Genomic DNA, 144,179 nt, shown 5'->3' with positions numbered 1-144,179 from the left:
AAATAAATTATGCCATAGAACAATACTTGTCATTATTCCCACTCCAATGGGAGATACGGAGCATCTTTAAGTTTATATTCTGGACCAACATTTATTAATAGAGCCTCCTGATGCCTCTATGGGAATACGTCAAATAGCCTCAGTTTATGCAGGTAGAGGAGCTTCAGCTAAAACATAGATCAAATTTTCTTGGTTTACAATGATGTCAGGTGAAAGCTGAGGCTAAAATGTAAATCCCCAAATCTTTTTTCTAACCTTACTTGTTTACTTGGCAACCCAAGTTTCCTTTTCTTTTTTTCTTCTGTTCTTCACCTCATATCCTTCCCTCCTTTCCTGCTGAGAACTGCAATGAACTCACTTACAAAAATAAATGCAAAACTAAAGGAATGTATACCGTAATCTACTGGTTCAAACTGAATGGCCAAGAAAATATGACTTCATTCCTTTAAATAACCAAGAAAAGTATTACCTGTGGAATTTTTCTGTATTTCCTTCCTATGAGAACATAACTGTTTATGAAGGGGTTAAAATAACATAAACTCTGCTTTTAGTTTTAATGTTTTTGTTGTTGTTATTAATGTAATGTTAAACAGATCGAGAAGCAGACTCGATGTTATCTATCACCCAGCCTTAACAATTACCAACTCAAGACCACTTTCCTTCTCTGTGGTAGTTTGAAGTAAATCATAGTCATCGTATTATTTGTTTTTTTTTTTTTGTTTTTTGTTTTGTATTCATAGTGGCAAATGTTGTTTTATAATAAGGGAAAAAGCATCAGGACTGCGCCAGACTCCGTGGACTTCCCTTTGCCAGTTAAAATTCAAGGCTGGATTATTGCATTCTATTACCTGCAAAGCACTCTCCACATAACATTCTGTCATTCTTTGAAACAGCAAATGGAAGTCATTTAAACCAGATGAGCAACAGGATGGGGAATTGGCATACCTACAGCACAGGATGCACGGCACCACGCACCTATTTCAAGGGAATGAAGAGTGGGTGGCCGGAAGAAAGAAACTCTTTTCCCCATTTAACCTGTAATTTGACAACATCTGTGAAGAATTATTCCCAGCGTTGGCATCATAATTGTTGTATCTAACATCAATCACCAGGGAAGGGAGATTACTTGAAATAGATGTTAACAGCGTTATAGTTTAGCAACATGAAAGTCAAAAATGAGAGGAATGAGATCTGTAAGACAGTTGCCCAAATTAATCAAGGGGCTAGAGAGACACTAAATTGTTTAATACAAAGTGAGTACTAAATCTGCTTATATAAGAAGAGTTTAAGTTCTAGGGACCATCATCTATTCTGTATTCTAGGTACTAAAAACCCAAATATTTCTAAACTGTTATATGATCATGACCTGTTGTTGTTGTTGGTTTTTTTTTTTCCTGCACTGTTGCTTCATTGTTAAGAGCAATATTGATATGAATATTTTATGCAGAAATTGAAAAAAACAATGCAAATACTGATCCCCTTTTAAATAAATACTATTGATAATACACTCAGAAATCTTAAAAAAAATTTTTTTTACTTAAATTCAATTTGCCAACGTATAGTATAACACCCAGTGCTCATCCCATCAAGTGTCCTCCTTAGTGCCTGTCACCCAGTCACCCCATCCCCCATCTCCTCCCCTTCCACAACCCTTTGTTTATTTCCCAGAGTTAGGTGCCTCTCATGGTTTGTCTTCATCTCTAATTTTTCCCCACTCAGTTTCCTCCTTTCCCTTATAGCCCTTTCACTATTTCTTATATTCCACATATGAGTGAAACCATATGATGATTGTCGTTCTCCGATTGACTTATTTCACTCAGCATAATACCCTCCAGTTCCATCCACATCAAAGCAAATGGTGGGTATTTGTCCTTTCTGATGGCTGAGTAATGTTCCATTAATATACTCACACTCTTCCAGGAATCTGAACTTTCAACAAGCCAAGAACTGTCTTACTTTGGCGACTATTGACTTCATAACCTGTGCCTAATATATTAAGAAAATATTCATGGGCTTATTGGATTACGGCATTATAGCCAAATATGTCTTTGAAATTACAGTTTAAAGGATATTTTGCATGTTACAGTCTAAAAAATCTTCAAAATGTTTTCTTCACTGTCTTCCAAGACATGACCCTCTCTTGTTTTTTCTCATCTCTCTTGGCCTACTTTTTTAAGTACTATTACCTTTTCAGCTGTATTCCCAGAGCTCTTTCATGTAGTTGTGACCCAAATGTATATTTTCAGTTTGGGCCTGTCCCCTGAATTCCAGGCTCAGGTATTCAGCTTCTATGTGTTACCTCCACTTGGATATCTAAGAGCAATGCCAAAACTGAGTTGCCGGTCTTCTCTCAACACCTACTTCCCCCTTCCACTGTCTTTCCACTCTCAGAAATGGCATTGCCATCTTTCCAGTTACTCAATCCAAAAAAATTGAGCCATCTCTAACTCTTTTTCATGCACAATCTACAAAATATTCTGGTATCTCTACATTCAGAATACAATCAGAATCTGACTACTTTTCAAACATTTCACAGCTACCATCATAGCCCAACCGCCATGATCTCTTGCCTGAATGATTACACTAGACTCCAAACTGATTTTTCCACTTTTGCTTTTGCCTTCCTAAGTCTATTCTCAGCATAGCAATAAGTGTGATCCTTTTAAAACAAAATCAGATCTTGGGGTGCATAGGTGGCTCAGTTAAACTTCCAACTCTTGATTTTGGCTCAAGTTATAATCTCAGGGCCATGGGATTGAACCCCTAGTCAGACTGAGCTCCGTGCGGAGTCTTCCTGTTCCCCTGCTCATTCTCTCTCTCTCTCTCTCAATCTCTTTCTCTAAAATAAAGAAAATCTTTAAAAAAAAAACAAAATCAGATCTTGCTACTCTTCTACTCCAATGTCTTCTCATTTCACAAGAATAAAAGGTGAAGTCTTTATAAATGGCTTAAAACTATTTCCCATACTCACACCATCTCTCTCTTTACTCTTTATTATTCCTTGAACATGCAGGCATGTACCCCCACCTAAGGTCTTTTGCACTTGGTATTCTCTCTTCCCAGGGTACTCTTCATCTTATATCTGCAAGGTCTCCCCCATCATCTCCTTTAGGCCTATACTGAAATGCTACATTCTTTGGGAAGGATCCTTACTATCTATAATTCGATCATTCCAACAGTCTCTATGTCTTTTCTCTACGTAATTTTCTCATTGCAGACTCATCATCAACAATCATCACTATGAAATCATTGTGCAATCATGTCCTACATTCATTCATTTTTATTTTTTAATAAGATCATTTTTTTTTCTTTATTGTCTACTTATTTGAGAGAGAGAGAGAGTGGGGGAGAAGAAAAGAGGGAGAGACAAGCAGACTCCATGCTGAATGTGGAGCCCAACGAGGGACTTGATCTCATCACCTTGAGATCATGACCTGAGCCAAAATTAAAAGTTGGACATTCAACTGACTGAGCCACCCAAGTGCCCCCCAAAAGAACCCTCTTGATAGAATTGGGATGATTTTTACTTCAAAAAGTATGGCATTATTATTACCTTAAATAATATTAGCCAACATTTATTGTTTCCTTATTATATATCAATACCAAGTATATTAATCAATGGCAATGACAGTAAAGAAGGATAGAACTTCAGCAAATACCTGGTCATCTGAGACCATTTTAAGAGAAAACATGGCTCTGACAACAACAAAATAGAACTATGTAGTTTAGAAAATGTACATATACCCCAAGGTCCTATTGAAATAGAATAGCTTTAGAGTAAAACAAATTCAAATTTGATATTATTGATTTAATATCTAAAGTGTGTTTATGCTTAAAAAATATAGCGAATATAAAATTCAGGCTCTATATAAAATCATTTACTTGTAAGCTAATCAATTGCACAAAGGAATACTAAGTCTTAGAATAATAAAATTTCTAACCCAAAATATTAGTTGATCATGTAAAAAGTTTTTGATTATTATCAAGAAAACCAATAGTCCATTCCACCAGCCTACAAAGGAAAGTGAAGAAAAACACTGAAGATCCTCAAAATAAAGATCTAAGGAGCCCTTCTCTGCTAGAATTGGAAGTGAGAAGTGGTTGTGTTGCATAGGTGGTCTCTAGAACAAGTTTTAATTAAATTGAGTAATAAAAGAGCACTGCCCTTTATGGTGAGAAAGAACTCATAAAATTTTTGTACAAATGCCAGGTAATGTTTGCATTAGTGTCCATAAGGGGTTTCGTTTTTTGCTGTTTTCAGCTCTATAAAAGTTCCACCTAAGAAAATAATGAAGATCCTAGTCTTCCTTAAATGCTTTGTGAATCAAAGGTACTTCACAGGTTTGTCCATGGCAACTTTGGTAATCTGTCTATTACATACTAAATATCAAGGTAAAACAAAATGAAAGCAAAACAAAATGGGAGGTAACTTTTAGAAGTTCCTACTATCTTATTTCTTTACTGAATTGAATTTCATTAAAAATTTAGTTGACTAGGGAAATTCTCATCAACTTTCTGTTTTACAAATGATATATTCTTTTTTTTTTTTTTTTTTTTTTTTTTAAAGTCAAGTGTTTTTTTTTTTTTTTTTTTTTTAATTTTTTTTTTTTTATTTATTTATGATAGTCACAGAGATAGAAAGAGAGAGAGGCAGAGACATAGGCAGAGGGAGAAGCAGGCTCCATGCACCGGAAGCCCGATGTGGGATTCGATCCCGGGTCTCCAGGATCGCGCCCTGGGCCAAAGGCAGGCGCCAAACCGCTGCGCCACCCAGGGATCCCACAAATGATATATTCTAAGAAAATTCACACCCTAGAAATGTACTTGTCTTATCTGTCCCTTCAAAAATTCCATCATCTCTCCAGCCAAATTTACCTTCACTAGCTACCCAAGTTATCTCTTGGAAACTCAAATTTGATCTTGTTAGTGTTCCACATAAAATAGTTCCTAGATCCCCATAACTCTAGATTGATATCCAAATTGCTGTTCATCCTTATTGTCTACTTCTCCTCCATGTTCACCACATATTCCTGTCACCTAGAATTATTTATTATTATTATTCTCTATGTGTTCTGCTTTACTCAGCTCATTATTTGCAATATAAAGTACCCACTACAAGGAGTGGTTCTGTTCTGTTATCCATCTGCTATCCTGTTTGTACAGTATGACAGAGAGTCAAGGGCACAGGTTTTGTATTCAGAAAGATGTGGGTTTAGGTCCCAATTTGTTCAAATGTGACCTTGAGGAAATAAAAATATTAATCTATCCTAGTTTTTACTATTTTTACGGATAAATAGTGAAAAAACCTACCTCATATGTTTTTGGTGATTGACAAATACAAATATTTAATACATTAAGATTTCCTGCTGCGTCTTAAACCATAATATGTGCTCAATAAACACTAATTATTATTTTATCATAAAAATGATAGTCCCTTTGTAAATATTTCCTGACTCACCCATACAAATTTAGATACTCCCACTAGCATCTCAAAGTTTCATTAGCACCCTATATAAATTGCTATCCTGGAACTTGTAATATTTATGTTATAACTTTTGCATGCTACTCTCTTCTCTTTGCAGCAACTTTCTGGAATTTACCATTAACTGAAATCTTTATTTCTTTCTGCTTTTGCTCTACCTTTGATATAACTTCATAAATTAAATCATTACAGAATATGATAATTATCTGTTTACATGTTTGCCTCATATGGTTAATGACTTTGAGGGGAAAATTATAGCAAAGGCTAGTGGCTGGTTCCTAAGCCTCTTCCTCTATTCCTTGTCAGAAGTCCCCTGTCTTATTTATAATTAAGTGTGGCTATAGAGTTGCATTCCAGCTAAACTACTGTGAGCTGAATCAATGTGTATTATACACCTAGACCTCATTCAAAATAATGCTGCTCATACATTATCCACTATGCTTTTGTCCTTCCAGCATGCTGCAAATAAGCCCCTACGGCTCCCAGAGACCGGAAACAGAAATGCTCTGAGTCCCTGAATCACTATCTTGAGGAGGGATGCTTATGGGTGGGAACTATGATTTTATTAATAAGAAATAAACTTTGATTACTTTAGACCAAGGACCTGTTGATTTTTTCTATAAAGGGCCAGAGAGTAAATATTTCCAGCTTTGTGGGCCCTATAATCTTTGTTGCAACTCTTCAACTCTGACATTGCAGAGCAAAAGTTGCTGAAGACAATACGTAAATGAATGAGTGTGGCTGTGTTCCATTAAAACTTTATTTATGATATTGAAGCTTGAATTTCATATAGTTTTCATGTTCACGAAACACTATTCTCGTTTCGAGTGTTTTCAACCATTTAGGAAAGAAACCTCCATTCTTAGTTCAATGTCTGTAAAACCCAGGCAGGGCCGCTTGGGCTGCAATGTGCCCATTCCTGTTTGTCCGTTTAAAATTCAGAATTTATTAGTTACAGAAGTAATTGTCAGCTTACAAAAACAAGAGCTGTAATTTATTTATTCATTTTGTATTCCCAGGAACAAACATAGCACGTAGTAGGTAGTCAATGAACTGTGCAATGAATGAATAAATAAATGAAGAAATAAATTGATTTAACTTGACTCTATCTTTGTCATAGGAAATCATTCAGAGAAGACATGTCTAAACAAAACAGCATAAATTCCATAGTTCCTCAATGCCATGTGTCAAATCTGCTGAATATTTTACATAAATATTTGAGAATAATAAAAATATATTTAAATTTCAGCATATTTATGAAAACTGAGACTTAGAAACATAATGGCCAAAATACTGTATGAGTCAACATGAAATACATAATACTAAAAGGATTTTCTTATAATAACTAGTGCACTAAGATAACACTATAACAAAAATCATTATCAGAGTTGATTTTAACATTATCTTAAAATCAAAGGCTTCAGAGAAAGTGAGATAGTCACCATTATGGATTATTTGCTCTCATTCCATTCTGGCGCTTCCTTTGTGGCACTTACCTTGATTGTAAAATACTCATTATTTATTTGTCTTGTTCCTTATTTAATGCATGTTTTCCCAATTGAATTTTAAGCCATGCGGTGGCAGGACTTTGTCTATTGTACTTCTATATCCTCAGCAATTAACCCAGTTGTTGGCACCTGTCAGACATCAAATTCATATTCATGAAGTGATTGGATAAACCGTACCTATGATTCTATTTAATTAAATACAGGAGAATGGTTGGAAACCTATTTATTACGAATCATATGAAAATTTTATAAAAGGCAAGTACATTTTCAAAATGCAGAAATAAAATCTCTAAAGGAAAAAAAATAGATTGTCATTCCGAACAAAAATGATGATCCTTATGTCTCTTCAGCAAGAAGTAATGGGATTCTTTGTGAGAAGCAACTATGTCCTTTCCATTATATACAAGAGGAAGAAAAACAGCTGCTGTTGAAACAGACCCAAGGAAGTCTGGGCCTTATAACAAATGTAGTGGTCACATTTAAGCTTGCTCTATGAGCTAAGCATGCCAGGCCAATAGAAGACATCAGAGGAACTTCAAAAGCCTGAATCACCTAAGCAGGCTGGCAAAGAATGCCATTTTTAATCACCTTAGGTCGATTTATGAGCCTGGAACTCTCTCAAACATCCAGCAATTCCCTGAGCTTAATTCAGGTACATATAGTTCCAAGCTCATAAGATTTTAGCCTTGGTGTCAGAGGATCAGAACAGAAAATGAAAATACTGCCATATAAACAAAGCGTAATGTTTCAGCCACACATCTCCCTTTTAAGAGAGTATATGGGGACGTAGAGAGGGAGAACAATTCTCAGATATATAGCCCACCTAGGTAAAGCACTTTCAAATGTACTTCATTTATTTATTTTAGGCCATTTTTGGCTCGAAATCATGCAAAATTACTGTCTCTAGTTTCATTCTGCTCTTTTGAAATAGTCCAGATTTTGCGCTAAGAGTTTAAAGCCACAGCAAAGAGTGAGGCCAAGAGGGAAAGCTTTTGAAGAGTTCTCACAGCTGTGAAAACACAGGCCTCAGGCTGTGTGTAGAGTTACTTCAAACAGCTGTTTCAGGTGACTAAACACCTTGAGTCTCATTCATCAAGTGTTGTTTATCCTGGCTGACACACCAGACTGGGAGAATTAACTCCGAGAAAAAAGATGTACTACATACCAAGTATGGGAAAGGAACCTAGCTCTTGACATGGGAAGCAAAGGAAAATAATAATGATAATAATAATAGCCCGAGTCTGTTTAAAAGAAAGTAGAACAGAAATCATTTTATTTTAACACTTCTTGTGATACCCTTTGCATCTTTTCCAATCACAGACCAAACAATATTGATCCCACACACACGCAAAAAAAAAATTGAGACGGACAACTCCTACACCCAGAGAGGCACATCGAATAAATGGTAACGAAACTTCTCATCAATTATCAGCACAATACTGAAAAAGGAGGTATAAATAATGCATTTTCATTATTTTTAAAAAGGGGAAAGGGGCTTTCTTGCCCAGAATCACTGCTTTATTGACAACATTGTCTCATCAAGGCTTGGCCATAGGGTTCATCACCCAGTATCAAAAAATTCTTTCATCTAATCTATTCAAAAAGGTGACATGATAATATATTTTAAACCATGTAACTATTTGCATGGATCAAAAGAAGAATGAAATAAAATGGCACGAGTCAGTGTCAGGCGAAGTGTTACTAGTTAAGTAAGCTTTAAATATTGAAAGCCAGTTTTAATATTTCCTTTTAATCTAGAAATATGTCACTCGGTAATTTTTTTCTTTATAACATCGGGGTGGTTGCGAACAACATTTTCCATGGCTTCATTCAGCACTAAGCAGAAAAACTTACCCTACCCTCTCCTTTGTCATGACTGACATCGTCGGCTGTCACTTCTACTAGCAATTAGTTTATCATGTATATTATGGCAAGGCCTAAAGAGTAAGACATTTTTTCAGTCCCCCATTTGCTTAGTTTATGAGTGATATTTAAATACTGTCTCTATTTTTCTGATCTTTTTTTCCAGGCCAAAAATAGCTTTTGATTTTTTTTTTTTAATCAATATGTTTAAAAGAAGTTCTCAAGCACTATAGTACATAGTAATGAAATGAGGATCTTGAGGAAATGCAGATTCTGATTTATCCAGTCTAGGCCCGGCCTGAGGTTCTGCATTTCTAACAAGCTATCAGGTGAATACTCCTGCTAATGATCCAAGGACCATATCTTGAATAGAAAGCATTAAGGAAAGAACGCTAGTCCTGAAGAGGAAAGAGGAAAAGCAGTTGTTTGTTTGTTGTTGTTGTTGTTCTTTAACTTTACAAAATTGTTTTATTTTCCATATACAGAAGAATAGAGACAAACATGAAAATATTTGCTGTCCAATCATTAGGTAAAATAATGATGGAAAACAAAGTCATAGAGTCGGGATGTTCTACTTAAAGTATAGAACTAAAGACTATGTTTTTCTGTACATTCAAGAGCAAGTCATCCAAAAGAGTTCGGAGATGCTAATCCAAATAGAACACAAAAGTGAAAAATTGCTCTTCGTCTTCCAGTAATATAGTTCATGATAATGATGGGTGAGGTGCTTTGAGGGGAAACACACCTGAGAGGGCAATACTTGCCACATCTGGGCAATAGCGCTGGTGTTTAAGTGGAAGGAAACATAAGTTTCATTAGCAAAGAAATAAAAGATGCAAGCAAACAAACCACAAAATCCGGATCTAGGGAGGCAAAAGGGAGTAAGGAAAGTATAAAAAAGGAAAATGTATTGGAAACTTATTCTACAAAAGAAAAAAAAAGAACCCTATGACACAGCCATTGCATCCATTTATCTATTTTATAGATGAGGACAATGAATCTCCATGGGACTCATTTATGTAAATGCAGGTAATAACTGGAGGAGATTCTAACCCAATTCCTTCTGACTTTAAAGTTGTTCTGTCTACCATAGTTCTCTCAAAACTAGGATAGATTTTTAAAAATGACGTAGGAAATATATAAGCACCTAATACCGATAGTGCTTTAAGGAAAATTGAGACCTCGAGCCACGTAAGAGTTTTGAGGAGTGTTACAGAAAGTCTACGTGAGAAGGGTGGTAGTAGAGGAAGGTGACCAGAGAATAAGTGAGGAGTAGTAGGAAATGGGCATGAAATAGTAAATGTTCTGCAAAATGCATTACACACACTGGTTACTGAGAGTTCATTATAGAAAGTTTAGCACTAGCTTTTTAGATCTGGACCATTAGGTACGTTCCCATTTAATCTCAGCTGCTTTATATAAAATATCAGACCAGTCCATTCAAATTATTGAGTAATTACTATCTACCAGTTACTGTATTTTGGACTGAGTTAATGAAACTTTCTAGGGATCATCAAAATGTATTTGTGGGGAAAAAAAACAGCAAAGAGATTCTTGGTGAGACTAAAACATCTTCACAATGAATGTTTAATGATAAAGTAATCGAATCATTCCCTCAGATCAGTTTACGGATGAAAGGTGTTACTGGGTCACAAAAAATATCAATATTTCTCTTGCCGCAGACTTATGTGACGGTGACAAGTTTTATGTACAATACAGAAATATGATTTGGAGAATTAAATTATAGAACGAAAGCAACACAAATTTAAGGACAACCAAGTTATCCTACATGAAATTTGTCTCCAGGGACAAATGTGTCTCATTGCAGATATGAGTAAGGTATAAGCACTACAATAATCAGAGTTGATCAGCACTGATGACTCCACCATAAAGGTGGGCTAACCAGCCAGGATGACTCCACCATGTAAAGGTGAGGTGAGGTATGACACTGAAACTAAACAGATAAACTCCTCATTATGACACTTAAAAAATGTCCCATATATTTTTATTTCTTTGCCAGATGTCAAAAAATAAAAATAAAAACCTGAACTTTTCTGTATCTAATTTATTTCTCTAAAGTTTTCACACACACACACACACACACACACACACACACAATGAAAATGTTTTTACAAAACTGAAGTGTTTTAAAAGTAAAATAGAAAGGTGGAGAAGGAGGACATTTGCAAAAATCCTCCTAGGGACGAATCCCGAAGGGTTAGGCGGGGCTCAGCCATCACCCACTTTACCGTGTTCTTGTTTCAGTTCAACAAGGGCTTTTCTTTCTGCTCTTCTAACCTCTATGTGTGTCAGGAGGCAAATTTTCAGCCTTATATTCTCCTCCTCTGCTATTTAAATTCTTACCTAAAGTTAATTTGCTTTGAGAACTAATACTCCACAAGAGAGTTTGTCTCATAAGGAGCTATTACAATCACCTGCCACTGGAATTTTCAGGAATTAAAGAATAAATAAAACTTAGGGATGAATATTTGTGAGGGCAAGGAGGGGTTATTTCCATGATCCTTCCATCTAAAAAACGATTGCCTTACACTTTATGAAAAGTTGGACGCCAACTTGTTTGCAAACTTTTGCATACTGCATTTGTATTTCTTTCCCTTTCTATTTTTCCCTCTCCCATGTACCTAAAAATACCCCCAGAGTACCACTGAGTAAACCCTCCAAGACTGCTGTATCACTGACTCGCAAGCAGATTGGCAGCCAGTAGCTTACATGTGCTTCTGATTATGTTAATGAATTAGAGGTCAGGCCCTTTGACTCTTCAGTTAAAGCAATCTGAATCCAGTTAAAGGTAAAATTAAACTAGAAAGAGTTTTGGTTACCTCATAATCTCACCAAAAATAGCTCGTTTAATATATAGTGAAATCTGGCATAAATGAGAGTCTCTTCTTTGATCTATGTACAACAAAGCTAGAAAACATAATTTCCTCAACTCTAAGAATGATAATAAAATATATATTTTACTCACTGAAGCAAATGCAATTACTCACATTTTCCACCTAATGCATGGTGGGAAATTCCATTCACAACTTCACAAGGTGAAAATGGTCAAATATGGACAAACTTGGCTCTAAGTTCCAGTCTGCTCCTTTGAAAGCTCAGAAAGACAGCTGCCTAGTATTCTCGCCACCTTGTATTAACACATCACCATAAGGTGTAGGGCAGGGTACTACTCCCTAGAATGGGTTTCTAAGGATAAGTAGGATCTACTTACAGATCAAGAAATCAACACTTTGGGGCTACTGGTGGTTCCCAGACTCAATGGAAATATTATCTATGCAAACAGGCTTAAGTGAACATAACTGAGGAAAGAAAAAGAAAAGAAATGCTTTAAGTAGTTGGTGATATATGCACTGGCCCCTCTCACATTTTTTAAGGGCAAACATACTTTTCCAAATCCATGAGATAAGGGAAGAGAAGAAAATTATGAACACCTTAATTTAGGTCATGGGCATTCAGGTGAAAGCAGATGGCAAAGCCAAGGGCCTTAATAAAATCAGTTCAGGAAGGGATTCCCCCCATAGGAACATAAATGACAAGGTGCAGTATTCATATCCAACACAGTATTTATTTTTGAAGATCAGCCTATCTTTAAAAAGATAAAGGCAGATCAATTTTTCTGATCATGAAGACTTTGAAATAGTATACAACAAATTATAGTTCAAGTAGATTTCCGGTGTAATTATATTAGTCAAGATTTATGAAGCACAGCGGTGATCACAGCACTTTATATGTTTGAAATATTTAATGGCCACATGGGAGGAGGCTGTGGCTATTATTATCCCCATTTCACAGATGAGAAAGCTCAAATAGAGATTGCTTCAGAGCATACAACTGGTAGGAGAAAGAGCAATGGTTTCAACCTAGGCTAATCCCAGAGTCACCATTCCTCACCATTGACCATAATCTGCTTTCTGAACTTAAATAATTCCTTTACAATTTTGGTTTATCTAGTACTACTAAAGGAGAGGAGTGTTAGGCCTTGAAATTATGTCATAGTCTTGTCCTAACATCACTCAGTTTTGCCTGAATGTAGTTCTCAAACAATGTACAGGTGACCAAGAGTAGCCGTAGAAGACTCCGTCGGAGCAGAGGGCTTCCTAAGACTGAGGAGCAAGAATGGTTTGGGAAATGGAACTAGTTAAGCACTTTTCAATTTATATTTTGCCATGAGAAACTTATTGAAATTGTTGATGGTATCTGTACCCTGTGCGGGCTTAGCTAGAACTGCATTTTCCAGAGTTCCTTTTCCTACATGTTGCTGGGTCAATTGGCCACCAGAGAAGTTTGTATGAGATTTGCAAGGCAGCAGTGAAGAAGCAGACACTTCTATGGTCTAAGTCACCCTAGGCTGGGTCCTGTTGTCGCTCACTCATATAATTGCTGATATTCTCACTCATCTTAAGGGTGTAACCAGACTCCCAGGACTTCTTCCTTCAATCGCACAGGACGCTGAGCTATGCACATGTGCACTAGGGATGCTGAGTTCCCCAGTAGATCACCTACATCATTGATACTGGACCCAGTGAGAGACAAGCATGGTGCCAGCCTGCCCCCCCACCCCACCCCAGGTTCCTTTGCTCCTTGATCTCCACCACTGAGAGCTATCCGCCTTTCCCTGCTGATGTCCTTGTTAACATTAGGCTTATCACTAGATACGGGTATGGCAGGTTTACATAGATTTGCTCAATCAGAATTGTATAAGGTTTAATCATTTTACTAAATTCTTTATTCTCTATCTGCTCTTTGATTGAACCTTGACCAGCAAACCATTTGAACCTTGTGGGTTGCTTTTAGGAGCCTTTTCGAATTTGAGGCTACAGATGCTATCTCAGTGACAGCCTATCATGGCAGAAAAGGCAAAGGTGAGAAAATGCATTACTTCCTTACAACTGGAGTGGGGGTAAAGAGTGCAACCAAAGCAAAGAACATGCAATACATGAGCAATTCAATAGAATATATTATTTGGCATTTATAAAGTGGGTTTTACTTCCCCCACACTTTCCTTATTCCACATGTTATATGGTTTCAGGATGCTGTAGTTTTGTTACAGCAACACAGAATTCCTGAAGTGGAAATTGTCTTGCTCATAGAAAAATAGAGATAACTATAAATATCATTTATTCAGTGATTTGAACTTGGCTGGCACACCAGCCTTCTTGTGGGTATGTCTACATATTAAATAAGAGCAGTAAGACATTGAATTTGATGCCATAAAGCTAGCTAAATTCCATCTGCAGGGACCCTCAGGAAAAATTAAATTTTATCTAACACCACCCACCCATAAGGAATGAATAGAGTCTGCCTAAGGCAGTTATGTCCATCCTAGCTGCCAGAATCAAACTATATGTGATGACTAACTAGTTGTGAAGAAAAAACCAAACCAAACCAAACCAAAAATGCTTCAAAGAGTTAAGAAACTTAATGTATTAAGCACTTTCAACTCTGAAAGGAAATCCACAGCAAATTTCAGTACAGCTAGGTTCACCATATGGCCTGGTTTTCCCCAGATACTCAGGTCTATGTTTGCTTTACCAGAGTAAACATTCACAAACCCCTCTTTCATTCTCAAATATGTCCCACTTTTGCAAAATTATCTTTTACCCTAGTAATAAGCCAATCACATGGAATTTGAAGATCAGATGAAACTTTTTTTTTTTAAATAGCTCATTTGTATGAAATACTAGGATATCCAGGCATAGTCCTATGAAATTTAATGTATCACATTATTCACTCCTAGCAAACAGCCTCTCATCATAAGGAAACCATCACTAGCACCCTCTTTGGTAAGGAATCTGAGGGGCCCATGGGAATTTGCAACTTGCTGAAGTCCACAAGGTTATATGTGGCAAAGTAGAGCATTTGCAAAGCAAGGGTCTTAATGGCCATGACAATCTATAACAAGAATCTAAAGATAGTAGACTAAGACCACCCCCTCCTCCTCCCGCCACCTGTACTTCCCCTCCTCCAGTGCTTGCAAAGAGAGCATCATCTCCAGTCTCTGGCCTTCCAAAGTGCTTCAATTTCCCCACACATTAACTAGTTTTCTACACTAAAACATGTGACAGTTAATTTTATGTCAGTTTAGCTAGGCTATGGTGCCCAGTTGTTGGGTGAAATACTACATGGTGCTAGGAAGGTATTTTACAGATGTGATTAACATTTATAATCAATTTTAAGCAAATGAAATTACCCTCCATAATGTGGGTGGGTCTTATCTAATCAGTGGAAAGTCTTTAGAGCAAAACTGAGATTTCTCAGATAAAAAAGAAATCTGCCTCAGGACAGTATCGTAGACATCCTGCCTAGGTTTCCAATTTGCTAGCCTACCCTGTGGATTTGAGGCTCAAGACTATGTCTTTAACTCTTTCCGGAGTTTCCTTCCAGTGAGTCTGCCTTATAGATTTTAAATTTGCCAGCTCCCACAATTACTAAGTCAATTTCTTAAAATAAATCTCTCTCTTGGTCTTATACAGAGAGAGTATATATTATGCTTTTTCCCACTTTACAGATGAGAAAACTGATGTTGTTAAAACTATACAGAGCTACATGGTGGGGGAAATGAAGAATTAATTCAAACCCATCAGACCTCAGAGACTTGGTACTTAGTCACTAGACTAGAATGCAACTCAATGGCACCAAAACCCCAACATCAACACAGTAGGGTAAGAAAAGTCAAAAACTTGATGTCAAGATTCTTAAAACTTCAATCAGGTTTTAAAAGCTACCAAGCTAGCATGCTCTTTGGTAAGGAATGCCCTTGAGCAACTGACTTCCCTCCCTTTTAGTTCCAGATTTTCCATCTATAGAGAAAAGAGCTTTCAATAATCTTTATGTAAAGACAAAAATGTGTCAACATATGATAGTTTAAGGCATCATTTTTATTTTGTTATTTTCCAGATTAGAAGTTACATTGTGGGTTTTCTTCCACTGACCACAAAATGTCCTGGGGTGTTGAACATTAAAATGATTCTTATATCAGAGGAACTTAGCTGTAGTACCCAGTGTCAGCATAAACCTTTTTCATTTATGAATATTAACACGGAGAACTCTGGAACATTTTACCAGTATAGCAGCTTTGGGACAGCACCAATGTTTTTCTTAATCTTTCAGATTAGTTTGTGTTTGTGCTTGTACATGCCCATATAACATAGCTAAAAATTGAGGATCTAAAAAGTTATGGAAAAAATGTAAGGAAAGGAAGAACAGGACCAAATGGGTAAAACAGGTAAATTAAAAAAAAAAAAAAAATCACTGAAACAAAAAACCTTCTAAAAGCTATAAATATTATAAAACTAATCAAATGTGTTTAGTAAAGCAATGAGCTAATTAAAAAACAAAACTATACTATGTCAAACACTGCGATAAAGCTGAGAAATGAGGAATCTTACCAAATTAGGGAACATCAGTCTCCTTAAAGGGAAAATTTACCAAGTACTGTTTCAAAAAACCCTTCACAACCTCGTAGCTGACTGTTCAGAGTATTTTGAGTAGATGTGAAAATATGTGTTCATGATAGGGGGTTTCAATTATTCTTAAGGATGCAATACAGCTTTACCTACATAGCTCTGCCTTTCTCCTTTTCTTTAATTGATCAGCAGTACTGCCTTAAGGTGTGTTTACACTCAGCCAAGGGAAAGGTAAGAATCCAGAAGCAACAACGAGGATAGCAGAAATGAACAAAAAAAAAATATCAAAGGAAAACACAGGGGAAGCCAAAACAAAGAAACAGAGAAGGCAATTTATTTTAGCAATATGGTGAACCATGGGGGAAAGAAAACGACTCGAATATGGCAACTTGCAGGAACAGAGCCAAGTGTGCTTACTAAGTCACTTTGTGTGAAAGTCAGATCATGACTTTAATATAAATTTAAAGCACCGAAGTCCATTTGGCATATCAGCTGTGTATGGCAAATGAAATTGTGTGTTTTGCTTCCATAGGGTCAAGATACTTGGGGAAGAAGATTAGGTAAATGGCCCCAAATGCCAAGGGGGTTGTTAATTTTTTTATTGGTACATTGAGCTAATGCAGTTTAACTATACAGATTCAGACTATAGATTCCTATGTCCCCCCATATCATTGACGTTAATAGGGAAAGAGTACGTAAAAGAGATAGATGGGAGTTGAGCTGGGAAAGAAAATTCAGCTCTGTGTCTTTGTTCTCAGGACAGGATAGAATGATATACTAACTAGTTTCCTCAGCTCATTCTGTAGTAATGTTTTTCAGACCTTAGCTCTTCCCTCCCTTCCCTACTACAAAGAGAGCATATGGCGCCACAGCCTTGCACAAAGAAAAGAAAACATGGTAGTAAATTATCTTAAATACACCTGAACTTATGATATCCAGAGTTGAGCTTTCCCTTGATTTTCTTTTTCACATAATTCTGGATTTATTTTGCCATTTAAAAGTTTATTTTGGCTGGAGTTGAAATTGAATTTGTTCTTCAAAGAAGCATAACAATGGAAACACAAAGAGGAAGCTTTTGTTCACTCCCTGGGAGTTCTGAAAAGTAATAATTATAAAATGATAAGATTCTAAATGAAAATGTCACTTCGAAAGGTTGAGGTTGACAGCAGCACAGACCTATGTGAAGTGAAAAAAGTCACATTATATTCATGAACATAAATATAACCAGATGATGTAATTTTACATCTTTTGATGATTTATTATATAAATGTTACATAAGTTTGAAAAAATAAAATCCTTTCTAAAAATAAATGTTCATTAGAAGTCCTAGAAAATATTACTTCTTTTGACAAATAGTACTTATAAGATAGCATTACTACTAAAGGAGAATTAATAGTAGATTGTTAAAATAGCGTCAACTAAAAATATTGATACACACACATTGAAGCAGAGAACAGCACATTAATGACTTTAGAATTGTCATTTATTTCCAGTCATGTCATTTGATCTGAACTGTACAAGCTGATCTGATCTCAGCCATTGCACTGTGATTCTGTGTGTCCCTTGGAGATACACACACACACACATACACACACATGCACACACACACACACTTGATCCATTCCACGCAGACTTGTGCAACCACCACTATATTAAAATAGGTTTAGCCTTTAAATAAATCCAATTTTTAAGCAGGGTAAATAGAGATAAGGAGTCAGCTTTTACCAAAGAATATGGCCCGCAGGTCTTTTTTTCACTAGGAGTTTCTATGATGATTTCTGCATAGTGAGGTTAAGCAGGGTTCAGAAGACTAATGTGTACACACATTTTTCAGTTTTACTTTTCTAGATTTCCAATTTTTATTTTTTATAGATTTTTTTTTTTTTTTACTTATTTGAGAGAGAGAGAGGGAGAGTATTAGGGGGAAGGAGGTGCTACAGAGGGAGAGAATCTCAAGCAGACTCCCCAGTGAGCACAGAGGCCAATACGGGGCTCCATCTCATGACCCTGAGATCATGACCTGAGCCAAAGCCAAGAATCATAAGCTTAACCAACTGAGCCATCCACCCCTACCTTTCTAGATTTTTAAATCATGTGTCTCTTGAGTCTTGTATGACTGAAAAATAGATGGCACATTCATCTACACAAGCATTCACATGTGTAATGCACACACACACACACACTCAAAGGTCTACGTCTTAGAAACAAAATGTGTCATCTCTCTGCACGTATGAACCTTAACCAAACACCACTGCAGGAGCTCTGCAAATTTCACGGTGCCAATTTGATGTGCAAACAGCAGGAGGGCTGGTTCCCTAATACTGTCACTGTCTTTAAAGCTGTCATTTAACACCTCCCCTTTATATCACTGACACAGGGATGTTTCCTCCAGTCCGATTAGCTGATAGATTTTCGTATGCCACAGAGAGACTCATGTTTCTATATATCTCTGTGGTTTCTCTCACCTGTATACATAGCCTTTGATAAATTAAGATGAATCCCTATATGAAATTCCTCCAATTTGTGGCCCTCGTCATTAGTTGGTTACTATCTATGCCGACAATTCTGCTCAACATTTATTGCAGTTAGCTATAGAGTACGAGAAGCTTTAAGAGGTAATGTGGATGGTGTGGGGGCAAACTTTTTCATGCCCCTCAAAGGAAAAGACCAGTTTACATTATATGAAAAGTGTACTCTCTTGTAGTTGCACAGACTTCCCGGAAGCCTGGGAGCTAAACCAGAGGACTTTTCATTCTGCAAATAATGTCTACATTATTTTAAGGAGGAATTTCATTCTGTAATTTAACCCTGTAGACAATTAGCTGAATTGTTCATGTCATATGATTTTAAAACGTAAACAAATATCTCTGATCATATGTAGAATCCTGTAAGGGTAGAGGAGTACAGGTGTAAAGAACTATTTTTATTAAATATTTACATTATATAATTTTAACATCAGTCCTCATTTTGCTCCCAAATCAATTGTTCAGACCTGTTTTTATGTCAACTTACCAAATAACCAACATCCATAACAGAGCCAGTTAAATTTCAGTTGATGTTCTTCCTTGATATGTAATTATTTCCTTCATATAGACTTTTTTGATCTAATTTTGTTTAGATTGAATTAAGTCTACTTTATTCTGTAGAAATAGGAGAGTGTTTCTTCTTTTTGATAGTTTGGCATCTTAGATATTTAGAACTGAAAGGAGCCTCAGTGGTCACCTCACACTACTGCTTTTTTTTGACTCAGGGAAAAGCTGATTTCAGGAAATTCAAAGTGATTTCTTTATCCTTAGAGCTAATGAATGACAAGACCAAGCCTAGAGCCTCAGTTTCTGTTTCCTCAATTCAAAAGCTCTTTACCTTACTCCACACTTCCTAAGCTCGTTATCTGACACAGATATTAGAAATTAGAAAACTTTCAGAATATGAAGTTGCAGTTAGGTGACTTGTTTAAAAAAAAAAAATCTGGTTTCCAGTCATCTCTCTGTGCATGCTGATTATCGGACACCGCACTTATTTGCTCTTGTAATTCATTTTCTTTTTTCATCTCTAGAACGATTGGAGTAAGGCTTTCACCTCAGTGCCTGGCAAATGGCAAATGCTTAATAAATGTAAGCCATTAGTATAGCTAAGGTGTCGGAAAACTTTTTCTGTAAGAGGCAAGATTGTAGATAGTTTAGACTTTCCAAGCCAATGTAGGGCAAAAGCAACCATAGACAATGAGCAAATGAATGGGCTATGTTTCAATAAGACTTGATTTACAAAAACAAGCAGTGGGGTAGGTTCAATTTGTGGATGATAGTTTGTCAATTTGTAATACAGTCCATAACTAGCAAATCAGTCTTGTTAGAATTAACCAAGTAGTAAAATGGTAAATACTGTACAATTCTTTTGTTTTTTTTCTGCAGAAACCCATATGGAAAAAAAGATGGATACCTTGACAGGATACATACAAAAGGCTACAGTTAAGTCATTACTTCTCAAGGGTGTATTCAATTGTGTTTTATGGTTGCCTATTCAACCTGTCAAGACAAATAAACAAGGAACAGAAGTTCATATATTTAACCAAATACAGATGCAAACGTGGATCTCACTGAAAATTCTATGCATGTGGTTAGCAATAGAGTTAGCATAGATGTTCTGAGGACTGTGTTGTTTTGTCTCTGTTTCTGTTGACAGAAGTGTGGTTCAAATGAGTGATCCTTCAGTGTCATGGTAAAATGAAGGAGCTTCAAAAATCCCCCCTTGAAACTCTAGCCACAATAATAATCAATACTTCCACCATTTATCAAATCATCACATGGATAAAGTACATAAGAAATCTAAGGAGAATTTGTCCAGCATTCATCCTTCTTTGGGTAAAAGACAACACGAAATATCCTTTGGGAAGGTACCCCTTGGGTACTCTTACTACTGTGGTATGGATAGAGTTAGCATATGCCCTGATTGGCTTAAGCCAATCACTGAGGAGCATTCCCCAGCCACAGGCATTGGTTCAAAGATGTGGAGATTCCAAGTCAGCGGGATTGACACAGTGGAGGAGTTTTCTGAGATCCCTGAGAGAGAAGCAGGTGTCTTCCTTCTTGAAAGATGATAGAGGATGGAATTGCTGCCACCCATCATCTCCCCTCCCTCCATATAATGTGGGAATGATGAGGTGAGTAGTTCTCACCCTGTATGCAGGCAATGGGGTATGCATTGTATGTAGAGACTTAAAATTAATACTAAAACCTACTAAAAGAATGTTTGTCATAATCACAATTGGCCAAAAATTTTGAACAATGACAATGATAGAATAATCTTCCCGCTTAGGGGGTAGATGGCTCCACTTGTGCCCCCTCCTGCCATCCCACCTTCTCATACCCACTGCTTCTTCCATACAGAGCCTGAGACCTCCAGACAAAGGCCAAGAATAAAAGAGCTCTAGCCTTGATATCATGAAGCTCTGATTCTGGTCATGCCAAAAATCAGCCTTGCCTCTGGACATTCTGTTGCGTGAGAACCCAAAATTTCCTTTCTGCTTAAGCCAGTTTGGGTCCAGTTTTCAAACACTTGAATCCAGAAGGTTTTTGTTTCTTATTTTAAATTAAAACTTTCAGGTATCAAATTTGTTGATATATTATACAATTTAATGATTGTTAACCACTCATAACCTCATTTTACAGTGTTTATATATAGCAGTTACTAGAAAACTGGCATTTCAGGTATAGAAAACATGATTATGCCTTTCATTAGAAATGTCTTATAGCTATTGCCTGGAACATTGTTCTTATATAATAAAGTTCCTTTAATCTTAAGAAAGTACATAAATAAATAGTTATTTTTAATCCATTTCATCTCATTGGACAGCAAACTGCTCCAAAGCAAACATCAGCAGACACGTTCAACTAGTAATGTTTATACATGTACACACACACACATACATACGTATGTACACATACACACATACATGCAGAGGGTCTGACTTTTGATCAGAATCTATTAACTTTTCTAAGACCACTATAAACTTTCCTCTAGGCTAGACATCATTAAGAATATCCTTCAAATAAAATTATGTTATGTTCTTGTTTTGTCTAGGCATCAAATACAGAAGTGTGTTCCATTTTAATTTTTAACTTAAGTTTTTGTGGATATTATTGGGAAAAAATCTGGTAATAATTCTCTGCAACCTCTAAAGCAGGCTCTTTAGTGACCTACCCTGAGTAGTGAGAGATGGTCTGTTTTTTTTTTTTTTTTTTCCCTCCCCACATTATAGCATCAGTCGTCTGATTGTTATCTTCATCCTGAGGAAGTGTGGTTTTAAATTTCCCTTTAAATCCTGGCTGATGCATGACTATCAGCATATGCCCTTTGCCCAATATTTGACTTTCTCCAAAATATATACATCAACAATTAATAACCCTCTCAAAGTGCTATAAAATTAGTTTTCTGATTATGTGATTTAATTGCTACAGTGGTCAGACCAGGTCATGAACACTGCATCTTCACAGGACAATCTGATAAAATATACTGAAAGAAAGAGTGGGGATAAAAGGGAAAGTGGCAACCTAAACTAGAAAGAGATAATCTGCATTTTTTACAAAGTCTGAAATGAACAAGGTAATTTATTATATATCCTCATATTTCTACTATTTATTAGTAGTATTGAGATTGTACAACAAAGATGGCACAAAAACTGTATATTTATTTAAAATTATAGCGGCAAAGCTTCTCTCCCCATGTGCCAAGAACTATTCTAAGTATTCACAAATATTAACTAAATAACGAACTGAAAGGGAAATACCCTTATTATCATTGCTGCCTTTAAAGAGATAAGAAGACAAGCAGAAAGAGTTCAAATAATCTGTACATGGTCCAAAGCTAATATGTGCTGGAGTTAGCATTTGAACTAAGGCAGTCTGGCTTAGAAACTAATGTACATAAAGATCATTATGTTGTCTCTCAGTAAATATCTAAAGATTATACAGTGATACAATTGTATTAAAGCAGAGTCTATTTGGGTTCTTGTTCTAGGTAAGGTGCTGTACATACCCAAAATATGACATAGACTGGAACTATAAAGCCTGCACAGAATGTATGGAACTACTATTGATAATCCTGCAAAGTAAAGAGTACCAGGAAGATTAGGGGGAAATTGAAATATTAAAGAACTGACAGTGAGTTTACATTTTTTTTTTTTCTTCTGGTATCCCTTAACCTGATCTTAATGCAATCCAAACCTAGAAGTGAACACTAGGCTGTAGACAGCGGGAGGCTCCAGCAGAAGGCTTCTAAGTTCTGGTTTGATAAGTAAGAAAGGGGGTGTCTAAAATTCAGAAGAGTGTAGATATCCCTTGGTTTTGTTTTGTCTTTTCTTTCTTCCATTAAAAAAAAAAAATCATTATTCTATTGTGCACCAGTCCCAAGCAATCCATTGATGACAGTAACAGTGGCAGTGAAGGAGGCCCAGGTGGGCCCACAACTCAGAAGGAGGGGAATCTTCTCTGATTAAGGGGACTTTGATTCCCAAGGAGGTAGTACACCTCTGATGCTTTCAGATTTTCTCTCTCTCTCTCCTCTAGCTGCTTGAACCCAGAAATGGTCACAGCCCTGAATGGGCACAGTAGAACAGTACAATCAAATCCCCAGATTACTGGTCAGAGGACCAAACAAGGGACCCCAGACACCTAGAGAGTATTGAGGAGATCACAATGAGGGAAGAACTCAGAAAAGGAATCCTGTAAAGTTCTTTCTAAACCCCTGGGCTCACCTGCAAGCTGAAAACAAATGAAACTAATTCTAGTAGGCATAAAAACATATGTGTAGTCAATAACAAACCGGAACTCAGGCTCAGATTGGCCAATAGGTGACAGACACTTGAGACAACTCCAAACAGAATTTGAAAAGTTTCTGTTTTTTTTTTTAAGATTTTGTTTTATTATTTATTTGAGACAGAGAGAGAGAGAGTGCACAGAGGGAGGAAAGTGAGAAGCAGATTCCCTGCTGAGAGCCCCACATGGAGATCCATGTGGGGCTTGATCCCAGGACCCTGAGATCATGAAGTGAGCTCAATCCCAGGACCCTGAGATCCTGACCTGAGTGGAAGGCAGATGCTTGACTGACTGAGACACTCAAGTGCCCCACACTTGAAAAGATTAGAAATTTGAAAAGATTAGAAAATTATTCTGAAATTGGAACCACTGCCCATAGAAGGCAGTTTAGAACTTGTAGCCTTAAACTAACCATATCAATTTGCTTAAAAAAAAAAAATCAGTATTCTCTACAGGATTTAAGAAAGTCTCAGAAACTTGTAACATAATAGTTGAAGGTTCCAGGTACAATCCAAAATCATTTGTATGTGGAGAACCAGGACAATCACCACTCATATGGGAAAAGACAATCAGCAGATATCAATGCTGAAATGAAATAAATTTTGGAATCTAGCTACAAAAGTTTTAAAACAGCTACTATAAAAGTACTCCAACAAAGTCCAATTACAAATATCTTAAAGTCAATGGTAAAATAGAAAACCTCAGAAATATATAAATAAATAGAAGATCTAAATATCTGAATGCATTAGAGATGAGCCAGTGAGCTTGATGATGTATCAGTAGAAATCATCTAGTATGAACAAATGAAAAAAATCACAGAAAAAATTGAACAATTTCTGAAAAATCTGATATGCCTGTCATCAGAATTCCAGAAAAGGGAGAGGAAAAGAATGTGATGCTAAAAGATTATTTAAAGAAATAATGATTAAATATTCCAAAGTTTAGTGCAAGATTTAAACCTGCAGATAGGTTTCACGAGGTAATGAAAGCCTAAACAGGAGAAATAAAAAAAGATATATTCCCAGAAATGTAATAAAACTGCTGAAACAGAATAAAAACTTTGAAACAGTCAGAGAAAAATGGCATTATCCATTGGGAAAATAATAATACAGATAATTACAGGCTTCTCATTGGAAAACATGAGGGCCAGAAAGAAGTGAAACAATATTTTTAAAGTGCTAAAAACAAAACACACCTGTCAACTGAGAATTCTATAGCCAGTAAAAATATCATTCATGAAGGAAGATAAAATAAGACCATTCTCAGATAAAGGAAAACTAAACTAATACTAAACCTCTTTAAGTATTCTCAGATAAAGGAAAACTAAACTAATACTAAACCTCTTTAAGTATTGGTAAAGAAGGAAAAAGATAACAGAAGAAAATCTGGAACATAAAAAAGAAAACAAGTATCACAAATAGTAAGGTTATAGATAATATAAAATATTGTTCTTCTCTTAAATTTTTAATAAGACATTTGACCATTGATAGTGTGTATGTATATGTGTGAATATATATATAATATATATATATATATATATATATATATATATAATTATAGCATAAAGGTAAAGGGAAAAAGACACTTATATATTGTGATAAGTTTTCTGTATTCAGTTTGAGGTGAGTGTGAAACTCAACACACACCCACATAGATGCAAATATACAAAGAAACTCAGTAAAAAAAAAAAAAATACATTGCAATCCTATATAATGTTTAAATAACATGCAAAGACACAATAAATGGGGAAAAGTTTCAGAATACAGAAAGAACATTTAGAAAACAAATAAAACGGTAGGTTTAATTTCAAGTAGATTAATAATAAAAGCAAATGTTCTAAACAAACCAATTAAAAGACATAGATTGTTAGAATGGATTAAAAGCCATAGGTTAAATATATGCAATCTACATCAAACTCACTTTAAATATAATGATATAAGTTGGGTAAACATAAAAAGATGGATGAAATTATACCATGCAAATACTAATAAAAAAAAAGTTTGAGGTGGCATCAGTAAAAATGGCAAAATAAAGATCTCTACAAATTATATCTTCGTAATAGCCAGGAAAGTGACAAACCTGTAATAATTAGTTTACAGAATGCTAAAAATTAGCCAAAAGCTGTAGCAATTCAGGGAATATTTATTCAGGAAAAACAGTGGACTCTCATTGAGAACAGCAACTGTTGTGGTATTTTAACTTTCCCTCTTCCCAATCACCTCTCCAGTGTGGCTGTTGTCTTGAGAACTGACAGCTGCAGTCACAATGAAAACCAGCATCCTAGCAAACACCGAGGAGGGAGAAATAGGCTGTAACACCTTCCCCACCTCATTCCCAGAAAATGTCATCATTTGACCTGTCAGATGATACACTGGAAGTCCCCATTTGTGAGTTTGTTTTTATTTGACCTGACTCAGATCTCCTAGTGTGACCAGTCTTTTCTCCAGGGGCATTTGTTGAAAGCAATTAGATGCAATTAATGGAATTCATGGCTGCTTGAGGAAGTGGGATAACAGTTGGAGCACAGGATAGGTAACCCCAAAAAAGCTTTAAAGTAAAAACTGGAGAATGAGATGACCAAAGTGGCTTTGTAGCTCCAACATACACCTAGGAATCTGTAAGACCAGGTGCATGCATAGGAGAACATTCTCAGGTCTAAATGCATCTGCAGAAAAGATCTGAGAAGGCCTGAAGCCCTCACCTCACCTTGAGTTAAACTTGAGGCTCCTCTCAAGCAGGAAGTGAAGAAATATCAAATCAAACTGTTAAAAGACAAAGACAAAGGCAGAATGTTGAAAGCAACAAGAGAGAAGCAATTCAACACTTATACATGACCAGGGTTAATTCACTAAGAAGATATAACAATTCTAAATGTGTATCTTTGTAACAACAGACCTTCAAAATACATGAAACAATGACTTAGAGAACTGAAAGGAAAGATATAAATATCTACAATTATAGTTAAAGACCTCAACGCTTCCTTTTATGATAAAAACTCTAAGTAAATTAGGACTGGAAAAGAATTCTGAATTTGATAAAGGACAAGTACAAAAGCTTACAGGTAATATATTGTTTAAAGATGAATGCTTCCTTACTAAGGTCAGGAACGGGCAAAGATGTTCTCCACTCTGTCTACGCCTATTCAACATCATACTGGAAGTCCCAGCTGGTGTTGAGAGAAATAAAAAGGCCTCATGATTAGAAGGAAAGAGTAAGTTTATTCTTATTTATAGACAACATTATGATGTACACGTCAGATTCCAAGAAAACCACAAAAAATATTCCTAGAAATAATAAATGAATTAGCATCTTTGCAGGATATAAGATCAACAGCAAAAAGAAGTAAATTTCTTTTATTATCATATGTAAAAATTTATAAAATTATGGAAATAAATGAAGTAAAAAGTATAATTGAAACTCAAATTAAATTCTCAATTATAAATACCAAAAAATTGTGATATTAAATTATCAATGTGACAAATATATACAGGATCTGTGGCTGAAAACTATAAAACTTGAAATAAATCAATTAAGAGTCAAATACATTAAGAGATATATAATATTAATGGATTAGAAGAGTCAACATAGTAATAATATCAATTTTCCTCAAGTAATATATAGATTTAATGCAATTTTATTCAGAATCCCCCCAAAATTCAGATACAGTTTGTATAGATAGAGATAACATTGAAATATCTATACATAACATTGTGATATACATATAAAATTGTATGTATATAAAAATTGCTTATTGAATGAAAACATAAATAGACTGGAAGAAAATGTTTACAAATCACATATTCACCAAAGGATTTTTATCCATAATAGTAAAATTCAATTGTAGGGACACAGCTCACTAAAATCTAGGCAAGATACTTCAAGTACTTTAGCATATGCAAATGAAAAAACACATACATAAGATGTTCAATATTATCAATTATTAGGAAAATGCAAATTAAAAATACAATAAGATACAGCTACACATCTATTAGAAATGACTAAGTTAAAAAAAAAAATACTGGTAATATTGAGTGCTAGTAAGGATGCAGAGAAACCAGAACGCATATATTGTTAATGGAAAAGCAAAATGCTTTTCAGGAAATGCCCTGGAAAATGGTTTGGCAGTAAACATTTGCTTATCATATGACCCATCTAATCCCATTGTGATGACTTGCCCTAGAGAAATAAAAATTTATGCAGCTACAAAGAACTGCACACAAATATGTATAGTGGCTCTATTCTTAATCACCCTAAACTGGAAAAGACCAAATATCTATCACCAGGTGAATGGTAAACAAACAATGGTACAGTCATGCAATGAAAAGGAAAAAAACGCTGATACAATAACTAAGGTAACTCCCAAAGTCAGTGTGCTGAGTGAAGGAAGCCAATCTCAAAATGTTCCCATACCATCTGATTCCATTCTTGAAAAGACCAAACTATGGAGATTAGAGAGAAAAGATCAGTGGTGCTAGGAGTTGGGTTGGAATTGGGGGAGAGAGAGGTTGAGTTTGACTCTTACAGAAAGGATGAGGGAGTTTGGAGGAACGGCTAGGACTGCTCTGTCCCCTGATTATTTTGGTGATTAAATACATCTACACACCCATTAAAATTCATAGAACTGTGCACCAATAAAAAATAAATTTTTATGTCTGATAATAAAAGGCATATTAAATAATTAAAAGGGCTATGATCTATTCCCAGAGGAAAGAAGAAGGTTCTGGCACCAAAATGAGACACTACTTAAAAAACAAAATAAATACGTATTCCTTGCAGATTGTTCCATAGGTTTCAGCTCCAGGTGATTAAACAGCTCTTAGGTCACAAACATATTCTATGGCAGTAACACTGAGAAGTCTACTGTTACGTAGAGACCTACACACGTACCTAAGCATGCATGGTCAATCATATAATATCCCATGATTTCTAATGGTGGCTTTCTCATCTGCACTAATTGAAAGAGCCATAAAACTAGTATTATTACTATGGATGCACAGACCTTGCCATCTGTTTTATATACCTTTCAGCTGAATTTCTTCACTCTGCTCTTGCTGTCATAACATCTCAAAGTAATTGGTGGGAGGGATATAACATTTCTCACTTCATAACCTTTTTTTAAAAAGTAAAATTCAGATTTTCAACATCATTTGAAAGGAACTGATAAGGTTTCAAACACAGTTCCTTTGTAGACTTCTGTGAAATCAATGAAGGATCTAGTCCAGTCAGGGTTGCCGGACTTAGCAAATAAAAATCGTGTATTTTAGAGGCACCTGGGTGGCTCAGTGAGTTAAGAGACTGATTCTTGATCTCGGCTCAGGTCATGACCACAGGGTTCTAGGATTGATCCTGGTATCAGGCTCCCCACTCAGTGTGGAGTCTGCTCTAGGATTCTTTCTCTCCCTCTCCCTTTGCCCCCCACCTCACTCACATGTGCGTTCTCTCTCTCTCTGAAATCAATCAATCTTTCAAACAAAAAAATCTTGTATTTTATCTAAGAATGCTAAGTCCAGTGGCTAATTTTACGTGTTAACTTCAGTGGGCAATGAGTAATCAGATTAAATATTTCAGGGTATTCTGTGAGGGATTCTCTGGACAAGATTAGCATTTGATTTGGTGGGTTCAGTAAAGTAGATTGCAGTCTGCTATATGGCCAAACACCATCTAATCTACTGTGGGCTTGAATAGAAAAAGGTGGAACAGGAAAGAAGTCATTTCTTTTCTTCCTGCCTCACCCATTTCACCTCCAAAAACTCTCCTCTGGGATTTGCTTCATCTCTTCCCCTACTTCTCTGGTCATTAGACTGGGGTTGAATTACATCCTTATCTTTCCTGGGTCTCTAGCTTGCAGATGGCAGATCATGGGGTAGCTCAGCCTCCATAGTCACATGACTCAATTCCTCATAATAGGTAAATAAATAAATAAATAAATAAATAAATAAATAAATAATAAATGCCTCCTATTGGTTTTGTTTCCCTGACTAATGCTATGTGTGTGTGTGTGTGTGTGTGTGTGTGTGGTATTTCATTTAATATATAAGAAAAATAAGGTCTAGACATGTTATACAAATTTTCTAAATTAGGCCATCAGTTCAGATTGTCAAATTTAATCACCCTGAGCCAGAATAAAAAATTTAAATCAAATTTTTCCCTTTATTCTATAACATACTCTCACCTATTTTCTATTAAAACTCAGTATTCATCCTCCCTGAAAGATTTCACAGACTTGATTCCTCAGTGTCCAATGGCACGTTTATTTTTTTTAATATTTATTCTTTTTGAATTTATAAATCTGTTACTGAATCATTTGATACTAAATATACCTCATTTTTTCCCCCTCTGGCACATACTATTTTCAGAAGAGATTATAAGCTTCTTGAAGACAGGAATTAAATTATTTGGTTTGGTTATCCCTCTGAATAGAGCATATGGCCTTATGGACATTTTACATCAAAAGCACTCAACAGTGCTTGTCAATTTTAATCTTACTTCTGTAATGATGAAATTTGCATAAAATAAATTCTAGAAAAAGGCACTTCTAAAAAATACATATATGAAAATAAGCCATGTAGGTAATATATTGTTACAATAGTCTTAAAATAAGCCTTAGGCATTCTCCCACACTTTTCTCACCATTATCTCCATCTGTAATAATAAAACATATCTTCTGATTACAGCTATTTCTGTTATCTCAAGGCTGAATCTAATTTATTTGCTATTCAACCTTACTTTGCCTCTGTTACAAGATTTGTTTTTCCTGTAATGCAATCCAAAGTTTTGATTTAAAAGGTAGAAAACATTTTTTTTTTTTTCCCAAAGACATGGTATTTTAAACTGAAAGGAAAAATAAATTTCAAGTAGATTGGGAGTAATTCACAGCAAAAACATCAAACAAATTTTAATTTGAATCCAATAATTTTTATTTAAAGGTGTTTTAGGATAGATGAGTCCTTTGGGGCAACACAGCAATATATACTCTGCCAACAAGTAGAAATCTCAAAAATGCTTTCCTAACAGAACTTTTGAAATACTTATTTACAGAGAGCAAAGAATTTCTTAGAAAGCTTGTGGTATTTCTAAAGTTGCATTGTATTTCCAAAGCTTTGAAATATGATGTTCCTTCTATGACATCGTCATTAAAATTTTAAAGGCTAATTTAGAAACCACAAAACTATCAGGTAGATTTTCTTAGAGACTTGTTCTCTGGATACTGTCATTTTGCTAGTTTACTTATTAGTAGAAACATAAGTTTAATTTGTTATACTCACATACATGCTAATACTACATATGTGGCAATAAATCATGCTGTTTCCCCACGTACATTTTACCCAAAGGGCAATTTCTCAACTTCTACTTTTCCCCCCAATTGTTATACTGCTATTCCTTCTCTACATACAATACAACCTTGATTGCTGGTTTAAATCCCCTGGTGAAATAATCATACTTTGGGGTAGATACACTACACTCTGAAATTTGAACACTAATGACTTTCTTTGCTATTTTCATTTTTACAAAAAGATAGATTAAGTTAATCTCTGAAAAGTTAAATGATGTGTCATTAAGGGCATTTAAAAACACAAGTCAGTGTCCTAAATCAGAGATTTAGGAATTAAATGCATGGCAGAGGTTATTTTTTAATCCTCATGAGAATGATTAATTTGATTCCCAGGCATACACTAGGCATCCAAGTAGGTGATATACTTATTTTGTATTTTGAGAAAAAATTGAATTTGATTCCGTTTTCTTATACTTTTTAAAAAATACATAAATCAGAAACAGCATCATTCAAAAGCTTTGTGGATTTTGTGTGTGTGGGTGGGTGTGTGTGAACCCTTTTACCCCTGCAAAGCTTTTTAACTAAAAAAAAAAAAATTCTTTTGTCATCATGATTCTGTGGCATGTTAAGGGTTCTTTTTGAGAATAATGCTGAATTGCATTTGTTTATCCTAATAAATTGTTAAACCTGCATAGGGAATCAAATCAACAAAATTAGCAAGAAAAGAGATCTTTTTCTCCTAAATTACCGAGTGATCTATCTAAACTGTTTTCCCTGGAGAGAGTGGGGTTGAACTTTTACCTTAAATAACTGTTCTCAAACCTCAGTACAGTCACTTAAAATAACTCCGAATTAGGAAAATAGCCAAAGGCACAAGAAAGTACTTCTTAGACTTAGAGAATTAATCTCATTTACAAAAAAAAAAAAAAAAAAAAAAGGCAAATCGAACAACAAGAAAAGACTAAAGCATTCACATATAGCCTGCATTTTCACTAGAATTCTCCCTTTTGTGTCCCATAAATTTGGAAAACAAGCAACGGCTTATTTTTGCTATGTTCATTCTTCTCTCTTCTTCCATTTTCTTCTGAATTATTTGACTCAGAATGATCTTTTTTCTGTCACTATTCACTTCTTACCATTTGGAATTTAAGTATTTCCCTATACTGTTCTTATTCCGTGCTCTCTGAGACAAGATAGCCCTTTTCTATCCTTAAAGTTACCATAAATCCTCTCTCTGGAGAGTTTCCTGTTAAAAAGGAATTGTGATGTAACACTAGAAAATCCCTTCAGAATGTAGGAGTCTATTTACTACCTCCCTGCAAGCATGTGTTTTCTGTGGCTGGATATCTTTTCTGGAGATGGGAAAGTAATGTTCATATATTGAGCTACCAATCTCAAGGACATAATTTAAAATCCTGGCATCATATATTCCAACATCATCTTTTCAATGTCAGAAGAACAAAAGCCTTCTCAGTAAGGACAACTACAGTCTGTTGGTACTCAGTGACTTGTGGGGGCAAGATACCGACTGTATAAAATATTTCTTTTTAGAACTTAAGTCAGTAATCATATTTGGGAATTCTAAGGGTAACACAATTTGCAAAAGCAAACACTAGTATTATTTCCTATCTATAAGAAAGTTGACTTACAATAGAATACAAACTGTCAGTTAACCTAAGATGAAGGAGCTAGGGGATCCCTGGGTGGCTCAGTGGTTTAGCATCTGCCTTTGGCCCAGGGCGCAATCCTGAAGCCCCAGGATTGAGTCCCGCGTCAGGTTCCCTACATGGAACCTGCTTCTCCCTCTGCCTGTGTCTCTGCCTCTCTCTCTCTCTCTCTCTATGTCTATCGTGAATAAATAAATAAAATCTAAAAAAAAAAAAAAAAAAAGATAAAGGAGCTATAAAAAACAAAAACAAGAATATTCTAGGCTAGATGCTAGATATCAACCAATCCAACTAGGGAATATATGTAAATCTCCATGTAAATCTCCATATCTTCCTCTCTATCTTCATCTTGAAATGTAAATATAGATATTGATGAGGAGAGTCCACTCAGAGACAGAAATTGAATCAGTTACTTTAAGAGAGATTTTTGTGTATTGTTAACTAGCTATAAAATTATTAACCAGATAACTGAAAAGCCAAAAAGAGAGAACATGAGGATAACACAGTAGTAACGACTGTAGGAAGCAGCTAACATCCTACTAAAGCATGAATGTTTGTGTCCCCCTAAAATTCTTATTTGAAACCTCATCCCCAGCGTGATAGTATCTGGGGATGGGAACTTTTGGGAGATAATTAGGTTATGAGAACAGAGCCCTCATGAATAGGACTAGTGACCTTATAAGGAAAGGTTCCAGGGAGCTCACTTGCCCCCATGTGAGGACACGGCAAGAAATGGCTGTGCACCCAGACACAGGACCTCACCAGACATCAAATCTTCCAGTACTTTATTCTTGGACTCCCAGGCCCCAGAACTGGGAGAAAGAAATGTCTGTTGTTTGTAAGTCATTTGGTCTAGGGAATTTTGTTAAAACAGCTAACTAATGCAGACACATCCTTTAACATGCCAAAGTACCATTATGACAAGGAAATTAAGACTTTTCAAGGGGTAAAAGGGTTTGTGGGAAAAAAAAAAAAGGTGCCTTCTCCTATAAACTTTTTAATACTATCTTGTTTCTGATTTATGTACGTTTTTAAAAAGTAGAAGAAAAATGAATCAAATTCATTTTTTTTTTTTCTTTCTGTTCCCATGAGCAGACCCAGCAACACTTCTTCATCCTGGCAGTACCTTCCCAAATCAGCAGCTGAATCCAGTTTTTCTGACATAATTAAAGTTAAGGTCCTTCACTGGATTTTAGTGAGGGGATACAGGCAATTAAAAGGCAAAAAAAGTAGCCAAGATAATATCAGAGATAAGTGATATGAAGCAAATGAAACAGTAATGGTATAAATAGTAATCACAGAAGAAATGTCATACAGATTGATTCTGAGAGGCCTCCTCAAAGAGGCAACATTTGATGTAAATGAGGAGAAAAAGTCAGCCATGCGAAGAGTATTTCAGGCAAACGAATAATGAGTGTAGAGGCTAAGACCTTGAGATGGAAATTTCCAGGCATTTTCAAAGATCAGTGTGGAGAGGGCCCATATGGCTGTTGTAGACTCCACAAAGGGAACACAGTAGAAGAGGAGGTGAGAGAGGTGGGTAAGAACAGTTTTTCTGGGGCCACAGAAGACCGTGAGGTGCACTATAATAAGCTGTGTTTTTTGTTGTTTTTGGCACTGGGGAGGTGAGGGTAAGATCATAGAGGGTTTTAAGCAATGGACGGATATAATCAAATTTACTTTGTGCTATTTAAAAGCAACTGGTCCATCAGTATTGTTTCTGTGCCTTCCATGTTCATATATGATGTGCATGGTCTGCTGAGCACATGCATTTGGGTTTAGAGCAACCCAGAGTTATTGGACTAGAACTCATATTTAATGCTGTTAAACCAGAAGTAGTGCCATGACGCTACTCCCAAGAAGATCTATTTTCAAGACTCACTCCAAGAAGGAAGTGATTCTGGTTTCTAAAGTGTATTCTTTGTCCCAAGTTACAAAAGAATTCTGAATTTGATGGCAATACAAATACTGTTGCAGAGAACTCCAATTCTGAAGAGTTAGAATTATAGCATCATGCAATCAATTTAAATATCATATTGGATGGAAGTAAAGCCATTCCTAAAAGGCAGTAAGAAAATACATTTGGAGAAATTGCATAAATAAAGTCTAAATTTAGTAATAAGAGACTCTGAAGCAAAGAGGAGACATTATAGCACATTATCATAAATACCAAGAAGATAAAACAGGACCATGAGATGATTCACAAAATAGTGGTCATTCCCTCACAGCCCTGCAGATTAAAGGTTATTGCCAACCATTCCTCCAATACGCTTGGCAGAACTGGAAAGCTGATATATGAATCATCTTTTATAATGAGTTTAATTCATTCATTCCCCCAACAAATATTTACTAAACTTTTTCCTCATGCCAGGATTATTCTGGGTACGAAGAAAATGGAGTGGAGAAAAGAGTAAAAATACCTACACTCACGAAGTTTATGGTTTTGCATGTGTTACTTATAGCAAACTAAATTGAGAAGTTGAGTTCTCATAACATATTGCAAGATAAGTCATTCTCAAAGAACCCTTTTGTATTTTCCTAAAAGTTTTAAGTTTAGAACTCCTCTAGGAATGTTGGAACTTCTCTAGAAAGATTCATGGAAGTGCCACATTATGAATTAGAGCTTGAAGAAAGCATAGGATTTGAGTAAGGAATAGAGAAAATATTTCAAGGAAAGAGGAATAATAATCGGGGAGCAGGAGAGTTGAGACAAAAAGATGTCATTATATCTAACATATTTGAGCAAAATGAGGCTTTTGAAAATTAATATAAAAAAGTAATAACCATCCAAAATACATTGTTAAAGAAGAGATACAAAGACAGCACAGATCCAAGCAAAACATGGCAATGGGACTGATCATGATTAAAAAAAAAAAATTATAAATGGGATAAGAATTCACTAGTTTCCAAAACTTGTTTTTACATTGTTAGTTTAAGAAGATAAGAAGGAAGGAAGGGGAGAGAAGGAAGAGGGGAACAATGAAAGGAAGGAGAAAGAAAGAAGAAAGAAAGAAAGGAAAGAAAGAAAGAAAGAAAGAAAGAAAGAAAGAAAGAAAGAAAGAAAGAAAGAAAGAAAGAGAAAGAAAGAAAGAAAAAGAAAGAAAGAAAGAAAGAAAAAAAGAAAGAAAGAAAGAAAAAGAAAGAAAGAAAGAAAGAAAGAAAGAAAGAAAGAAAGAAAGAAAAAAAGAAAGAAAGAAAGAAAAAGAAAGAAAGAAAGAAAGAAAGAAAGAAAGAAAGAAAGAAAGAAAGAAAGAAAGAAAGAAAGAAGGAAAGAAAGAGGAAAGAGAAAGGGAGGACTGAAGGAAGAAAAAAAAAACCCTTCCTTGTTATTAGGGGCTATTTTTTCTCTGTTCTTTATTGGCTAGTCTTCTTAGGTACCAGTCTTGATCCATGTTGATGAGTTCTGGTCCCACCTACTTTCCCACTACCCCCAATACTTCTTTCTTTGCCATCCAAGTAGAGTGACTGTATACCCATATTGGATTATAGATCTTATGATTATTGATAAAAGCTATTAACATACTCTAGAAGGGGACACATACTCCACATACATGATCAAAAACAGGCAGATCTTTGAGAACACAGAGCTCACTGTCCTCCATGTCTTTGCTGGCAAAAGGATAGTAGTAGAGATAGGCATTGTTCTCCTGACCACAATATTTCCTCAACATGGGCTTATGTGTCATGTTATTTTTTTTCCTTTAAAATTTTATTTGTTTATTTGAGAGTGAGACAGAGAGAGAGAGAGAGAGAGCTGGGAGAGAAGCAGAGGGAGAAGAAGAGATAAATCTCAAGCAGATTCTCTGCTGAGTGCAGAGCCCCACACAGGGCTCAATCTCACCACCCTGAGACCATGATCTGAGGCAAAATCAACAGTGCCAGACGTTCAACCGACTGAGCCACCCGGGTGAATTGTCATGTTACTTTTGTAATCATTTCTATCTTAAATCTTAGCTACCATTTTCTCTTACACTGAAAATTTTGAAAATAATCAAATAAAATGCATTCATTCTTATGTTTTCACACCAAGGGCCCCTACATACCACATACATTGGATGAGGACAGGAAGTGAGGAGCAAAGTACATGGGTGGAAATGGTATTTCATAGCAGATTATTTAAAGAAGCACATAACTCATTTTATGCAATCATGACGACAGGCTCAGGTTAGAGCTGTGGAGTCATATTTTTTTTTTTAACCTTTTCTCCTCCAGGAAATAGAGATAGTGCCCTTTTTGTTACAAAGCAGAAATAAGGCATCATTAAAATCCAGTGCTGATCTGATTAAGTTTGTGGAAAAGGTTCACTTTTATTTTCCTGTTCATATACACAAGACAAAATAATGGAAATACAAGCTTCTTCATAATGTATTGTGAGCTAAAACCAGCAACCTGACTTTCTTTTTTTAAAGATTTTATTTATTTATTCATGAGAGACACACAGAGAGAGAGAGAGAGAGGCAGAGACACAGACAGAGGGAGAAGCAGGCTCCATGCAGGGAGCCCAATGTGGGACTCGATCCCGGGACCCTGGGGTCATGCCCTGAGCCCAAGGCAGATGCTCAACCACTGAGCCACCCAGGTGTCCCCCAAGGGATCTGATCCTTAAGTCAGAGATCTGAATCTTAGCCAGTATCAAATGTTACTATTTTTTTTTTTAATTCAAGCAAATAAGCACATATAAAGTGGGAAGGGGTCTGGAATGATTGGTGTGGCTCATCAAAGGTTTTTCTTCCACATTGGATACGTGCTATCTCAGAATAATATATGACATATGTATAACGTACACCTATTTACATATGTTACATAAATAAAGTTTCTGTAAGATATGCTTGTTATCTCACCCAGCAGGGAGCATTTAAGCTAGGTAACATCTACATTGTTTATCTTCGTGTTATATGACATTCTCCAGGCTATCACCTCCTAAGCACAGAGATTCGTGGAGCTGTCATCGTTGCTATAAGCAATTCTCAACCAGGGACGTCCTGCTTACAGCGTAGGTGAGGGGTCTGTCCCTGGCAAATGCCTCTACTCTATTTGCCCAGGGTCCAGGTTGCCTGTTTCATTTTTCTTTTCCCCTAGGACCATCTCTTGCCACTCCCCACTTCCCACGTTAATTGGGAATAAAAGGAGTCACACCTAGGGGAACTGCTTTTTCTTTTCCTCATGTTCAGACAATAATGCTTTACAAAGGAAAAAAAAAAAGGAGAGCAATCTACACTTAAATGGAAAGGAAATATCTAAATTTCTATGAAAAAGTAAAGGTGAGAGTTGGTACAAGTTGGTTGTTAACTCAAGTTGCCTGTTGACCAAACAAAACTTGACATTAGGCAAGTTTTGCCCTTTGTAGTGGAGACAGGGTTGCTATGGAAGAATGGGAAATAGTCATTGGAGAAAAATCTCTCTACTTTTAGGAAGGTCAAAGTGGCTTCTTAAAGAGGTGACACTATGTTTCTTTAAGGGAGACAACGTTTTTCTCCAATGTGGAGAAAACTTGCCGCTTTACAAAAGCTTTTAAAATTAAAGAGGAGGTATTTTAATTCGAATAAAAGATACTTGAAGATAAAATACATTAGACACCATTTTAGTGATGTCAAATATATTAACCTTACTGATTATGTTCTTTTTGTAAAGTTTAACTTCAATTTTAAAAAATCCAAATCCTGAAGAGAATCCCAGAATTCTTGGGATGATTTTTTTTTTTATTTTTGATATTTTTGAGTCATTGAGAATACAGTAATTTAATATTTGAATACTTAGAGTGAAAAGAACTCAGAAAATCAATTTGTACTGATACCAATGTTCAAAACAATCACATTACCATACCTGTTTTATGTCTGAATTAACTGGAGCTGACAGAAAGGAACAGATAAGCCTGCCAACATAAAGCTAGTTATTGGAGGAGGAGTGAGCGAAGTTCAGTTTTTCTTTTCTAGTGCTGGAAGAAAAAAAATAAATCTTCCTCACACTCTCTATGAACCAGGGACCGTGCTAAGTACATTTTTCATAACCTTAAGCCTCTAATATTATTTTTATTTATTTATAGATTAAAAATCTCTGAACCTCAGAGACCTTAAATAGAAGATCCATGATCATCAGGTGGCTCTTAAATTACTTAGCTTCGGTTCAGACTCCGATTGGACACCAAAATAATTCTCTTCTCATTCAAGCCTTAATACTTTTTTTTTTCCTGATGCATATTGCATTGGCCAAACTGGATCCTTGTCCATTAAAGTTCTAATACGACCTTATCCAGTAGAACTCTGATGAAAGCCACAAACACTGGTTAATACCCAATTTCATTATCATTTTAAAATTTTGTATTTGAGAACAGTTGACACACAATGTTAGTTTCTGGTGTACAACACAGTGATTAGATTTCTTTATATATTATGCTACACACAAGTATAGCTTCCATTTGTCACCCTACAAAGCTATTACTGACCGCATTCCTGATGCTGTGCCCTTTTAGTTCTGGGACTTAGTTCATAACTAAACACCTGTATCTCCCACTCCCCTTCACTCATTTTTCCCATTCCCCACATCTCTTCTGCTAATATGAAATCTTAAACTTTTTCAGTTGCATATGAAATGTAAATAGAGTTAAACTAAATTCTGCGAATTATATTTTATTTATACAAAAACACCCATAGTATCATTTCACATATAATCAGTATCAAATTATTAATGAGATACCTTACATTCTTTTTTTTTTTTTTTTTGGTATTTCGTCTTCTAAATCACGTGCTATTTATACTTTCGAGTTACAGAACATCTTCATACGGACTAGCCACATTTTGAGTGTTGCAATAGTAACAGCTAAAATAAACAGACCTGTGAGTAGAGCCTACTGTTTGCAATGCATGCAGGAATGTTTATTTTCAATTCAGAACTATGCATTTTCTTTTTATTACTCTGCAGGGCTTTCACCGTCACGTATATATTTGATAAATCTCATTAGCCAGAGGTCAGAAGACCAGAGCAGGCAGGTGCTGTGCCCTCTTCACAGTGAAGTTCTGCCAAAGTAGCTAGAGTTTAACATGCCACCAGCCTTAACCCCATTTCCCGACCTGTCTAGAGAATACTGCCCCAAATAAGACATGATGCTAAATCTGATAACAAATATTCAATAAAGACGTTTAGGAAACGCTAGACATTCTATGGTAGGTGGGATAACCAGAGTTTAAATTAGAGTTTTCAGAAGTCATTCAGAATTTCTGTCCACAATGTTTACTGTTTACCATTCTAACTTGCCTACGGTAGGTGTTTCTATGCTAGTTTATGGTGAGATTGTCAAGTTTACTTTTCTGTGATTTTTCATGCACATATATGTATTTTATATCCACATCTATTTTTATATCTCTTTCTTATACCTTCCTAGTCAACTTGCTTCCATATGTATAGTCTCCCGACTAGCTGTGATCACATATTTCCATATCTTGCTTATTAAATAAGCAAGTGCTTGTGTCTTCATATTCACAGAGCTTTGCCAATGAAACGTCTTTGCTGAGATCAATTCCAATAATTTTCCTTCACGTCTGACAGGACTTCTGAACAACACAATTCTATAAAATGGAATATTTCACAATTTCACAAATGAAAACAAACCCCAATTCCTCCCCTAACTTCAGATTTTAAATATTTTGTTTCCTCGCATACACCATGCTGTTCTCCATCTGTATGTTGCAGAGACAATAATGACAAAAGTTGACCTCTGAATATTTCTTCTTTAATGAGGAGCATGTGTGACTACCGGTGTTTGTGGCCACACATGATTACTGGAGAATAAAGGCAAATGGCATTTCTAGCAATGGTGCTGACTTTATGGGAAATAGATCCATAAATCCACTCCTACGCATAGTAGAATGGTAGCCCCTGAAGATGGTGCCCTGAAGTTACAGATACTATCTCCAAAAGGTAGGAGTCAGGGCTTAAATTCCTCTACTACCTTTTTAATACCTTCTCTTTAGAGGTTCCCTGGATAAATATGCAGCAACTAGACTCAGAGCTTATATGCAAGCCAACTATTTATTCCATTTTCTGCCCAATTTGCATCTAGACAGGGCAAAAACACTTGCCTTGACCTTACAGTCCCATCCAACAGTTAAATATCCCTGCTCTAACTTCACGGGTCAAAGACAAATCAGTTCACGTCGTGTCTGAACAAAAGGATCTAGTGTCTCCTATTACACGTAGAATAACATCCAAAGTCTTAACCATGGACTCCAAGCCTTAATACTTTTTGACTTCTAAGTATATTCTAATTTGTTTCTTCACATTAACTCTATTCTTCTTTAACCATACATTGTCTTCTTGCTTATTGCACAACCAAGTGTATTCTCTCCCCAGTGATTTTTTTTTTCCCTTTATCTGGAATACTCTCCCATTAGCTATTAGCATGTTCACTCTTTCACTTTTTTTTTTTTTTTTTTTTTTGCCTCTGTTCAAATGTCCTCTGCACAGAAAAGCCTTCTCTGTTCATCATGACTAAAATGAGAGCTCGTGTCTCTCCTACCACATCTGCTTTTTTCTTCAGGCAAAAATCATTGTCAGATGTATTATATACTGTATATGCATTTGTTTATATTTTATCATCTATCTTTTCCAAAATCTCCTTGGATGAGTCACCATTCATGAGCAATTACCTGAATGTGTGATCCCGAGGAGTGTAGGACTCTTATTTTTGCATCACGAGGTGAACCACCACCATGTACTGAATGCTTACTTGAACAACACACTTCCTTTATCTCCTAAATTGGAAGTTTTTAGAAAACTTATCCTTTCAGAAGCAACTTGAGCAGATATCGTAATCCTCATTTTATAGATGAGAACATTAAGGCTAGATCTAAACTTTCTAACCTCATTATAAGGTCCCAAGAAAATGTTTGACCTTCATTCATAGTAACAGAGATCCAGAAAGCCTCTCAGCAATGTAGCTCACTGGTGAGAGCTTATGCCCCATGCTAGGCATACAGAGAACATGTCTTTGATCTGGAATATTTTTAAGTACCTAGAAAGTAGTGTCATTTAGATGGTGACTCTTTTAATCTGGCCATTTTTAAGGGTGCCACCTGGCCTGAGAATGGGTTACTTTTGTTTTCTTTAATTGCACCCTTTTGTTTTCAAGAGGGTTCTTTTAAATGTCCTAAAAAAAAAAAAAAAAAAAAAGCAAACAAACAAAACAAAACAACAACAAAAAACCTATGTCCTTTTATTCCTGCCTCTGAATCTTTATCCTAAAATTAGTTTCCTTTTGTCTGATTAAGGTGTCACTTTTTTAAAAGATTTTATTTATTATCTGAGAGAGAGAGAGAGAGACAGAGATAGTGAGAGAGAGCTCAAGCGGGGAGAAGAGGGAAAAGCAGGCTCCCACTGAGCAGGGGCCTAACTCAGGGCTCAAACCCAGGACCCTGGGATCATGATCTGAGCTGAAGGAAGACGCTTAACCACCTGTGCCCCCCAGGCACCCCTATACTTGTCATTCTTACCTCATGATGCTGAATGACTCGAGTTGCTCAGGCTGCTACCTACATTCATCCTGCCACGCTGATACATGTTTTTGGCTCACCTATTATATCATTTCCTCTCACCCTTGAAACACAGCCCTTTGACAACAGGCCTCATCTACGAGTATATTTAGAAAATGGCTAGGACGTCAAATATTTATTCCTTTTAAAAAATTTAATATGTTCTCCTGGGGCCTGATTACAGAATATTTTAATGCTTACAAATTTCTTCAGTGGCACGGTACTAGCTTGTTTCCTAGGAAACAAATGCCCTTATGCTGCACTGCACACATCCTTAATCACTAAATTCTGTAATCTCTTGGTCAATGGATAACTTCTAAAAATTGTTTGTTTTTATAGGAGTTACCAGCTACAATATCACTGCAGGTAAATTTCCAAAAATTTTATTGGTGAAAGATTATTTCAGTTCACACTAAAATATGAGAGAGAGAGAGAGCTCTTATGAAGTAATCTTAAGATAAAAATGCATACTCCTTTATGGCTGAGTTACATGCATAAATATGAAGTGGATTTGAGGGATGTATATACTTGCCTCTGTTGTCATCCCCAGTCTCATTCTCTTTTTCACAGAAAATATAGGTTCATTCAAGAAAGAGTAGTTTGGGTCTAGATGTCTTTTTCTCCTAACCAAATATTAGCTGAAAGCTTCAGAAACCCACAGAAGGAACAATGCATTTTTAAAGTGACATTTTAGCATTCAAGCCATTCATATTCTTCAATGCGAATATAATTTTTATCTAAATGATTTCAGAGGAAAATGGATTCATTTGACTACAGTGCTTCTAAGACCAGTGGGAAGCTCATCATCTTAATATTGAATCTGTAAATCCTTTCCACTAGGGATGATTAACAGCTTTGTCAAGTGTTTATTTTACTTTAAGAAGAATATGTAATTTCCTGGTATAACGCAGACAGATTTCACTCTATTTCTCCCTTCACATGTCACATTCGTACCATGGGCTCACAAGATCTAGCTTACCTCTATTAGACTTCTATTTTGCATGGTAAGATGATAGCCTAACAAGTTTTCATAGTTTAATGAGCATACATCAGGCTGTTCTATGATTCATTTATACTTGATAAAAAAAAAAAAAATCCTCAGCAGTCCTGATAAGAGGCAATAACAGTGAATTACTTCCAGATGGCACGTTTGCTCTACTACACGTGTGGTCTGAGCTACCCATGGGACAGAAACTTCTATTAGTGCAGTGATGGGGCTAGTCATACTACTTTTTGTATATAAAGCCTTGGTAAACTGTACTTAGGGCAGTTCTAGCCATTGGAAAGGCACATGGGAAGTAGGTAGCTGTACAAGGCCATTTACATATTCTGTTTGGGTTGCACGTATATTCCCAAATTAACCAGCAAACGAAAGCCAAAGTGAAAAACAATTCATTGCATACGGGCTTTTAATCAAGATGTGATTTAGATGGCTTCCTTGGACAATGAAATCATTTACAGAGCCATAATCAGATGGAGTTGGCAAATAAGAAGCTATTGGAAAATTCTAGTGCCCAATCTTTCTATTTTCCTAAGTAATAGTGAAAATAGTCACATCTCTTGTCTTCTAAAAAATTGAGAATTTAGGCCATTTCTATTACCTTTTTGGTCACATTAGTCATTTTTCTTTATTAAATCTTTATAAAATGAATTCTAAAAAATCAGAAACTTGAGATAAAAAGATTAAGCAATTTTTGAGACTTTTTATGAGGAGAAGCCAATAATCAGGGAAAACAAGCTGATTGAGGAGTTTTTTTTTATGAAGAAGCTTCTCAGTGTTCCTAAGTCACTGCTTACCTAAATTAATATTTTTCTTCTAGCTTTAGAAAATAACAAATCAGGTTCAAGATGATGACTCTGGGGTACAATAAAAAAAAAAAAAACAATAAATTACAGAAGCAAGGATTGAATTAAGTTTAGTACATTAAAGTAGAAAAAAAGACATTTTTAAAGCTTTACAATTATAATCAATCTTATCTTTGCCCTAATTTAATAAAAAATTCAGTTAACCAGAATAAAACCCAGAAGCTAAGCATTCTATTTATTCAGATTTTATACATGTCTTAAACCTCAGATTGAAGAAGACTATAAATGTATGTTTAAATCAAATTGTTCTTTCTATGAAAAATGAGAGAAAATGGAAGTCAAAAACATAGTCAAAGAGCTTATTTTGTTCACAACAAAATGATCATATTTTCTAATATGAAACATGCAAAGATTTATGCACATGGCCAAATGTCACCCAGTTTTATTATTTATTTATTAAAAAAAAGATTTTATTTATTTATTCATGAAAGACACAGAGAGAGAAAGAGAGGGAGAGATTGAGAGAGAGAGAGAGAGACACAGGCAGAGGGAGAAGCAGGCTCCATGCAGGAAGCCCGACGTGGGATTTGATCCCAGGTCCAGGATCAGGCCCTGGGCTGAAGGCAGGCACTAAACCACTGAGCCACCCAGGGATCTCTTGTTGCTTGGTTTTAAAACCTAAACCTCCTTGTCCCAATCTATATATTGCCTCAGGATTTGACAATAACAAATATTTACTGAATTACAATTTTAAAATGTCATTGAATTAGCGGCAAATCATTGTGAATTATCTTCCTTTATAAATAAATGATATAAACAAAATGTCTTAATAATCCAAGTACCATGACTCTATTTAACTTTTGAAATAGTATCAAGTATTTTCAGAGAGCAGTACATGTTATTTCTTTTTATTTCTTCGTCAAAGTCTAAAATATAAATTGCAAATTAGAAAATCCTTTGGGAGTAGAGTTCAGCAAGGGAACTGTTTCAAGGTAAGTTTTATATTAGTTTCACTCATTTTAATGAGCCTTTGTTAGAAACCAAGCAAGCAAATACTCTAGACTGAAGAGTTACACAAAAGCTATCTTTTAAAGAAACCATCATAAATCAGAACCTCTAACTATCTGCTTATATTATCAGGTTGACACAACAAAAGCATAGACTGGTAGCTAAATGAGATAGCTTTTATTAAGAAAGAAAATGAGACTTCAAATTTGAATATCAACTTAAATATCAGGTTTAAAATAGGCTAGTGATACACCAATTGACAATACATTTCTATTTAAATTAAAAATCGACACTACTCCTTAATATATTATGTAGAAAATGAATTTTAAAAAGCTTGTTTTGAAAATATGTACATAAGTAGATGAGAAAGCTTGCACATGCATGTATACACACACACACAGGAAAATGGAGAAAAAATATTACATTAATCAGTGACAATTAGATGAGTCACTTTAATCTCTAGGAAGCACGTAAAAGTAAAAAAAAAAAAAAAAATCTTGGATTCAAGGGACTGGTTTTTCTCAGTACTTGCTAACCTTGGGCTGTCTGCTTATAACTACAAATTGTCCTTAGCTTGAAAAGAGCCTTTTAATATTTAAAATTATTGGTCTACAGTATCCATGTAATTTCTTCAGCCATAGGGCTTCATTTCCTTTGATGTGTATCAAGGTTCCAACTGATATTACTACTATTCCTGCTGTCTCTTAGCCCTGAGAAAGGCTTCTGTCTCTCTAAAACTGATACCAATGATTGGTCTCTAGCTCCAAGAGGGAATTTTATCCGTTTGTATAATAGTGAGGCTAAGAGAGAGATGATACTCTCCTGAATAAGGGATTCCACATTTAAATTTGATCATTATTTCATTACTTTTAGATTCTTTTCTCCAGAATTCAAAGTATCTCAGCAACAAGTGTCTCTATAAATAAAATCACATTAAATTCAGAAAGAATCTAGGCAGTTTCAAAACCTCCTGTATAATTATGTGGTTCATTTATACACACACAAGCTCATGTGATAGCACATACTTTCAAAGGAGAAACACTTTATTCTCTATTACGTAAGTATTTTTCCTCCAGATAAACAACCAAACAAGAAAATCTTAAGCTTAATCAGAGAAAGAACAATATATGCAAAAATGGAATAATTTGGTAATGTCACAAGAGCTCTTTTCAACTGCATTTTAAATGTAGTAATAAAAATCAATTGGATTTTAATACATCCCAAATGATCCTGATATGTGAGATTAAAGCAGCTACTCTGTTACCTGCATTGTTTTTAAGACACAACATGTTTTTGAGTTTCCAATCCTTGAAACTGCATTAAAAATGAAAAAGTTTATTTTTTTCATCGTAGATAGCTGAAGTAATCTTTTAAAATCCTCTTTCCTGATTGGTAGCTGGAAGTCATTATGGTGTAACAAAAACACCATTTATTTTATAAGACACTTTTATTTAGACATCTTCCTACACACATGACATTCATCTTGATTTCTGAAAGTGAGATACACTGAACACCTAAAGAATCAGTATACTATAAAGCAAACGATGATTTTAAAATAGAGTCTGGATAAAATAATAAAAATAGGAACGGATCGATCAGTGGATTACTAAAGTTAGCCATTAAAAAACAAACAATAAAGTGCACACACTCACACAAAGTACTCGTTTTTCACATGATCATCAGGTGAACTTTGACAACTCTAGCAATACTCTGTCCCAAGAATGAAGAATTGGTGGTAATTGCTTTCATCAAACACAAAGAAACAAAGCCTTCAATCTCATAATCCAAATAAAACCCCGAAGAACTTGAAGATGTCTTGGAGTCAATCCTTCAGCTGACGAGAAATCAATGGATGGATAAGGTAGCTGTGATAACTTTGGCGTCACTTCATTTTGCCTTAGAAAAGGACTGGAGAATTTTGCACCATCTAATGAGATGATTGCTAACAGGTCAGCAGTTAAGATTTAAATAATCAGTATTTTGGGGGATAGAATGAATAAGGCATCATGCACATCAAGCCTTGTAATAAGATGACTAATGTTGAAATTTCTATACTATTACTTATTTAATAATGGAGAGGAGGGATAAAGATGACATTGTAAATAACATCTACAGTTAAAATCAATTTTCTCTTTTATCCCTGTTATTATTTTTACAAGTATATAATGGAAAAAAATATTAGTATCTTGTATATATGATAAAAATACCCCTGCAATCCAGAATTTTTAAGTTCTCTTTGTAAATTACAGTCCTTTCAAATCAATCTTGTCATTGATCTTAATCTATACATTGGCCAACAGATTTTCATTTTGTCAGCCACTGTTTTAAGAAAATTGATTTTAAATATTGTTTCTTTACTATTCATTGTGACTGCTAATATCTATGGTATGTAGGTCGGCATTTAGCAACCAGCATTTTGAGGGAAAGAAAGAGCTTTGATGGTAGCAGTTGTGAATTTTCATGGTGTAAATACTCCCACCCTTGACAAAGTCAAGGTACCAATGATTTAACAGATGTCTTGCAAAATTCAAAACTGTAACAATCAGCTCTTGAACCAATACAAGTCAGGTCAATGCGCTACTAGATGATCCTTTACTTATTAATATGATATCTAAATATTTATATAGATATCTAGACAAATTTACATATGATTAAAATATTTTAAAATTAAAATTTTAATACAACAAATATTTCTAATAATATTTAAAATGTGTAGATTTACTTTATTCTCAGCTTCCTGTAATATCTACTTTTGTATCTTTGACAGCCCTCAGTCTTATCTCTTTTTTTCCATCTAATTTTTATCCTAAATCCTTCAGTACAATTGATGAAATGTGTTTTCACAATGGGGAAGTCATACTTATTTTTGATGATCTATTAGACAATTCCAAATCCCTACTACAGGAGAATATTACATTATTGTGATTTCTATCTTTTTTTTGACTCACTTCTTTTTTTCCCTAGCTTACTTACTGAGCCTTATGCTACTATTGTGTCATTATCAAAATCCACACCATAGTTTCTGCTTTCCAGAAAAACTAGATATTTGGTTGTAAAGTACATTCAATTCATAAATGTTATGATTGAAAGATAAACATTTAATGTAAAAATAGTTATTAATACTCTGAATCTAAGATTCCCTGCTATATCTTTTAAAATCAAAGAAGTTTGGGGTAAACGAAATGGAGGAAAAAATATTTAAGACTTGTTTTACATGTCATTATTTTTCCTTTTGTAAAAATTTCATTTCATTTATTTATTTGAGAGAGAGAGAGGAGGAGGAGGAGGAGAGGAAGAACAAGCAGACTCTACACTGAGTGGAGTCCGACATGGGGCTCCATTTCACCAGCCTGAGATCATGACCTGCTCTGAAATCAAGTCAGATGCTTAACTGACTGAGCCACCCAGGCACCCCTCATTTTTACTTTTTATAACATTTTATAGAAGTTTTATTGATGCATGATTTACATATCAGAAAATTCATCTTTTGAGGTGTACAACTCAATGGTTTCTAGTATATTCACAGATTTGTGCAATCAGCATTGCTGTCTAACTTTAGAACATTTTTATCACCCTGAAAAGAAATGTCATCCCATTAGTGGTCACTTCCAATTCCCTTCTCTCTCTCTATGTCCTAGAAACCACTAATCTACTTTCTCTTTCTATGGAATTGCCTATTCTGGATATTTCATACTGATACCATCATATAACAACTGGCCTTTTGTGATTGAGTTCTTTCACGTAGCATATTACTTCCATGCCTTATCCATGTTGTAGAATGTGCTACTACTTCATTCCTTTTTATTGTCAAATAATATTTCTTATACGAATATACAACATTTTTTGTTTGCCCATTCATCAGTAGGTAAACATTATGGTTTACCCCACATTCTGGCTATTATAAATAATGCATCAATTAACATTTGTATACGACTGTATTTTGCAAGGTTTTTTAATTTCTCTCACATATACATAGAAGTGTAATTGTTGTGTCAGATGGCTTACTTTTAATATTTTGAGATATTGCTACTCTGTTTTCCAAAGTGACTGTATCATTTTATAATATCAACAGCAATGGAAGAGGATTCCAATTTCCTTTCACCTTCATCACTATTTGTTATCTGCATTTTTCTTTACTTTTAGCCATTGCAGTGGGTGTGAACCAGCTTCTAATTGTGGTCTTTGCATTTCCCTAATGACTCATGACATTGAGCACACTGTATTTCCTTTATTGGTCTTCTACATATCTTTTCTGGAGAAATACCTGTTAAAATCAACTGCGGGGTGCCTGGGTGGCTCAACCAGTTAAGTGTCTGTCTTCGGCTCAGGTCATGATCTCTGAGTCCTGGGATTGAGTCTCACATCAGGTTTCTGGCTCAGCAGGGAGTCTGCTTCTCCCTCTGCCCCTCTGCTTGTGTTCTCTCTCTCTCTCTCTCTCTCTGTCATAAATAAATAAATAATCTTTAAAAATATAGAAAATAATATTAAAAATAAAATCAACTTTGTGTTTTAAAATTGGCTGCTTGACTTTTTATCATTTGGTTTTGCAAATATATATTATGCATAAAATTTATCTATCAAATAAAGGAGTTTCAAATATTTTCTTCCCTGTTGTGGATTGCCTTTTATTTTTATTTTTTGATGCTTTACTTTGAAGTATGAAATTCTTAAGATTTGATTAAATCAATATACATATTTCTTTTCTTTGTCGTCTTTTTTTTTCTTTTGTAATCTTTTTCAGATGATTTTTAAATCCATTTTGTCAATATCTGCCTTCGATTAGAGTATTTAATCCATTTTAATCCATTTGTATTTAATGTAATGACTGATAAAATATGATTTACATTAGCCATTTTGTTATTTTTTTCTCTATGTCATATATTATGTGTTCTTGTATTCCTTCATCACTGCCTTATTTTGTCTTAAATAGTTATTGTTATTGTACCATTTTAATTCCTTTATTTTATTTTGTTTTCTAGTGATTTCTCTGGGTCTTATAGTCTATACCTTAAATTGAAACAATTTAGTTTGGATTTCAACTAATTAATTTCTGTATTTATAAAAATATAGCCTCAAGAGAATTTCATTTTCTCCTCAGTTCTATGTCTATTGTCATATAAATTGAATGTTTATTTATTATAAGCTATTCAATATAGCTTTTAATATATTGCTTCATACACTTGTCCTTTAAATCAAATAGGAAAAGTTTTTAAACAAAGTCATGTTTATGCTATTTTTCATTTTTTAATGGAATTAACTTTACCAGTGTCTTTATTTCTTCATATGGGTTCAAATTATGTTTAATATCCTGTAATTTCATCATGTGCTCCTTTTGGTATTTCTTATAGGGAAAGTCTGATAGAGATATATTCTCTCAGTTTTTGTTTATCTACAAGTGTTTTAATTTCTTCATTTTTTTCAAAGAATATTTTCATTTGATATAGTGTTCTAGGTTGAAGATCTTTCTTCTTTTACCACACTGAATATGTTATCCTACAGACTAAAGGCTTCAATAGTTTCTGAGAAGTCAGACATTAATATTTGATGTATTTTTATGTTGGTATCTCTTAATTAATTCTAATATCCATTCAATATTTAAAATCAACTTTTGATGAGATACTCCATTTTCTATGTTTCTACTTTATCTCTCTCTATATATGTTCATCTACAGTTGTTTTTATCTATTTAATTGTTTAAAATGATTTTATTATTTATTTAAAGGAGAGACAGAGAGAAAGTACAAGCAGGGGAAGGGGCAAAGGGAGAAGGAGAAGCAGACTCCTCATTGAGCAGGGAGTTAGACATGGGGCTCAATCCCAAGACCCTGGGATCATGACCTAAGCCAAAGGTAAATACTTTACTGACTGAGCCACTCAGGTGCCCTTCCATATATATTTTTAAACTCCTGTATTCTAAGACCAACATTTGGATTATCTAATTCTTGATTTTTCTCTTTTATTACTTGTCACATTTACCTTCCTTCACATGTCTTTAATATTACATAAAAGAACTTAGAGATTCTAATTCAATTATTTTACGCTTCCTCTCTTGCCCACATCCTCAGACATCTGTGCCAATACAGCATTCAGAAGATGTGTCATAGGGAAAATTGTCTCTAAGTCTGGAGATCTAAATTTCTGCACTCCATGTCATCACATGTGGTCATCAAAGGATTCACTCCCCTTGCCCACGCCACCATGGCAGTCTTTGGTTTAGACCCAGGAGCAAACGTTCTGAGGTAAAAAACTGCCAGAGATATCAGGTAATCTAAGATGGGCTCCTCTTTCTCTGAAAATTTAGTTTGTATAATTCTCTGTATTTACACCATTCCTATGATGCTTTAAGAGCAAGATTTTTTTTTTTTTCTAGTTTGTGCAGCAGGAGCTATGACTTGCTGCATCTGTTATACCTATCAGTAGACAGCTTCAAAAGCAGACTATTAAATTTAAATGTGTAAGTTTGCATTAAAGCCTCTTGTCTTTCCCAAGGTTATATTCAAAATAGTATTTACAATTTTCTGAGAAGATGGTCCATATATTAAAAATATAGGATTTAAATACTTTGAAAAATTTCAGTGGAATTAGCACCAGACTTTAAATGGTATGTATAGGGGATGCCTGGGTGGCTCAGCGGTTAAGCATCTATCTGCCTTCGGCCTAAGGCGTGATCCTGGGGTCCCAGAATCGAGACTCCCTGTATGGAGCCTGCTTCTCCCTCTGCCTGTGTCTCTGCCCCTCTCTCTCTCTCTGTGTGTCTCTCATGAATAAATAAGTAAAATCTTTAAAAATAAATAAATAAAATGGTATGTATAAATATTCTCTGACACACAAGAGGAAAAAAGCAAATAAAACAATTTAAAAAACCAAACTAAATCCATATAGCAGAAATACAATATAAAGAAACAAGTAGAAATAATAAAATCGTGATGGCAGATGTAGGACTAATTTATTCATTATAACAATATATAGAAATAAAATCAATCTTATTATTAAAGAAGTGATGAATTGACCACAAAATCATATTCAAAAAATGTTATTTATAAAAGAAACAAAAGAAACATGTTAAATACACTAAGATTTTTACTTATTTATTTTTTTAAAGATCTTATTTATTTATTCATGAGAGACAGAGAGAGGCAGAGACACAGGCAGAGAGAGAAGCAGGCTCCATGCAGGGAGCCCGATATAGGAACTCCATCCCAGGGCCCCCGGGGACACGCCCTGAATCCAAGGCAGTCGCTAAACTGCTGAGCCACCGAGAGATCCCCACTAAGATGTTTAAAAGTAAAAACTAAGCAAAATTTTATCAGGAAAATTCAAACAAATGTAAAACAGGACTCACAATACCATCATTAAATTTGTTCACAAAAAGCATGAGAAAAGATTGAAGGATATTTTATTTTGATGAAATTATAGTCTACATAAAGATAAAATATAAGCAAACCTTGCTTTATTAATGACACTGATATTCACTTGAATAGAAACAGGAAACATAAATTTTAAAAACACTTGTTTGGCAAAAAAACAAAACAAAACAAAAACTGAAAATAAGACCCACTATATCCAATGCTATGTTATAATATGTATATTATTTTATTATAAAGCTACTTATAATAATGAAGGACAAGTGAACTGGCACTGAAACATAAAGATAATTAATAGAACAGAATCAACATAGTTTCAAATATAATTAAAGTGGACTTTCAATTCAGTGGAAAAAAAATAAATTTTTCAATGTATAATGCAGGAAGCTGTATTTGGGGAAAACAATAAAGGTAGATACCACTACTCAATTTCATGGAGGTTAAGAGTTAAATAAAACAAAAGCCCTAAAAAAGTAGAATTTTTTAAAAAGTGAATATTTTTATAAACTTGAAACATGGAAGACTTGCCATGCAGAATATGAACAGTAGAAACCACATTGGAATAAAAACATGATTTGAAAAACTTAAAAATGTTAAAACTTATATATATCTTCTCTCTATCTGTGAAACCTCAGCAAACATGAGATTTGAATATTTTAGTATATAAAAATCTGTCATAATTTTTAAAATAAAACTTGCACTACAATAGAAAGTGACTTAAGGCATGAGCAATTAATTTACGCATACATACAAACATGGAAACATACAAAAACTCTAATTGGAAAACTTCTATACCATATTTTCACTTTATCAAAATAACTAAAGGATAAAATGTTGAAAACCTAATCTTCAACTACATAAAGACCAAGGGACACAACATCTTCATATAATGCTCTTGGACCTGTAAATCAGTAAAACTTACATAATAATATAAATGAAATTATGTAAGAAAAACTATACAGTATTTTATCTTGTTTTTTTAAAAGATTTTATTTATTTATATGAGAGAGCGAGGGCACTCACTCCACACCAAGGAGCCAGGAGAGAGGCAGAGGGGGAAGGAGAGGTACAAGCAGACTCCTTGCTGAGCATGGAGCCTGATGTGGGGCTCAATCCCAGGACCCTGATCCAAAACCAAGGGTCAGATGCTTAAGCTACTGAGCCATCCAGGGGCCCTAAAACTATACAGTATTTTAAACAGAGAAGATTGAATATAAGGAGTTATTTCCTAGAACACTGAGTTGACATAATGAGGAGTTGGGTAGTAGGAAGGAAAGTGAATAGTAAAGAATATAGGAATAATAGATGATAGATACCAGAAAGCAGATATAATAAAATAGAAACATGCACGTGTACAATATACAATATGTGTAATATAATAAGTACAATCTAATACAGAAAGTCATGCCATAGAGTCACAACCTGTAGCGATGGGAAAGCACCCCTGCCCCTGGGGCTGCAATGAAGACTTCACAAGAAAGGGCTTGACTGACGGTGGCCCAATTCTATGGCAGAAAATTCACTGTTGATGCCGCACCTGTGGAATTTGCTGGAACCTGCTAGAAATCCATCATTCAGAGTGCGAGGGAAAGACGTTCAAAGGGCATTGTCTCAGCAGAGGTGCTCTGCTACAAAACTGCCTGAGGGAATTTCTGAGGGATGCTGCTGGGTGCTGCGGGCTGCTGTGCATGACTAAAGCTGCCTGCTGGAAAAAGCTGTAAATGTCACAGTGTGACTGTTACAGAGGGATGCAGTGTAAGGTGTGATGCTGGAGATCCTGGGGTAGCGGCCCAGGCTGAAGGAGCAAGGTGTGCTGCAGGAGCCTACACACAAGCATGCTAGAACCAGGAATCAAAACGCCTTCCTCCTGCAGTCTCCTTGGAGCGCTGCCCTACTGACAACACTTCACATCTGGTCGGGAGACAAAACACAAGGAAACAAACAAAACAGCAGCCAAAACCTCTTCAAAGGGCCCAGGCCCACCTTCACAGAACAGGCAAAAAATGTTGAATTTGAACTGGAGGTGAAAGGCAATCAACTGACAACTGGGATGGGACACCATTGTTTTAGGTGTTGGGAGGGTCGGAATGCACACAATGGTGGAAAGCAGAGGAATCGAAGATACTGTTTTCTTAGTTTCCAGTTCACCTGGGGCTCCGCGCCTGTTGTGAACCTGATGCCAACTTGGTATCTAATTCTGCCTCGATAGCTCATTGAGGTCATGGGAATTTTCGTTATTCACAATTGCATGATTTCATATGTGAGTTTGTAACGTTGTCAACTTTCACAACCCTGGGGATGCAACGCCAACTGCATTCTGTAAAGAGAGTGCCCCTTGGAGTCATGCAATGGTCAGTCTACAGGGTCACATATGGTGGCCCGGCCAACAGCAAATATCCTTGATGAAGGAACACATGTTCTCCCAGCATTAACATTCTCGTAGATACTATCAGTAGGTTAGACATATTATCTCAAAAGCCTTGAGATTCTATAATATTTCTGATTTATATCAAGCTCTTTTATGCTATTTATTGTGACAAACTTGTAGAGGGTGGTTATAGGTAAACATACCTCATCATCATGTATTATAGTGGCTTCCTTAAAAGAGCTACCTAAAATAAGTGAGGTAAAGCTTCACATTTTAAATAATATTTCATGATTTAGTCACATCACCACAGAGGGCATTAGGATGGTTTTAAATTTCCCTCTACACCTCAAACTGCTTATTATTGGCCACAACCCAGACTTGCTGATGACATCCAAAATCCCTGTGAGCTCAAAGACTAAACAGTGTTCCAGTTGGCATTGTGGTTGTCTATTATATGGAAGAAGTGACTCCCACGGTTTCCTATCACATGCTCAGGTGACCACATACTTCTTTTTTGGTCCTGTTGAATTACATTGTTTGACAATTTACGCGGAATTCCTTTATACAAGCTCTGGCTCATTTTAAATGTTTTCAGGAGCCATTAGTTATATCATGCCCCCCTCCGAAATTTGGCTTATTCTGACATTTCATGAGTTCATATGTTAAGAAATGACTTACCAAATATCTAAAAATCTTTCTCCTTTCCACTGAAAAGTTGCCAGAGATATTTACATATATTGGTGATATGTGTATGCACACCCACCCCTTCTAGAACTTTTAAAGTTCTTCAGGTTCTAAGCATTCAGTCATTTCACTTGCATATATAACCTGGCAACAGAGATTTATGCACACTCAGGTGCTAATAAATATCCAATGTATAATTTTTAAAGTTAAAACAATGACCCAGTTATCATTATCTCCTCATCTAAAGGTTAATAGCACAAGTTGAGTGTGAAATGGCAAAACAATACTGGGCATGTCTTCCATAAATGGCATGCCTGGGTCTTCAAAATATAACTTTAAAAATTGGGAAAAATGATCATTCCAGTGAAAAAATAATTAGCCAGATCTTACGTATATATCTGGCTCCTAACCTCTTTGATTCTCTGTATATTTAAAATATGGTTTTAGTCACATCTCTTCTTTACCTCTGAGAAACCCTACCAGGATTTTGCTTGCTTTTCAAAATGGTTTCTGAGCATAACAAATACTTCTAGCAGTTTGAATAGTGTAAAAATGTTGATTTTATATTTGCAAGCTTTACCATTTGAAATTTTATACTAAATAAACCACGCGTGTACACGTTAATAATTCCCAGATGAAGATAGATGTAATTGATCCACCTTTTCCAAGCTATGGAGGTCTCTTTTGCCTTTAGATGGCCAATCGTGTCACCTTGCAATGGTGAACATGCAGTTACACACAAGACTCGTGTTGCTGCAAGCGGTCTGGAGGCAACAAAAACAAATTGATGGAGACAGAAATAGGAGAATCCCACCCTGTCAGAAGATGAATGAGCTGAACTTGCCTGATGTGAACCCAGGCTGACACAAGCAAGGTGGAATCAAAGAGTGAGCAACTTTTGACAACCCATGCTTCACAGCCCTGACCACTGTGGATGCCCGTGATTATCTCCAGACAAAATGACTGTGAGTAAAAGGCTTACATACACTTAAATTAAACACAGCAGGGTTTTAGTAATCTCTGTTTGCATTTTACTTTCTGTTAAGAAGGAAATTGCTTGGACTTGGAACATTTCATTTAATGGCATTTTTAGTTACCTTTTGTACTTCTAATGCCATAGTCTAAATTCACTCTAAATTACCCAGTAAGACATAGGAAACTTTTGTCCTTTTTTGTTTATTTTTTTTTTAAATTGCAGTAGCTTCCTTACCAATTTTACTAAATTAAATGTGTTTTAAGGCATCTCAGTTCTTGAAACTTAATTATCCCAATCTCTGGGTGAAGTATAGCAAACAATACAAACCCCATTTATGTAATTTATTCTGCAAAAGAAAATAATGGAATGCAGTTGTGCTAATGATATACACGTTTCTGCATTTTTTTCCCCTTTTCGACAACAACTTAGCAAAACCATGTCATTTTGAAACAAAAGCTTTAAGGGCATTTGGGGGTTTTGGTTCGTCCACACACTGCTTTTAGGAGAAGGCAGTAAACTGCATAATATTATGCGCCTTTGAAATATCATGAGAGATTTTTGTTTTGTTTCCCTCGTTTTATCCTTCCATCAATGAGTATTATTGACAGTTACCCATAATAAACTATGAATAAAGATCATGGCTTGTAATTGTAATGTGTAAATAAGAAGAAAAATATGTAGATACTTCAATAGCTGAAGTACCATTCATTAAATCCCAGCAGAGTAGAATTTAGTTGTTAGACCACCACATAAAATCTAGAAAACTTTGGTTTAAACTCAGGCATAATAAGAAAATCTATCCTCTTGTTCTTGTTTAAAATAGAGATTTGAAATTCCTAAGTCCATGGTTACGTGTTATTTAATATCGCTATTCACTAATGTAATCAGCTAATCGTTCTAGTTTGCTGAAGTTCACCTGCTGCATTACTTAAAGGTGAATTAATTAGGCTATGCCATACTTTTGGAAGGTGCATAACTTGACCCACCTCATGAGATTGTCCTGATAGATGGGACCATGAATGGTTCAAGGATCTGGCCATTCAGAAAAAAATGGGGCACTGAATCCTGTGTAGCTCAAGTCAAAGCACAACAAATAAAAACAACTTCCTCTTCAAAACAAATGCACAAACAATAAAAGTAAAGAAATAATAAAATACCACAGGTAAGTTAGCTGAGTAGTACAGACCATTTCTTCTCTGACACACCTTCTATTTTCTTAATTGTAATTAGTACTTACATGTAATTATACAGGTTATCATCCCATCAGTATTTTGTTACAGGGCATTGTAGATGCTCCACCTACTCCACTGAAGAAGGAGATTTTTGATTCATTATTACCTTCAAAAGGATGAGACACTTGCTAATAAGACACAATGCCTTGTATCTTGAGCCTTCTGTTTTTTTTAGAGACGGACCCGTCTACACTATCATTATGGAACACAGAAAGAACTTGCTTATTTTAAAAATATTTATTATAATCTTCTTTCATGATTACAAACAAAGTGATATTCAGTTATGTATTTTTGCATATGCTACTTTTTCCTGAGGTGATTGAAGAAGGAAATCCAAGGCAGCTTGGGTGGCTCAGTGGTTTAGCACCGCCTTCAGCCCAGGGCCTGATCCTGGAGACCAGGGATCGAGTCCCACATCGGGCTCCCTGCAGGGAGCCTTCTTCTCTCTCTGCCTGTGTCTCTGCCTTTCTCTCTGTCTCTGTCTCTCATGAATAAATAAATAAATAAAATCTAAGGAAAAAAAAAAAAAAGGAAACCCTGGTGATAAGAACCTGACACTTCTCCAGTAAATCCTTCTCAGCAGTACATGGTCAGGGCCTGTAAGGCTATTTACACCTCGGTGATGTCTTTCTGATAATGATACCTCACTCAACACATTTCCAAAATGTCATATTGTGGAGTTTCACCTAAAATGTTATTCTTACCTAATCTTGTAAGTGAAATCACAATTGAACCATGAGATTCAGATACAACATTTTATGGATTGGCTACACAAAGTACAAATTGGACAAATGTGAGGGTTAATATACAATCATGCTTATGTACCCATATGAAAAAGCAGTACATAATAGGTATATGCATGCACTCGTGTGTCTGTGTGTGTGTGTATATATATATATATATATATATATATATATATATATATATCACAATTAAAATTATACCTAGAGTACTAAATTAAAATTAGTTTCCCACTAGCTAGCACGTATTTATTTATGCAGAACTCAGAAGATCTGAATTTCAACTTGTTCTCTCAGGTTTACAGACATTTAAGCACATTATTAGGAACAGTGATTATTCGGCACACCAACACTCAGGTATCACCCAACTTCATTACTACCTGATTAATTAACCTGTTTAAAGTGTGAAAGTTGGCACCTTGTCATTAGAATCCATGGAAATAACTAATGAGAAACTATGAAATAATTTGTTCCTCAATTAAAAAACCTGAAAGAAGAGGTTTTATCTCATTATTCTTGTTTCCTGTTATCACCTATACAAAGCCAAGATGATTTTGCAAAACTTACTGTCTAAAGAGAACAGGCTATGTAACATCTCAGGGAACATTTCACAGATCTTTAATAAAATGTGGTGTTATTCAACAGCAAAAGGTAAGCCAAGAAGGTTCCTGGGATAATATATTCATTATAGAGCATCAGTGTGAAAGTAGCTTCATCTCATACCTGGTGTTCAGGTTTAAATGAGGTTTCTGAGTAAGAAAAGAGTGAAGGAGAAGTAATCCAGTTCAATTTAGTTCTGTCTAAAGGGACTTCAGGAAAAATATCACAAGCAGTAATTAGTATTAGAGGACTATTAAATTACGACATTTCCATATATTAAAAAACACAGCCCCAAGCCCAAATTTCCCTCAATGTGGTTGCTTTTATTCAGTGGCCACATTACAGCACTACTCAAATAAGAAAAAAGGCAGTAAAGTTATTAATTTCAATTGTTTTCCCTTGTCTACATTCATGAGATCATACATATCACATGAAAATGCTGAAAAGTATCAAAGGTACTTCCCTAATCTAAAACATTTTATAATATTTACAGATTCATCCTCCTACTCATGTTATTCATGCCAATGAAGTACATCTCTGTTGTTTAATGTTAAAGTAAAGAAGCCAAAAGTTTTTCTTGGAGGTAAAGTGAACAATCTTTCTTGCACTGATTATTTTACATACATCTTTCCAGTTCGAGAGAGTTTCGTGCTCTGAGCCATGGCAGGATATAGACTATAGAATCCATCCAATGTAAAGCTAGGCATAAATGAATACAGATGTTAATTAATTGGATATCCCTATTTAAATTCCTTGAAATATATTCTGGATCATGTCCCCTGCTTCCTTGTATAAATCTTTAAGCTGAGGCCACCCGCGTTTAGTGAAGGAAATAGTGAAATTTCTAAAAACCACACGCATGTTTTTTCAAAATCAAGGTTTTGTGAAGATAATCACAAAGTTTAAAATAACAAAGTGTAATTAATCCACTTTAGGAAAAAACTCTGTATCTATTTTATACTCTAAGCTTTATAATTTTACTGAGTTGCAAAATATCCTAGAAAATAAAAAAAGAAAGAAAGAAAGAAGAAGAAGAAGAAGAAGAAGAAGAAGAAGAAGAAGAAGAAGAAGAAGAAGAAAGAAAGAAAGAAAGAAAGAAAGAAAGAAAGAAAGGAAAAGAAGAAACAGCCTGTTGGTTGGTAGCACATTTTAAATATCTTTGCTTTATCTCCTGAAAACATTTCCATGAGTACATAATGAAAAATTTCGAGACAGGCCAAATAGTTACTATCTGGTGAGCATCAGTGGAGTACCAAACTGTATGTTAGGAATGTCATACACAAAACCTCATTTATGTCTTACCATTCTTAAGAGTTTATATAATTATGTCCATTTACCCATGAGGAAACGGAAGTCCAGTAGTATTTATTATGTTGTCAAATTTTATATTCAGACAGCAAATTCCTTATCTCCTCCTACACTGTGTTGGTTCAAATCAACAAGTAATATAATACAGAATAGTATTCCCATATAATGTTACCTATTAGTAAATGCCTAAGTACACCAAAAATGAGATTATTTATTTGTTTTTAAGAACGTGAAACAAAATGTATGGGTACAAATAATTTGATAGAATCGATTATAAAACAAAAACAATAAAAATATATTTCAAATTAAATCAGACTTTCATCAGAAATTATATCTCTCGTAGTTAGCATTATTGACGGATAATATCATGAATATTAAAAAGAGTAATTAAAATTGGGCAAAAACAGAGAACGAGGAAAACAACATGCTGCAAGTAGGGGTATTGGGATTGGGGAAAAACTGCATGATCATCTTAATGAGGAATATCAGGCTAAGTAAAAAAGGAAAGTGAAAAAAAAAAAAGGAAACGAAATAAAAGAGGTTCCTGTCAAAGCAGCCTCTTTATTTTATTTTTTGTAAGATCAGCTATTTAAACATTTGTACCAGTCCAAAGTGAAGGGAAAGAAAATGACCTAAAACTTCAGAAGTATCGGTATCACTTTAAGGTAGACAGAAGCTGTATTTAAAATGATTAGATTATTTGAACTTTGTTTTTTGAATAAAAATGTCAACTTTAAAAATAATAAAATGATTTTTAAAAGACAATGTTTCAAGAACAAATATTCAGGGAATGGAAGATACAAAAGGGTGTGAAATGATATGATCTTTAAGCCCAAAAATCTATCGTGGGAAAAGAATAAATAATAAATATGAGTAAAATGGAATTGACCCTGAAAAATGAATTATGGAAAGAGACTCTTTTAAAGAGAGTAGTAATAACTCAGTAATAAAAATAAGGACCGTGCATGGAATAGTAAGATGTGCCTAAAACCTGCATATACTTGATATTAATACTTATATCTTTTATAAGATATAAAATATATATATATAAATATATATATTATATATATATTTATATATATGTGTGTGTATATATATATACATAAAGTCATATTACCTTTTTCCTTTTGTACAGTATTGATATATATAAGATATATATATATGCGTACATATATCTCATACATGTCAACATCTGGAAGCCTATTTCCATATATATATGGGTATATATAGGAGATAGATTCCATATATGTATGAGATATAGACATGAGGTAGATATAGCTATATCTCATACATGCCAACATCTAGAAGCCTATTTCCACTATCAATTAATATAAAACATCAAAATGGGAAAAAAATTTCATAGTTTCTAATCATTCAGTGTCTAACCATTATATGTAAGAAATGTTACCATTTCTTACATATAAACTGATGTTCTGGAGCTGCTACTCCACCTATGAGTCGTTTTATAGATACAATACTTACGTCACTCCAGTCTGACCCTTTCATTTGCAAGTCTCCTGAGTCCGAGGAAACGGGTGTCTCTATTGGGATTGGGATTGGGAAGCTCTGAATTAGTGGCATTCCTGGTAATGTTTTGCATTTATTTTTATATCAATAGTGAAAAGCATTACTATTGTTTAATCTTATCTCCACTCCAGAACTAAAGGGAGTGTATTATGTGACTTCCTTCCTCTGTTGCCCCCAATAGCAGGGGTCAGGTTCTACTTTAATCAGCAAACACTGGAAAGGAACACAAACAAGAGTAAATTAAGCTAAAAATAGTCATCCCCTCTTCACATCACTGCCTTCAGTACACCGAGGCTTCTCCCACGTCCCCTCACTTGCGGTTTAGATTGAGGCTTGAGCATCTCTATGGGAGGTGACATCGCCAAGCTGGAGTCCCTGATGTGGTCACTTTCACCAGCTATTGCTGCTAGTGTTTGAAACCCACCTTGGCTCATATCTGAAAATGATCAATGGAGAAGCATGGGAAACTTCCTTGAACCTGTCACTCTTCCCCCACTATCAATCACATAGGAGACATGGAGTTGTGCAGTTTACATGGACAGCTACACCCCACCCTTGAAAATTTTATTCAAGAAACACACTGAATATTATGAAGAACACAATCTGGGAAACTGAATCATGATTCTAGATTTCCAAATGAATCACACAGGAAGTCCTAATAAATGGGATCCCTTAAAAGAATTGTACTCTATTAACCAAGCCATAATCATATTTAAATGAATAGGGAATGTATTTTAGAAGTATTTTAAAATTTAAAATGTTCAGTAGATTTTTAATCATGAGAGATGTACGTTTATATAACTGTTCTTTGCATTCAGTTAGCCAAGGTCAATTTCCATTTTTTTTCATAGAAATACTGTCTATCATTCTATCGAAAGATTGATTATTCCTCTTAAGAAAATAGGGCTGATGCTTAAGAGTTGGTAGCTTCCTCAACTGTACTAGTGATGACAGAGAAGATATGACCAAGGTCTGAATCACTATCCGTAGTTGAGCATAGAGGCCAGTTAGGAAGGATGGAGACAGAGCGGGACCAGGTTTCAGTCGCCAAATGCATGCTAGAGATTGTAGACTGGTCCCCAACCTTTCACCACATTCTGACTGATAGAAAGTATACTACCCATTATATCCTTGGAGACACAAGGTAGAGGGGAAGCAAGCATCTGATTCGGGGAGGTAGGTATTAAGTGTTGAGCGGGTATCTGAACCTTCCCCAGTTGCCAGTTCTAGACATCACCATCACCTTTGTTCCATTACTTGTTTTCTCTCTCTAAGTCATGCAGTTCATGCGTGAATTCCAGGTTACTTTAAGGAGAGAAACTCGGTCAGGCCTAGTGGGTAGAAATGGACAAGTGTGACCTGATAAAGTAAATGTGCTTCGCAGCCACCAGCGCTCCTCCAGGTGCAGCACGGGAGTGAACACAGGGGTCTGGAAATGCAATTAACTACTCCAAAAGCTTTCAGCCCATTGCTACTCTGACATTTAGGGTTTCTGACAACTTGTTACCTTTTTTGTCTCCCCTTGAAATGCTGTTTACTAAAGGAACATAATCCTAGTGTCTGATTCATACAGTACTTATTAAGCAATCAATGAACTTGTCACTGGGATATTAATTTGAGTTCAGAAACAAATTATGTTATTTAACTTTTGATGTCTCAGTGTCTTTACTCATGAACAGAGAGCTCAAGTCCTATTTATTAAGAAATTGCTTTCGAAGCTTCAAAAGTATTTTCCCTTTCTTTGAAAAACAAAAACAAAGTATAATGTTTAGCTCTCCAACAATATTTATCTTGTTCATGCATCAAATTATGGAGATTATCATGTCTTTTTAAAATTCCCATTTGTGCATTTCCTTCGGCGTAATGGTATAACTTTCATTTTAAATATGGAATTTCAAGATAAATTGCAAAACAAATCAATCTCCAATAGATAAATAAAAAATGTGCAATGAAGCTAAAAATATCTTCCACCAAGGTGCTAGTTGGCTGTGTTGCTTAGCTACCCATGACCAAACAGGCTGACAGCACCATGAACTCTCTGGCTGAGCCGGGTGTAATTACCAACAAGATTTCCATTTCATTAAGTTCCACTTACAAATCTTGAGAATTTCAAAATGTGCATATTCAGAAGACTTCACCATTGTAAATGAGGACAAGATTTATTTGTTAAAAAAAATGATATTCCTCAATGTGTCTATGAGTAACAACAACTTGCAAAGGTTGAAATAATGACATTTTTCATAGCAAAATTCTGTTTTTAAAGGAAATAACTATATTCACAGAGTGAGGAGCAGGGAATATCTTTTTTATCATGAAAATTGCCTTTCATTTTTGCTTTATATACAAATATAATTATGAATGGAAAACTTAGGCCTTCTTTGTGTTCTTGAAAAACTACAAACCATTGATTTTTCTTTTCCATCAGAGGTAATCTTTTCATGCTTTTGTCCCCAATTCTAATGCTTAAATGGAGGTTAATTTCTCAAATATCTTAGATGATTTATCAGAGTCCTGTTCAGAGAACACAGTAATTCAGTTCATCAGACAACAAAGCCCATTAGCAGATATTACCAAGTCACTACTAAAAGGCAAGGATAAAGGAAATGCAGAGATTCATATCCCTTCATAATTAACACACAAAGCTTTGAGTGCAGATTACAGTAGGATTATGGTGAATTAAAGAAGTACATTTGATGCACAGTTTATAGATTTCTTATTGTTTATCATACTTATCTGAAATATATATGCATCCGTTTAATTCTATAAGCATATAATTGAAACAAATAGCTGAAATCCATTTATATCATCTGAAAGTAAAAAAGAAAAAAAGAAAGATTATGTTTCAAGCATATTTGCATCCATTTACAACATAATAAACTGGACAACATTTTACTGTCCATTTCCTCTATTCTCTGTAGAGACAGAACTTTTCTTCCTCTGATTCTGGATGAATTTGTGTTAATTTTAAAATAAGTTTTAAAAGTATTTATCAAAATAATACATGAATAAGACAGCACAACCTATAGTACAAATAAGTTTACGGAGAAAGTAAGTAGTCTCTGGCTCCTTTCCTTATAACAGCCCTGTGCTCCCTACTGTTTTCTTTCTTTTTTTTTTTTTCTTTTTCTTTTTGGTAGTTATGATGTTTTCTTGAGATTAAGTTCTTATAACATAAAATTAACCACTTTAAAGGAAACAATCCAGCGGCATTTAGTGCATTCACAATGTTGTACATAACCTGTCTCTACTTAATTCCAAAACATTTTCATCACTCACAGCCAGTAAGCTGTTGTTTCCTGCTGCTTCTTACCTCCAACGCTGGCAACTGCAGATCTATGTTCTTTCTCTGTGGATTTACCTATTCTAGACATTTCATATGAATGGAACCATGACATATTTGACAGTTTGTGTCTGGCTTCTTTCATGTATCATAACGTAATGATATTGAGCTTAATTCTCCTGGAAAGGACTCTCGTAATTTTTTGAAAATATACTCATATCTCTATGCCAGACAAGACCTGTTGATTTCCTAACATGAAATGAGAGTATCCCATATTTATATCTCCCCCTTCTCATTCCAGTGAATTGCTTTACTATTTTTAGTTTTTCCACTGGTTGCTATAGTGATTTAAGTGATTGATATTTATTTATTTAAAGTAGGCTCAACACTCAGCATGGAGCCCAACATGAGGCTTGAATTCATGATCCCAATATCAGATCTGAGCTGAGATCAAGAGTTGGATGCTCAACCAGCTGAAACACTCAGGTGCTCCTTAAGCAATAGATTTAAACTCATATTTTTTCTCTTACAGTAATGTTTTGACTCCATATTTTGTAAATTGAGGATATTCAAACAATTACTTTCTCCTCTTCCCTGTTTCCCTTTTGTTTCATCTCGTCTGTCACACTGCACCTTTCCATTGTCAAAATGTATGCATTTATTCATTTTTCAAATATTTATTGAGAAACACATTTATTATGAATAGTCTTCATTTTCACTTGCTTTATATTTGGACCGTGATTTTCTTACATATTTTCCTTGCATCTTTGTTTTCCTGAGCATTTATAATTTTCTTTTTATCTGCCATTTGACTTTTTCAGATCTCCAATTTTTTCTGAGCTTTCAATCAGAAATTTCATTCCTGAAGACCTTATTTTTTTTATCAAACTTTTACCTGGAGGCTATAATCTTCCTTCTCCTATCTGGAAGATTTGCCATTTTACTTATTATGAGCTTTTACCCTAATGTTCACCTTCACAAATGTGCCAAATTGCATATATTGCATTTATTGTTTCTTATCCATTTTGGATGGTTTGTTCCTTCATTTTGCTGTAATTTATCTTCAAATATTTCCCAATGACAAAAATGCATTGGAGGAAAGTTTTCTGTGGCCTTGAATGTTTGAAGATCTTTCTACTTTTACTTTCCTTGAATGACAGTTTTTCTGGGTATAAAATTTGGAAATCATCACATCTTTTCTTTCTAACATTCAGTGGCACTGATGAAAATTCTAATGATAGTACGATTTTGTTTTTATAGATAGTTTTTTTTTCTTCTACGCAAGTTTTCAAAATCCTCTGGTTATCTTTAGAGTTCTAAAACTTTACAAAATTTTCTAAAGTCAACAGTTCTTTTGTTCTCATCGACAGAATAATCAGGGAAGCCTTCATTTTTAAAAATATTTTTATTTATTTATTCATGAGAGACACACACAGAGAGAAAGGCAGAGACACAGGCAGAGGGAGAAGCAGGCCCCATGCAGGGAGCCCGACATGGGTCAATCCCAGGTCTCCAGGATCAGGCCCTGGGCTGAAGGCGAAACTAAATCGCTGAGCCACCCGCCAACTCCTGCCTTCAGGGAAGCCTTTACTGTTGACATTACATATGTCTTTCCACACTTTTTTTCAGTCTATTTGTGAAACATATTGGATATTAGACCACCTCGTTTTGTGTATTTCTATTTTCCAGTTTGCATTTGAATTGTTACTTTTTGCCTACTTTTTAGTGTTACTGAATTTTATTTTATTTTTTTTATTTTATTTTTTAAAACATTTTATTTATTTGACAGGGGAAGGGAGGGGGAGAGAGAGAGAGAAAGAGAGAACAAACAAGGGGACCTGCAAAGGGAGAGGGAGAAGCAGATTTCCCACTGGGCAGGGAACCTGACATGGGGCTCAATCCTAGGACCCTGGGATCATTACCTGAGCTGAAGCAGACAATTAACCAACTGAGCCACCCAGGTGCCCCTAGTCCTACAGAATATTAGAACATACGTTTTTATTTTCAATCTCTAAAAGCTTTTTTCATTTGATGTCTTTTTTTTTTTCCATAAGGTTCTATTTGTATTTTCTGGATATGCTTCCAATTCTTGTTTTTAGTGCATCAGATTCTTGAAGAGTCTTTTCTCTTGGACATTCCACATGAGAATCATGAAGTGATCCAGTCTCTCACTTTGTTTTACATTGATCAGAGACCATTTGTGCAGGCTTTTAGGCTGCAACTCCATATGTGACAAAATAAAAGGGATTCTATTTTAGAATACCAAAGTGCAGTAGAAAAATATTGGCTACTCTAAGACTTCTTGTCCAATTTTTTTAAAACAAACAAAAAAACATATATTTGGTTGTTTGCCTGAGTATACACTATAGCTTGTGATCTCATCTTTCACTTTCTTCTCCTTTTCCATTCTTTGTGTGTGTGTGTGTGTGTGTGTGTGTGTGTGTGTGGTGAAGAAAGTTGTTGCAGGGATATTGCCAAGTACAATTGCATTATTAACCCTCATGAATGCTCTAGTGGGCTTCCTTGCAATAAAATTAACTTGGTGGCCAGGACTTCTTAGAAATTTTATTCAGGGGATCCCTGGATGGCTCAGCGGTTTAGTGTCTGCCTTTGGCCCAGGGCGTGATCCTGGAGACTAGGGATCAAGTCCCACATCGGGCTCCCTGCATGGAGCCTGCTTCTCCCTCTGCCTGTGTCTCTGCCTCTCTCTTTCTCTCTCTGTGTGTGTCTCTCATGAATAAATAAATAAAATCTTAAAAAAAAAGAAATTTTATTCAGAAGAACTTTCCCTGGTACTGACATGATTTAATCTCCCCCTCCTTCAAGTTGTTGCTCAGATGTTAGCTTCTCGGTTAAGATTATATCCTAATCACCCATGTGAAATTGCAATCCACATCTCCTGCCAGTACTCTAGATCCATGTTCTTCTCAATTTTTTAAATTCCATGTATAGTATGCTAAAACATACTATAACATGCTTATGTAACCTGATATATAATCTACTTTTTAAATTTTAACTTCATCTTCTTTTTTTTCTTTTTCAGAAAGAAAGAGCATGTGAATGGTAGGGTACAGAGGGAGATGGAGAGGGACACAATCTTAAGCAGGCCCCATGATCACAAGGAGCCCAATACAGGGCTCGATGCAGGGCTCAATCCTGAGACCTTCTTGAGCTGAACTCAAGAGTTGAACACTTAACCAACTGGGCTACTCAGGTGTCCCTATACTCCATATTTTGTTAAATAAATGAGATTTTGGAAAAACATCCATTTATCAATCTATGATTTAGTGAAACAAAATATATTAGGACTTTTGCACATAGCACATTCTAACTAGAGGGAAAGTGGATCACCTTGTAATTTTGCTACTGAGTGTAGCTCTTTTTCATATCCATTGCACATCCCTTGCTTTCTGTTGGTTCATGACATTGCCATAATTATTTTTTAATTGAATTTTTCTGGTTAATATTTTCTTGGCATTCTATTTTTCTGATTTAAAAAAATATTGAAATGTATCCCCCAAAAAGAAATATTGGGACTGAATAAGTTCGTTAGTTTAAAAAAGTATATGTTAAGAATTAGATAATAGCCTATTGAGATTACATAGAAACCCCTAAAGTATTCATATTTTTAAAGCCAGCAATAAGGAAATCTTAGTCTGTCAGCTAAAATCACCTAGCTGTGAAAGTCAGCCCAGGTTCTATACATTTCTGTACCCCTATGGGAAGAATGAATTAATTACAATCTCTCACTTAGAGTCAAAGAAATTGAATTTCTGTTAAAATATTGGAAGATGTTAACAAAATGTGCAAGGCTATCAGTTATTTCCAATGGTTAATTTCTTTTCAAGAATTACATTACCTACTTTGTAAAGTAGAAGAATTCAGTTCAAATGGGTACATGTTGATTTTTAATCAGGATCATTTGTTTCAATGGGTGCATATTAGATGGTAATTAAGTCTAAAAAGTTTTATTATGAAGAATAAGATGTCTCACTATCATGTGTGTGTGTGTGTGTAATAATAAATGCTTTCAGGAAGTATCAATAATATTTTTAGTTAAAATATACCTTTTTAATTTTAGGAAAATGTATACCTTCTCCCACATATGTTTTCTTACTTTATTAAGCTATCGTTCATCCAAAAAAATAGTCACATGCTTCATTGCCCTTCCTTTCGATTCTCAGCATAAAAAAATTCAAGTGTTGCCCTTCCTTTTTTTGACATTAGAAGCATGTAAAAGATGTTAGGAATAGGAGTAAAAAGAGTTATCATCATAGCCTCCTGACGGACAGACAGACATAAAAACAGATAATTTCCTTTCCTTTTTTTTTTTTTAAGATTTTATTTATTTATTCATGAGAGACAGAGAGACAGAGACATAGGCAGAGGGAGAAGCAGGCTCCATGCACCGGGAGCCTGATGTGGGATTCCATCCCGGGTCTCCAGGATCGCACCCTGGGCCAAAGACAGGCGCTAAACCACTGCGCCACCCATGGATCCCCAATAATCTCCTTTCCTTATCAGAATGACATAACTAATTGAGCACCCAGTGTGTGCAGAGCATTGCACTTGCTCTTTAGATTTGTTTCTTTTAAGAATTCAGAGGCTTATAGGGGCACCGGAGTGCCTGAGTGCCAGTTGGTTAACACCTGACTCCTGGTTTTGCTCAGGTCATGATCTCATGGGTAGTGGGATGGAAAGCCATGTTGTCGCTCAATAAGGAGTCTGCTTGAAAGATTCTCTTTCTCTGCCCCGCCTCACCCCCTTTCTCTCTCTAGAATGAATAAATAAGTTAATAAAAAAAAAAAGAATTTAGAGGCTTTTTGCTCTCCAGACTTAAAATTAAAATAAACAGTTTTAAATAGATAACTTTAGTTATTATATTACTTATCATTTATTTTATTTAGTTTATAAAATAAAATAAAGGGATATAATATTCTTAGAATGGGTGGAGTTCGCTTATCTTTCCCCAGGTTTTTATGAGTTTGTTTTCTTCTCTTTCCTCCTTCATTTTTCTTTCTCTCCTCAAGGTAGCAGAAGCAGGAGTGATTAGTGCCTTGAATGAAGTAGATGTGCTTTCAGGAAACAGCAATGGCTGTTGTTGCCACCACTGTCACTTGCATGGTTCCATGTTCCTTACTGCTCCCCCTCCTATGAGGTTATGGAATGGAAGAGGGGACTCAGAAGAGGAACGGTTGCAGAACACCCTGTAGTGGATATCCCAAGCTATTAAATTATATTGAAAGAAGATTGCCATGGAGCCCCTGGGTAGCTCAGTCAGTTAAGTCTCTGACTTGATTTCAGCTCAAGTCATGATCTTAGGATCCTGAGATCAAGCCTCACATTGGGCTCTGTGTTAGACATCTAGCCTGCTTAAGATTCTCACCCTCAGTCTCTCCATCCCTCCTCTATCTCTCTCTAAAAAATAAAAATAGATTTTTTATTAAAAAGAAGAAAAAAGAAAGAAAGAAAGAAAGAAAGAAGAAGAAAGAAAGAAAGAAAGAAAGGAAGGAAGAAGATTGCTGAGGTGGAAGCACTTTTTATAATGAGAAAGAAGGCAGGGATGGATGATAAACCAATAAATTTCTTTCAGTGAGGTTATAGGTAAGAAACAATAAAGAAGAATATCTCTATGAAGAGGGACACTATATCATACTTAAAGGATCTATTCAACAAGAGGACTTAACAATCCTCAATATATATGCCCCGAATGTGGGAGCTGCCAAATATATCAATCAATTATTAACCAAAGTGAAGAAATACTTAGATAATAATACACTTATACTTGGTGACTTCAATCTAGTGCTTTCTATACTCGATAGGTCTTCTAAGCACAACATCTCCAAAGAAATGAGAGCTTTAAATGATACACTGGACCAGATGGATTTCACAGATATCTACAGAACTTTACATCCAAACTCAACTGAATACACATTCTTCTCAAGTGCACATGGAACTTTCTCCAGAATAGACCACATACTGGGTCACAAATCGGGTCTGAACCGATACCAAAAGATTGGGATCGTCCCCTGCATATTCTCAGACCATAATGCCTTGAAATTAGAATTAAATCACAACAAGAAGTTTGGAAGGACTTCAAACACGTGGAGGTTAAGGACCATCCTGCTAAAAGATGAAAGGGTCAACCAGGAAATTAAGGAAGAATTAAAAAGATTCATGGAAACTAATGAGAATGAAGATACAACCGTTCAAAATCTTTGGGATGCAGCAAAAGCAGTCCTAAGGGGGAAATACATCGCAATACAAGCATCCATTCAAAAACTGGAAATAACTCAAATACAAAAGCTAACCTTACACATAAAGGAGCTAGAGAAAAAACAGCAGATGGATCCTACACCCAGGAGAAGAAGAGAGTTAATAAAGATTCGAGCAGAACTCAACAAAATTGAGACCAGAAGAACTGTGGAACAGATCAATAGAACCAGGAGTTGGTTCTTTGAAAGAATTAATAAGATAGATAAACCATTATCCAGCCTTATTAAAAAGAAGAGAGAGAAGACTCAAATTAATAAAATCCTGAATGAGAAAGGAGAGATCACTACCAACACCAAGGAAATACAAACTATTTTAAAAACATATTATGAACAGCTATACGCCAATAAATTAGACAATCTAGAAGAAATGGACACATTCCTGGAAAGCCACAAACTACCAAAACTGGAACAGGAAGAAATAGAAAACCTGAACAGGCCAATAACCAGGGAGGAAATTAAAGCAGTCATCAAAAACCTCCCAAGACACAAAAGTCCAGGGCCAGATGGCTTCCCAGGGGAATCCTATCAAACGTTTAAAGAAGAAACCATACCTATTATCCTAAAGCTGTTTGGAAAGATAGAAAGAGATGGAGTACTTCCAAATTCGTTCTATGAGGCCAGCATCACCTTAATTCCAAAACCAGATTCTGAAGACGGGGGGAGGAGCAAGATGGCGGAGGAGTAGGGTCTCCAAATCACCTGTCTCCACCAAACTACCTAGAAAACCTTCAAATTATCCTGAAAATCTATGAATTCGGCCTGAGATTCAAAGAGAGACCAGCTGGAATGCTACAGTGAGAAGAGTTCGCGCATCTATCAAGGTAGGAAGACGGGGAAAAAGAAATAAAGGAACAAAGGCCTCCAAGGGGGAGGGGCCCCGCGAGGAGCCGGGCTGAGGCCGGGGCGAGTGTCCCCAGGACAGGAGAGCCCCGTCCCGGAGACGCAGGAGCTGCACCGACCTTCCCGGGGGAAAGGGGCTCGTTGGGAGTTGGAGCAGGTCCCAGGAGGGCGGGGATGCCCTCGGGCTCCCCGGGACAGTAACAGCAACTGCGCGCCCAGGAGAGTGCGCCGAGCTCCCTAAGGGCTGCAGCGCGCACGGCGGGACCCGGCGGGACCCGGAGCAGCTGAAGGGGCTCGGGGGCGGCTCCGCGGAGGGGGCTGCGCGGCCCCGGGAGCAGCTCGGAGGGGCTCGGGCAGAGGAAGAGGCTCCGTGCGGAGGGGGCTGCGCGGTTCCAGGAGCAGCTCGGAGGGGTCGGGCGGCGGCTCCGCGGAGGGGGCTGCGGCCCGGGAGCGCGAATCCACCAGCGCAGGCCCCGGAGCACAGGGCGCCGGGACACAGCCCAGGATCCCGCCTCCCCCGGGACAGGCAGAGGCCGGGAGGGCCCAGGACAGCGAGGACGCTCCTGCCCCGAGCTGAGATCAGCGCCCCGCCCCGGAGCCTCCAGGCCCTGCAGACGGAGTTCCTGCCGGAGCTGAATCCAGGTTTCCAGAGCTGCCCCGCCACTGGGGCTGTTCCTCCTGCGGCCTCACGGGGTAAACAACCCCCACCGAGCCCTGCGCCAGGCAGGGGCACAGCAGCTCCCCCAACTGCTAACACCTGAGAATCAGCACAACAGGCCCCTCCCCCAGAACACCAGCTAGACTGACAACTTCCAGGAGAAGCCAAGGGACTTAAAGTACACAGAATCAGAAGATACTCCCCGGTGATTCTTTTTTTGTTTGTTTGTTTTTGTTTTTGTTTTTGTTTTTGTTTTGTTTTGCTTTTTGATTTGTTTCCTTCCCCCACCCCCTTTTTTCTCCTTTCTTTTTCTTTCTCTTTTTCTTCTTTTTTTTTTTTTTCTTTTTCGTTTTTTTTCTTTTTCTTCCCTTTTTTTTTTCTCTTTCTCTTTTCTTTCCTTCTTTCTCTCCTCTCTTTTTCTCTTTTTCCCAATACAACTTGCTTTTGGCCACTCTGCACTGAGCAAAATGACTAGAAGGAAAACCTCACCTCAAAAGAAAGAATCAGAAACAGTCCTCTCTCCCACAGAGTTACAAAATCTGGATTACAATTCAATGTCAGAAAGCCAATTCAGAAGCACTATTATACAGCTACTGGTGGCTCTAGAAAAAAGTATAAAGGACTCAAGAGACTTCATGACTGCAGAATTTAGAGCTAATCAGGCAGAAATTAAAAACCAATTGAATGAGATGCAATCCAAACTAGAAGTCCTAACGACGAGGGTTAACGAGGTGGAAGAACGAGTGAGTGACCTAGAAGACAAGTTGACAGCAAAGAGGGAAACTGAGGAAAAAAGAGACAAACAATTAAAAGACCATGAAGATAGATTAAGGGAAATAAACGACAGCCTGAGGAAGAAAAACCTACGTTTAATTGGGGTTCCCGAGGGCGCCGAAAGGGACAGAGGGCCACAATATGTATTTGAACAAATTCTAGCTGAAAACTTTCCTAATCTGGGAAGGGAAACAGGCATTCAGATCCAGGAAATAGAGAGATCCCCCCCTAAAATCAATAAAAACCGTTCAACACCTCGACATTTAATTGTGAAGCTTGCAAATTCCAAAGATAAGGAGAAGATCCTTAAAGCAGCAAGAGACAAGAAATCCCTGACTTTTATGGGGAGGAGTATTAGGGTAACAGCAGACCTCTCCACAGAGACCTGGCAGGCCAGAAAGGGCTGGCAGGATATATTCAGGGTCCTAAATGAAAAGAACATGCAACCAAGAATACTTTATCCAGCAAGGCTCTCATTCAAAATGGAAGGAGAGATAAAGAGCTTCCAAGACAGGCAGCAACTAAAAGAATATGTGACCTCCAAACCAGCTCTGCAAGAAATTTTAAGGGGGCCTCTTAAAATTCCCCTTTAAGAAGAAGTTCAGTGGAACAGTCCACAAAAACAAAGACTGAATAGATATCATGATGACACTAAACTCATATCTCTCAATAGTAACTCTGAATGTGAACGGGCTTAATGACCCCATCAAAAGGCGCAGGGTTTCAGACTGGATAAAAAAGCAGGACCCATCTATTTGCTGTCTACAAGAGACTCATTTTAGACAGAAGGACACCTACAGCCTGAAAATAAAAGGTTGGAGAACCATTTACCATTCGAATGGTCCTCAAAAGAAAGCAGGGGTAGCCATCCTTATATCAGATAAACTAAAATTTACCCCAAAGACTGTAGTGAGAGATGAAGAGGGACACTATATCATACTTAAAGGATCTATTCAACAAGAGGACTTAACAATCCTCAATATATATGCTCCAAATGTGGGAGCTGCCAAATATATAAATCAATTATTAACCAAAGTGAAGAAATACTTAGATAATAATACACTTATACTTGGTGACTTCAATCTAGCTCTTTCTATACTCGATAGGTCTTCTAAGCAAAACATCTCCAAAGAAACGAGAGCTTTAAATGATACACTGGACCAGATGGATTTCACAGATATCTACAGAACTTTACATCCAAACTCAACTGAATACACATTCTTCTCAAGCGCACATGGAACTTTCTCCAGAATAGACCACATATTGGGTCACAAATCGGGTCTGAACCGATACCAAAAGATTGGGATTGTCCCCTGCATATTCTCGGACCATAATGCCTTGAAATTAGAACTAAATCACAACAAGAAGTTTGGAAGGACCTCAAACACATGGAGGTTAAGGACCATCCTGCTAAAAGATAAAAGGGTCAACCAGGAAATTAAGGAAGAATTAAAAAGATTCATGGAAACTAATGAGAATGAAGATACAACCCTTCAAAATCTTTGGGATGCAGCAAAAGCAGTCCTAAGGGGGAAATACATCGCAATACAAGCATCCATTCAAAAACTGGAAAGAACTCAAATACAAAAGCTAACCTTACACATAAAGGAGCTAGAGAAAAAACAGCAAATAGATCCTACACCCAAGAGAAGAAGGGAGCTAATAAAGATTCGAGCAGAACTCAACGAAATCGAGACCAGAAGAACTGTGGAACAGATCAACAGAACCAGGAGTTGGTTCTTTGAAAGAATTAATAAGATAGATAAACCATTAGCCAGCCTTATTAAAAAGAAGAGAGAGAAGACTCAAATTAATAAAATCATGAATGAGAAAGGAGAGATCACTACCAACACCAAGGAAATACAAACGATTTTAAAAACATATTATGAACAGCTATACGCCAATAAATTAGGCAATCTAGAAGAAATGGACGCATTCCTGGAAAGCCACAAACTACCAAAACTGGAACAGGAAGAAATAGAAAACCTGAACAGGCCAATAACCAGGGAGGAAATTGAAGCAGTCATCAAAAACCTCCCAAGACACAAGAGTCCAGGGCCAGATGGCTTCCCAGGAGAATTTTATCAAACGTTTAAAGAAGAAATCATACCTATTCTCCTAAAGCTGTTTGGAAAGATAGAAAGAGATGGAGTACTTCCAAATTCGTTCTATGAAGCCAGCATCACCTTAATTCCAAAGCCAGACAAAGACCCCGCCAAAAAGGAGAATTACAGACCAATATCCCTGATGAACATGGATGCAAAAATTCTCAACAAGATACTGGCCAATAGGATCCAACAGTACATTAAGAAAATTATTCACCATGACCAAGTAGGATTTATCCCTGGGACACAAGGCTGGTTCAACACCCGTAAAACAATCAATGTGATTCATCATATCAGCAAGAGAAAAACCAAGAACCATATGATCCTCTCATTGGATGCAGAGAAAGCATTTGACAAAATACAGCATCCATTCCTGATCAAAACTCTTCAGAGTGTAGGGATAGAGGGAACATTCCTCGACATCTTAAAAGCCATCTATGAAAAGCCCACAGCAAATATCATTCTCAATGGGGAAGCACTGGGAGCCTTTCCCCTAAGATCAGGAACAAGACAGGGATGTCCACTCTCACCACTGCTATTCAACATAGTACTGGAAGTCCTAGCCTCAGCAATCAGACAACAAAAAGACATTAAAGGCATTCAAATTGGCAAAGAAGAAGTCAAACTCTCCCTCTTCGCCGATGACATGATACTCTACATAGAAAACCCAAAAGTCTCCACCCCAAGATTGCTAGAACTCATACAGCAATTCGGTAGCGTGGCAGGATACAAAATCAATGCCCAGAAGTCAGTGGCATTTCTATACACTAACAATGAGACTGAAGAAAGAGAAATTAAGGAGTCAATCCCATTTACAATTGCACCCAAAAGCATAAGATACCTAGGAATAAACCTCACCAAAGATGTAAAGGATCTATACCCTCAAAACTATAGAACACTTCTGAAAGAAATTGAGGAAGACACAAAGAGATGGAAAAATATTCCATGCTCATGGATTGGCAGAATTAATATTGTGAAAATGTCAATGTTACCCAGGGCAATATACACGTTTAATGCAATCCCTATCAAAATACCATGGACTTTCTTCAGAGAGTTAGAACAAATTATTTTAAGATTTGTGTGGAATCAGAAAAGACCCCGAATAGCCAGGGGAATTTTAAAAAAGAAAACCATATCTGGGGGCATCACAATGCCAGATTTCAGGTTGTACTACAAAGCTGTGGTCATCAAGACAGTGTGGTACTGGCACAAAAACAGACACATAGATCAGTGGAACAGAATAGAGAATCCAGAAGTGGACCCTGAACTTTATGGGCAACTAATATTCGATAAAGGAGGAAAGACTATCCATTGGAAGAAAGACAGTCTCTTCAATAAATGGTGCTGGGAAAATTGGACATCCACATGCAGAAGAATGAAACTAGACCACTCTCTTTCACCATACACAAAGATAAACTCAAAATGGATGAAAGATCTAAATGTGAGACAAGATTCCATCAAAATCCTAGAGAAGAACACAGGCAACACCCTTTTTGAACTCGGCCATAGTAACTTCTTGCAAGATACATCCACGAAGGCAAAAGAAACAAAAGCAAAAATGAACTATTGGGACTTCATCAAGATAAGAAGCTTTTGCACAGCAAAGGATACAGTCAACAAAACTCAAAGACAACCTACAGAATGGGAGAAGATATTTGCAAATGACATATCAGATAAAGGGCTAGTTTCCAAGATCTATAAAGAACTTATTAAACTCAACACCAAAGAAACAAACAATCCAATCATGAAATGGGCAAAAGACATGAACAGAAATCTCACAGAAGAAGACATAGACATGGCCAACATGCACATGAGAAAATGCTCTGCATCACTTGCCATCAGGGAAATACAAATCAAAACCACAATGAGATACCACCTCACACCAGTGAGAATGGGAAAAATTAACAAGGCAGGAAACAACAAATGTTGGAGAGGATGTGGAGAAAAGGGAACCCTCTTACACTGTTGGTGGGAATGTGAACTGGTGCAGCCACTCTGGAAAACTGTGTGGAGGTTCCTCAAACAGTTAAAAATATACCTGCCCTACGACCCAGCAATTGCACTGTTGGGGATTTACCCCAAAGATACAAATGCAATGAAACGCTGGGACACCTGCACCCCGATGTTTCTAGCAGCAATGGCCACGATAGCCAAACTGTGGAAGGAGCCTCGGTGTCCAACGAAAGATGAATGGATAAAGAAGATGTGGTTTATGTATACAATGGAATATTACTCAGCTATTAGAAATGACAAATACCCACCATTTGCTTCAACGTGGATGGAACTGGAGGGTATTATGCTGAGTGAAGTAAGTCAGTCGGAGAAGGACAAACATTATATGTTCTCATTCATTTGGGGAATATAAATAATAGTGAAAGGGAAAATAAGGGAAGGGAGAAGAAATGTGTGGGAAATATCAGAAAGGGAGACAGAACATAAAGACTGCTAACTCTGGGAAACGAACTAGGGGTGGTAGAAGGGGAGGAGGGCGGGGGGTGGGAGTGAATGGGTGACGGGCACTGGGTGTTATTCTGTATGTTAGTAAATTGAACACCAATAAAAAAAAAAATAAATAAAATAAAATAAAAAAAAAAAAAAAAAAAAAAAAAAAAATTCCAAAACCAGACAAAGACCCCACCAAAAAGGAGAATTACGGACCAATATCCCTGATGAACATGGATGCAAAAATTCTCAACAAGATACTAGCCAATAGGACCCAACAGTACATTAAGAAAATTATTCACCACGACCAAGTAGGATTTATCCCTGGGACACAAGGCTGGTTCAACACCCGTAAAACAATCAATGTGATTCATCATATCAGCAAGAGAAAAACCAAGAACCATATGATCCTCTCATTAGATGCAGAGAAAGCATTTGACAAAATACAGCATCCATTCCTGATCAAAACTCTTCAGAGTGTAGGGATAGAGGGAACATTCCTCAACATCTTAAAAGCCATCTACGAAAAGCCCACAGCAAATATCATTCTCAATGGGGAAGCGCTGGGAGCCTTTCCCCTAAGATCAGGAACAAGACAGGGATGTCCACTCTCACCACTGCTATTCAACATAGTACTGGAAGTCCTAGCCTCAGCAATCAGACAACAAAAAGACATTAAAGGCATTCAAATTGGCAAAGAAGAAGTCAAACTCTCCCTCTTCACTGATTACATGATACTCTACATAGAAAACCCAAAAGATTGCTAGAACTCATACAGCAATTTGGTAGCATGGCAGGATACAAAATCAATGCCCAGAAATCAGTGGCATTTCTATACACTAACAATGAGACTGAAGAAAGAGAAATTAAGGAGTCAATCCCGTTTACAATTGCACCCAAAAGCATAAGATACCTAGGAATAAACCTAACCAAAGATGTAAAGGATCTTACCCTAAAAACTATAGAACACTTCTGAAAGAAATTGAGGAAGACACAAAGAGATGGAAAAATATTCCATGCTCATGGATTGGCAGGATTAATATTGTGAAAATGTCGATGTTACCCAGGGCAATGTACACGTTTAATGCAATCCCTATCAAAATACCATGGACTTTCTTCAGAGATGTAGAACAAATTATTGTAAGATTTGTGTGGAATCAGAAAAGACCCCGAATAGCCAGGGGAATTTTAAAAAAGAAAACCATATCTGGGGGCATCACAATGCCAGATTTCAGGTAAGACTACAAAGCTGTGGTCATCAAGACAGTGTGGTCCTGGCACAAAAACAGACACACAGATCAATGGAACAGAATAGAGAACCCAGAAGTGGACCCTCAACTTTATGGTCAACTAATATTCGATAAAGGAGGAAAGACTATCCATTGGAAGAAAGACAGTCTCTTCAATAAATGGTGCTGGGAAAATTGGACATCCACATGCAGAAGAATGAAACTAGACCACTCTCTTTCACCATACACAAAGATAAACTCAAAATGGATGAAAGATCTAAATGTGAGACAAGATTCCATCAAAATCCTAGAGGAGAACACAGGCAAAACCCTTTTTGAACTCGGCCACAGTAACTTCTTGCAAGATACATCCACGAAGGCAAAAGAAACAAAAGCAAAAAGGAACTATTGGGACTTCATCACGATAAGAAGCTTTTGCACAGCAAAGGATACAATCAACAAAACTTAAAGACAACCTACAGAATGGGAGAAGATATTTGCAAAAGACATATCAGATAAAGGGCTAGTTTCCAAGATCTATAAAGAACTTCTTAAACTCAACACCAAAGAAACAAACAATCCAATCATGAAATGGGCAAAAGACATGAACAGAAATCTCACAGACGAAGACCTAGACATGGCCAACATGCACATGAGAAAATGCTCTGCATCACTTGCCATCAGGGAAATACAAATCAAAACCACAATGAGATCCCACCTCACACCAGTGAGAATGGGGAACATTAACAAGGCAGGAAACCACAAATGTTGGAGAGGATGCGGAGAAAAGGGAACCCTCTTGCACTGTTGGTGGGATTGTGAATTGGGGCAGCCACTCTGGAAAACTGTGTGGAGGTTCCTCAAAGAGTTAAAAATGGACCTGCCCTATGACCCAGCAATTGCACTGTTGGGGATTTACCCCAAAGATACAGATGCAATGAAACACCGGGACACCTGCACCCCGATGTTTCTAGCAGCAATGGCCACAATAGCCAAACTGTGGAAGGAGCCTCGGTGTCCATCGAAAGATGAATGGATAAAGAAGATGTGGTCTATGTATACAATGGAATATTCCTCAGCCATTAGTAACGACAAATACCCACCATTTGTTTTAATGTGGATGGGACTGGAGGGTATTATGCTGAGTGAAATAAGTCAATCGGAGAAGGACAAACATTATATGTTCTCATTCATTTGGGGAATATAAATAATAGTGAAAAGGAATATAAGGGAAGGGAGAAGAAATGTGTGGGAAATATCAGAAAGGGAGACAGAACATAAAGACTCCTAACTCTGGGAAACGAACTAGGGGTGATGGAAGGGGAGGAAGATGGGGGATGGGGGTGAATGGGTGACGGGCACTGAGGGGGGCACTTGACGGGATGAGCACTGGGTGTTATTCTGTATGTTGGTAAATTGAACACCAGTAAAAAATAAATTTATTTTAAAAAAAAGAAGGTCAATAAATGTTTGTTATGATTATAATAAAAAAATAAAAGAAGAATATCTCTAGCACCAAGGCAGATCTAGCTTCTGATAAAACATAAATAAATAATTAGTCAGGGCAAGTCTTCAAAGAATGAAGAGATTTTAAAAATCAAACGTGTATCTTTTTTTTAGCTTAAGTTTCATTTTTGAGATATCTTTGCTACTTATGACACTGGAGTTGATAGAAGATTTTTTTTCCTAAATATTTTATTTATTTATTTCATAGAGAGAGAGAGAGAACGAGCATGAGCAGAGGGGAAGTGGCGAGGGAGAAGCAGACTCCCCACCTAGCAGAGAGCCTTATGTGGGGTTTGATCCCATGACCCTGAGATCATGACCTGAGCTGAAGGTGGAGGCTCAACTGACTGAGCCATCCAGACACCCTATAGACGATCTTTAAATGCATTTCTGAAAGCACAACTCTTTATAGTATTTTGCAATTTGCTTCAAAGATTATTAGCTCACATGTAAGTAAATGTGACCCACATCATTTCCGTATCATTTATTCATTCCAAACATCTTTTGTGTAAAAACATGTATTGAGTATTCACTGTGAGTTTTAAGCAACATGAGTGAATTTAGTAACTATCCCGTTAGATTTTCTTTGAATGTATATGTGTATATCAGTGTAAGGGGAGAGACAAGAAAAGAGCTTTGGGGGGAGGATTGCCACAATAAAACGAAATTATTCTGGGATGCTTTCCCAAATGAGAAATTAAGAGAAGGAATAATAATGATGATAATAATAATAATAATTAAAGGAGTCTGTGTAAAAATTTACTTAAGTTCAACAAAAACTGTTAAGAAAATAATAGGCTGAAATTACTCATTTCTCAAGAGAACAATTGTAGTGTACATGAGAAAGTGGTAGTGAAGCAATTCTCTTAGAATCTTCCTATGTTAAACATGTGATCATCTTAGCATGCCAAAATCTAGCTTTCTAAATCTTGAATAAGCACATTTATTGTGGGAAAATCTCTTAGCTGTAGCCTTTGGACTTTTTTTTTTCCCCCCCAAAAAACAAATAAATAAATATCAGAGAGCTAAGAAAAAAGCAAATAAATTGTTGATGACAATACTTCGAATCTCAAAGATTTGGATTACACAGTTGTATGCATTTGACAAAACTCACTGATTTAAATAGACACAATTTGAGTATTTTTATTGTTGTGAATTTTATGTGAAAAGAAGGGTCAACTAATATTGAAATCTAGCCAAAGTATTCAGGGGGAAGTATAGCAATGCCTACAATTTACTTTGAAATGTAAAACTATAATAAGATGGACTGATGGACATAAGAGAAAACAATGATTAGATATATGAGAAAGCAAATTTAGCAATATGTTGCTAGTATAGTCTATGTGTTGAATAGATGAGAAATATTAAAGTATGTGAAAAAGTCTTCCAATTCTTGAGTATGTTTTAATACTTTAATACTTTAATAATAAAAGGATGGAAAAAGAAAATGGTATCTAGCATCCATTAGTAAACACATTTAAAACATGTCATGTGCATATATTTTCATATTTAACAAAATCTCCCCAATTTTTAAATTTTTAAAATTTTTAAATTTTTAAAATTTTTAAATTTTAAATTTTAAAATAAGCATGAAGGTGAGTAAATAACTTCTTGGACATCTTTCTTAAAGAAACATCGGCAAGTGAATTTCTTAAATACGTTATATGTGATTTCAGATCTACTTTACAATGCAGTATGCGTTACAGATAGATTTACTGTGAATTTGTGAATGTCAATTCTGATTCCAGAATTCCCACAAAACAAACAAGCAAGCAAACAAATATGTTTGCTGAAGGTTAGGGACTTACAAGTGTTTTACAAAGTATAATCTAACATGTTCCACAATCAACTCAATCAATTGACGAGTTATTGCGGGTCAGGTATGGAATTAGGAGATACTCAGTGGAGCAATAGTGGGGTAAATAGAGTATGGAAAGGATTGAACATGGGGTCCCTTCTGGAGTGCAGTCTCCCATAATATCTGAAGCACTGAAACAAGAGAGCTAAGTGGTCATGTGGTGGCATTCTCACAGATAAGTTATAATTACACAAAGGAACTGGTTTGGTGACTATTTGAAATGGTTGAAAAATAGGGGCGCCTGGGTGGCTCTGTCAGTTAAGTGTCACTCTCCGGCTCAGGTCATGATCTCGGGGTCCTGGGACTGAGCCCTGGTTCAGGTTTCCCTGCTTATCGACAAATGTGCTTCTCCCTCTTCCTCTGCTTGCGCACTTTCTCTGTCAAATAAATAAATAAAATCTCAAAAAATAAATATAATGTTGAAAAATAATAATTTAAAGAAAAGAAATGCAAATTTACAAAATTAAAATTTCCTTCTGAAACTCGAGCAATCTTACTATTCCTAGCCAGTATGCCTCTAGATATTTGTTTGCTTGCTTGTTTGTTTTGTGGGAATTCTGGAATCAGAATTGACATTCACAAATTCACAGTAAATCTATCTGTAACGCATACTGCATTGTAAAGTAGATCTGAAATCACATATAACGTATTTAAGAAATTCACTTGCCGATGTTTCTTTAAGAAAGATGTCCAAGAAGTTATTTACTCAACTTCTTATTTGCCTAAGCGTATAAACACACTAATGTCTCAGGGGTATTTATGTGATCCAAAAGTAAGTAATGCATTTGATGGGGTTGGGGAAGTTTGTGAATTTGGTCAGTGAACTCAATTATGGCCCCATTCCAAGGATTTCTACCTTTCCTTTACAAAAAAAAAAAAAAAAAAAGTTGCCACACACCTAATACTGCTCCCGAATCTCTTCAATAAATAAGAAGGATACTTCAGAGCATGTGTGCATACTCACTCTGCCTTTTTGTCTCTCTCTCTTTCATTTTACAGCTCTTCTGGGTCCCCAGCTGATTTTCTTCGCAAGGTTAGTTGCTAATACATTCCTAGCACCCATGCATTATTAATGCTCACCGCTCTCCAAGGTGGCAGTGACAAATAGGAAGCAAAATCTACTGACTAGTGGGGAATGTACTTTTTAGTCATGCTTGAATTTTTCAATCCATTCTGCTTGTTGAGGATTTTTCAGTAGAGATTCTGTGACAGAACGTGCTTTATACCTCCCTTCTCCTTCATTCTCTCCCCATCTTTTTATTTTTCAAAGCTGAGACATTCAGGTGGCTAGAGAAAGGATTACGCATCAGGGCTTTGAGGGGGAGTAGAGCAAAAAAAAAAAAAAAAAAAAAAAACTCTTTTGGTGGTTGCAAAAGCAGAAAGATCATTGTTCCTCTTTGCACGTTGTAAGTGGCAGTTTTGATCCAAAAAGACTATGTATGTAGTCAAGTAAATTATACTATTTTAACTAGGTTATGCCAGCTGTAGTATTCCCAGAAATAATACCAAGTGTGTATCATGAGAAACATTGATTTTTTAATGTGCAGATTTGTTTCTTCAGATATAAAATCCTATTCATTTCACAATATAAAGAAGCAATCTGTGAAGAGATTCTCAGATAGTTATTGGGAACCATAAATCCCACCAGCAGCTTCTATTACATTTGTTTAATTCAGAATTTCTACATTTATAGTATTATACCTTTGTGCATGTAATCATGAGCTTTTAGAAAATACCTTTCCAGTGAATAAAAACTTAATTCACAGAGAACACAAGAATTGGAACTCCCCCAGCAACCAGAGTTGGGAGCTAATTCCCCCCTCCCTTTTTAAAAGCACATTTCCCCAGTTTGAAGATGGAAATAACAATCTTTCAGCATTAAATAGTCAATTACCACAATACCCATGTTTGTGAATTCTTAAATATTCCATTTTAACCACAGTGATCACCAATTCTCAGGTAAGAAAGATGCACATTTGGATAAATCAAAGGATAGCTAGAACCAGAGAAGCAAGGGTGACATCATGGCCCTTTATAGACAATTTCAGTGTCTCCTAAGGGATGAAGAAAGTATAATTTTTTTTTGCATGTCCGTTTTCTAACATTTTGCTAGGTGCTTTCAATATATTATCTCATTTAAATATGACACCTCCTCCATGAGTTGGGTATTATTATATCTGCTTTACAACTAAAAATGAAAACTGAGACAGTGTAATTTAGGAAGAGCTTAAAAAGTACCAAAACTAATCTGAAACAAATCACTCTGATGCCAAAGCCCATGTTCTGTGCACTACACAGTTGTCGCCTCCTTAGACTTAGAATTCCTGCATTACAATATCATTATATTTGATTCACTTAGTTGCTTAGCAATGGTGATGGCGCATAAAGCTATGGAGTCATTTATAGGTAGGTATCATTGATTTAAACCCACTTAGAAGAGTTTTTCAACATGGATAATTGGCTCAAAAGTGTGATTTTTATAGTACAAGATCTGTTGGAACACATTCTGTGACAGGAACTAGCACATATATTGAGCCATGAAAGAATTAGTAGAAATAACTAGTGCTCCCTTGAAGGTGAATGTTAAAGCCATGCCTATATCTGCTCATAGAATCAGGTCGCTTGTAGGTGATGGGAACAATAAAGGAAGTCTCTTGGATTTCCACCCACGTGAAACAGGTGAGTTGGGAGTCCTGCTGTGAACGAGAAGCAATGAATGATAGAATGATTACTTACATGACTTTAAGATTTCCTGTACTGCTGGTCCCTGTGACTGACTTAATCCAGGTGGGTATCTCAACATATATCCCCAAATCTTCCACAAACCATATAGTTTTAAAAGGAGAACAAATAAAACCACAAATAAGCATAAGCAAAGAATGCAGAAACCTCTATTTATAGGCAAGTGCAAAAATAAATACCTGGATCCCATGTTAATCTCAGATACCCTGCAGTGCTGAATCAGGTTTATGAACAGATTACAAGCACAGGGGTCACACAGCTCAGATGACTTCACCTACAGAATGAGTAGGTCCGCTGCTTAGTGAGAAATACTAAAAGCAGGAACAGACCTGAAACATGTTATGGATTAGAATTCTCACTGCTTCCCAAGGAGGGAAACTGAAACAACATGGGCCCCGAGGTGGTAACTGTAAGAAGATGAGCTCCCAAAGCATATGGAAGAGGATGAAATACATTGCAGATTTGTTGAAGAAAGAAAAAAAAAAGAAAGAAAGAAAGTAATAATCATTTGAGTGTCTGATAGAAACAAAAAAACCCAAAGTAGGTGATAGAATCAGAGACTTCACCAACTCATTTCCAATAGGTGGAGTTTTTGAAAGAAGAGTCCATCTAAGGTAAGAGACAGCAAACTGCTCAAACCTCTTTCCCACTTTCCACTTTCCATATTTCACCTATATTCCTTTTGGAAACTCTAGGACATTTGAGAATGAACAACAACAACAAAGTGGACACAAACACTGGTGCAAATTGAGAAGAGAGGAAAAAAGAAACAGAAAGTGATCATCAAAATTATTCAACTGATACTAATGAAAGTGTTAACCGTGAAACCAAAGAAAACTATAACTCAATAAACCAACATAAACTAAGCAAATATGGCTTGAAGCCCATACCAAATCAAGAACTTAAAATTCAGAATAGAAACGATGGTAAAACTAAAGATATAAGGCTAGAGTTAACTTAAGCCATAAAAAATTTTAGGAAAAAGACAAAATCATCTCATAATCGAAGACTAAGTTACAAAGTGGTCATGGCAAGGTAGATCTAACTTAAAATATACTAAGAAATTTTGAAGAATGAAAGAAACCAACATAACGGAGATAAAATAGATAACTTATAAGCGTCTAAAAGAAAGTAATAGAGGGACATGCACGTGGCTCAATCAGGTAAGCATCTGCCTTCAGCTCAAGTCATGATCTCAGGATCCTGGGATTGAGTTCCTGCTGAGTAGGGAGCCTGCTTCTCTCTCTCCTTATGCCAATCTCTCAAGCTCTCTCTCTGTCAAATAAATAAAATCCCTTTTTTTTTTTTTAAGTAATAGATATGGAAGGAAGGCAAATATATTATTTCTGATCTTTCAAGCTTGGCCCCATCCACTTGCACGTTCCAATGGATTTTCTTCATGCCCCACCAGCTGGTAAGCTGGGAGTTACAGTACCAACCAACAGGGCTTTTCCAGATCCCATGGCTAGGCCAGGCTAAAGTTGTCAACGACACTGTTATCAAGATAAGCCAAAGTGGGATTTGGGAAGGTAAAGCCCAACAGTTATTTATCCAAATGCCGATTTCCCTGGGCCAACTGACACAAATTGTTTAAGAAACACGAATCTGCTCTCAACAGTTGCCAGTCTCTTCAGGAAGATGAAGTGAGGATACAGCTAAGACCCCACACCACAGTAGTTCGTTGCCTATGGGAGGTAGAAATTAAATTCTACTACAACTTCAGGAGTGACAGAAACTGTTACCTTCTAGGTGTAGAAGAGATCATCTGTCCCAAAGGTGTTACAGTTGCTTAAAACTCTTTTTTTGCAATTCATTTTTGCAAAAGCATCTTAGTCATCTTAGTCATGTTCTGGCCAAAATAGATGTTTTCTGCCAATATATATATATATATTTGCTATTTGACACTCCAGACATCTTTATTCTGTTCTTTAAAAATCAAATTTGCTAATAACAGCAATTAAAGGGGCTATCATTCAAGGTACTAAGTGGTCCACTACAGTCCCAATCTCTTCCCCAAAGAATTTTCAAATCTATTTTACGTAACAACAATGTTGAAATTATAAGATGCAGTGTCTCGTGGCTGTTAATTCAGAACACCATGCCTGGCTGGGTATATACATTTCATGTGTATATTTTAAAGATTTAAATTAGATTAAGGTGCTTATCATCTGAACTAAACCAATCAGAGAGTGAGTCCTTCCTTCAGGATGCCCATGTCACTCTCTAATTCCTCTCTACCCAGTCCCAGAGCTGGTGTTTTCAAAACATATATGAGTTCATGTCATCGCCCTTATTAAAACTCTCTAAAGGTTTTCAGTGAAGTGTCACAGCTTCAAGACATCACAAAGTCCTAACACCAGTTGCTCTTCCCTCCACGGCCTTTTGGTGACACCTTTCCAGTGATACAACCTTCCTGCTCTTTCTTGAACAAACCAAACTTCATCTTTAGTAAGGGCCATTGCCCAGCTCTCTTGCTGCTGGTGAGGCATTTTCCCCAGATCTTCGTACAGCTCCTGATCAAGTATTAATATAGATTCATGGCCAGAATCTGAATTTCATTGTTTTCTTAATACTTACAATGAATATATTTGATAAAATGCTTGCTATCTGTCTCCACCTCCCCTAAATTGTAAGCTTCATGTCTGTCTTGATCACTGCTCTACCTGTAGTGCCCAGAACATATTTAGCAAAGAAATATGAGACTCAATGAGTAAATGAATTAAAGAATAAGTAAATGAGTGAATAAAGGTAGTGGCAGTAGATTGAACCCACTCAGCTTTTCTCTTTTGTAGTGGTTACAAGAGAATAGTAGCTTCTCTCTGGGAAGGAAAAGAGAGTTCTCTGTTCTTCGTCCCTGCTTCTCCTGGCATGATTAGAATCGAGAGGGTGACTAAGGGAAATTAGTCTAGAAATTGAGAGGAACTGAATTGCCTAGTATTTAGTTTTTATGTTACTTAACTGACATGTTCTTCAATCCTTTTCCTCCAATAAACATTCACAGAGAGTTAGTTAATGGATGCTAAAAAGAAAAGAAGAACAAAAAATGCACGGACACCTTGTGTGTACAGTTTCACACTTATTGATAAATAAAAATACCTACTGTTTTGCTGCTGGCAAACAGACACAAGAAAAGCTAGGGAATGTAGAAAGTGTTTCAGAGTAAAATGAGAGCTGATAGATACTTCCCTAAAATGGATTTTTAAAACCATTCTCAACATTAAAACATTTTTTTTTTCTCCTGCGTTTCAACGACTTGAATTTTCTTCAACTCAAAGCAGAGTTTAGGGAAAAATGACAACAAACACAAGGAAGACATAAAGTTCAAATTTAGAAGCTAGCAACTGTAAGGACACACATATTTATATGTTCTTGCATGAGTGGATTTTACTATTTCTTGCAGTGATTTGAAAGTAAGGGAAGGGGAAGGAAGGGAAGCAGTCACTGGCCAGGCATAGACAGAAATACAACACTACAGATCTGGAGCAAACTGAGCTGGACTCATTTCAGTTCTCAAATGTTTCCTTATTTAAAGTTTCCAAGTATTAGTTAGGAATATCACTTTTTAAAAAATATTGGGATCAAAAGTGCCTGATCAAGGCCATCAAAACAAAAGGAATATTATTCATTCAATGTTAAAAAGAGGAAAGAATCATTATAATTGTTGAGGATAAAAGACAATTTAGTACTTTCAAAGTTATTATTATTATTATTTATTTTTTCTTTCTTTCTTCCTTTCTTTCCTTCTTTCTTTCTTCCTTTTTCTTTCTTTCTTTCTTTCTTTCTTTCTTTCTTTCTTTCTTTCTTTCTTTCTTTCTTTCTTTCTTTCTTTCTTTCTTTCTTTCTTTCTTTCTTTCTTTCTTTCTTTCTTTCTTTCTTTCTTTCTTTCTTTCTTTCTTTCTTTCTTTTTGGCTGTGGCTACAAATGATATCTAGTCCATAGGCATGAGACCATGACGCCCCTGCATGTTACCTCTGCTGGGAAAAGCTTGGCATGAAAATCATGAAGGTGAAGTCTATACTCAAAAGGATTAGAGAAGCTAAAATACTGATTATGTATGGTGATAAGCTGCCTAACCTGTAAGCTGTGAATCATCTGCATCTATTTCTGAATGTCAAAGCCATACATTTGGTTCTAGGGAAGGTTTTCTAAGAAAGCATGTCATTTGTTGCAATGCAATTGCAACACTGCATTTCCTTGTCATAGGTTATTATTTCCCACCCAGAATCTGTATCCATACCTGACCCGGGCACTGTCAGATTGGCTCCTGAATAGGTTCACTCAAAGTCTGAAGCATGGAAGAAAGAGAGAGAGAAGGAAAGAGAGGAGGGAGAAAGCTAGAAGGAAGGGGGGGAAAGAGAGACAGAAGGAAAGAGAAAGGAAGGGAAGAGAGAGAGAGACGGAGGAGGGGGAGGAGGAGAGTCAGGGAAGGAAGGAAGGATGGAAATTAAAAACTTAGCAGCCACAAAAATCACGGGTTTATAAGGAAAACAAACATTTTGGCAAAATGGCTAGTCAGTTTAATGAAGAAGCAGTTTGAAATATACTTGCATAGATCTCTTTGCTCACTATTGCTTCTAATTCCACAGGTCCAAATTCTATCATTTCTTCAAGATTCATCTAAAAGTCACATTTTTTCTCATTCTGGAAAGCATTTCCTCAATATGGGAAATCTGTATTACGCTTTAACAAGAAAAGAAGTAGCTTGATATATATTTATCCAAAAAGTATCATTCTATGGTGAAAATCACTACAAAAGAGTTTGAAAATGTTATAAAGATTTGGCCTGCTAGTTCTGTCAGAAGACCTGTCTGTGCAGACTTGAATGTTTAGAGAGAAGAGCGTATCACAGAGCGTATCACGATTTACAAAGGTGACAAGTGCATCACCTATATGTTGAATAGCTTGACTTTTCTTTGATTTTAAAGAAATTTTACTAATGTCTCTAAAACCAAAATACTAACTTAGGTGGGTAATGCTTATGTTATTTAAGGCATAGACTATCTGTAGAAATAGAGTTTTAAATATAAAATCAACACACACTATGTGGTTGCACTTATTCTTTTGCCTTTAGGATGTACCCCTGGGACTTACCATTACTATCACATGCCACGATTAAGTAGCTTATTCCCAAAGCTCATCTCCATTAGGAACACAGAGAATCTGTCACTCTAGGTCAGCTGTGAAAGTGAAGAAGGCACAAGTGTAGAAAGGCTAAAGAGGTCCCTCTCCCTAGGTAAAAGGTTTAATGCCATCTCTATCATGCATTTTAACCCAATGGTTTTGTCGTAATCTCTGGGGAAGTTTCCCATTTACTTAATAAAATATTTATTGGTTATGGTATCCATAACACAAAAGAATTTGTTTATACACAATTTGCTGGGAAACTGCAGTTGAAGTGCTTCATGTACTTTCTCATCCTTTCTGAGGTCTATAATCAGTGATTCTTAAATAGCAATGAGAAAATGGTATAGTGAGGTTAGGTGACTTGCTCCAGTTGGAATAGTTATGTATACTTTCAATACAATGGGGATTATTTCCAGGCTTTTACTGGCATTACATTCAAAGCATGGGCTATATTTAAGGTAATCATATAATTTGTGGCCCAGGCCAGAACAATTTTGGAATAAAAGAGGGCATTAATAATACACCAAGAAAACAGGAGCTTTACACAGTGCATCCCAAGCAAATTGGATATATGGCCACTTAATCATCTCATGATACCACCAAAGAAAGCTCCATGGTTTTAACTAAAAGCTGGTTTATTACTGAAAAATGCACAGTTCAGGGGAAAATCTAGATGGGTCAACAGTAAGTTCAGTAGGTCTAGGGGAAAGGCTGAGATAAGAGGACATGTTAAATTTATGCTTTTCCCTTTAAAATTTTTGCTTGCATAGTAAACATGATAAAATATTATAATTTCTGAAAAAATGATTTATATTTTTCTTTACTATAAATAACAATTCTTTTTTAAAAAATATTTATTTATTTTAGAGAGAGAGAGAGAGTGAGCAGGGGGAGAAGGAGAGAGAGAATCCTCAAGTGGGCTCCCCACTGAGTGCAGAACTCAATGAAATGAGCATGAAGTTCCATTTTGGGACCTTGAGATCTTGACCTGAGCAAAAACTAAGAGTCAGCTCCTTAGCTGACTGAATGACCCAAGCACCCTTATTAAGTCTTTCTTAAAAAGCATTTGTTAAGCTCTAGAACATCCATTTATGCAATTCTTCATGTAATTATCATCAATATTGACTTTGGCCAGGCACAGTTACAAGGGCAAAGACTACAAATATGAGTAAGACAAAGTGTCCCCAAGAGGTCCCATAAGAATAAGAGAGCTAGGGGATCCCTGGGTGGTGCAGCGGTTTGGCGCCTGCCTTTGGCCCAGGGTGCAATCCTGGAGACCCGGGATCGAGTCCCACGTTGGGCTCCCGGTGCATGCAGCCTGCTTCTACCTCCTCCTGTGTCTGCCTCTTTCTCTCTCTCTCTCTCTCTCTCTCTCTGTGACTATCATAAATAAATTTAAAAAAAAAATTAAAAAAAGAATAAGAGAGCTAATAGCAATGCAACAGGTGTATAATGATGCTAAAAATGCACGCAGCATGTGATGGAAGTTTCCTGAAGGCAGCAATGGTTGCCTGATGAATCTGCAATCTGTGAAGCATAAAACAAGGAAACTCATACAGAAATGGTCTTGCCCCATAAAAATGAAGACCAAATCCAGCTTATATAAAAGGTGAAGGGAGAGATCGGAAACTGCAAACAATGACCTGGGTATTGAACATACAAAAAATTTAGGGAGTTACCAGCAAAAAAAGATTTTATTTTAAAAGTATGTCATATATATTTCAAAAAATGGACACAGAATTTTTCCTTTCCAATGTATTTTCCACCCCTTGGAATCATATCTGGCATAGTAACTTCCTATGACAAATAGAAGTTGGGAGAAGCAAAGCTGTTTCATGTTTTTTTTTTGTTTGTTTGTTTTGTTTTGTTTTGTTTCATGTTTTAAGCTTGGGCTTTAAGAGACCATGCACACTTCCTCTTGCTCGGAGGACCCTGGTATTTCAATATGAATAAGACACAGGTAGCCTCTTAGAGGATGGAAGACTGCATGGAGAGGAGCTACACGGCCTAGCCAACAATCAGCTAACTTCCCACTGACATAGCACTGACTGCAGAGGGAGTCTAACAGAGACCAGAAAATCACCCAGCTGAACCCAGCACAAACTGTCAAATGCAGTCGTAGACTAAATAAATGAGTTATCGTTTTAAGCCGCTAAGTTTTCTAGTAGTTAGTTTTCTAACTGATTTAATGTGTGTGTGTGTATACATATGGATACATACGGATGAATATGTGTATATTAACATATGCATATATGTAGATATCATCATGTTTATATAAATACCACATAACATAATATAATTATGCACATGTGGGCATATTGTAGATTTCATGTATGTGTATGTGTGTACATTATGTACACACACGCCTAAATAAACATATATGTCTATATGCATGCATATAGACATATAAGTCTATGTACCTATACACACTTCTACGTCTACACACATACCACATATGTGTACATATAGAAAATACACATACAGAAACTATTTTTTTTAGAAACTATTGTTCTTGTTGAAATCTTTACTCACAAGTTATGCTTATCAAAATGACAAATTATAAGATTCTTTTGTAATTCTTTATAATTTTGCCTAATTCTTTTATAATTCTAAGTTATGAAACATATTATTCATTTACTGTTTGGCCACAGAATTCCCAAGGACTTTCAGACTCCTTTTTCCAAAGGTGTGATTGGTTCTGAGGAAGCAGGCTGAAGCTCAAGGAACATGAATTTTAACGCAACTCCAAAGCTCTATATTCGCTTTCCTCCTGCAACTCACCAGGAAGAGCTTATACCAAACATTTGCATCCCCAAAATAGCTTAGATAGGTGACAGAAGTATTTCTTATTTTGGCTGGTGGATCTGCTGCTGGATGCGTTGGTACATGGGGAAGGACTGCTAAAAGGAGATGCCTAGGTATTGATCACCATTGCCTCAATGGATACAAAATAGTGTTAATTGGGTATTGAGGGGAGAGAACATAGCTTGGGGGACATGTTGGGACTAGTGGAAGGAGTAGTCCTCAAAGATGAGAAGGTTGTTTATTCTCCTTCCAGAAATTTAATAAGAAGAATTGCTTTCTTATATTCAAATAACGAGATGTATTTGGGTTAACACATATTTCTTGCAAAAACTTTATGTAACATATCTCTAGGGAATAGGAATTTTGGCTGGAAGTTTAAAAAGAGAGGGGGAAGATATGTAGAAGTTTTGCATCTACATGAAGGAAGTTCCCCTAGGTTAATCATGTTCTATATGTTCTACTGTGGGAGTAAATGAGTCAGAGTAAATTGAGAGCATAGAATTAGGTATTCCAAGAGATGACCGAGAGACAAAAAAGAAAAATTATAACATTAAATCAATATAGAAAATAAATGAAATATTGGAATCACATATAGCTCAATCCTAGACCCTTTTCCTTCCTACTTTTTCCTTTCACTCCACAAATCCACTTTTTTGCCCATAATTATTTTGATTGACACACCCGTGACCCTCAAGTTTATATTTCTTTTTTTTTTTTTCAAGTTTATATTTCTTAACCAGAAATATCTTCTGTTCTCTCTAGTTGTATATCCATTTGAATGTCTCTTTTAAATGTCACAAAGACATCGCAAACTCACTGAGTCATGAATTGATATTATCATCTTTATATCCAGATTTGATTATCCTCTAGTTTCTTTTATTAGTGAGTGACCCTGGCATCCATCCAGTCATGTGAGTCAGAGCTCCAGGCATTGTGATACTTGCCTTTTTCTCACCCTAGATCCAATATTTTATTAGGTTCTATCATTTTCACTTTCTAAAACCCCCAACTCACATTCACAGCTATACATCTCTACAGCCATGTCCCCGGTCCAGCTCCTATCATATCTTGTCTGGGTTACTTCCATAGCCTCAAGCATTCTTCTCTTCATCCACTCTTATTCCTCTAATCTTTGCTCTCCACAGAACTAGAATGATCTTGTGAAAACACAAATGTGATTATTTACTCAAAAATCTTCAATAGGAACACCTGAGTGACTCAGAGCAACCAACTCTTAGTTTCAGCTCAGGTCATGATCTCAAGGTAGTGAAATTGAGCCCCATATTGGGCTCTGCAATGGGCATGGAGCCTGCTTGAGAGTCTCTCCCTCCGTACTCCCTCCCAGTTCCTCCATATGCATACTCTCTTTCTCTAAAATAAGTAAATAAATCTTTAAAAAATCTTCAATAGCTTTTCAATTTTTTTATTACCAAGACAAACATGTTTATCATTATCTAGAAGGTTCTACATGAACTGAACCCCACTTCTCCAGCCTACTCATCACTCCTCTACATTGAGCTGTTGAGATGATTTAAACAGAGTAGTGAAATAAATTTGTAATTTACTCATTGATATTTTTCATTCTAAAGGCACTCCCCTTTCCTCATTGTCTTGCTCACTTTACTTCCACCAACTTCCCATTTCTGTTCTCCAGTTTGTTTCTACTCATTTTTCAGCTCTTAGCTGAAATGTTGATTTCCTCAGGAAAACCTGTCCTGACTGTCACAATTTGGCTGGTAAAGCCCCTGCTTAATTGTATCTTTCACATTACTTTTCCTTTAGAATAATTGCCACAATTTAAAATTATATGATTTTAATGATTAGATTATTGTTTGTCTAGGTTTATGTTAACTAATGTGGTAGTCACTACTCATGTATCACTACAGAAACTTAGCTGACCTACAAATTTTTAAAATATAATTTCCTCAGTCATACTAGCCACATTTAAGTGCTCAATAGTGCTAAGGAAAAATCAGAGGAAGTAAATTGATTAGAAGATTTCGATCAGGATTGTTGCAATAGGGGAAGAGAAATCTCAGTATAGCGTAGGGCTCAATTCTGAATATAATATGAGCAAATGGAAATTTATAGCCAAGGATCAGGGTGGGGATTCGATGGAAAGAGGAAACAACTGACCTACCAGGGAATTCTGGCTACCTTGACCTAATAGGATTCTTACCTAAGACAAGCCAGAGGGATCAAATCTCACTTGCGGTTTGGTAGAGGATGAAGAACCCACTAAGATAATAAGGGCAATCAGATATGGAAGATGAGAGATTCTAGCTAAATGACTTGGTAGGATTCTTGCTAAAATTGAACAACACAGAGACAAACATAGAAGTCCAAAAGTCAAGGCCTATTTGAAACATTTGGGGGAGCCTAAGTAGAGTTTGGTCAAAGAGAGAATCTTTGTCCATAACTGAATATGGCTAGTTCCTACTCTATTGGACAGTGAAGTTAAAAAACATTTTCATCACAGCAGAAATTTCTATTGGATAGCAGAGATTTAGACTGTATGCTCTGTGAAAGTACACTTAATATCTTTTTGCTAAATACTAAAATCTGGTTCTTAGTAGCTGCCCAGTAAATATTGGTTGCTTATTATTGAAGGGAAATCTTCCCCAGGCTTCATTTCAAGGTGTTTTTTTTTTTTTTTAATTCTACCATTAAAGTGATTTAATTAAAATTCTTCTGATTGGGTGTGTTCACTTCCTATAAGATTAATGAATTTGCTCATATATTCATGTCATCATGGTTTAATAGAACTCACATTGATGGTCCCATCTTCAATTCAGTATTGTCCTATGGCTCACTGTTAAAATTTTCTTAAATCTGACTCTAGGTGCTAATGATTTAGTAACATCTCAGGATTAAGAACCTCTGTGGTTTAAGGGCAAACAATTCTCTTCAAGGGTTCTTAAATCACATCTGCCTCTCCTTTTAAATTGCAATATCACCTTTTTCTCGTGTAGATTGATTGTGGGCCAGTTGGCTTTCATCCATATCTTTAAATCAACCATGCACTGGTAAAGCTGGCAGGTTGCAGGAGGAATTAGAAACAAGGCCAATGAAGCTATTCTTAAGTCATTCTATTTATAACCTTGAGTCAGGATTCCTTTCAGTCTGTGACCTCTGCAGGAGGGACTGGAGGGACTGGCCTCAGCTAGAACTCTCATTTCTCTTGATTTTAATTCTACTTTCTCCACCATATCAAGAAGTTTCCAGTAAAACATTGAGAACTTAAAAAGAAAAAAAGAGAAAAGAAAGCTGAAAAGAAAGACAATTATTTGTAAGAGTGCTGGATCGAGATTCCTGACCACTATGAAATAAATTGAACTGTCAAAGAGGCTCTGGAGGGTTTATATCTGATCCACCACCTAAGGCTAAACACAGTTTGGCACCTTCCATGAATTGATGTCAGAGCCATGGTAAACAAACCTCAGACATTCTTTGGAATGCCACAGAAATTAAATAGTCAGGGTGTATAAGATGCCAATAATAATAATAAAAAAAAAGATTAGCTTTAGCAAATACAACTTTACATATCAGTGCCATCAGAGGGGGTAAAAGTGCACAAAGGAACACCCAGAGCATCTGTTACTTCTCCATAAGACGGAAATTCTTTTGGACCAGGTATGAATAAGAGGTGTTTATTCCCAGCACATCCTAAATTACCCTCAAGTGATCCTTCCATTTTTGCCATAGGGCAAAACAACAAGAGGAACCAGAGGAAAAACAAGAGAGATTTAGGGAATACCTGGGCTACTCAAACCAAAAAGCCAGTGTACTGAATTAATAACTATTAATAGGTATTTTTGTATAACCTATTGGGAGGAAGAACTTCATACTTAAAATAATGGAGAACTTTGGACATCACAACACAGGAAATATACTACATTTTCCAACTAACACTGATTACCACAGTTTAAGAAACCTAGGGTCGTAGTATAGATGAAATAGGTGTTAAGAGAGAATAAAAAGAGCAGAATATACATTATAAAATTTTTATTTCTGAGCCAAAGAGAGAAAATGGTTTGTTTTGTTTTGCTTGCTTATTTGTTTTGCTATATCCTTGGTTAAAAGGATTGAAAGTTAATACAAAAAGCTAGTTTATCTGATATTTGTGGATTGTTGTTTGTAATTATACATGGAATAAATATATAGTTTTTCTATACAGATGATCTTCTTTAGTGTTAGTTCTTTCACCTTCAATGAGTTTATAAAGTCTAAATTAAAGAATGCTATTGGTTATTCTACAGTGTTCTATCATTCATTCCAAGTTACCTTTGTGAAGTCCAAATTAACAAATAGTTATGACAAAGTAAATTTTAAACGAGCGCTAAGTATTAAATATGCTAAATTTTGTATTTAGGCAAAGGTTGGGAAAAGAAAGAAGAGAGTGGACGGATGAAGCATGTTGTCCAAAGTCTACTACCATTCAACTAACCATCCCACTGACAATATGTTACTTTAAAAAGTGTATTTTTTTATTAATATTTTACATGAATCTACACAGCAGTAGATAACGTTAAGATGGGCCTTCACATCAGCCAGTAGCAGCCGTAAACTTTCATTCTGCAGTTAACTAAATAAATTCCTCACCCATTCTCACTCTTCCTATCTAAGAAACAAAATTGTCCATTTTTGAGGGTCATTGTCAAGCCTTCAATAATGTGATAGACATAAAAGCACCTGTCACATTGTCGGTTCCTAATAGGCACCCACTAAATGAAAGTATTATGTCTAAGAAAATGAATTATATTTTCTTATTGGAAAATTATTATATAACATGAATATGACTTCTAATCAGATGAGTACTGAAAAATGTGTAGTTAACAGAGCTTCAAAAAAGACTTTAGAATTGGAGAAAATGTCTCCTGGGAACCATAGTCACCAGTCCTCCTCACATCCAATAAATTTGGTCAATGTCTGGATATCTCCAAAGCCATAGCCTAAATATGTGCTTCCTTAAAATTGATTTTACTCTAGTACTTATCTGGGTATTTAAAATTATAGATAAATATTTTAGTGGCATGGATATATCAAACACCAATAAAAATCAGTACAATGTTAAGGTTGAAGAGTATCTCCCAATTTTAGTGAAAACATTTCTGGACCGTTTACTTTTTTAAAGCCTGAAATCATTGATTCTGGCTAAAACCTATGCATTTAGGAAGGATTAAAAATAAACAAAGTAACAATTTTATATAAGATTATCTTCACTTGTTTTAAAAATTACTGAAAAGCAGGTATTTATTGGATTTGTAATTTTTCTGAATTACCCAACTTTGTATATGTAATCAGAGCAATGAAAATAATGTTCAGCAAAGAGTTGAGAATCTCAGAGCTACAAAGCAGATGGATTTTCATATATATGGCTAAATACTCTAAATATATACATATTCTAAATGCAGTTAGTCTTTGTCACTGCCTGGTATATTAGGTAAATCTGTATTAGAGAAGTTTCTGGTAAGAGGCTTAATTTGTCCCACCAGTTTAGAACCCAACGTTCATACATTATATACAAAATTAATTATGATGGACCTTATTCTTGCTGAAACAAACATAGTGTATATAGTATTTCCTGGCCAATGGTCCTGCTGGAAAAAAAATAATTTTGCATAAAGTGCTCACAAACATTGGTATGAAAAATGGCTCTTTAAGAACTTCCCTCTTACCAAGGCCTCAACTCAAATAGGACAAGGCTTTAGCAGAATAATCATTTGTGTTTTCTAAATGAAGCCACTTTGTGCCAGTTAAGTTTTTCTTATTTCTTCTTCTTTTCCTGGGAACTAATGAAGGCCAAATACATTTTGTGGATTAAAAAGAAACTTTGCTACTGGCTTGACACCCAGCTCACCAAGAGTTGGCTTCTAGCTCACTTTGTCAGTCATTGATATCACTTAGAAAATGAGGAAATGATCAATTGGAATGCTGACAAATCTACTGTGACACAATTCCAGTTTATCTCCCTTGATTATCTCCTTTTTCTTTTTTTATCTGTAAGATTGAAGATAATCTAAATCTATCTACTTATGGCTATCAGAGTTCACATTTTCACCTTTGCTTCCAATGTAATGCCATCCATCTATGGTTGTTTTATTTCCTTTCCTTTCTTTTCTTTCTTTCTTTCTTCCTTTCTTTCTTTCTTTCTTTCTTTCTTTCTTTCTTTCTTTTTTTTTTTTCTTGGTTTCTTGGTCTCTAATTTGTAGAGCTAATTTTCTATTTCTCCAAGACTCCTACACCTAGCACTCTGTCATTTACTGCTGATGTGGAACCAAGTCAAAAATGCTTTCAAAATGAAGTATTTCATGAGAAATTGTGCAACATGTTACAGAAACATTTTTATATTTTATCAACGACTAATTATTTTTTATGGTTTCACATAAAGCCATAGATTTTTAAGGTGAACAGAGTAAGTATGCACTCTATTTTAAAGATGAACAGAGTAAACATAAGGTATAGAGGCTAGATTTTAAAATAAAAAGAATAATGATTTTATATTTTTATATTTGAGATGAATGAACAGTATAGCTAGAAAACATACTTTAAAGATTTTGGCATTTGTTCAACTTATAAAAAAATAATAGAAAGGCTTGACATTTAATCCATTTTTCTACACAGAGGAAAAACATCATATCACTTATTTTTTAATGCCACCATGTAAGAGGTTTCCATATGTTAATTGCTCATCCAAATTCAGAAACATAAGATTACACTCTTAAAAATGAGGTCTTACTAAATATTTCATCTAAACACAATTTAATACTATAAAAATTAAAATAATTTCGAATTGAACTGATTTATTGTTAAGTGTGACAAAATGTTTGATGTGGAAGGCAGGATCCAGACAAGACAATGAAGACTATCACTCAGGGCCTACACAATAATAGAATACTTAATCTATTTTTTACCCTTGAAACATTAATTGGAACCAAAGGCCCTAAAAAGTTAGTAAGATAAACAAAACTGTGAGACAGGGGCACCTGGTTGGCTCAGTGGTTGAGTCTCTGCCTTTGGCTCAAGGCATGACCCTGCAGTCCTGGGATCGAGTCCCACATCAGGCTCCCTGCATGGAGCCTGCTTCTCCCTCTGCCTGTATCCCTGCCTCTCTCTCTCTCTCTCTCTGTCTCTGTCTCTCATGAATAATTAAATAAAATCTTAATTCAGATTAAATAAATCAATTCAGATATAAGATTGATATGATGTCAAAAAACAAAACAAAAATAGTGTGATCTTCTATTTTAACTTGTGTCTGGTCTATTATGACCTAAAACAAGGTCCTCCAAATTCTGTTCCACAGACCACCCAAGAGTGCTATACATGAGAAAAACCTACCACATTTAAGTAAGTTTGGGTAATGCTGCATGTTATATCTCTGTTTTAGATATGCAGATTAACATATTGACATAAACATATTTAACTGTCTTGGGAATGATATTCCCTGCACACATTTGAGCACAGAAAGCTTTTGGTAGAGTTTCTCACAGCATTTTATAAGAGTATCTTCTGAAGAATGCACATTCGGAAATGTTGGCTGGACCTAAAACTTCACCTTTTAGAATGTAATTTATCACTAATTTTAATTCCAATAAAATATTATTTTCCATCTCTTATGTGTGCTGTATAACAATTGCCCAAGAAATTGTGTTTGTTTGAACAGGTGAAAATAGAAATAGAAATGGCAGAGCATAAAGTCATAGTTTATTCTTCCCTAAAAATTATATAGACATTTTCTTTTCTTCTTGCCTTTCCATAGAAATTCTCCATACGCTTTTTAAAATAATTGTTTATAATGTCACATTGATCGTATATTACAGAAAGATAAAGCAGGAATGTTGAGCCTGTATAGGTGATTTACTGCTTAAATAAAAAAGACTTACAACAAAGCTAATCTGAAATTTAAGTAATGCATAATTATTATTATTCTACAGGGTTCAGCATAAATTATAAGCAGTTAAACTAAATTGCTGATATTAAAATTGTGGTTATATTACATAATCACCTATTTGAAGCTTTTCTTATCTATCATCTATAAAATATTGTTAATATATTTTCCTATTATTAAAATTTAACTATTTGCATTTATACATTTTCTCACATTTGTGGTAAGAAAGTAAAAAATACCTAACTAGTGATCAGAGTTACTAAGCATTCATTTTTATTTGCCTGAGATCCGCCATACTCAATGAGTGCTACAGGTATACCCTACTCTACTCTGTTCCTCACGAAAACTCTAGAGCTATAATTCACTTTAGGCTACTTTTCTCTCATGACAGTCCCTAACATCTATTTAGATGTTAAATAGATCTATTTAAATGTTAGGGACATTTAGAAGGTCCACACGTGGATAGGATATAGACATGGACCACTACATGGCATGGACCAATTCATTTTCTTTAATGGGAGAGTGAGAAATAAGATATAAGAGTGTATGCAAATGGAGGACTAATGGAAACAGTGACATGATCTCCCAATCTCCCTTCTCTTCTGTCACAAAGTTATCCCCCATAGGAAGAGAACAAAGGTTGAAAACAGCTTTTTTGAAAGGAGATTTGAATCATGAAAGGAGACTGTGAACCAAGGAAGTCTCTAAAAGCACCAATAGTTTCATAAAATGATGCAATACAGAGAAGGAGTAGGAAGGAATAATCACGTAGTGCCAATCTATGAAATATTAATATTATCAGTTCAAATGAAAGTGAATGAAATAGGTTCCTTTCACTTATGTTATTACTTCTTAGCTAATTTTAAATCTAGCGAATCTCTTAGAAACATGATCTAAACATCTTATTTCTGCACCATTATTTGAATAAAGATTCCAAGTCTTTAATATGGCTGGCTTGAAGACAAAATTGTTTCGTAGAAGCGTTTTAAGCAGGAGGGCTGTACGTCTCTTTCATGAAAAACATGATGCAGCAGAAAAGATCAAAGATTTATAGAAAAGTTCTTTTTCCTCTTTTTGAAAGCTGGTGCCCATGGCTTTCACTAATTGAAAATTTTCTTTACAAAAACAGGCCTGTAGGCAGTCTATTTGCAGCCACCAGCATTAACTGCACATCACTGTAACTTCCTGCTTTTAGAAACTCACTAAGAGATCAGTGGAACTGGATACTGACAATTTGAGGTGGACTTCACCAATTTGTAATGACATGGGTGTGCAGAAAAACAAGTAATTACCTAGTCATTATCTTTCATAGTTTCGAGTGATACAACTGACACTATCATTATCCATGAATAAGGATAAGAAAAAAAATCCGGTGGTCATTAACATTGAAAACACTTATGGTTCATTTTTTACTGAATCATTTCAATGTAATAACTTTCACAAATTAACCGTATATATGTGAGTGTGTGCGTGCATGTGTGTGGGTGTACAAAATCGTTGCTATTGACATTCCAATGCTAAACCCTAGAAAGTGTCCTTGTTATTAGATTTAATGTTTAATAATATTATGTCCAAATATTTTATCAATTGTAGTCCTCATGAGCCTGCCTAAGACACCAACAATAGAATAAAAGGACTGTTCTGTTTTGCTTATGCTCGGGGAAAAGATTTTGTTTTGTTTTTACTTTTATTATCTGGATTAGAGTCTTAGAATTTGTGAATGCTCAAGGTAAAAGAGAGTTACGTTTGTTATTTCAGATGTAAAATACATACAGATTTTAAGCCCGGTATTATTGATGTATTTCAAAACCTTCGAATTAAAACCATATAATAACCATTTCTTTGCTGATATAAGCAAATTGATCTTTTGTTGGCTTTAAATCCAAATTGTCCCTTTTCATTATAGTCAGGTGAATGAAATCTGAATTTCAGATCAAAGACTGGAGTTTGGCCTCCAGAAGAAAATTTTGTATAAGGGAGGGTGTCTTTTCACTTTCTTCAGTGGGCTTAAGTGAATTATAAACTTTGGTAAAAAGTCACTTTTTATTAGGTTTACCTTTAATTGAATGAGAATGTGCTCTTTCCTCATCTTTTCCTCTTTTTCTTCAGATCATATTACAAAGCTTATTTTTTAAATAAAAGTAATTGTTTTATTTAAAATAGTAGTGAATGTCAGTAAATTCAACTCAAAAAAAGTAATATTAAAAAGAAAAACAAAATTTTCACCACTCAAAAATAGCCATAGAAATGTTTTGGTGCAGTTCCTCCCAATCTGTTGTCTAGGAAGACGGAGGCATCTCTATTCTCCCTGTGACAGCTGGAAAAATTCTTTATACCATATGGAAGCACATGAGTCACTCCCCCCTCAAAACCCCCGCTGGGGGCCATTCACACTTGAAGTAAACTCCAGTATTCTCTCCTCATCCCACAAGGCCCTGACTGATTTAACTGTCTACTCACCCTCTGACCCCAGGACTCCTATAGGGAGTTAGAGGGTATCTATTGCTAGTCCCACAGACTACCTCATCGGGTCTTTACACCCTGACTCTCAATTCTCTATTTTGGCGTCATCTAAAAGGACAAAATCTCTCTAGTTTATCTGGGACCATCTTTGTTTTAAATCTGAAAGCTACACATTCCAGGAATACTCTCAGCTCTTGGCAAACAGGATGTTCCTAGAACAAGGATATTAATTACACTCTTAACATGCTAGTCATTTTAGACACACTAGCTTCTGAATAATAATTTCTCTTAAGCCCATTGCTTTTAAGTTGTGTTTCATTGGACACTTTATTGATGTCGTATATTCCCCACTGATTTGGAATGCTGTTTTCACAAACAAAATCAAAATGAGAAATTCATGACTGGTTTTTGGCTATATATGTAGTCTTATCTATTAACCCATAGGTCTATATTAGATACAAGACCATACTTTTTAAGTTACTGTGCCTTTATGATATGTTGCAAAATGTAGGGATAGAAATGTCCTTATTATTTTTATTTTCAATATGCTATTTGTATTCATTTATTTTTAAGATTAATTTCCAAATAATTTTGTCAAGTTATAAAAGTACCATATTAGAATATGTTTAAATCACATAGAATGTACAACTTAACTTGAAAAATGTCTATAGCTATAATGTTGAAACTATCCACTCAGAAACATATCCATGCAATTTTTCAAACTATTCTTATTATTTTTAATAATGTGTTGAGGAATCTTTATAGGTTTAGAGCATTTTTTGCATTGAATTTGGTTTAAATTGATTTCCCATTGATCGTTTTGAAGTTGTTTTAATGGATAATTATGTTAAATGAGATATTTTATTTTCATTTTCAGAACATATATTTTTTCTTGTCTTATTTCTTTGACCAGAATTCCAGAATTTTGCCATTAAACAATGACTATATAGTCATCCCTATAATGTCTCTTTTTCTTAGCATAAGTACTTTAAAATAGACTAAATCATGTACTCAGATTAAGACTAAATCATGTACTCAGACTATGGGAGTCCCCACTCAATGATGATATTTTTTTAAACTATCTGTCTCAAAAGGTATTCCTTTTTTTTGTGTATAATATTTTTATGTAAAATCTGCTTTTCTGCGATCAAGGCACACATTTAATCAGCACATTAAGAAATCTTATGCAGGTGGCATTCTTGCTGCCTTCCTGAATGTCTCTGTCAATTTAGGCTAAAAACCCTCCTAATGGGTCTAGCTGTCCATATCCCAGCTCAGTCACCTTCAAATTCTGCTTATTCTTCCTATGATTGCCTCTACCTATTACAACAGAGAATAGTGTTTCCTTCTTTAGGAAAAGCCTCTCTTTTATTGGTACCCTTTTCCTCACAGCTCCAATGAGTATCTACCTGTACGCTTGGATCCTAGAATGTCTGCTTTTGAATTTCATTTGCCCTTCTTCTAAGAGAAACAACTTCCTCCCAATAAATCTCTTGAATTTCTAATCCCATCTTAGTGTCTGTTCCCTAAAGAACCCAAACTAAATACAAGTGGTGCTGAGAATGTTCTAAGTAAAGACACTATAGTGGGGTTCTCCAATGGGCTCACTCACCACTTGGCTGGCAAAGAAGACATGCTTCTGAGTGTGTGTAGTAAATGGTAATAGTCCAATTGCTGAAAACTTGATCTAAGGTGACCTGGTAAGCAACCTAGGAGAGAGAAAAGTTATCCTAGGTGTGGTAATTCAGGTACTTGAAAGTTATGAGGAAACAATGCCTAGAAAGATAACATAGTTGGCTTCTTTCTACTAAGTTCTCTTGATGGCTGGCATAGGGGTAATAAGAAACTGAGCACTGTCAATAGCAGTTAAAGACTAAATAGAAGAGCAGACACAGAAGATCTAATATTTAGAGATGCAGGACCCTAATGGTATTTAAATACTAAGCCAAAGTAGATCTGCTCTGCTAAAGTTGAGTCCATGGTTGGGAAAGCCTGGGAACACACAAAAAAATGGAATAGGTACATCTAGTTGGCTACCCTAATGATGTTGACTTTTGAGATCTCCCAGGGAACTTAGAATTTGCAGAAATTGTCCATACTTCCCTACTACTAGTTAGCATTTACCACGCACTGGGAAAAGTCCTAAAGCCCCTCCACAGCAAGGCAAATGGTACTCCCCTGAGGAATTATTTCCACTTCTTCTTCTGGCTGCTGGACAAAAACTAGGGTTAAATCCCATCCCTGGGAAGTCCTAAGCCTCATAAGAGAGGAAAGAAACATACTACATTGAAAGAGTTGCAAAAATTAACTAGTACATTTTGACAGGAGCCAGAGGAATAACACTGGGACTGGATTTTGAGGATGTTTGATTAAAGGGACTATAGCTTACACCCTGGTGAAGCATGACTTCAATAATTTAGGGGTGGATAAATGGAGTCCTTTCTCAGGAAATGGGGATTTAATACCTTGGTAAGAACCTCAAATAATGGGGGAAGCTCTATGTTAGAGTAACATTTAAAAGTCTGGAAAAAGTGATAGCTAGTCATGAGTGAAATAGAAATGTCATCCTAAGCAATGGAAGAAGAAGGAGGAAAAAGTCTGAATGAAGTGGTCCTGTGGGAATACACATATTATATGAGGTCAGAAAACCAACCAGAGGACTCTGTTCCACAGGAGGGCAGATCTTTAGCCAAGGCTGGCAGGAATGTGCTGGTGAGAGTGCCACCAGAATTTCATTGGTGGCTCTTTTCCACCAGCCAGGGCTGGAGATAGGAGAGGCAGTCATAGAGCTGGACTCATTAATATTCATAAGTTTGAGGAGATGTCATAATGAGAGAGGCCAGGTGACTCTGCTTAACTTTTAGGAGTCAAGAGACCACAACTACCATAACATTTAATAAGGTAGGAGGTACAGCCAATGGCTCAAGAAGCTGGAAGGTGTTTAATAGAGTATGGTGTTCCTAGGGCCAGAATTGCCAAGGGAGGCCAACATGCTTGTTGTCTAACATCTTTAACCAAGTAATTAGAGTGTGTTTTTATTAATTTTTTAAGGTTTATTTATTTATTCATGAGAGACACAGAAAGAGAGAGAGGCAGAGACACAGGCAGAGGGAGAAGCAGTTTCCTTGCAGGGAGCCTGACGTGGGACTCAATCCCGGGTCTCCAGGATCATGTCCTGGGCCAAAGGCAGCCCTAAACTGCTGGGCCACCTGGGCTGCCCTAACCAAGCAATTAGAAAAGGAGGAGTCTGAGGAGTGTGAAGGTGACCATCCTAATAAAAAGCCATGATCCCTGTTCAATTTCCAGATCTGCACCAATTTTCAGATCTAGAACCCCCTGACCTTAGTGGTAGTCTCCAGTAGAACTCCTACTGGAATGAAGATACAATGATGATTCCCCCCAGTTCTATGCCAAATGGTTCTAAAGCTGTTTATTCAGATGACTGTATACTAAGGAAAGAGAATAAATACCACACATTAGGAAGACTTAATAGTGTCTGAGTTGATAACAATACCCAGAGAAACAGATGTCATCATGGGCTTCCCTGTTTGAGTGGAGGCTTATGGAGGCCAAGTAATAAATGGATTCCTGACTAAAGTTCAGCTCACAATGGGCCCCAATGGTCTTTTCCCTGTTAAAATCAGAATTGATATAGTTGGCTATTCAAAAAAATAAAAAAAATCTCATATTGGATTCTTTCCTGTGGGGAAGGCTAAGTGGAAACCTCTGAAATTGCCTCCCACTTCTGATCAAGATAGTAAATCAAAACCAATATTGTATCCCCAGGATAGAGGAGTAGGGAATGGCAGAGATTAGAACCAAACTAAAGACTGAAAAGATGCAGGGGTGGTGGTCCTATCACATTTCCACTTAATTTTCTATTCTTACTCCTGTAGAGACTAGAGAATAACTACAAACACCAGGTTCAACCGAGTAGGAATTCCCTACATCTACTGAGGGATGCGGTATCATTACTAGAGAAGATTAATAAAGCCTCAGGTTCCTGGCATGAGACCTTTTATCTGGTAAATGTATTCTTTTCAACCTCAATGAGAAAGGAGGATGAGAAACAGTTGGCATTCATATGACAAAAATATTCACGTACAGTTTTACCTCAGGGATAAATTAGTTCTCTTACCTCCTTCTTAGTGTAATCTGATGAGATTTGGACATCGGGTTATCCCTTCAAATATCACACTGATCCATTACGTTAATGTCATCATGCTGATTGGACAAAGCAATAGCCATGTGACATAAAATAACGCAGAAAGATCCCATGTATCTTTCACCAAGTACCCCCAAAGACAACATCTTACAAAACTATATACTGTCACAACCAGGATAAATACATTGGTTCAATCAACATACATTTTCTTTAAATGCCAATTGTTCCAAAACTAAAGATGAATAAAAGAAATGATGATCATTGCTGATTGTTCTGTAATTATTACTGAAACCAATTTTGTTACAGAGAGGAGGGAGTAGTATCCATCTGGGTATCAGAAATGCAAAGTATGCAATGTTCTGGCCTTTTAGACAGTTATAGAAACCCAAAAAGTAGGACATTATGCTAGTTAGTAAATCAAAAAGCATATTTACCACTTTTCTCTTTTCAAATCGAGTTAACAATTCTTAATTTCTCATGAAAATAGTTTCTTGAAGTTTATTCCCTTTGAGTGCTTTTCTTCTGACTTTTTGCTCAGTCGTGAGTATTCCATACCCAATGCATAGCATTCTATATTGGCAATGGAGACACTGAATTCTTTCTCTGACTCTTCATGTCTCTTTCACTCTACTTCTCTTTTGCCTTGAACAAGAAAGTGAAACCAATCAGTTCTTTAAATAAAACTTAAAGACATCTTGCCCCTTATGTACATCTAAGGAATCATATGAAGATTCAATTAATCTGATTCTTAACAATCTGAAAACAGATGGGCACTAAATAAAAACAGGATCTTGCTATATTGTCAATCACATCAATAGAACTTGAAGTTGTTGATTTGCTTCCCACTTTAAAAAAAAAAAAAAGGAATACAAATTAAAATGCAAATGAAATGACAAATGCAAGCCCATTTGTAAATGAAAATACTACCCATAGGAAAAAATGAAATAAGACAATGGTTCTATCATGGGGGAGGTAAGATATCAGTAAGTGCTGACTTTGGCTCCTTTGGTCCTCAAATGAATGATCAAGGTGATAGGACTTGAGCTCCTCAGTTGAAAACTATAACATATTTTTTAAAATGTTCCTCAGAAGAAATACAGCATAATAACAAGTATTATCATCTTGCACATTGGGTGAGCTATATGCAAATTAGTCAACAATTATGGTTGACTAAGAATTATATTTAACAATTGAATGTCATTTCATACATGAATTATCATAAGGCAATTGAAAAGTGGTATCATAAGGCAATTGAAAAGTAGTATTTAAGAAAATTGTATGTAGAGAGGTCAATTCTAAAGATGCAAATTTGAAGACAAAGTTACTTGTTGGACAGAAAGAGGATCAAAATCTTTTGTATTACTAGGAGGGGGAGACTGAAGTTAATACATCATGGATATAGTTTGGGGTTACAGAGGAGAAATAAAAACATTAGAACTTCAACAATTTTTTTCTGAAAACCTTATAAATCTCAAAAAACAACCCACCAAAACTCTAAAGAGTACAATTTCGATATTCAGTAGCATCTTGTTAAGTCTCTTTGCCAAATGATCTAGAGATAATTTCAGATTTGTAATTTTTTATCTCTTCGCTTTTATGTCTAGACACATTATTGCTTTCCTATCACCTTTAATGTCTTATATGTCTAATCAAACCATACTTTTGAAAAGAAATAGAAACATCTGTCATTTGGAACATTTGCCTAAAGCTCTCTACTTTTTATTAAGTAGAGTTTGGAGGTAGTATTTTATTTTTCTTCTGGATCTATTTTATAGAAGTATTTTATATTTCATAGAAATATTTTAATTATAAATCTTTCATGTTAAAAAAAAGCTTCTTTCAAACTTTTAACCCTAGGGGCACCTGGGTAGCTCAGTCGGTTAGGTGTGTGACTTCTGCTCAGGTCATGGTCTCAGGGTGCGGGGATCCAAGCCCAGCTTCAGGCTCCCTGCTCAGTGAGGAGTCTACTTATCCTTCTCCCTCTGCCTCTCCCCTAGTTGTGCTCATTCTCTCTTTCTCTCCAAATATATAAGTAAAGTCTATACAATTTTTTTCACCCTATAGTTAATCCATGTTTAAACTGAAGTTTAATCCTGAGCATTTTCAGAAACACCAGTCTCTAAAGAGATCTAATTGTTATCACAGATAACACTGAGTTTATATAAGAATTGAAATATGAATAATTAGGAATATAGTTGACCAAGGAGATGAAAAAATCTCCATACTACCTAAAAATGTCCATACTACCTACAGCCTTTTATAGATTCAATGCAATCCCTATCAAAATTCCAATCACATTTTTCACAGAGATACAAAAAATAATTCTAAAATTTGTAAGGAAAAACAGAAAACTCCAAATAGCCAAAACACTCTTGAGAAAAAAGAACAAAACTGAAAGCATCATGCTCTCTGAATGAAAACCAAGAAAATCTTGTAGGTACAGAGAACAGATTGATGATTCTCATAGGCAGGGAGTGGGGAGTGTGAAAAATATTTTTTTAAATGTAATCTAACTATATATTTTGATTCAGTAGATCTATACCTGTATCTCTATCAATTCTGAGTTCACTCTTTTATTTCTTATAATTTTTGAGGATCTATTTAGGAGGTTTCAAATAATGAATTAAGCCCTATACAGTATTGAAGGAGAATGAACGAAACTAAATCTTACACTGTTGCGCTGGGGAAGATGCATGTTTAAAAAAAAAAAAAAAAAGCGTAGGGGAAAACTGAAAGCCATTTAGGGTTAATCAGTGTTCTGGACACCTAGTAATTCTGAATGCCAAAAAAGGCAGTGAATGAATAGGCGATTTTAAAATATATATTTTTTTTAATCTCAATTTTCTGAAGGAAGTTTCAGTACCCAAATGCATACACTTAATTGTTATTGTCAAGACCTCAAAATGTCTTGACAACTAGCCTATCTGCAGTTCCCTATCCCTAACAGTATCTGTTCTGATGAACAGCTTATGGAAACGACACAGGTTAAACAATATCCACTAATACATTGCCATGGTTGGTTTGTCAGATTAAGCTAGTCTTTATCAAGTAAATGTCATTACAAATGAATGAGACTCAGACCCAGAATCCTTTGCTCCTTTGGGGAGCACAGACAAATATTTAGGAGCACGGGGACCTCCTGGAGGTATCAAGTGAGGAACCTTAGGATTTAAAGGAAACCATGAGGCCTTGGCATGGTAGGCTTGGACTCAGGAGAGCAAAAGATAATGAAAGACTATGAAACTTGACCTGCTTGATGAATGTGTCCAGGGCCAACACTGCTAACATGTTTCCCAAGAGGAAGTAAGTTGGCTGTGCCAGCAATTAGAATGACTCCTCACTCCCCAAATATGACTGGTCATAATCAGATAAGAAAAGTCTAACCCTACCAAAAAAAAAAAAAAAAAAAAAGAAAAGTCTAACCCTTACCCCAACCCAAAACCTGGCATGAGACATGAGAAAATCCTTGCACTCCATCAAACATTAACCTTTGGAGGACATTTTCCTTTTCTTTATTTGGAAAGAGAGAGAGAGGGGAAGAGAGAAAGAGAGAGAGAGTGGTGTCTTCAATAACTTTGGGACCTCTTTTGCAGCAGGATTGTTTTCTCTTTATATCTTTTTTATTTCAATACTTAGTAAACTACTTGTATAACTTGAGTATCTTGATCTCTCTAAGCCTTAGTTAAACAAGGATACAAATAAATACTATGAACACGTAGGTGAGAATTTAATAAAATTATGCATACGCCAGACATGTAATAAACATTTTATTAATTAATTAATTAATTCATTCATTCATTCACTCACTAAATCCTTATTGAATGCTTGCTATATGTGAGGTGCCAGTAAACCAAAGAAGAATGAAATAGAAGTCGTAAAGTTCATAAAGTTCTTAAGCATGGTAAGTAGCAGGTTATGGATAAATCTTTGTAATAGCACAGGGAAAAGATGTTTAAATTTGCTCTATGAAAGTCAAAGAAAAATTTATGTAGGAAATGAAATTTAATGTTTTCTACTAGGGGCTCATGTCAGAAATCCGAGCTGTCCATGACTTCATGCCTTCTTTGTCTCCTTTCTATTTTGTCCCAAATTATCTGATAATCTTGCATACTTTTCTCTATTTATTTCTACTACCCTTATGCAACTTCATCGAACTGTCCTCTCTCACTGGACTATGGAAATAGCCTTGTAACAAGTTGACCTGAATACACTCTGACCCTTCTCCAGTTTTCTATCTGCATCACATCTGCAAGTGATAAAATACAAACACAATCACATCAACTTTTGGCTTTGCCCAGACAGTGGCTTCCCATGGGTATTGGGATAAAGCAAAAATGTCCTCATCAGACTCCACAATGCCTCCGGTGGCCTTGTACCTGTGTGTCTTTGCTCTTCATTCAAATATTGTACCCTTCCCTACTAGCTATCTCTGCTCTAAAATAATAATAATAATAATAATAATAATAATAACTCCTCTCTGTTTTTCTTTCTTCTGTTTTTCTCATATATGTCAAGTTCTCCTCAATTCCAAAATTTTTGCAGGTATATTTTCTCTACTTTGTATATTTTTCATTCCTCCTCCTATTTTAGCCAAGTACTTTCCTTCTCATCTTCACACCTCAGCTGAAGCATTGCTTTCCTAATGGACCCCTCCTCACTACTACCAACAGTGAAAGGTAGATCACGTTATTAAGGATTTTGATGGAAATTTTGATTACAAAATTTGTCATTGCTTGTTATTACACAAGTGAGGTTGTTTGATAAACATCTATCTCATCAGTAGGCCAAAGCTCATGTTGGTAAAGGCTGTTTCTGCTCATCAGTTATTTATTTATGTTTTTTGTCTTACCATTTAATTTCCAGCACCTAGCAGATTATCTGACCCAAAATAGAGTCTAGAGCAATCATTAAGTTGGATGAATACATAAATTAATAGGAAGTTAGATGGATGAACAGATGGATGGATGGATGGATGGATGGATGGATGGATGAAGTTTGCCAAATGGGAAAGGAAAAGATGAAACATCCAGGCAATTTATGAACAAAGGTAGAGAAAAATAGCAGTCCATGGTCTTCTTTGAATGGGCACAGGAAAAAAAGAAACTGGAAAAGATGAGGCTGGAGAAGTGGGTTGAAACCAGACTGCAAATCGTTATTTGACAAGTTAAGGAGCTTAGATTTTTCATCCTGTGGGCATTTGATAGTCAGAGGAGGCTATTAGGAGAACAAACAGTATAACTATATTTGTTTTTATTTATTAAGATAACCCAAGCAGTTAGTAGGGGAGACGTGGAGACTATTTACAGGAAAACTAGTTGCAAGGCAGCTCCGATCATGCAGAATTGGCATTCAAGCTGGAGCTCAATCAAGGGCAGCAAAAGCACAGAATGCACATCACATGAGCTCTATACCGGAGGGAGCCCAGGCTGGCTGACACATCGGGTGAGTGAAGATCTTAAAGGATGGGTGTGGAACTGAGAGCTGGGATGTGATTGTGAATGGTTGCGCATGGCAGGTTAACACATTCTGTGATTGTTCTTCATCCCTGCCTAATTTGATTATTGTTAATCAGTAGCATTAAAGATGCCAGAGACTAAATTAAGGATATGGAAATATTTTAAAAGATGATCAATGCAAAGGAAGTCGCAAGTTATTAGATTGTAAAAAAAAAGATAAATAACAAGAAGTTTCCATGCGCGTATTTTAATAAGTGAATTAAGTTCAAGTACTAATTCTAGGGTTATATTTCATAATTATTTTTACTTCTTAAACATTTTAAATATTTTTTAAAGACCTAAGATTTTAGGAACATTGTAAGTTAAACACTAAAGAAAATATGCCATTATGTACTCAGCTCATTTACGTGAAGAAATTAAAAGTATCCTATAAAACTGGGAAGAATGCATATAAAAATCATTTTGTTTTTCTTATGTTGCTTGTCAGACGTTTTACGGATGCTGCCTTTTCTTTGCTAAGTTAGTTACTCTCTAGAAATGGAGCATGGGAGGCGGAGACTGAACTGCCATTTGGAAGCTGGGCTATTTTTGCTGTCCAGGTAGCCAATTGGGTAGTGTGTGTGTGTGCTTGTTTGTTGCCCTGCCACCTGCCCCATCCCTTACTCTCTTTCCTTCTGCACTGCTTTGAGACCTGAAATGCTGATCCCTAAAGACTGCATCACCCAGGTCTCTCATCGGCTTGTTTCTAGTACACTGAAGCTAATGGGGAACAAAGCCAGAAGATCAGAGGGTTGGAAAACAGAGATCTGGGTGCCACTCTTGTGTCTCATGTAGATCTTTCTAGATGTCTCTGGTCCTAGCTCCAGCTCGAACTATGCTGTATTCTTTATTCCTCTTGCCCCATTAGCCCCGAGCATGTTAGTGGCTTACATTCTTGCTAATCCCTGGGTCCCTCCCTATCTTTGTGGTTCCTTTAAACTTGGCCACCATGTGTGCAGATTATCCCATTATTAAAGGCTCTTCTGATATGAATGCTGTTTACTTACAGAACCGAGCATGTTCCAAAGGCAGACAGACTTGTTTCCAATAGTTGCTTTACTCTTGTTATTTGGGGAGCTAGAGCCAGTTATGGATTCTAGTGGTTTGGCCTATAAAACGTACCTAACAGCTAGATTTACATAATACAGGCCCGCTGAAGACTAGATGAGCAAATGAATCCAAAGTGCCTTCATGGATCTTAGCACTTATTAATCATTGCAATAAATGTTAGGGAAAAAAATCGAAATAAAAGTAAGATGCAGTTCATGAATTGTATCAAAGAAAATTCTTAAACTCTTGGGGCATAGAGATCTATTTGAGACCCTCATACTATTCTCCACCTCTAAATTAATGTATTTCTTCACTGGAGAAAGGAATGTTAGGGAGGGCAGTTTAAGTCCCTAGAACTCCAGACAGGGTGTAGCTACCTCCTCCCATCACAGAGGGCATTCGGAACTAATCATTTCCACCAGAAATGTTACAAATCAGTTTTTTAAAGCATTGTATTTTTAAATACTTGTATTGGGTTATTCACAAATCTTTAAAGTCTGTTTTCGATAAATAGATTCAATTTCTTATTTGTACTTTCAGATTAGCTTGTTCTATTTGAGAGAAATAGTGTACATTCCATCTTCTAAAATCATGAGAAAGGCTCCTTGGAAGTATCACTTACTGTCAGCGCCTCTATTTTCTACAGCAAGTTGTAAAAGGGACCAAAAATAACTAAGTCTTCAGTTATTAGACAATTCACCTGGAATGAAATGGAGCAATGCTACATGAGGAGAAAGCCTACAGTGGGAAAAAAAAAATGGTGTAAAAATTGAGTATATTCCAGAGGCCAAAATCAAAGTTTGTAGATGATAGCAAACTCTGAAAAAGACTACATTATACAGTGGCCAGGAAAGGCAAGGGAAAGGGAAAGTGCTGTAAGGAATGTATCAGTTCCTCTTGAGCCGTCCATCTACATCGGATCAATAGCTCTTCCAACCATGGGACATTCAAGCTTTCAGCTTGAGAAATTGAAGTTCTCAAAATAAGTCAGGGTTGCAACACAAGTCCATCATGGTGTGTCACAGAAATGAAATGAGTTGTCTCCTGCTCGATTGATGACTGACATCAAACCAGGAGGAAAAAAAGAAGAAAATAAACGAGACCTGGGTTTTGAAAAGTTGTTTCACAGACTTCTGTGGAAAAGTTTACACCGGGGGGGCCTGTTCCGTGCTGGCAACACGTGCACGAGCATAAGGCCATGCCAGCAAGGAGGGCTCTGTGGCACGCCCAAGGAGCGGTGAGGGCAGATGCCCTAGAGAATCATCTGGGGCTCTGAGGATTTTCTACAAGCTCTATAAGAAACCCAGAACATCTCAGACCCCGGCTGGGGAGTAACCATGGAATGCCCAAGAATTGCCAGGAGATGAGAAAGGCCAGGGTGGGAACAGGTGATTTTTAGAAACGAAGCGATGATATGGATCTTATATAATGACCGGAGCAACCCATGCTGGCAATAGCCTCTCCTGTAAAACAAACTTGTAAGAAAAAAAAAAAAAAAATCAAAGGCTGTTCAGCATATGTCTGCGTTGCACAGCTAAAAAGACCCCTGTAGTGTCTACAAACAGGACAGGGAAATCAATGCTTGGTGCAGGTGCTAACTGAGCTTCCTGTTGATAAAAAGGAAAACAAACAAGCAAAACAAAACTACCACCACCACCACCACAACTTTGTTATCCAAGCTACAATCCTCCTGCTCCTCTATTATCCAGGCTTTCAAAGTGATTGCACTGAAAACACTTTCTATCTGTGCACGCAGATGCCCTGGATACGTTAGAGACCTGCGAACTGCAATGCCTTACAAGCCTCAGCTCTGCTTTCCTCAGCCTTTGCCTGGAGCAAAGAAAGCAGAGTGGGAAGCAATGAGCATCCCTGGCACCAAAGGTGAAGGATGTTCTGCTCAGAGGTGAGATGGCTGTATTGTCTCATACAATCTCAGGCAATGCCTCCCGGTTAGCAGCTGGGGGACTCTCTGTGCCTCTGACAGCTACGCAGAGGCCTGGGTGGGAGCGAGTTAAATCAATAGGCCATGATCTATCTTCTCTTCATCTCTATGCTCGTGATTTGATGTGATCTTAATAAATGATTTTTACTTATTATCTCAGTCAATTCATCTCTAAAATGGACCTGTGTCTTCCGACACATGATCAGATGGGAATCTGGAGCTTCTCCAATCAACATGGGAAATGATTGATGGGGAGTTTCAAGGGTTTGACTTTAAAATATTAATGTATACAAATTCCCCTCCTTCGTGTGCCTGCTGTGCAGAAGTCTTGTGGCACGACTGTGAACACAATGCAGCTATGCAGTGTTTACTGAATCAGCAGTCACCCTGTTATCAAATATATAATTTTGTACAGAATTCCTGAAATATATACAGTACTTATTTCAGTGTAGCAGGAGCAAGCTTGAAGTACAGCTGTAAATTAGTGTTCAGAAAATTGCAGTTGGAATATAATGGAACACACTTGGAAACATATACTAGTAACTCTACCCCCTTAATGTACTCACAGATGTGATTATATACATAGAAATATAATTTTATTTATTTATTTTTTCAAAAAAGCATGTAACAGACTCTTCTAGTATTTTGCTTAGTAATGGAAAGTAGAACCAGGTACTTTTCCATTGACATAAAATGAATGAGTTGCTATCTCTTCATTATCGATGACACTGTCCTCTCTGTCTCTGTAGCATCTCTCTCTCTTCCCTTCTCTTTCCTTTCCTCCCAAGAGACAGTAGCAAATTTTATTATCGTCACATCTCTCCACAAATCAGTGCAATGTCAACATTATGGAGAATCGACAGGGGTATTTCAGATACTATGTCTGTGTAACATAGTTATAAGCTTACGGATTTGAGGATTCTACTTAAAAAAAGCGATCTCTATTGATATTTTATCCCCTTCTATCTACACGTTTTACCGATGTAATTATTTTCAGCTTTTATTTATGTATTCACATACTTCTGTGTAATTGAAAATACGAGCTTATGGTATACAAAGTTTTAAAATTGCTTAACAGCTACGTTGGCTAAAATATTAAGCGTGCTCTTTCCCCGAGGAGACAATTCCACGTTGTTCTTAAGCTTTGGTTAATCGTGAAATATGTGTTTTATCTTTTAGGTCAGGAAGGATTTTTTTTTTTTTTTTCCATTTAAGCATTATTGAGCAGTGCCTAGGGTCCAGTTCCTAAGAATACAGTTGGCTATTGTTGAGGAGGGTGGTTGGGGAGTGGCCTGTTTTGGAAGGGAGCTTACCCTCCATGAGTGGTGTGCCGGACGTGTGCCCCACTGGCCCAGAAACAAGGGTAACTAGTCTAAAACTGAGAAGAGCACTCAGTGTAAGGTGAAGGAGATTGTTAGAAGTTTGTCGCCACACTCAGCAAGTAGCATAGCTTTAGCTGAATCTGTACTGTTTAAAGAAGAAATTCTGCACCTTCTTGGATGCTCTTTGGACCTCCTTGGCATCTGAGTTTGCAAACTTAGAGGAGTCTTTGATCTAGTCTTCCAATTCCTTTGGCAGATCCAATTACACACAGGGGACCCTCAGAACCTAATGATAATTGGTACCCTAAAAATGTCACTAAGAATGGATTAACCTAAAATGAGAGAATTTCATTAGCAAAATTCATAATTATGTTTTAGAATAGTCTGAAAAATCGTTTCTCAATTCAGTCTATTTAAACTTCACCGATGTGATTTTTTTTGTTCTTTGAAATGCAACAGAACTTTTATATTTCTAGTAGTTTCAGAAGAAACTACCTGAAAGTTGTCCAACTCAAGCTGATTTCTTCTTTTAATCATCTCAATTACCACAATTTGGTGCTACATCTTAATCTGACTTAGGACAGGGAATCATCTCATTAACTTGTTATTAATAATTTTATATAACTTCCAGCTTCCAATAGGGATTTCAGCTTTTATGTGCGCCCAGAAACCACCCCCAGTAACTCGTGGTGATGTTAGGTTGCATGAAGCCATACCAAACTTTTTCTATGTCCCTGAATGAGCCCTGCCTATCTATCACGTGTGCCTCTGCTTGTTCTGAATACTCCCCCTCCATACACCATCCTTCACCCTCTCTCCTCCTTCGTAAATATGCCTGGTCCTTTGCATTTTATAATATCTTCTATTAAAAAAAATCTCTGATCTTTTCCCACCTGCCGTTTCGAGTAAGCTAGCATCTCACTTCCTTTTTGAGATCCTTTTTGTATCACCTACCACACTTTATTTGTGTTTTTAAATCGTTTATCTTTCTCAAACTGAGTTCCTTGAAGAAAGGAACTACGCATTTGAGGCTAATATGCCATCGTTTGCCACTGAGCCTTGCTTGGAGTATTTGTTCAATAAATGTTTGCTAACTAAATAAATGAAGGCATTACCCACCCACCCCTACTCCCTCCCCACTGAAATTTACTCAGTTTTAATAAAGTGAACTAATCAGTTTGAAAGAGATCTTTTGAAGACAGCAATTTTCTAAATAAACATATAAGAGCAGGCAGGCACATAGCAGAGACTCAAAAATATTTGCTGAATTAATTCAAAATGATGCTTGTGCATTAGGCTGATTTTCTATCCATGTATAAGTTTTCCAGATGTGATAATCACAACAATTACTTACTAGTGCTTGCTATGCTCTTCAGACCTAAAAATGATAATTAACACAGTGATTGTATAGAATCATAAGTTAAATGAGGAGGGACTAATTTGTCTCTCAAAACTGCTTCTGCGAAAGTTGGAGCTTGAGTTTTGCATAGGTGTTTACTTGTTCAATAGAGTCTTCTAGACTGAAGTGATGTCAAGTGGAAAGTTACAGGGAGACAGGAGGGTTGTAGTATTAAGGGTTAAAAAATTGGTCAGTGTGAATTACTTAATTTTTTTTGCACTTGTCTCTTTTTCTGAAAGATCCTTGTCCAGTGGATCAATTTGTCATCAAGAAGGTAATCTATATTTACTTTGCAGCAGGTACTGCAGCTCTTAACTCTGCATTTAGCTGATTCAGCTCCTACCCAGACTACTTTGACCTCAGAAATATTCCCTGCTAACTGTCCTCCTGTTCACTCCAATTTGTACTGCCTAAACGCTTACTGCTGAGTGTCCCTCTGGCCATTCTGAAAGGTGTTTCATCACACTACAATAAACGTGAAATACTGATGCACTCAAAATTGCACACACACACACACACACACACACAAGGCAGCTGGATATCGACATGGGACTGGACAGGGGCATTTATTACACTTTACTCTTCTACCATTGTCTACCTTTGGCAAAAGAAGATTGTTAGTGTCCCTGGTGGTCTATGTTGATCAATACTACACGGGAGTTAAATTAGACCTCAAGTCAAGCACACATCTCCATTGGCTGAGATACCTTCAACCTAAAATCCCTGGAAAATTTACATTTTTCCACTAAGTTAACCAGTAATAGAGTGAAATGAGTGAGAAAAAAGCAGCTGTCTAGTTTATATCTTGCATTCCCTCAAACAAACCTGGTCCAATTTTGAGCCCCTGTAGGTGTAGTTCATTAACCAGTCTAACAGTATTTCAACTTTGCAGCTTAGAAACATTGTTGATTTAATGACAAACCATCAAGTAAAGATGATCAAATATCATGCAACATAAAATCCCAAGAATTAGAGAAATTCTCGGATTTATTATACGCCCCAGTTCAAAAATGTCCTCTAAATCCCGAAGACCATGCTTTTCGATGACAAAAAAAGCTGTCATGTGAAATAGTTAACTGGATTGCTGAGTCAAAGGTAAAGTAGGTGAAGTAGTCAGTTCAGCCTCTCAAATTAGTATTTTTGGAGTTATTTTTGTATTTGTAGGTTTCACAAGTAATCTGGAAAATATCGAGCCCTCTCTGTAAACTACATTGTTTATTTTAGAGTTTGTCCCCCTTGTATACTTTGTGGGTTTTGACCAGAATATTTTTATCCTCCAATGTATCACTTTTACCTCCATTTCATATTACGTCTATTTCCCAGGGAGAACACAAGAATTCCTAACTGTAGATGAAGCCTACACTTAAAATGAGTATCACAAGAAGTGTTTTGCTCTAACTTTAGATAGGCAGTTTCTGCTACTGGTTATGCTGACTAGGAATAAAACCGACGGCCACTGAGGCACAAATTTATCTGAATAGGAAAAAAAAAAAAAAAAAAAAACGTTGTATTGGAACAACTCTTGGCCACTGATTTCAAGAGAGAAAGCTGGTATGGTTTTTAAGAACACTAAGTTGAACCTGTTGAAAATTGACTCAGTCGCTTATATGCAGTAGTATGCTGACAAATGTCTACCAACCAGTTCTCGGGTTGGGGAAGGCAGAGTGATAGTGTTTTTCCATTTCTATGGTTTGAGTATGCTCACTCATGCCTGATTTCAATCTACCAAAGTGATATCCACTAATGGAGAACAGAAAGAGATGCCCACAAATGGCTCTCATGAGCTGATACGTGTCAGCTCCGGCACACCACTAGTTATCCTGCCAACTTCACTTCTCAACCCCAGCTTTATAATTTAGAAATGGGAAAACTGCTCTATGAAATGCATGGGAAGCCATTAATTAGAAGTTCCACGAGAGGCTGGCTTGCTTTCTCTTTTAACCCATGCTATTAGCTAAGCAGCAACAACACCCAATCTTATTGTAAACGTTCCACTGGTTTTACATTTATCTTTATTGCCCGTCTTTATATATGAGAATGGCAAACTTGGTTGTTCTCACCAAATCGTGATCCAGAAGTATTTAGGTAAACCAAGAATAAACATGTACAAATGTGTATACAAGTTGAGTGTCTACTATATTATGAAGTACCGTAATATAGAAGTAGTATTCCCCAGAGATCTGCGTAGATATCTCCTGCAACTCATTGAGGTCTCTAATCAAATGTTTTCTGAGATAGGCTGAGATGAACGACCTCATTTAAAATTGCCACTCATTGGGGCATCTAAGTGACTCAGTTGGTTAGGCGTTCGGGTCATGATTTCAGGATCCTGAGATCGAGGCCTACGTCAGGCTCCCCACTCAGCCCAGAGTCTGCTCCAGGTTTCTCTCTCTTCCTCTGTCCTCCTCTTCCTCTCTCTCTCACTTTCGCTCTTGCTTTATCTCTCTCTCAAATAAATAATTAAATCTTTAAGGAAAATAAAATCGCCACTAACTCTTTTGGTATTTTAATAACCTCCTGTTATACTCCTTCTATTACTTCTTCAGCACTGTCAGCTTCTAAATTCCTGAAAATTTTACTTATTTTGTTCAGTGTATAATGTCTACCTCTAGAAGTGCAGAATGTTCTACTTTGTTCATTTATGTCTTTCCAGATCCTAGAATAGTGTCTGGCAAATAGTAGATGGCATATAGTAGATGTTCAACAACTATTGTTAGAATGAATGAGATGCCTCCTGTATCCGATCAGAGTAATGCTTAGAAAGGATTTTGGTTACTTAACTGATTGACCAATGACTATGGGGTCTCACTCAGGAATAGGTTTTAAAAATAGCCTAAATTCTCATTCTTCTGAAATTATTTAGATATGGTCTCACTTAAAGACTGAACATTGCCTAGTCTGGTGATTTTTAGGGTCCCTTAGAGGCTTCTCAGATACCTCACAGAGGGGAAAACAGAAGAGCCCAAATGGATGGGGCTCAGTTCTACATCCTGGCATCATGCAGAAGAGCCTGCTTTTATCAGTCCGAGTGTGTGCGGGGAGAGCAGGGGGGTGGAGGGAGTGAATGCTGTGTCATAATGTATTTTTTAAATAAAAGATTTCTACTGTTAAGTTTGAAAACCACTATTGTAGATTACAGCTTAAAATCTTGGGGTTATTTTTTCTGTATTTCTAGTTATTTAAGTCATAATCAATGAATAAACAGGGGGGAAAATCCATCTTTTCTTTTAAGTAAGTAACAAAATTTCTTTTAATAAAAAATATTACCTAGCAGGCAGGGGCCATAATCTTTAAGCAAACTCTTCTCCATTTTCCATTTTTTCTAAAATATAAAATGTATCAATGGTATACTTGGCCATAGCACTTGCAAAATGTTTTTGAAGAAAATCGTATACAACATTCAAGAGAATATCTTCTTAAAAATGGATTTAAAAAAAAATAACGATAGAATCTACTACCAAACCAGTATGGAAGAAAATTATTTTGAAATATGAATCAGGTAAGCCAGATGCCTTTCCCTTGTAAGCAATTTGAATTCAATTTGTGGCAGAAAGTGCAGGCTCTCTTGGATCAATAGGATGCATTCAGCACAGCTGACATACTACACCTGATCCAGAGCCAACCTGGCTGGGGACCTATTAGTCATACCTGAGGGACTTTCCCTAGCTTTTATCTCAAGGTACATCTCCTAGGATTACAGGTACTTGAGGCTAATTAGGTCTGCTCTATTACCTGCCATGCAAAGGCTCTGTTTCTACAACATCCCATTTACCTTCCAATTTCAATGAGATAATCAGGGTGCTACAGTGCACTAAAGGTAAAATGATAGGCTTGCACACACCCCTGGCTGCCTTTATCTGCTAATACCATGAGCTGGCGTGCGAAGGCACGTGGGCGCATGCACACACACACACACATACACACACACGCAGAGGGCTAAAGAGATAATAGCTGGACTGACCTGTTACAATTTTACCTTGTTTGCTTTGTTGCTTTTCCTCACAAGTCAGTCCTCCTTCCAATGTAATTATGTAATTAGAGCTAAAGACTATAAACAAATAGAGATTTGTCCCCTCCCCCAGAGCTCTGAAGTCAAGCCTTTTTAATGCGGGGACTTTGGAAGCCTACACCTCCCTGACGCAGGGAGGCAGACCTGAGACGTGAAAAGCATGTCCCTCACATTCCTACTTACCTGCTCTTTCTCCTGGACTCAGGAAGCAAAGGGAGTGGGGGAGCACATACCGAGCATAGGGTCCAGGTTTTCATGTTGCATTTGATCAACTTTTAGAGGACGATTAAAGTTTGTGCCCCCTTCAAATTAGCTTTTGATTCAATTGTATAGCATATTCATAAAGTCATACCAAATTAAGACCATGGAGCAAAATCGACCCTTTGACAATGTTTGCCGCCCCTCCATACATGCCATCCTTCTCTGTTTGGACAACCACCTTGCTTAGTGTATTTGCTGGTGGTAAGGTGGTAGGGTTCCTGAGGAATAGGTTCGATTATGATGTAGCTGTGTAAAGCAAAACCAGATTTTACCTTGTGGATTATTTCCCCAGCTCACACAAGAGACAAGAAACAGCAGAGAATGTGTGGGCCGGCTGTACTCTTTGGACGGGAACACATTGGCAAAGGGAACAACAATAGTTAGCAATATTATGGTATGCTCTGGCTTTACTAATCTTTTTGTCATTAGGAAACATTAAAGGCATTTATTTCTCTCCGGAGAAAATTTCAAGGTCCCTCTTTCTGTGTGTGCTCAGTTTTGACCACTGTGTTGTACCTCTTTTGATTCTGTTTTGTTTCCAGCTTCAAACCCACAGGATTCCCTTTGAAGAAATCCGTCCTGGGATGCAAGAAGAGTGGTTTAAGTCAGGAGTTGCACCCTCCAAATCCACAAGGACCGGGCAAACAGCATAGTTGGGTAAAGGGGACCCACGATGGGCTAAATGCACAACCCTCTAGTAGATAATTTAGGAATGCTTAGACTGTTTTTCCAACTTTTTCTAATTATTTTTTTGAGATACTTTTTGATTCAGGTGCATGTATTTGACATAATCCAGAGAGATCTCAGGTATGCTTTACCCAGTTTCCCCAATGATAACTACCTGCAAGGCATAATATCACAACCAGAAAACTGACATTGAAGCTAATTATCATTCCGAGGCACATTTTCCCAGTTCACATGTACATGTGTGTGTGCTTAGTTCTACAGATTTTATCCATAGATAGTCAAGAATTAAAACTCTTTTGTCATCATAGGCTCCTTCTTTGTCTTTTTAATACCTACATTCACTTCCATCTTGCACTCCACCTTCCCTTCTCTGTCTCTAACTCTGGGGAGCCTTTTTAACCTGTTTCCTATTTCTATAATTTTGCAATTTCAAGAATGATAGACAAATGGAAGCATGCAGTATGTAATCTCATGGTCACACACATTGACTTTTTTTACTTTGTTTAGATCCTTTGAATATTATACAAGCTGCCATGTGTATCAAAATTTCATTCCTTTCTATTGCTGAGTAATATTCCACAGTGTGGATGTACCAGAGTTTGTTTAACCATTTATTCATTTAAGGACATCAGGGTTGTTTCTAGTTTGAGCTATTAGAAATTAAGGTCTATGAACATTTGTGGGCATAAGTTTACATGTATAAATGTATTTCTCTCTTTTTTTCCCCTCACTTTTTTACAGAGACAAATTCAAAGAAATACTTTCCTATTGTAAGAAAAATGATCACACAAATGCCATTGGCAAGTGGCATTCCGCCTCACTGTGATGGTAGTTCTATGCTAACTGAAAAGCATGTGTCTCAGAGAAGTCACTTCCCAGATCCAACAACATTGCATATGGCGACGTGGGGCCAATGATACCACATCTGTGATTTCGAAGAACATTGTAGATTCTGGAAATTTATATGAAACTTTTTTTTGTTTATATATCTTCTATATAGGACTGTATGTTTTGAAATACTGAGAGCCAAATGAAATAAAAATACAGGCTACATTTTTTTTTTTTTAAACCATAGGCCCTTTTTTTAATGCTTCATCTAAGCAAAGAATTCTGGTACTAAACTTATGAAGCCCACGACATAGATATCACAATACATAGGCTACATACTATGTATGTATTGCTGCTTTTACCATTTAAAAAGCTAGTTTACCTGTGTACTGTTTATCTGTGTATTGTTGCTTTTACCATTATGTCACTATGACTTTTGAATTCTTGTGATTTTTTTAAGATTTTATTTATTTATTCATGAGAGGCACACAGAGAGAGAGGCAGAGATGGAGCCTGATGTGGGACTCAATCCCAGGACCCCGGAAACAAGACCTGAGCCAAAGACAGATGCTCAACCACTGAGCCACTCAGGTGCCCCTGAATTCTTGTTAAGTATAAGATTAGGATAAATGCGGGATCCCTGGGTGGCGCAGCGGTTTGGCGCCTGCCTTTAGCCCAGGGCGCGATCCTGGAGACCCGGGATTGAATCCCACGTCGGGCTCCCGGTGCATGGAGCCTGCTTCTCCCTCTGCTTGTGTCTCTGCCTCTCTCTCTCTCTCTCTCTCTGTGACTATCATAAATAAATAAAAACTAAAAAAAAAAAAAAAAAAAGATTAGGATAAATGCAATGCATTTAATCAGCTACTAAAACTATTTATTCATTCAATAACTATAGAGGGTTTCCATAGGTCAATTTGCACTGTGGATGCAGAGTGAACTGGAGCTGTGGCTCTGCTCTCTGCACACATGGAGTATGTCGCCTGTGTATTGTGATGTCTACAGACTGGTAGCTGAGAGTGAGCATGGCCTTGCTGTTGTGGTTTTTTCTGACCACAGCTCTGTTAATAATTATTAATTAGCTTCATACATTTAGATATGAGGTAATATCTGGGTTTTTTGTTTTGTTTTGTTTTGTTTTTTTTTGTTTTTTTGTTTTTTGTTTTTTGTTTAGATTGCTGGCTTTTGTTGAAAATTGGAGACCCAGATATAAATGAGGTTAACATTCCAACATAGGCAATTCAGTTGGAGTCGAAGCTCAGCTACCCCATTAGTCAGGGCAAGTACTCGCCTGTTAGCCATAGTCTCCTCAGCCAGCCTTACTCATTTATATGATCTACCTGGCCTCTGTCCACATGTGAGTTTATTACTTCTGGTTTAAGGAGAGATAAACCATTAAGCAAACATATCTCATGTGCCACTAAATCATGGCTTCTCCTAAAAGCCACTTGCTCCTTCTAGGATAATTACCACTGAACCTGGTTCCTACAACCATCATGGATGGATATATAGAGAGACCAAGGCTGTTAACTATATTTTGTATAATCAGATTATTGCATTTACCTACTCCAATATTTAACTACTAATTCCACAGTGAACTATCAGTCTGAACAATTCACAGTGAGTAAAATCTGAAAATACAGAAAACCAACAGAAATGCATAATTTTTATTTGCAAGCCATTTATTTTATAATGTCAGTGAATAGTCCCAGATTGTGCTGATTAGAATTTCTAAATAGGCACAGGTCTTAAATCAAAGTCCTATATTCCAGGCATCAAAAATAATCAAGAGAACATATAACAGCTATCTCTTTAGATTTACCCATTACTATAGGTTAGTGTTTGGAGCAAAGGGACAAACTAATATACCAAAGTGGCTGTGACTATGGAAAAAAAAACAAAACACATAACTTCTTCCAAAGATAGAGAATATTAAGACACCATTGGCTCTGTAAAGTGGTGCTTTTGGAAGAGATGTCATAATGCCAATATTAACACACACTTTTATTTTTGAATTGGTGCACTGCCTTCTCAGACCGTCGTGAAAAAGTAGCAAATGATCAAGTCCCAGGGCATCATCAATGAACTTTGCTCCAGATTCTGTGCCTGAATTTCCCATGTTTCATAACATTCTGAAGTTTATAAACCTCAAGAGAGTATATTAAGGGCCTTGATTTTTTTTTTAATATAAGATACCTAGAAACAAAAAAAGAGTTTTTATTTTTTTCCAACAAAAAGGCTACTTGAAATACACTGCTTGATTCACACATGAACTAATCTTATAAGGAATATTTGTTCTTTTTTGCTCATAACCTGGCCTTATGACAAGGGTGAGGAAGAAGAAAAAGTTGCCCAAGGCATTTACAAGCCCTACAAAGACTTTATTAAAAAGAAAAATACCCACAAATTTACTACCGATCCATCTAGATCTTTTACCATGTTGTGTCATCTCTCATGAGGGAACTGTAACTTCAGAGATTTAAGAGCAAAAAAGGCACAAAAGCAAATTTTACGATGCAAAGAATAAACCATTTAAAGATACAATTTTTTTTTCTCCTACATACTTGAGGGAAAAATCAGAAGCTTCAGAAAGATCAAACTTGCCTTTACCAAGGTCAATAAATGCTAAGTGCAGTTAGTCCACTAAATATTTACTAAAATCACAACTTGTGTAATACATATTTTATTATTATGAAGTATATTTATGACATCAGTAAGGCTTCCAAACAAAGGAAATAAATGAGAAGAGGTTTAAATTATAAAGGAAAAAACATAGCACAATTGCATGTTTCAGTAATATTTTATTACTTAATATTTTAAGGTTCTTTATGTCCTTTTTTACAACTAAATAGTTGCCTCAAAAGCTGAAGGTGAATAAGCACTGTCATTTTCCATATGCATTTATAATAAATCCTCTTGACCCTCAATCCAGTTAAAGACAGTAATAATCTTGATCATACCAAGAGAATAGGATTCTCTTGGTTAAATTTTAACCCATGCTTTTAAATAACTATTTTACGTTGAAAGGTGTTTAAAATGCTGAAAATACCAAAGGCTTAAAATGAGTGGTAATAAGTAATAGCTTTACTGAAGGTGGTTGGAGAACCAACAGGGCTCTGAGTTTATAAAAAGAGAAATTAAATCATGGTCACAAAAATACAAGCATGTTGGACAAGAAGAGAACAGAAATTAGTCCAAGTCCTGGTATTATTCCTAAGTCATTCTGTTATATTGGAAACATTTCTTTGCCACTGTTTTCTAATATCTAAAATAGAAATGATATTCCCTACCTTCCTGACAGAATTTTCGAAGAGGAAAGTATGATAATACATGTACCTTGGAAAATATAGCATGTAACACAAGTAGTTTTATACAGGCCCTGAATCTAACACGGAGATGCAACTAGAATTGGAAGGGTCTAAATATAGTTGTAGTTTCTACTGAGAACTATAAAGATCTAGAAAGAGCAACAATGCATATAACCTTACAACAAAGTAAGCAAACTGATGTTTGCTTGTTTGTTTTCTTAAATCTATTGAAATGCTGAGGTTCATGGGTATGCAACTAGCCTGCAGTCTGAGAGATAAGTGCCTACACAGAGAGATAAGATGGGAACACTGGTTCACCAGCTCAAGATAGAGCCGGATCCCAGCAGAACACCAGTCTCCACCATAAACACGGCATATTGCTAGGGTATTTTGGAGCCTGTGATGTCCTGAGGGTAAGCACACCAACTGCAAACTCAAACCCAGCTCCATTTCTAATTAGATGAACTCAGCCCCCTCACCCAAGGCCTAGAAGAGCAAAGATGTGTCCATTTTCAAGCATACAACTTACTACTTCAGTCTCTACTGTCTTACATAAGGTATCTGGCTTCAAACAAAATCCAAAACCTATGAAAAGACCAGGAGTGAAAAACAAACAAACAGACAAACAAACAAACAAAAAAAATCCCCTAACTCATAACAAAAAAACAAAGAACCCAGTTAAAAAATGGGCAAAGGACTTGAATAGGTAGAAATACGAAGAATACATACAAATGGCCAAAAGACCAAATGGCCAGAAGACATTTCCTAATAATGTTTTTTTGTTGTTGTTGTTATTTTTTAAAATGAACACTTCCACTTGTGGCACCTGGTGGCATAGTCAGTTAAGCATCTGTCTCTTGTTTTCAGCTCAGGTTGTGATCTCAGGATCATGATATTAGGGTGGTGAGGTTGCGTCCCATGTCAGGTTCTACATTCAGCATTGAGTCTGCTTGAGATTCTTTCTCCTTTTCCCTTTGCCCCTCCCACTCATGCTCTCTCTCTCTCTTTCAAATAAATAACTCCTTAAAAAAATCAGCACTTATTTTACAGTTTCTAAATATATATAAAGTAAAAAACATCTGTGTTAAGAGAAGTCTTACCCATCCATCCCTCCAGAAAATTTCTAATGACTACATACATATATATTCACCTTGGAAACGTGGAAAAACACACTGATGACTCATGAGAAATGCTGTGGGCAGAAAATGGCACAAAGACACCTCGCAGCCAACTCTAAATAATGGCAGAAAGTAAATGTACTGCTCAAGAGGATGGCTTCTTAAATATCCTTTCCCAGAGCTGGTATGTAAAAGATACAGCTTCATACAAATGATATTGAGACTATGGTTTCTAAAGTTTAAAACTCCTGGTTCTAGGTTTTGCTGCTAACATCTTATATGACCTTGAACAGACATGACCCTTAAAATGGTAATAACTTTCTACGTCCCATTGATCATTTAATCTAATATGTGTAATAATACTTTTAAAATAATACTTTTATTTATTTTAAAATAAAATATTTTATTTTGATTATGAATTATTTCTGTTTTTATTAATATTAAATAAGATTATTATATGAGTGATGGTGATTATAGTATTATAAAATTACAAGAACTACAAGGAGTATTACAAGCATAATTTAAAAGTAAAATATTTTAAGCTTTATAAGTATATTTTTCAATGTATATACTAAAATTCTCAGATAATGCAATCATAAAATTTGTGGAGAGAACTTAAGGATTATCTACAAATTTCTTTATTATACAAAATCTTTTCATTATACAAATAAGAAAAATTAAGCCCAGAAAAAATTAAGTTGACTTACTCTAGATATCACTACTATTTACCTCCAAGATTGACACTAGAATCCAGAGATCTCTTTACTCCCAATTCAAAGAATAAAAATGACCCAGGGAAAAAAGAAAAAAAAATTTCTACTCATTTTGCATCTTTAAGGACTAGTGTTTTAAATATGAAGTTCCCACCCACGATTATCCCATCATGATACTATTCTTCTAGAACAATTTGCCAGGGACTGTGGATTTGAAAAAATCAGTGAAAAATATTAAGGTAGCTAGTAGAAAGTGGATTGTGCAGACATTCTGATATAAGTGAAAACATTTTCTTTATAGCTTGGTCTTTGGGGTTCTTAGAATTTTCTTTTTAAAAGGGCAACAAATATTTGTGCTATCAATTAAACTTTTCAAAAAAAATGTTGCTGTTTTTTAGAAAGAGAAAATGCATTTGGAGAATCCATTTAATAAAGTTGAGTCTTTTGAAAAATGTTGCTGTCATCACTGTGGACCATTTGGTTCACCTGCTAATTCCCAAGAACATGTACATAGTAAAAGGACTCTGCCCCAGGCAATCCCTCCTAATGCTGGAACCAAATCACTAGAATAGATGGGATGCATATAAATGTTTTGTCACCTTCTCAGTACCAGAGAGCTCAAATTGCTGAACATTTCATTCCCTTTCGTGGCTGAGAAACGTGCATTCCTTATTATAAAAGGTTTAGGGATGGCATACTGTGTAATAGCTCAGATGAGTGAAAACAAATTTAAATATAAGCAATACACTGGCTTATACTTTGTATGTTGTAAATACTCTTAGAAACAGTATGAGGCCTGATTAAGTTTGAACCTCAGGTCTTTCAACTTCCCTGAGAAAAGAGAACAAATGGTAAATGCATGAGAAAATAAGTAACTAACCTCTGTGATTTCCCACTTCAGCTCCAGCCCAGATATTTTTGTCAGTTGTTAATTACAGTCATATTTCTCTAAAGCATTTTCTTTCTTTTTTTTTTTTTTTTTTTTGAAGAGGAAAAAAAGGAAGAGAAGCATCTCAGTAAGAAAGGCTCAACCACACAGTATAGGTTCACCCTTTCCTGGGTAGGAGGAGCTGCCTGGGAGGAAGACAATTGGGAGGGCTGCCTCCTGGGCAGGAGGGAGCAGGGTGTTTAGCTGGAGTGGGTGAAAGGACTAGATCCAGATTCAAAAGAGAAAATGGCAAGAACTCTGGGTCAAGAGTGGGGAAGCTCGGAGGAAAGACGAGAGGAAGGTACAGGGGGATGCGAATATGTCCATTCAGCCCAGAAAGCATGCTCAATATTGCATGTGGCGCTGATACTGCACGCTGCGTCGCCTTTCTTTCCAGATTCATACTCCTATATGACGGTGCACCGATGCCCAGTGCCTCTACCATTGTGGAATTTTGCGCTGCGCCTCACGGGTCTAGGAGAGTCCTGGCTTACTGGTAAGAAGGAAACAGCATTTTCAGATGAGGAGGAATTTAGGCACGGAGAAGTCAATTAACTGATTGAGGATCACACGAGTAAATTACTAATGAGATTTGCATTAGGACCAATGTCCCAACTCGTCATCTTGCATCATCTCTGGAACTGTTGCACTGGACGTGACAGAGGGGACAGTTGGCTAGTCTTCCATCTTCGAGCCCACCTTCCCTGGGAGGTTAAAAATCCTGAGCTAGCATCGCATCCACCCACCTCAGCTTCATCCTGATGCCTTTCAGGATGAGTGGTAGTGCCTATCAAGAATACTAAACAGATGGTTTTGCTGAGCATGAAACCCTGGGCTCCTCCGCGATGCCCTGAAATGTCAGTTACTGTTTTGATTGCTTTTCTTATTTTTCTATACAGACACTTGTTGACAGGAAACTCTGTGGCCACCATTCATTGCATTTAAGTAATCAAACAACCACAAACTGTCACTGTCACTTTCATTTCCTGTCATCATTCATTTTCTGTAGCTGCTTCCAGTTTATCATCGAAGCTGGATGTCCCCTGTGTCTGTGTATCAGGGAGGAAAGAGTGTAGGTGTGTGCAGGTGCTGGAAAAAGACACGAGAAGGAAGCAGTGACTACTTGCAACCAGCTTCTGGCTTTCAGTGTATGTCATTCACCTGTGGTTTTAGAAACATTATTTTGTTTGTTTGTTGCTAGGATCAAACGGAAATCCTAGCCTTATTACTGCTGGATTTTCTTAATCCTCCCACAGTAGTTAAAGACTCTGTCTAGCTTCACTTTTTTTTGTGGTAGCTTGCGCAGTAGGGACGCAAGGCAGGCTTACCTGCCTCCATCAGCAGCAACAGGAGGAAGCTTCGTGATGCTAAGAACTGGATTCGGTTGTCCTTCACAAGGACCTTTCTCCCAGCTGTTTCTATATGAATGTGCGTCTCTATAGCTTGGAAGACTACCAGGAAACAGGTGTTTTTCTATTAATAGCCAGGATGTATCAAAGGAAGGAGAAGGTACCGCGGTATGTGAAAATCAGGTGGTCCACGGTTGAATACTTTGTACACAATAACTAATCACTCAGGGCTTATATCTATTTATAATAAAGTCTATAATTATAAGCCAGGTGGCTGTGGTTAGGAGACTGGGGGGGGGGTGGGGTGGTTAAACAGGTTACTTGACTCACCATCACAGCTTTAGAAGAGACAGGGACACCTGGGCGGTGGATGGAACGGCATGTGCCCGCCCATCAACAGCACACATGTGCTCTGGCCAAGCCTCTGTCTGCGATGTCTTCTAACTCTGCACATGCAAAAGTCAGCACCTACAAAGCTCCTTCTCCACTGGCAAATATGACAGCCAGAAAACCTTACATGAGATGCCGTGGGCTCTGACCCAGAAGTTTCCTGATGAATCTTATGTTGACTTGATTGATACAGATCAAGGGTTGCTAATATAGGATTTTGAAATCTAGAATGTTACCCAACCAGTTGACTCTATGGCTACAGATTCTTCATTTTTTTCCCTTACCATTTAATTCAGAATCCATGAGGGATGGTTTGAATCTTGGGACCTTGGCAATGGTATATTGTGAAAGTGAAGCTGTCAGTAATTTGCCAAAGGTTTATGGAGTATCTCTTGTGACTGTGTTAGGGACTGTGAGGGGGTAGAAAGAAGTGTGTGTGGGAGGTGGGACCTGTACTTCTTCTCAACAGGAGAAATAAGAGATAATTTAAAAAAAAGAGTTAAAATAACTGTTGATATTACATATTCTATCCCTGGTGCAGACGATATTTGCTAAACCTAGTAAGACATGGGGAAATACTATGCAAAAAGCCTCAGGAAGAAGGTAGGACTAGAAGCACGGATAGGAATTGTGGGAGTTAAAAGAACAAGTGAAGGGCATTTGGATATGTTGACCGTTTTAGATTTCTATTTCTGCAGGACAAACCACCACAAACCCAGCGGTTTAAAATTCCTACTTATTATCTCCCACTTCTGTAGGTCCAGCGTCAAGCATGGTTTGACTGGGGTCGCTGGGCCACATCCCCCAAGGCTGCAAACAAGGTGTTATCCTGGTGGCATTAATATCTGTAGCTCAGGGTCTTCTTCCAAATTCATGGGGCTGCTGGCGGAATTCGGTTTCTGGAAGCGTGAAATGCCATTGAGGTCACCAAATTCTTGCAAGCTGTTGTCTAGGGGCCACCCTACCCCCCAGAAGCCCCTCTCTGTCCTTGCCACGTGGCCCCTCCATGGGCTTTCTCACAACCTGCCATCTGCCTTCTTCAAGGCCACCAGGAGAATGTTTGCTGCTTTCAAACCTTCTTCTTCAGGAAGGGCCTAGCCTCTCTCGTAAAGGCTCACCCGGCTAAATCAGACCCACCCAAGTCAATCTCCCCTTTAATGTGGCGGATTAGTCAATCTGACTAGTACCAGGAGTGGAATCCTGTCATATTCACAAGTCCTGCCCCGGTCGGTGGGATGAGATCACACGGCGGGTGTACACAGAAGTCAAAACGTATGCACCTGTCTTAGAATTACCCACCACGGTGATGGAGACAACGAGTCATGAGGTGATTTTATGGGGTGTGTTTAGGACATAGTTATTAGGGACGCCTGGGTGGCTCAGCGGTGGAGCATCTGCCTTTGGCTCAGGTCCTGACTCTGGGTCCTGGGATCGAGTCCCACATCGGGCTCCCTGCATGGAGCCTGCTTCCCCTCTGCCTGTGTCTCTGCCTTCCTCTCCCTCTCTCTCTCTGTGTCTCTCATGAATAAGCAAAATCTTAAAAAAAAAAAAAGAACATAATTATTAGATCAATCCAACTGTAAAAGTCAATTGTGAAATAATTTTAGAACTTCAGGTTTACAAAAAGAAAAGAAAAGAAGAACACATTGGGGACAATTGATGCATCAGGTCCATATGGTCCATACAACCGTTTTGAAGGGTTCTACGTTCTTGAGGCAGCATTTGAAGTGAGGCAGTGCAGGGAGCTACCACCTACTGGGCTTAATAATCTGGAGTCACGTTGTCGGCTCTGACTTTTTAAAGTCGCTGTTAATGACTTAGAGCAGGGTTGGGAAATTGGGGCCCGAGGCCTACTTTTGTACAGGCATCTAGCTGACAATCGTTTGTTCCACTGGTGAAGGGTTGGGAAAAATAAAGAAAAAGGAAAGAAATCGAAGAAGGAGAAGATAAAGAAGAAAGGTGTGGGAAGGAAGCAGAGGACATGGAGGATGAGGAGAAGGAGGGGGAGAAGGAAGAAGAGGGTGTAATACAAGGCCCTCAAAGCCTAAGTAGAGGGCTGTCTCCTGAGTCTGACTCTCAGGCATGGAAACCACAGGCAATCGTCAAGTTGGAAATCTGAGAACACAGGGGCTAAAGAGATCGCAGCAAAGTTTATATTGATACGTTGAGGAATCCCGTGTCCCACCTCAAACTAAAGTACCCAGAAGGGTTCCCAGAGAGAGTGGGGGCAGGGAGGAGAAAATAATAATAATAATAATAATAATAATAATAATAATAATAATAATAAATAATAATAATTCTCACTTTCCTTCAATGTGTAATTGCCCAAGTGCCAGACTGGAGCTCAGTGTGTCATTCAGTCACTTTTTAATTTTTTTAATTTTTAATTTTCTGACAAATGGCCTAGCAACCACCCTTCTCTTCCTCCTTGCCACCCACAGATGGACTAAGCAGCTGGATTAAGAACTACATTAGGATCAAGATATTTTCTTTTTTGTTTCTATTATACCCCATAAGAAACTGCTTGGCACTGTTCGTGGTCCTTGGGTAGTCATTCATATCTCTAGGGGGAGAGATCTGCTTAAAGGTAATTCAGTAGGTGTGATGTTATACTAGAATGTGTATAATACCTCCCTCACTGAGCTCTCTAGAATCTTGGCAGTGGCCTGACATTATTCATCCTTGGTTTTGGCATCCCAATAAAATTGAGGCAGATATGGAACTGACCAGAAGGTTTGGTCTACTTTTATGATGTGTTGAGAATCAGATTCACCCACCTTTTATTCCTTCTGTAAATATGTATTGAGTTCTTTATATGTTCAAGGTATACTATTTTAGGTGCTGGTGATACAGTGCAAACAAGACAGACATATAACTTATCCCCGCAGAATTTATATTTTGCTTGAGTGGGATGAAAAATCCCCAAGGAAGCATGAATAAACAAGACAATTGCAGATGGAATGATGCTATAAAATGTGATCATATAATAAAGACTATGTTGGGTTGGGGAGGGTACTACATTACTTTGGAGGGTAAGAAAGTCCTCCATATGAATGCATACCCATCCTAAGGAAATGAAAAAGTAAAAATCCAAGATGATAGGCAACCCAATCAAGGAGTAAAGAAGTAGTGCTGAGAGCAGTCTCGGGAAACCCCTGCTTCCACAAGAGTCAATCCCCAGAGTCTAGCAAATACCTGAAAATCCACTTTTAAAAAGATCCTTTTTTTTTCCTAGTTGTTAATCTATTAACATTCAAATGCTTTTGAGAAGAGAACTATATTAAATTTATCCTCTTAAAAAAAAGAGAAAGAAAAAATAAATCTATCCTCTTAATTGTAGTCTAAATTGGCTTAACATTTTTTCTGTGAACAGCCATTTTTTTTAATTTTTGGCGATCATTTTTTTATTCATCAAGGTATAATTTACATGTATAAAATATTACATATCTTTAGTGTATAATTGGCTGAGTTCTAACAAATGCACACCATGTTGTTATTACCCAAACCAAGATATAGAACATTTACGTCATTTCAGAATATTGCTCCATGTTCTTTCCAGTTACTTTTCTTGTATCTTCAGGGACAACCACTGTTCTGATTCAGATCACCTTACATTAGTTTTGCCTGTTCTTGAACTATAGATATAAATTGAACCGTAGGGATGCCTGGGTGGCTCAGCGGTTGAGCCTCTGCCTTCAGCTCAAGGCATGATCCCGGAGTTCCGGAATCAAGTCCCACATCGGGCTCCCGGCATGGGGCCTGCTTCTCCCTCTGCTTAAGTCTTTGCCTCTCTCTCTGTGTCTCTCATGAATAAATAAATAAAATCTTAAAAAATAAGAATAAAATGAATCATAGAGTGCATACATTCTAATGTCTGTCTTCTTTAGCAGCACATTTTTGAAGTTTGATAATATTGTTGCATGTATAGGTAGTTTATTTTCATTTTTGTTTTGTTTTGTTTTTAATACTCAGATAGCATTTGATGCACGAAGAGAAATCCCAGAGATTGTAAAGGAGAAATGTGAAAACAAGTAAGCACAATGGTCATCAAAATGGGCTCTCCAGACCAGTTGAATCAGCATTAGCATCAATGGGAATTAGTTAGAAATATACATTCTTTGGTTCCACTTCAGACCTATTAAATTAAAACCTCTGGGTATTAGTCCCAACAATCTGTCTTTTAATAAGCCCTCCAGGTGATTCTGAAGCACATCTTATTTTGAGAATCAATGAGTAAAAGAAGGCATAGAGAAGGAATAAAATCTGCTTAAAAGGATCTGGGAGCTGTGGAAAACAACATGCATTTGTTTTGCTTTTCTGTTTTACCTAGAACACCTGAGGTTCCAAGAAAGGGAGATCAGGATTCGTAGAAATGACCTTTGTAAATACTTTTCCTTATTAATCCATACCTTTGCTTCAAGTGGTTCAGCAACCAGTTATGATTTAGACTCTGAGTTACCTTTCCATAGTTCAAATAAATCATTCAAGATATGTGGTAGACTTCTAATTAACAATAGCATCCGATGACGAGTGCTAATCTAGTTCTCACACACAAAGGAAAACTCCAAACTGCGAAAATGAATAAACCAACTCACCTGGACTTTGAAAATATTTTATATTTCTTACAAATTAACACAAATAAAAAGGAAACCCTGTAATGTAAGACTTTTAAAAATCATTTAATGATACAGGAATGTCTCTGCAGGAAATTCATTTTGCAAGTCTGTATCAAAAAAAAAGAAAGAAAAGAAAGGAAGAAGAAGAAGAAGAAGAAGAAGAAGAAGAAGAAGAAGAAGGAAGAGGAGGAGGAGGAGAAGGAGAAGGAGAAGGAGAAAGAAGGAGAAGGAGAAGGAGGAGAAGGAGGAGAAGGAGGAGAAGGAGGAGAAGGAGGAGAAGGAGAAGGAGAAGGAGAAGGAGAAGGAGAAGAATTAACCACAGGGGAAAGCTTTATAAGAATACTCATCATTGGCTTGAAATTAGAGGAAAAAGTCAGCAATCTTCATGAGGGTTTGAAAGAAAACATCACTCAGTTCAAATCAGAATCAAACCCAAATGCGAGCGTAGACATTAGTGCTATAAACATTCGGGTGCTGTCCCTTCAGATAATTACATTTGTACCTTTGGAGTAAATACTTATGGAAAGAGCCCAGATGTCTGCCAACAGATGAATGGATAAAGAAATCATGGTTTATATACAATAGAATACTACTCAGCCATCAAAAAAAAAAATGAAACCTTACCATCTATAACAATGTGGATGGAACTAGTGGGTATTATGCTAAGCATAATAAGTCAATTAGAGAAAGACAATTATCATACGATCTCACTCATGTGGAGTTTAAGACACAAAACAGGATCATAGGGGAAGAGAGGGAAAAATAAGACAAGGTGAAATCAGAGAGGGAGACAAACCATTAGAGACTCTTAGTCATAGGAAACAAACTGAAGGTCACTGGACAGGAGTGGGGGGGTGGGGTAACTCAGTAAAGGATATTGAGGAGGGCATGCGATGTAATGAGAGCATATAAGACTGATGAATCACTGGTCTCTACCTCTGAAATCAACAATATATTATATGTTAATTAACTGAAATTGAAAAAAAAAAAGTGTAAGGAAGTTCCAGCAGGACTTAGGTTTCTGTGACAAAGCCTCCTCAATCTACAGATCGTGTCTGTACTCGAGGGGGACCTTGACTAAAGTTATCTGACACCTTAGTCGGTATTTAACCAAATTTAATTATTGGTTAAATAATTGTTTGGGTTAGTTTTATCTCCAGATAGTCCCAAAAATAAAGACACTGTAGCAGTGACAGCATAGTGCCTTAATCAGGAAAGATTAAAAAAAAAATACATACACACATACATACATAAATGGGTATGTACAAAATCCATTTTCTACTTAAGGGGCATGGCTTTCTAAAACACAACTATTATACCCTTGAGGCCACCCAAAGTAAAAAGACCAGACAATAAAGCAGAACTGAAAGGGAACATGGGTGATAAATGAACTTTCAAAAGACTCATTTAATTCTCATCATCAACCTTGAGCTACCAATTCTACCCTGGTCATAAAAGTCATTTTTCCTTTAAATGGAAACATAGAATAAGCGAATCTATTGACTGGTTTTACACTGTATGTCACTCAAGAACATGTCACATAAAGCTTTTTCTAGAAGACATTTTCTGAGTCCCTTAAAAATCCGTTCATCAAGCTGAACTGAGGACATGAAAAGCAGATGATCAATTTGAAACTACTGGAGGTCAACACTGGGAGTTTGAATAGGGAAGCTTTAGTTAAGGAGTGGGAGTCACAGATATGTCCAACATGTGGAGATATTGATGGTCATCAAACCAAAGGATAGTTCGATGTTCATGTGGGCTAAAAGCAATATCCTGTCTGTACCTTTTGCAGATACTAATTGCAAAATAGATAGATGATAGATAGATATTAGAAAGATAGATAATAGATAGATAGATGATAGGTAGGTAAACAAGGAGAACACAGAAAATGAGTTTGCTCTAAGGCAAACCCCTAAATCTTCAAAAGGTCCATTTTCCCAAAAGACCTAAAATACACATGTGAAATGCTCTCTTTCTAGGTGTTCTGAATGGGCTATCATTTTACTACTCAGTGTTACATGGACAATCAGTATCACCTGGAAGCTTGCTTGAATCCCAGAATCTCAAGCCCCACCCCAGAACAAATGAGACAAATATGCATTTTAACAAGATAGTCATTGACTTGTATATACTTAAAGTTGGAGGGGCACTAAGCTGCAGGATTTTAGGTTATTAGTTTCTCTCTGGGCTATTGTTTTCTCACATTTACCTGATTATTATATTTAATCTAGGAACATATTGAAACTCTATCAAACTGCTCAGAATAACTGAATCATAATCTCTCTCTCTATTTTTTTTTAACTGTCCTGGTTTCTTATAACCCAAGTACGTTTGGGAAAGGATTGCTTTTGGCAATCTGGAAGATCTGATTCCACATGTTTGTGTCTAAAACAGAGAGAGCTGACATGCAATTTAGTCTTATTTTTGTTTTCATTTATGTAAATATGAAGTATGTTTGGCTGTGGCAAAAGAAGTAAGTGGCAAGAATAAGGGACTAGGAAGAAATAAGGAAGTGACAAGCTTGTTAAGATGGGCAGTGAGAGGCATGAGACAGATTGTGTCTGTATGTGTACTCGGGTGCGTGCTTTCCCTATATAAAAACATCTGGTCACACCAGTGAACCACATCCATCTCCAGATGACTATGTACCTTCCAAGGTGTTTCAAACAAAGAAGGTTAGGATAGGTTTCCCATTTTCAATCAATTGTATCGCCCTTATAAACACACAGCCTACTTTTTTTTTTTTTTTTGTCTGAGTATCTCTCTTAGGTTAGGTTCTAAGGAAAAATAGATTCTAAGATTTGTGTGCAAATGTTCATTGGGGATACTCTCAGGATCGGTTCTGTGGAGAGGGGGATGTAAAGGATATAGGACTGGGACAGGGATGCTACGAAGTTGATGTAATCACAACAAAAGCCGTCCCAGAAGAGGGACTCAGCTGAGAGCTGTCAGCTACCAACAGTTTGCAGCTGGAGGAATAAATGCCTAGTCCTGAAGGGAACCTGGACAGCGCCTCACAGCACTGATTACAACACAGTCCACTACCATGGTAAATACATTTTCCGTTTTTAAAGCTCTAAAAAGCTAGAGAAGAAACCTTCTGTCTGCCTTTATCTCAGAATCTTACATAGAGTCGGTACAGTTTTGTTTGTATTCTCTGGTTTCTTCTGCGGGTTGGCAGCTTTTAAATAAATCCTTCCCCATATTGATTGTCTGAGGAACTACAAAGTATAGAACTTACTTTTGTTTTTTTTGAAATCTGCTTTACTAACAGATGAAGATTTTGTTTTATGTTGTCTGAAAAAAATCCTCAAAGGTGTCAAAAATTAACTAGGCCATTACCTAAAGTCCATGTCATTTTCCTGAACTTAATTTTTCATAAGATTACATGATTCATGCCATAATTTTCTGAAGGTGCTCACATTCCTGATTGGATTATTAATTTGTGTTTATTATAGAGACTATGGTATAATGTTTTATCTTAATTAGTATTTTTATGTGTATGATTTTAAATATGTATATAGCTAGTTTTTATGCTGTTTTCCTTTCCAACATAACTAAGGTTAAGTGTTTTCTTTCAACAAAGGGAATTTATATTCAAATTAAAAGTAATTACAGATGCTTTATCAAAAATAAAGCAACTGGCAGTTGTGTGAATAGACATCTTCTCCATAGTAATAAAATGCAAACTGAGCTACCTCTGAGTTTATGGTTTTGATGATGTTTCTTCTGGAGAAAAAAACAAATAATAAGTTTTATGTATAGAATATATTTGCCAACAGGGAAACATCTATCTTTGATTCTTAGTGGCATCTTTCTTTTTCTCAGGAGAGAAAGTTGACTGGCCTTCACAGTCAATTCTAGAAAGTAGATTTGAATTATAAAAAGGTTGCAAAAAAATGGATGTAATTTTTTTTACTCACTGTTTTCACAATGAATTGAGCAGTTTTAAAATTATGTACACACCTAACATGTACTAACTACCTTCTTTTCTTGCTAGATACTATGACAAGTGCCATAGCTACAAAAATAAGTAAAACAGAGTTCTGGTCCAGCAGGGGTTCAAATTCTAGTGGACAAATTGTGTTGAGGTTCAATGATTAAGAAAATCAACAGAATTGAACAAATGTTCCATTTTCTATTTATTTTTGTTGTCAAAACACAGCTACTACAGCAAATATAACCTCTGAGATATTTGTTTCAAAGAACAGATGAACAGTTCTTTAGACATCAAAATATTCAACAGAAATATAAAGTTGTAAATCCACATTTAATTGTTTTAATAGGAAAGAAAACAACTTATTTAAATTGTTAAAAACAATTTATTTTTTTTATTTTTTATTTTTTTAAAGTAAATATGAACATTCTTTATATTCTGGTCCTGACTCTGTATTCAAAGTGTTAGGAATCTGAAAACAAACTAAGGAATAGGAACCCTGATCTCACACTGATATCAGAGTTTAATAATGCCTGTATTCCAAAGTTCTTAAGTGCAAAACCTTCCATTCAAAGCAACTCTAGTCAAATGAAGCTTCACACCACTGGCAGAGGAAGGACATACAAAAGTCTACATAGTGTAGTGTCTGAATTCAATTTGCTCTCAGAGACTTAATTTTCTTATTGGAAAAATGAGAGGGCCATTCATTTATTTATTCAAAAATATTTATTGTATTTGTGCAGGTGAAAAGGTTATATATTGAAGATACCATTCTAAACAAAAGTAACACATTGCCTATTCTCAAAAAGCTTGTAGATTTGTGGAAACTAACAAAAAGAAAATGGGAAATAGCAATGTGGTATATAAGTACTACTCTGAGTGATAACCAGTATATTGAGGATTGTGTGTGATGGCTTTGTAACCTAGATGTTACAGTCTAAGGAACGTTTCCTGGGAGAAATGACATTTAGTTGGAGGTCAGAGAGGTGAGCAAAATTGCTATGGGTGGATAGCGAGGTGGGTAGGGAGAACAGGATTATAAATGTTATATATAGGAAGGAAAATATGTGTAAAGTTTTGGTCACCATGACTGGAACCAACAAAGCTTGGGGCTGGTGGTGGCAGCTGGGTAATAGCTTCAAGGATGAAGCTGGAGACTTGAGCAGGACTTTGAAAGGAAAAGTCATTGATGGAAGTTTTTCTGGTAGAGGGAATGACATGATCATGTTTAAATTTTAGAAATATAGCTCAGCAATGTAGGGAACAGCTTGCAGCTACTATGTAAGAAAAAGATAATTCCTTTCTAAACAGGGGATGGGAAATTCAGACTTAAAAGATAGTTCAAATGTACAACAAGACTAGTCAATGTTCAGATATGGAAGATGCGAGAAAGAATGGAGTCATAATGATCCCTGAGTTTCTTACTTTAGCAATTGAAAGGATAGTCTTGCTATTTACTTAGGAAAAGAGGAGAGTAAGGACATTTAGCAGTCAAGATAATGCATACTCTTTTGGACAAGTTGTTTTGGATATATCTGTGGATATGGATTATAGGTCTAGATCTAGATGAAAAATATCTGGCATGGAAATACAAATTTTGAAATTATAAACTCACAAGAGGTCACCCGGGAAGAGTATGTATTGTGATATAGGTACTCCTGCCTATAGAAAGGCGTGAAATGAGAGCAAATTGCAGGAGCAAGGAGAATAAAGAAGAGGTAACAAACTGAACTTGAAAGTAGTCAGAGAGGTAGATGAAGATGTGAGAACATATAGTAGCCAAAGGAACAGAACATTTCAGACAAAGGAAATGGTTAACAAAGTCAAGGGTTACAAAGAAATCAAGTTAAATAAGGCATAAAAGATTCCCAATGACTGTAGTAAGAGGAGGATCTGCAGTTGCCCGAGGACAATTGGTTTCCCTGGGGGTGGGAAATGGGGAGCTGGACTGTCAGGGTTGTGGCAGGAATGGGAGGATAAGACAGTGGAAGCAGTGCACCTAACAATGTTTTCAAGATATTCAGGAAAGCTGAGAATCAAAGCTGCAGCAATCGTCCGATGTAGGAAATGTTTAACTGCAGCTACTACCTGGAGGAACACAGTGAAGGAGCTGGTGGGGATGAAAGGGCAGCAGAGAGGAAAACTGACAGAGCAAGTGGCGGCAGTTTCCATCTGGTCACTTCTGCATTTGCTGTGGATTGAGGAGGTAATTTTTTTTCTGCTGAGAATGAGATTAGGCTTCTTGGTAAAAAAAAAAAAAAAATTGAGAAGAGGGGAATAGGCTTCAAACATTTGTGGAAAATAAGGGAGTGTAGGTACAGAATTATTGGATTTCTGAGTAGAATGCAAGACCAGTTGAGGTGAGAAATCATGGGATTAGAGCTTGATCAGAAACATGAGGGTAGACACGGTATGGGCCGACAGAGGAATTGGTCCATGGTAAACATTTTGTCCGGAGCAGTCAGAAAAATATCGACAATTCTCAAAGATGAGAATATTAACAAGGATGAAGTTAATGGGGTCTGCCCGTTTAAGCTAGGTGTGTAAGCAACTGTTCTGAATTTATTAATTGCCTTGTAACAAACCATCCCCAAAATGAGGGGCATTACAACAACAATAATCATTTATTTTGTTGAAAAAATCAGCAGTTTGGAAGATCTCATCACTGTTCCATGGGTCATTATCTGGGGGGGCTCCACTGGAGATAAAGAATCCACGTATAAGATGCTTTACAACCAAGTTATTGAGGGGGGATTAGTGCTATAGCTGTGATCTGGGACCTCAGCTGGCCTGACAACTAGTGGCCTCATTTCTCTCTGACAAATGTTTTGGACATTTCAGAACCCTGAGTAGGGCAAAAAATTTACCTGGAGTATAGAAATAACAAATGAACAGGATTATAAGTGTTATATATAGGAGGGAAAATATGTGTAAAGTTTCAGTCACTGTAACCGGAAACAACAAAGCTTGGGGCTGGTAGTGGCAGCCGGGTAATAGTGAAGCA

At 36.4% G+C, this 144,179-nt stretch overlaps 1 protein-coding gene and 1 long non-coding RNA gene across 4 annotated transcripts; one reads left to right on the top strand and one right to left on the bottom strand.

Annotated features, from left to right (window-relative positions):
- Positions 1-25,715: 25,715 nt before the first annotated feature.
- LOC144291817 (uncharacterized) lies at positions 25,716-106,443 on the bottom strand. The gene is made up of 5 exons (XM_077861615.1): positions 106,312-106,443; positions 105,271-105,367; positions 61,625-61,683; positions 26,300-26,355; positions 25,716-25,873 (listed from the first exon to the last, which is right to left on the bottom strand). The coding sequence occupies exons 1-5, from the start codon at positions 106,441-106,443 to the stop codon at positions 25,789-25,791; spliced, it is 429 nt and encodes a 142-aa protein (XP_077717741.1). The 3' UTR covers positions 25,716-25,788.
- Positions 106,444-106,496: 53 nt separating this feature from the next.
- On the top strand, positions 106,497-125,028 carry LOC144291818 (uncharacterized). 3 transcript variants are annotated; one of them, XR_013359369.1, is made up of 4 exons: positions 106,504-106,676; positions 107,555-107,683; positions 123,844-123,953; positions 124,730-125,028. It is a non-coding gene; the product is annotated as an uncharacterized LOC144291818 (long non-coding RNA). The 3 variants fall into 3 exon arrangements; XR_013359368.1 differs by having other exon boundaries at positions 106,505-106,676; positions 123,844-123,958; XR_013359367.1 differs by lacking the exons at positions 123,844-123,953; positions 124,730-125,028 and having other exon boundaries at positions 106,497-106,676; positions 107,555-108,086.
- The last annotated feature ends 19,151 nt before the right edge of the window (positions 125,029-144,179 follow it).

This window comes from Canis aureus, chromosome 20, assembly GCF_053574225.1.
Source record: "Canis aureus isolate CA01 chromosome 20, VMU_Caureus_v.1.0, whole genome shotgun sequence".
Taxonomy (NCBI): Eukaryota; Metazoa; Chordata; class Mammalia; order Carnivora; family Canidae; genus Canis; species Canis aureus.
The sequence above is the reverse complement of the archived record's forward strand: the minus strand, read 5'-3'. Positions and strand labels throughout refer to the sequence as shown.

Bases quoted from the DNA above. Each gene is read 5' to 3' on its own strand.
- LOC144291817 (XM_077861615.1), bottom strand. From the start codon at position 106,443: ATGACTGCCTCTCCTATCTCCAGCCCTGGCTGGTGGAAAAGAGCCACC. The intron at 105,368-106,311 runs GTTGGTTTTCTG...TCTCTCTCCTAG, and splicing joins CTGTGGAACAGAGTCCTCTG to GTTGCTTACCAGGTCACCTT. The intron at 61,684-105,270 runs GTGAGTGAGCCC...CAATCCCAATAG, and splicing joins TCTTCTTTGCCAGCCAAGTG to AGACACCCGTTTCCTCGGAC.